The 144,179-nt window shown below is 41.5% G+C and overlaps 2 protein-coding genes across 9 annotated transcripts in view; one reads left to right on the forward strand and one right to left on the reverse strand.

The window, feature by feature from the left end:
• The window catches only part of GJD3 (gap junction protein delta 3), a 7,829-nt gene extending 4,961 nt beyond the window's left edge, over positions 1 to 2,868 (forward strand). For 2 of the 4 annotated variants that reach the window (XM_072111432.1, XM_072111431.1), the window contains exons 2-3: positions 1 to 210; positions 1,486 to 2,868. The exon at positions 1 to 210 is cut by the window's left edge and continues 35 nt beyond it. In XM_072111432.1, coding sequence (XP_071967533.1) covers positions 1,512 to 2,426 — 915 coding nt within the window. In that variant the 5' untranslated portion in view covers positions 1 to 210; positions 1,486 to 1,511 and the 3' untranslated portion in view covers positions 2,427 to 2,868. The remainder of the gene's footprint in view (positions 211 to 1,485) is intronic. The other 2 variants (XM_072111435.1, XM_072111434.1) reach the window with 1 other exon arrangement.
• Positions 2,869 to 25,796: 22,928 nt separating this feature from the next.
• RARA (retinoic acid receptor alpha) lies at positions 25,797 to 104,936 on the reverse strand. Of its 5 annotated transcripts, none has more exons than XM_072111436.1 (9): positions 104,776 to 104,936; positions 82,680 to 83,113; positions 36,100 to 36,248; positions 33,241 to 33,382; positions 32,150 to 32,310; positions 31,298 to 31,474; positions 30,041 to 30,245; positions 28,104 to 28,262; positions 25,797 to 27,328 (listed from the first exon to the last, which is right to left on the reverse strand). In XM_072111436.1, the coding sequence occupies exons 2-9, from the start codon at positions 82,855 to 82,857 to the stop codon at positions 27,132 to 27,134; spliced, it is 1,368 nt and encodes a 455-aa protein (XP_071967537.1). In that variant the 5' UTR covers positions 82,858 to 83,113; positions 104,776 to 104,936; the 3' UTR covers positions 25,797 to 27,131. The 5 variants fall into 5 exon arrangements, with proteins under 5 accessions (XP_071967537.1, XP_071967539.1, XP_071967538.1 ...); XM_072111438.1 differs by lacking the exon at positions 104,776 to 104,936 and adding an exon at positions 89,377 to 89,969; XM_072111437.1 differs by lacking the exon at positions 104,776 to 104,936 and adding an exon at positions 89,246 to 89,384.
• Positions 104,937 to 144,179: the final 39,243 nt, after the last annotated feature.

Consider the following 144,179-nt stretch of genomic DNA (forward strand, 5'->3'; position numbering starts at 1 on the left):
ACAAAGCTGTCCCTGATGCCTCAGCAAGACAGTTGAGAGGTATGCGCTAAATGTAGACTTTCTTATCTGGTATCAGTCTGGGAGAGTGGGAGAGTGCAAGCGCACGACTACAGTATTAACCCCTTCAAGACCACAGGGATCAGCTTAGCATCACCTGCGGCATCCACAAGCAGGAATGTGGATAACCATTGTCAGGACAGTCAATAACATGTAAGTTCATGAACTATCGCTGTTGCTTAGAGAGAGATAACCTAACCATGGAAATATAGGTGGAAATATAGGGTACTAAAATATGTAAATATTTATTAACCTTAATAATTTTTTTCAGATTTAAAAAAATTGGGTGGGTACATTTATTTCAGATATGCATTATGCTATAGACAATTTTCTTGTAAAATTCAGGGTCTAATTTTTCTATTCTGTTTTATATCTCTATATGTATAGTCTTTATACTAGATCTCCATGCAAGCCACAAAAGGTATATATGTATACACATAGGTACTGGTCGGGGATTCAATTCCATTTAGTGGCCCCAACACAAATGAAAAAGTAACTTGGAGTATGTACAAAAATATCTTTATGGAGTTCTCCTTTACATTACAAAATCTTGAATAAAGAAAAGGAAACACATCAAGAAAAACTACTTTCATCCTTTACTTGACAATGCAATGGTTTATATACAAAAGATATACAGTATTCATATATCATAATTATATTGTATTATTCTACATCATATTAAATATACAATGCCCTTTTGTAATATGTAGAATAAAAATATGGCAACAACTCAACCGAAATTTTTTGTTATTTGGTGCATACTTTTTCTTTTTTGTACATACTCCCTTCATGTTGACTAACACACAGCAATTATTTTAATCTTTGTTTCATCATTTACTCACTTTATGTGTGTTGGAAAATGTATTTTAGTCCATTCATACAGGTGTAATAATACAGTCAGAAAACTATATGCTGACATAACATAACACTGTGTTTTCATTCCCAATAAAACTAAAATTAAATAAAACTACCAATAACCATATTGATACTGTGGATAAAACCAATGCATTCTATGTAATCTGTAAATAGGGGCTATATAATGCTTGATAAGAAGATGTTAATTTAACCAGGTCCATTTATTGATGATAAAAAATACCTATTATTATTATTATTTTTAAAAAATGTATTAAATAATCCTGAATCAATTCAGGTTGGAATTTCTCATAATTCTACCAAAAATCTTGTCTTTGTTCTTGTATGTCACATTAACTTATATTGGGTAAAAACGAAGAATAAAAACATTTAAAAAATATAGAATATTATTATTACAGTAAATAAGAAGTGAAATTAAAATTACAATACTAAGTTTGGACTATTTTGAATTCTGAATCATTCTGAAAAATGCTTTGATGTGGAGATTCCATATAGATACATAGATGTATATAGTTGAGAGATGTTGTATTTATTATGCTCCTTTGTCCTCTGCAGAGCCAGCTTCCAGAATAAGAGGCGATATGGGGGAGTGGGGCTTCCTGAGCTCATTGTTAGATGCGGTGCAGGAGCACTCTCCCATGGTGGGACGATTCTGGCTGGTAGTGATGCTGATCTTCCGCATACTCATTCTGGCCACGGTGGGCAGCGATATGTTTGAAGATGAACAGGAAGAATTTGTTTGTAACACTTTACAGCCTGGTTGTCGGCAGGTGTGCTATGACCAAGCTTTCCCAATCTCGCACTACCGCTTCTGGGTCTTCCACATTGTGCTGCTGTCAGCTCCGGCGGTGCTGTTTGTCATATATTCTATGCACCAGAATGCCAAGATAGGAAGAGATACAGAAGAAGACGAAGCAGCTCAGCGAGGACAACAGGCCATCACAAGAACCAAATTAAAGTCTGAGCAGCGGGGACGCCACATAAGGACTTTCTACATCATCAATGTGGTGATGAGGATACTGGCAGAGGTGGGTTTCCTGGTGGGACAGTGGTTTCTCTATGGGTTTAAAGTATCACCAGAGTATGCCTGTGTCCGCTCACCCTGCCCAAACACAGTGGACTGTTTTGTATCCAGACCGACAGAGAAGACAATTTTTCTACAATTTTACTTTGTGGTGGGGATCATCTCGGCACTTCTCAGTGTGTCTGAACTGCTTCATATTCTAGTGAAAGGAAAATGTCGCTCCCGGGATGGTCTAGGACCAAGTCCACCTCCAGCCTATGAGAGGGATAACTGGTCCAACAGAGAACACGAGAGGACAAATCATTTTCTTTTGCAGCGACAGACTAATGATGAGCGGAGGGCTAGCGGAGCTGGTGGCCACCGCCTTTCCATTGCCTACCCTCCTGGCAGTGCTTACAAGCTGAAAGTGACACCTAGCACAGCCATCAGCAGTAAGTCATCCAGACTGATCAAAGGTGACTTAACAGTATAGAAAAGGCATTAAAGTGACATTCTGAAGGATGGTGTCATAGTGGGGTCGTGACCATCTTACTGTCTGGATACATTGTATATACAGGAATGACTCCAAAAATAACTCTTACTGTAAATCTGATTCAATAGCTTTATATATTTGGAAGAGACCCCATCCCACTGAGACGCCTTTGTAGTTTTACAATCTCAGTTTGTGGCTTTGTGGTTTTTTGAATAGATGGATCCAAATGTTAAGCCTGGTCCTCTAACCCATCTAAGAAGTGAATGGAGTACAATGCAGTAGAGCACTAAGGCTGTGAAGTGGATAATAGATGTACAGAGATGACAATGCACTACAGTGACCCGAGAAAGGGAAAGTACCGTATTTTACAAGGGAGTGATGTACAAAACCTTGAGAACACAGGGCCACATAGATGTGGTTAAGAACATGGTGTTATTTTTCATTTTGTGTCTAAGTCATTTTCGTTTTTTCCCATAATAAACTGCAGACAGTGCAAGGTATAACCCCTAGAGAACTGTGTACCCAAACCTTTAAGGACTGTTAAAAGGGAGCTTTTAATCAAAGTTTGCAGGTCCTTCAATTTCTCTGGATGGGGCTCTCAGCAATGAAATGTTCCACAGAATTTGTAAGGGCAAAGCAGTGAAGAGAGCAGAAAGACTCACCCAGAGCCCTTGCAAGAGCTGCAGAGCTGGATTATAACTCCGCTTTTCACTGTCCTATCAATACTAACCACATACAACCACGTACATACAAAGGTACACTTACACAGATCTCCAGGGCTGCTGCCTAACACTCTGTGTGGTCAAAACTGCTGACAGATTCCCTTTAAATGTGGCCGATTTGCAATAGAAGACACATTCATTCGGTAGTGATGCTATGCTAGGAAAAATAATAGTTTTAATAACATTCAACTACTTGTATTGTGATTGGTTCCCCATAAGTTAACATCTATATGAATCCAACCTTGATCCAGATGAAGGATATTCTTGAGTTATACTGTTCAAAATGCATTTTTATTTTAAAAGCATTTCTCAGTTTAAGGCTTAACAAACTATTTGGCTTTTATCCAAATTTTTACTTCTTTTAAATCATTTTCCAATTGTTATGAGTTTCGCTCATAAGGAAAAAACATCCTAAAGTCAAATGAAAATCTTTAGAAGATATGTAGGAGTAGAGATTAACTGTGAAATGGTGTAAATTGTTGAAAAACAAAGTTTACTTAAGGGCAGGGCTGGCGTCAGCACTGGGCATACCTGGGCAAGTGCCGGGGCCCTGAGCGGCTGGAGGGGGGGCCACATAAGGCTGTACATAAGGAATCCATAGGGGTGAGAGGGGCTGCATATAATGAATCCATAGGGGGTAAAGGGGGCTTTATATAAAATTCATGAGAAATATCATGAGGAATCTCTTCTGTATGACAGGGAATATTTTAGGAAGCAGGAGACTGTTTTAGTTTCTGAATTTTTAATGCCGCCACGTGAGTTCACTGCAAAGGGGCCCAGTGAGGCTTCCGGAAAACCTGTACCCGAACCTGTTAGGGCCACTATCACACAGAAATATATAGGTCAGTATAGTATTTTGTTAGCAAAAAAACAGGAGAGAGAAAAAGAAAAAGTACAGGGAATAGTATAAAGCATTGACCTCCAGAAAATAGCTGCATTGGTATCTGAAAGACTATGTCTGGTATTACAGTTTCACTTAAAGGGAGTTTACCGGCAGTTTTACCATACAAAGCTCCAGTCCGTGTTAGTTAGCAGTCTTGGAGATCTGTGGGATCATTTTATGGGTTTTTTTGTGTATGTTATTAGCAGCAGGTCTGTTTTATGTACATTACTATTTCAGGTTTGTAGCTGCACTTAATGCACTGTGGAGCACCCCTGTGTGAAAAACTCACAGCACAACCCCTGTGGAGCTGGAAAGCACTTTGAATGCAGGGATCAAAGAACACAACAGTGTTATGACACTCCCCCAGTAGTCCAAGTCCAGCTACAATCCTGGAATATGATTGCATTATTCACAGATCTACAGCACACACAAAGGTGTAATTACAGGGATCTCAAGAATGGCTAACTAACATTGTCTGCAGTATTGTAGGGTCAAAACTATTGGTAGACCCCGTTAAATATTGGTTAGCTGCAATAAAAGACACAGACTATGGATAAGAGCAGTGCTTTTTTGTTAAAAAAAAATGCCCCCTTTAAAGAGCTCTTGTACTCGCAGAAGGTTATCTGTTCATTAATAAGCTCAACTAGATTGGTCAACATGTCCTCAACACCAGAGATGGCCAAAGAGGCCAATAAAATATGCAGGCTGTGTTCACACGTTGCATTTACAATTTGGAAACGCAATTCAAATGCAACAGGCAAGGACTTGGCCTAATTGTATATGTGTTTCTAATTAACCTCTTAACGCTCAGCGTCCGATATATCGGACGCTGAGCGCAGTGACTTAGCGCTCAGCGTCCGATATATCGGACGCTGAGCTGATGCCGGTTCAGCTCAAGATCTGAGCCGAACCGGCATCGGGAAAGACGGGGTGCCGGCTGTAACTAATAGCCGGCACCCCAGTGTAACACCCGCGATCGGAGTTGTCTCCCATCGCGGGTGCTTAACCCGTTAAATGCCGCGGTCAGCGCGACCGCGGCATCTAACATGTATCTGGGGGATCTTTCCCCCACGATCGGCCCCCCCGAACCGTTTTCGGGGTGCGCCGATCGTTGCTATAGTAACTCTGGGGTCCGATCTGGACCCCAGAGTTACCTGCAAGAATTGCCAGTAAGATGGCGTCTGTGACGTCATCTTACTGGCACAGTGCCAGCCTATGCAAGTGTATAGGCTGACACTGATAATACTCTGCAATACATGAGTATTGCAGAATATTATCATGAAGAAGCAATCAGATGATTGCTTCTTCATGTCCCATGGTATAAAAGTGAAAAAGTAAAAAAAAAAGTTATTCAATAAAAAAATAAAGTCATAAATCACTAAAAATGCCCCAAACCCCCAAAACATATAAAGAGACATATAACTCAAAAAAAAGTCTAAATCATAACACAAACCCCACATATATAGTATCACCGCGTCCGTAACAACCCGTAGAATAAAAGTAAATCATTATTGAACCCGCACGATAAACGCCGTAAAAAAAAACTGTTATAAACCCTCCAAAAATTATGATTTTTACCTTTTCAATCCCACAAAAAATGCTATAAAATGTGATCAAAAAACCATATGTACTGCGACATGATACTGGTGCAATGTACAACATGTCCCGCAAAAAACAAGCCATCAACCAGCTCCGTAGCCAAAAAAGTAACAACGTTATGCCACTTGGAAGACGGCAATACATAAATGATAGATTTTTCCCCACATTAGGGTTTTGTTTGACAAATTTAGTAAAACGTAAGAAAATATATTCATGTTTGGTATCCCCGTAATCGTATCGACCCATAGAATAAAGATAACATGATTATTAGTCTATACGGTGAACACCAAAAAAAAAAGAAGTAAAAAATCCAGTACAGAATTGATGCTTTTCTACTCCTGTCCTCAAAAAACGTTCCTAAATTTTCAACAATAGGTGATACAAACCCCAAAATGGTAACATTGGAAAAAGCATCTCATCCCGCAAAAAAAATGGCATCACATGGCCCCAATAACGAAAAAGCGAAAATTTTATAGCCTTCAAAAGGGGCCAATGAGGAAACTAAAATCCTGGCAGCTGCAGCGCCCTCCTTCCCTTCTGCACCTCGCTGTGCCCCCATAACACAAGTCACAGCCACATGTGGGGGGTCTTTGAGAAATTGCAGAACAAATTGTATGGTGGGTTTTCTCTTTTTATCTTTTGGAAATGTGTAAATTTTAGGGCTAAATGAACGTATAAGGGAACAATATGACCATTCTAAATTTCACCTCCATTTTGATTCAATTACTATGAAGATCTCAAGGGGTTAACAATCTTCGTAAAAGCTGTTTCTGATAGCTTGAGGGGTGCAGATTTGAAAATGGGTTGGTTATATAGGGGGTTTTGATGCTAAATATGTAAAATTTCATTCCAAACTGTATTTATCCCCAAAATAGTCAATTCTGAAAATCCGGAAAAGCGATATTCTATTTGCAAGCCGCGTGACATCAAAATAAATTATCCAGACATTTCAGAAATTATGAAAATGTAAAGTAGACAAATGGGAAATGTTATTCAGCAACTTATTTAGGTGGTAAATCGATCTGCCTGAAAACGCAATGATTTTGAATTTCGAAAATGGCAAATTTTTCCAAAAATTTATCATATTTTCTTTTTTTTTGTAAATAAATGCAAAACTTATCAGCCAAAATTTACCACTAAAATGAAGTACAACATGTGGGGAAAAAACAATCTCAGAATCGCTTTGATAAGTAACAGTGTTCAAAAGTTATAACCGTATAAAGAGACGCAAGTCAGAATCCAAAAAATCGGGCTTAGCCTTAAGCTACAAAATGGCTGTGTCCTTAAGGGGTTAAACACATGTGATCGGTAGTGAGCACCATGTGTTTTGCATTATTTACATAAAAACATGTGGTGCTCATTCCGTACACATGCGTTTTAGTGGAAACGCTTACATGATGGGCCAATATCTTCTGCGTTGCTTTTAAAATTGCCTTTTAGAACGAAACAGAAACGCAACATGTGAACTCCAGACTAAAACATTGGCCCAAATTTATTGAAGTTTGCGCCCGTTTTTTGTGTGTCTGACAAGACAGAAAAAATGTGCACTTAAAGGGGCGTGTTTGCGCTCAGTTAGAATTTGCGCCACAATTCTGCAGCATGAATAAAGTGTTCCAAAAAAAAGATGGTCCACATTTCCAGAGCACTGCAGGGGGCGCCAGATTCATGAAGTCTGTGCGCCAGTGTTGATGAATCTGGCGCCCCCTGCACACTCCACAGGCAAACTGCACATAGTACAGACCGCGCTAGTTTTGATAAATGTGGCCCATTGTGTATTATTTCTTGAAGCCGTCCTGTGTACAGCAGCATGAACACCTCACAAGACGGATGGCACTAAACTGCCTTTACTGGCATTGCCCCCCTTGATTTATCCAGATTATAAAAAGGAGCAGATCTAATAAAGTGTCAGGATTTATGGTAGGCAGGAGAGAGGGCAGGCTGGGATTTGTATATCATAAGTCTCTATACTTCAGTGGAATGTGTACAGAGAATTCCGCTGCTGAGCCTGAGTATCACCAGCACAAGACAAAGATACCAACCGCGTCTCCCTTAAATGGCAAATAAATGTAAAAAGTCAGACGGCTTCTTAAATACACATAAAAGTAAAAGCCTTGTACATAAGCAAAAACTGCAGTGACGTCTGTGTCCTACCCAGTCTGTAAGGGGAAGCAGACAAATAAGGTATCCTCCACATCAACATTATATTTCTAAGAAATAATTACTAGCTGGGGGAGGGGTGGACGAGGGCATGTACCTGGGTACTGGATATGTGGCAAGGGCCAACATGTATATTCTGTAGATGTCGACTAAGCAAAGTTTGCACTGTTGCCCAGGGTAAAGGCACGCTAAGTTACAGCTCTTGTTGTATAGGAAATCTACCATCAAAATGAAGAATGATAAACCCTTACTGTCTTATATTTTTTATCCATGGCTTATGATAATTAGGCAGAAAGGCTCTGTGGGGTGTTACCAGAGCCCCTCCATGCTCTGGCTTCAGAGGCTGTTACACTAAGAAGTAGAATGTCTCCACGCTCCCTGCTCTCTCAGCACTTTCCCCCTCCCCCCTGCCAGATGTAATCTCACAGCAGTAAAGAAAGTTTCAGCAGACAGTAGCAGGAGGAAGTGCTCAGGAAGTGTAACAGCCTGTGAAGCCAGAGCGCAGAGAGACTCTGTTTACATCCCCCACAGTGCTTATGGCTTATTAACACTTACTCATAGTTCCAGGCACTATTCTAATGAGTCTGAGGGGTTGCGTTATCCCTTCTGTGATCTGGCTTTACAGGCTGTTACACTGTCTCACCCCAGACCCTGCTTCCTCAGCACTTGTGCAGTGAGCACATCCTTCTGTAATCTCAGTGGTGAGGGAGCAGGAGGGAGGGTGTGACTAGGTAACAGTCTGCACAGCCAGATTACAGAGGGGCTAGGGTAGCCCCTCAGGCACAATAATATAATTTTAAAGTTGATTTTAGAGGGAAGGAGGCCATGGATAACAAATATGGGAATTTTACCAGGATCTATGAGTAAGCTTTGTTTGATGCTAGATGTTCTCTAAATCCTACAAAGCATCTTCTCTAGTGACTCCCTTGGCATTTCTCTAAAGAATATTATGGGGAAATTTAACAAAAGTGTTATGTCCCAAAAATGCGTAAACAAATATTGGTGAAAGCCAAGTATAGGAAACCTTTACCGTTTTAGAGCCACTCTCACCAATTTCCAAAAAATAAGTGGCACTTTGTGGCTCTGGCCTCCCATGCCGTGCTATAATTTATGCCAGGCTGAGATATGCCATGTTTATAAGGCGCTTGCCACTATAAATTTGGAATATCTTAATCCAGAAGTCTTCTGCATAGTAAACTCCCTCCTACATTTCTGTATGAGTGAATGGCGTAATGTAGTGAAAGGAAAACTCAGACATGTCTTCTTTCTTCCAAAATCATGAGAACATGGGCCCCCAGTGGTCTGAGACTGATCACCTATCCCGGTTAGAAATAAAAAGTGAAACACATTTGGCATCATCAAATTAAGATAAAAGTATGAAAAAATGACATCTTTCTGGGTTCCATAGGAATAATAACCCACTTCTCTGGTGCATAAAGAAGCTCTTGAGCCGAAACATTGTGTTTTTATTCCTATGGATAAAAGTGTACATTTTTTACCTCCTGTTTGATGCTTCAACTTTGTTCAATGATTGCAATTTTACACTTGGGATTCAGGATGCAAAATTATTGTGCTGTGGTTTTTGTGCTATTCTATGGATAGGTCATCAATATATAACTCAGAAAATATAAGTATGACCATAAATGACCCATCCTGTGATCTCTCATACTGGGAAACAAACATCATCAGTAGTAAAATGTGTCCCCAGGCATTGTCGGGGGCTAAAGGTTGGGAACCATTTTTAGGAAAACCCTCCTCGAAGTTTTGCACTATAATTGCTAGATTTGAAAGCAGCATTTCTATAATTGCACGCATTGTATATATGTATATATCCTTAGCAGCACAACAGTAAACTGGATAGTTTTAGCAAGAGCTTGTAGACACAGTGAGCGTAGACCAAGCAATTCTGCTTCTTAAGATGTTGTCATATGAGATTGTCGATTATTTTGTCTTACTTTGTGAGTATTGGCGTTTTGTTAAAGTAAAAACTATTTTCTTTTGTAATGTGTTTCAGTTTGGAATCATTTACGGTGTATGACTTGTAGATACACAAGTGACCTCATTCAGTGGTCACGACTCTCTACACATTGAGGACATGGTTAAGGATTCTAATCAAACGCATACTTAATACTCTCATCTATAATAATAATAATTCCTTTATTTATATAGCGCACACAGATAACACAGCGCTGCACAGAGCTTGCCCAATCAGTCCCTGTCCCCATGGGGCTCACAATCTAATCAACTTACCAGTATGTTTTGGAGTGTGGGAAGAAACCGGGGGACCCGGAAGAAACCCACACAAACACGGAGAGAACAAACTCTTTGCAGATGTTGACGTTGGAACATGAACTATTATCTTGGGGATCTAAGTTTCTGGGGAATGGGGTGATAGTTCTCACCATTGCACTACCAAGCATTGCCTAAAAGTTACTAAAAATAATTGTGGGGAAATTTATAGTTATGCCACCTTGTAAGCCGGCATATGGGACATTTCAATAAAAAACCAGTCACAGACACATTTATACAATTCTTACCTCCTGAAGTCCTTGAAATTAGAATTTTCACCTTTCATAACACATGTACTTTAGTCCAGACTGTTTGTGCTCGTGAATGACAGAGAAATACCTTATGGTCAAAAAGAGGTGCAACTGACAGCTGTCATTTGTAAGGGAGCCCTCAAGGACCACATTTTATCTGAATATACATTATAAGATTGGAACATGGATTGGGTGTTTGTTCTGTTTATTACATAAAATAATCCAGGGCCACATTGTTCAGGATTGCTATGGGTTAGTCATCCGCCTCATGATACATCCAATCCTGCTTTATCTGCCCTGAACAGAGACTATTCAGTTCAGGACTCTTAACCTGAAGTCCCAAATAGAACATTGAAAGATTTTCTATAAAATAATATATAAAATAAAGGATTAAAAATGGGGAAAAATTTTATTTTTAGATGTTATCTTATTTATTTCTGAATTTTAAAAAAACAGACACATAACTATCACTGCAACCATAAAATTCATGATTAAACACTATGCAATTTTTTTGCTGTATGATGAATCTAAATAAAAAGTTATTCTTTTTTTTTCCTTTCTTCATACTGATATGTGTATTAAAACAAAAATAAAAAATAAGTTGGGTCTTTCAAAATAAGGCAGCATAAAAATTAAGGTTTTTTTGTAAAAGTAAACTAAATACAACTTTTCCCCCAAAAGACAAGCCCTCTGAAGCATGTTGGCACAAAAATAAATGTTATGTCTGCTGGATGGCAGGGATGGACAAATGAAAAATTGCAAATCCTTAAGGAGAACCTGGCACCAGTGACCCAACTCCTCCGCCCCCCCCCCCTCCCTCTTCCCCCACACACACACGTTACCTTTTAGATGTCTTAATACATGTTCCACTGATGCAAATCTGCGGCCGCATATACATCCCCATAGACGGCAATAGCGGCACGCGATGGTAAGGTGCCCGTTCCGCACCGCACACCAGGAAAAGATAGAACATGCTCTATCTTTTACCTAGTGTGCGGCTGTGCACCGCTGTTTCCTATGGAGGGAGGAGGGGTCACCTTGTCCTCCTCTCCAGCACACAGCGGCAGGCATACCACGTGTGAATGCACCCTTAGTGAGGAGGCCGGGTACCTTGACTGTATACTGCAACTCCGTGCCTCCATGACTGGAACAGGGGACATCAATAAGAGTCTTTATAGAATTATGGTGGCTCTAATCACATGGATAGAGGCATCAGTGGAACATATATAAAGACATCTAAAAGGTACTTTGTGGGGGAGGTCGTCCAGTCCTTAAAAGGAACTTGTCATAATAATAATTCTTTATTTATATAGGGGACACAGATTACGTAGCGCTGCACAAAGCTTGTCAAATTGGTCCCTGTCCCCAATGGGGCTCGCAATCTAACAGTATGTTTTTCAGTGTGGGAGGAAACTGAAGGAAACCCACAGAAACACGGACAGAACATACAAACTCTTTGCAGATGTTGACCTGGGTGGGACTTGAACCCAGGACCCCAGCGCTGCAAGGCAGAAGTGCTACTCACTCAGCCACCGTGCCACCCATCAGCAGCCATTATGCCCCACAAACCCCATACAGTGCCTTATAACTGAGCCATCAAATTACTATATAAAGTCATCAGTGGATGCCATTTAAAGTGAACTACAAAGTACTGGATGGGGTTTGGGGGGTATGGCTGGTGACAGGTTCCCTTTAGGGGTAAACAAAGCCCTTTACACTGCAGTTTTTCAGATGCATGGAGTCCACACTCAAACCCTTTATGCTGCAATAACCATTGAATTTTGAGCAGTTTTGTCAGTGGCCATTTCTGATTTGCACCACTGATATAAGGGAGGAGGGACATCTTTAGCAACCACCTAATGAGTTCTAAGAAAAGATGCTTCATAGAATGGCCGGAGTGGTGACAGCTCCTCTTATCCCACTATTCCTATGTGTGCACCTTATTCCCAGTCTGCTATTTCCTTGCTTCCTGTTGCAGAAAATTTCCCCAGGAAGCACAGACAGAAAACAGGCATAAGGAGCATTTTATTATCTCAACTGCATTTCCAGAAATAGCTCCAGCTGGAACCACAGGGAATTTTTTTTTCCACATCAGTTCTAGTTTTATCAGGCGGTTGTAATTGTTTACATGTCATGAATACAGCACGGAGACACGTCTAGATGCATGTTACATGTCAGACCCTGTTCTCATCTCCATGCTGGTTACCATTTCTAACAGAAACCACATAATACATACCCGCATGTTGGTCTGATCCCACAGACAGCACGCTGTAACACTTAATCCAGTGCCAATTCCACAGTTCTTCCGGCAAACAGGGAGTCCCTTTATAATATTGCCGTATGATGCAAGGACTCCCCAGTCCATGGAATAGGACCAACATATGAGTCCATTTCCACAGGCTTCATGCATTTATCTGCTGCAAACCTTATAATGGGGTCCAGAACTAAAAGGTGTCATTATAATACTTGTGTCTTTCTAAGTGGCACCTGCGTGCCCTATACTTACACTTACATTTCTACATATAATGGGGTCCAGAACTACCAGGTGTCATTATAATACTTGTGTCTTTCTATGTGACACCTGCACCCCCTATACTGTGTCACTTTCCCATATGAGAGGACTAGTATTATAGACCATACATTATAGTTGGGGGCCTGGCACAGACTTTGCACTGGGGCCCATCAGCTCCAGTGCTGGTCTTTTAGTGTTTGACATTGTGATGCCATTTTCCCCACTCATTATTGGTCCTATACCTGTTTCGATGTATGACCCATGTGTGATAAAAACCCATTTATGAAACAATAGCAGAAATTACCATCTGCTGTTATATGTATTCACTTTTCTAGATGCAGATGTTTTAGATGGACTATACTTGAACATGTGTAAATGGTTGCAAAACATAAAGAACATAATAGACACGTCTCATAAGAGCACAGACTTCTGTCTGAGGACCACCAATGCTGTGTCTTTTCCCAAAATTCACTACTAGAGCCCCCACTCTATAGGAATGGAGGTCCTGTGTACCAAGGTGTCTGGAAAAACACACTGGGGCACATTTATTTACTGGAGTTCACTGAAAGTGCATTGAGTGCATATAATACAGCGCACGGCGATTCACTAAGATCGTGTGCCTGAAATCATGAATGTGCTGTTTCCCCGCTCAGGTCCGACAGAGTTCACCATCTTTTTTGTGGTGCATTTTAAACATAGGTCTTGCGACACAATTTGAAAGTTAAATACGACGCTCAGTCCAAATCAGTCGGATCGTCCGATGACACCCCCCCCCCTAATTTGTGTCGCATAGAAGCCAAAGCAGCTGCACCACAAAACGGTTGTGTGTGCCACAATCCCAGCAGACACACTTCTTAAATACCTGTGCAAGCCATTTTAGCCGCAAAAAAAGTGCACAGTCCAATAAAAGTGTGCAGTGCCACCCTTTGCAAATGAGCCCCATTGTGCATATGTATTGCGGGTTCACTCAAGCATCTTTTCAGATACACTGGGGGGAGCATTCATTAAGCCTGGCATTCTCAACGCCAGTCATTAAGATCCACCCACTAACATTACGGTATCCAGTATCCAGTAACAGGCTCTCGCCCCTTTTTAAACACAGGTGCAAACTGCGCCAGTTCAGACCTGTAGACCAGATCTGAATAGCAGAGTTTTTTTTATATAGTCCCCCCCAGTTTTCCCATCATAAACCCTATAGTAAACCTGGCGGGCAGGGCGTTCACACCTTGCCCGCTCTTCACCAGACACTACAAAGTGGCATGCCTTCTCCATCAGAAAACTTGCAGATAAGCTATAAAGAATCTCACCAACTCTTTCTGTTTTCCAGTGATCTGTTATTTTAGAGAAAATCCTGTTTTTATGCTTATGCAAATAAGAATTTTAACACACCAGGGGGAGGGGCCAACTGCCCCAGGGAACTGACCGACTCCGCTATAAAGGTGAGGTTGTGGAAGACAGTTTCACATCAAATGTCATACTCATGGCAAGAGCAAGCACAGCGACAAGACATACAGTAACACTGAAAACATGCAGCAATCTCTAAGTGGGCTTGGATTACACAAGGAGCTTTTTTTTAAGAAGCACAAAGAAACTGGCAACACTGGGCATGGAAGATGCAGTGATCAGTCAAGGAAACTTAGAGCAGCAGATGAAATACACATCTTTCAATATCAGAAGATCCACAAATGCGATCAGCCCTGATCTACAAGGAACCAGTGCTACACCACTATAGTGTTTGCAGAAATCTGGGCGGAAGTGGTCTTCATGGTTGAATTGAAGAAGAAACAATTTTATATACAGGCGGTCCCCTACTTAAGAACACCCGACTTACAGACGACCCCTAGTTACAGACAGACCTCTCTGACCACTGTGACCTCTGGTGAAGCTCTCTGGATGCTTTACTATAGTCCCAGACTGCAATGATCAGCTGTAAGGTGTCTGTAATGAAGCTTTATTGATAATCCTTGGTAACCATGACAGCACAAAATTTTGAAACTCCAATTGTCACAAAAATTTGTCTGGATCTACAATTATAAAATATACAGTTTCAACTTACATACAATTTCAACTTAAGAATAAACCTATGGAACCCATCTTGTACGTAACCCAGGGACTGATATTCTGTAGTGCTTTACAAATCATAATAATTCTTGAAAGACTTGATAAATAATGATGTATTGTAATTTCTGTTTTGTACATTCACTTTTCCCATTTAATGGATACAAATAAACTCTATAAACACTTCTAACCATTTTACATCTAATGTTATTAAAGTCTCTCCTTCTAGCTGTCAGAAAAGGTAAGTAATAACATGGTGTAAATGATATATCCACCCAACACAAACTTCATGCGACCCAAATATAGAGATCCTCCGAATGGCTGCATGGATTAATCCTGGCACGTGAAGGAATGAAGACAATTCTTAACAACCTCAATGCTGATTTTATCATCAAGGCTTATGGTTTATTTAACTAAGAAAATGCAAGCTATTTTTAGCTTATGAAAGCAGTATAGCAAGTAACCGGCTATAGTATGACCCACTTATTCTCTACTACTATTACTAGATATGTAAACCATTTGTAGTTAGAGGCAGGGAGCTGACATTCTACCTTTTTACTTTTCAGGCATCTGAGAATGCGGACATTGTTGAAAGGTAACTCTTAGGAATGTTATAAGACTGCAAAGCGCTAACCTAAAATCCTAAAGGGCCAATAACACTATGTGAGTTAGTGGTTTAATCACACAGGCAGAACATGTCACATAACATAAAGCAGAGCTCTACTGACACCCAGTGGTAGAATATGTGTATTGCATACTTCATAGGAATGCCAAGAAGGCTAATATCTAATTGGAATAGGTGACTTCTGTATACATTGGAGAGCAAAATTAGAGAACACACAATTTCCTAAATGTCAAGTTCATTGTGTAGCAACCTATCACGGTTATAATATGAATATTTTAAGCTCATTTCATATTCATATAAATGAATTTATATTGCAAAGCACAGAATAAAAATGTTGTATTGTTGTTAATCTGGCAATTTAAGCTAATTTCCTTAATTATCTGACAAACCCTATTTAGCTGGCAGCCTATATTTCCAGTTTCCACTGACTTTCAGGATCAGACCACATGTTCAGTTTTTCAGATGCAGTTTTTGATGTTCAAAACAGGAATGGAGTAAAAGTAGGAGTAGTATTATCATAGTTTATACGGCTGAAAAAAGACACTTGTCTATCAAGTTCAATCAAGGAAGGGAAGGGATTGGATGAGGAAGGGATTTAGGGGAAACAATTCTATATAACATAGCCATCAATGTTATTTAGGTGTAAAAAGGCCCTTCTTGAAGCTCTCTACTGTCCCTGCTGTGACCAGCGCCTGAGGCAGGCTATTCCACAGATTGACAGTTCTCATAGTAAAAAAGCCCTGTCACCTCTGGTGATTAAACCTTGATTTCTCCAAACGGAGACAGTGCCCCCTCATCCTTTGATTTGATTTAATCTGAAACAACTTTAATTAATTATGTCCTCTCGTAGTCATCTCTTTTCCAGACTATATAAATCTATATAAAGTTGTTTTAATCTTTCCTCATAACTAAGACCCTCCATACCCCTTATCATTTTTGTGGCTCTACGTTGAACCTCCCCAGCTCCAGGGCATCCTTTTTATGGACCGTGCCCAGAACTGGACAGCATATTCCAGGTGAGGCCGAACCCATGCCTTGTATAGTGGTAATATTACATCCCTATCACGAGAGTCCATACCACTTCTGATACATGACAAGATCTTACTGGCTTTAGAGGCAGCTGATTGACATTGCATGCTGTTATTCAATTTTTGATCTACTAGTCACCCATGTCCTTCTCAACAAGGGACTCTCCCAGATTTACTCCCCCAAGGGCATATTTTGCCTTTGGATAATTAGCCCCCAGGTGCATAACCTTACATTTATCCACATTGAACCTCATTTGCCAAGTGGATGACCAAACACTCAGTTATCCAAGTCCCCCTGCAGCCTATGGACATCCTCCATAGACTGTATTACACTACATAGCGTGTACTACTACTCCCAGCCTCCATAGACTGTATTACACTACATAGCGTGTACTACTACTCCCAGCCTCCATAGACTGTATTACACTACACAGCTTGGTGACATCTGTAAAAATAGACACAATTCCTAGTTCTATATCATTAATAAATATATTAAATAGTAGTGGGCCAAGCACAGAACCCTGGGGTACACCACTTATAACTGGTGACCATTCCGAGTAGGAATTATTGACCACAACTCTCTGGATACGATCCTTCAGCCAGTTCTCAATCCAATTGCAAATGATTTCTGCCAAACCAATAGCCCTAATTTTACCCATCAGGCGTCTATGTGGGACAGTGTCAAATGCCTTTGCAAAGTCCAAGAACACAATATCCACAACCGCTCCTCCCTGCGGGTATCTGCTCACCTCTTTATAGAAGCAGATCAGGTTAGTTTGACAAATTCTATTCTTAGTAAACCCATGCTGGCTGTCACTTATTATGCTATTTGATGTCACATACTCCAGTACACCCCTAACAGAGAAATCTGAAAATCGACAAAAAGGAGGTGCACAAAAAGAACTTGCAACCCTTCCAGCTTGAATTTCGTTGAAAATTTTCTCCTCAACAACATCAGAATAAACATAAACAGACAACAAAAACCACACAACAACCTGAACCAGGGCCGGCGCCAGCACTGAGTATACCTGGGCAGGTGGCAGGTGCTGCGGGGCCCACCTAAGGCTGCACATAAGGAATCCGTGGGGGAGAGGGGGGCTGTATCTAATGAATCCATAGTGTTAGGGGGCTTTATATAAAATAACCATGAAGCGGCTGTTTGGTGTGATAAACTAAGGAACAGGAGACTGTTTTAGTTTCTGAATTGTTAATGCCACCACGTGAGATCACTGCAAAGGAGCCCACTGATGCTCTGTCGGCAGGGGGCCCACTAAAACCCGGAGCCAACCCTGACCTAAATCTTTGTAATTTTACTGTACTCAACGCTTTTTCCCAATTTTTTGCAGGGGGAGGTGAGGGCAAATTGGTCCTTTGTGACATAGGGTGACTCCCTCTGCAAACGGAACATTCGTGCTTGTACTTGCAACTTGCAGGCCATTTGCATTGAACCTTTCCTTAATGGAAAAGCATCTGTCACCTGCTGCTGCTTTTGCGCCTGAGGGGTTCACTGTGGGGTAATAAGGTTGAGCACGGATACACTGCCAATTTCTGGTGAAAATGTAGTAATACCATCCTGGACCACCAAAACTTTTATACGCTTCCAAGACAATGTCCTGATGTTGAAAAAGACCAGAATAATTATCAGGAAAACACTAGCATAGATGGAAAGTTCTTGCGCCAATTGTGTAGTGATCTTTGGATAGGTTCTCCGCCAATCATCCTTAGATTTATCCTCCTTCTGGTCTTTGCCAGCTGGCAACAAGGAAAGCAAGTCAACAAACTCAGTGGGGCACATTTACTTACCCGGTCCTGTCACGATCCCCGATCCGGACTGTCCAACGAGGATGAAGTCCGGCGCGATTCACCAAGATTGTGCGCCCGATATCCTGCACGTGTCGCTTCCCCGCTCAGGTCTTCTTCCCGGTGTATGTGAGTGCATGTCTTGCGACACAATTTGACATGTTAAATCCTGCACGTTGTCCGAATCCGTTGGATCATCCGATGGCCCGCACCCCAATTTGTGTAGCGTGAAAGCCGGCGCCGATGCGCCGAAATCCAGTCGCATGCGACACACTCCCCGGCGCGATCCCCGAAAACATAGGACGACCCGACGGGAATGCAACCACCAGACCTTAGTAAATAAGCCCCAGTATTCCATATTTACCCCTTGACAGAAACAGAAAGATGGAAACCTATTGGAGAAATGACACAGGGTAGAGCTTCTCTTTAACAAATAACACATTCTCTAATTCACTGTTATTAACAAAAATGCATGCATTTCACAGATATAAGTCTAACCTGGACTAACACGATCCTGTAACTTCTCACTGGATTTCTGTGTGAGATCGTGCAAATGAGATTTCTGTCTCCTTCTGCTGTCTGCCTGTAGCCACGCCCTTTGCACGGAGCTCGGAGACATTCACTAATTACTTCCTGCCAGGACAGAGCTGAGAGTAGAGACAGAGGCTGCCAACTACAAGCTACAAGGAGATAACTGATCCAGGGGGAAGGGGGAGGCAGGCACATATCTGTGAGATGTAGCAGAGCTAAAAGTGTAACAGTTTTAAAGTCTTTAGCCTGTGCCTGTCAGCCTGTGAGTAATCTCATGCATGGCTGATCTCTCTCATCTCTCTCTCTCTATGTGTCAGTGTGTTAGTACAATGGCAGAAGCCAGATTAAAGTGTATATACACCTGTTCCCTCATAATGTAACCACATTGTCACCCCACAAAACTAGATGGGTCAGAATGTGTCTGCATAGAGAAACCCTGCTTACACCTTGGAATTTTGCCCTGAGTAGCCTGGGGAGGGATAGGAGCTAAAACAGCAATTTTTCTTTAAAATTGTAAAGAAAGGAGTTAAAATTATCTTTACTGTGTTAACATCACTAGGGGATTGAAATATGAGAATTTTCTGTTGTTGGGAAACCCCTTTAAAAGGAAATCCATACGGTGGTGCTACATCAGTGTCCACCTGGCGATGGGGTGGAGCCACAAAACAGGGAGCTGGAGACACAGTGGGGCACATTTACTTACCCGGTCCATTCGCGTTCCAGCGGCAGCTTTTCCGACGAGCGTTCAGGTCTTCCGGCGATTCATGAAGGTCCTGCGCCTGATGTCCACCAGGGGTCGCTGCTGTGCCGATTTCCGTCGAGGTGCATCGGAGTTCACTAATCTCTTCCTGGTGCATGTAAGTATGGCGCGTGCAACCAATTATTTTTTTTTAAATACCGCGGTTTTTACAAATCTGTTGGGTTTTCCGATGGCCAGGCCCCCCGATTTCCATCGCATGCAACCCGTCGCAATTGCGCCGAAATCCGATGGTATGCGCCAAAATCCTGGCGGAATTCGGCACAAAACAGCAAAAATTCCAAAACCCGACGGCAGTTAATAAATGTGCCCCAGTATTCGGAGCGGCCAGGGAGCAATGCTGAGCAGCTGGAGGAGCTGAGCAGGGAGCAGGGGCAGAATGCCGTACCAGAGGAGCGAGCAGGAGAACTGGCACAAGAATAAGCCAATCATCGTTTCCTCTGTCGGCCGGACCAATGCCAAGCCCCAGGAGCCGGATATGAAGGGCGAAGCCCAGCGGAGTAACGCGGAGGTCAAGACATGGGCAGCCACCCAGGCAGAATCAAAAGAGCCAAAATGCTGCTGCAGGACATCCAGCAGGGAATTTATCAGCGACAAAGGTCCAGATCAGGTCTGGGGTTTCACAAGGAAATAGCTCAGTGAGCACTGAAAATTCACTTTACTTAAAGGAAACCCTGGACATGTGACTTTCCCAAGGTAACCATTGACTTCTTGTCACTGACGGCAGAAGGAACACAATCCCCAGTGACAGGTGACATTTGGCTCCAAGCTTAGACCAATCAACCCTCTATCACCCTGGCAGAAAACCTGACCTGGGGAGCGACAGGTTTTAGGTGGGAATAATTTAAATTCTTTTATATATGTTATAAACAGATAGTGATAGCGGCACCTCCAATGGCCTTCCATTGAGCATCATGCATCACTCCCTCCCCGTTGCACCCTGGTGTTGATGTTTGGATTTCATTCCCAATAAAGAAGAACCTTGATTTCACACAGAATTTGGGTGAGTGCCGTCCTTCCTCTTTCTATTTGTATTCTTTTATATATGTTATTAATTGTTATTTAATATTTTGCTCCTTTTAGCAGAAAAATACCATGGACACAAACTACAATGAAGAATTAAAATGCTGCCGGCCCTTGAAATCCTGTGATTTTGTCCCGGTATCGGAGGCGCAGGGCTGAAGATGGCTGCTCTCTGCGATGGTCACATCTCCACATGACGTGTTCTGAAGCTGCCTGGACAGGTCATGTGATCATCACTAAGTGTGGCTGTAGCTGGTTGCTTGCAGAATTTGGCTGTGACATTTTTTCTACTAATTTTCTGACTTTATCGTCGAACCTGAATAACATAAACATTTTTTTCTCTGGGTCAATACGTATACAGTGATAACTTTATAGTTTTTTTTTTTAATAATAATGAAATCCTTTTGGCGAAAAAAAAACCTTTCTACAATGCCACCTTCCAAGAGACATCACTTTTAAAAAAATGTTGTTCATGTGGTTATATAAGGTCTTATTTTTTGTGAAAAGGCCTGTAGATTTTATTTGTACACACCAGGGGTTCATAAAAATAGTTCTTTTTCATTGTGATTAATCAAATTTTTTGTGTGATGATTAAAAAATGTCAATTTGGTGTGCGTCAGACGCGTGCTTGTATTGTCAATGACGCAGCAGATACATCGCTCAGTTGGTTGTGCACTGGTTGTACGTTTCGGTGGCAATTTCCAATTATATATCTGCGTTTTTAATGCTACGTTCGGCTGCATTCATTTGATGGAAGTATCTTTTCTGAACACAGGAGCGATGCCTTGTGCAGTTTTCCGCCGCCTGGAATGTCGGACGTGTGTTTGCACTAATTGGTGCAGAGGTGAAAACAGTTTAGCATGCTAATTATTTCATACGCAAGCGCAATAGAAACGCACATTTAAAACGCATGCGTTTAAAAACACACACAAAGCTCATTGTGTGAACGCGCCCTGTATGACCGCCGTCTATACGAAAGTCTATACCGCGGATATTAAGGGGTTAACCCCTTCCATTAGTGCCACAATTTTAGGTCTCTTTCACATTGGCATTGATGTTCAGCTTCCGTTGCGTTTTGTCTATGGTGTGTCTACGTTTTTCTTCCATTATCTCCACAAAAAAAATTGAAGGTTTAACGTTGCTTTGAAAAAAAAAATTGCTCCTGTTCAGCCTCATCAGTGAAAAAAAACCCCAGATGTTTCATTCATCCCAACAGGGTGTGGTCACACGTCGCGTTTACTGCATGCGTTTAAAAACGCATTGCTACAGCTGAAGGGAGATTTGCCTAATTAAACAGCTCTTAACGCTTGCGTTTACAAAACACATGTTAACACACGCGTTAACCTCACGGTTAATTTTCCATTATGGGCAAGAGAAAAGCTGATATGTGATTGGTTGCTTTGGCTTACAAGTCCTTGCTCTTTAGACAATATTAAGACACAAGCCCTGCAGAAGCTTTGTAATGTTCCACCTTTATCTCCGACAAACAAGCCATTTTTCCTGTGCCTGCGCCTGTTGACATCTCAATCAGCGGGAAATTGCAGCTCATCATTCTAGATCATAACCCAGGTATCGCAGTAACGCTTTATGTGGAAAGCTGAAAGCACATTTAGTTGGGAATGATTTCCAGCGTTCCATTATCCACATGACTCATCATACGAGGCTCCTATGTGACACGGCGCTCATGTTAGCTTAGTAGAGGCAATAACCAGCTGCCAGGTGAGCCACTTACTCTAACAGGATCACAGGGACTCACGGCCAAGTACTAAATCATCCGTACCCCAACATTTAAAGGGACAGTACACTTCAATGTAAAAAAGGTTCGTTGTTTTCCTCCCCAGAGACTATAGAGAGGTGGTTATAGCGTACATCTCAGAGACACCCATCATCTGGCTGTCATACAGTCATACCTGGATAATGTCCTGTAATACCAAGCTGGACAGCAGGTTATAAAGGAGGATTATCACACCTCACTTAACCTGACAGTGTGACGTAAAGAGATAATGCTGCTAATACCGGCACATGGCAATTCTATACGTCATTCAGATAGTAAAGGACATATTTTATGTTCCTCTCTTGTTCAGGGGTAGATCAAAAATATTAAAGGACAGAGGCACAAGAATTGCATAGAAACTGAAAGACAGCCCCGAATGGACAGAACTTTTAGGGCGCGTAGACACGTTGCATTTTGACCTGTGTTTTCATTGCGTTTGAAACGCATATACAACAGCTGAGGAGAGGTGATTTGCCTAATTACATCACTGTTAACGTTTCCGTTTACAAAACGCATTGAAAACGCATTGCAAACGTAAACGGTAATGTAATTGGACAAATTACCTCACATCAGCTGTTGTATATGCGTTTCAAACGCAATGAAAACGCAACCAAAACGCAACGTGTGAACGCGCCCTTAGGGTGTGTTCACATGTTGCGTTTTCATAGTGTGTGAAACGCAATACAGCTGAGGAGAGGCGATTTGCTTTATTACATTATTAACATTTGATTTTACAAAACACATAGTGCAACCCAATGTTAATGCATGCATTAACCCCTACACGCACCAGTACAATATAGTATATACCTGCAGGAAAATACTTCTTGCACGGGGACGTACTATAGCGTCCCACTTCTGACACTGGCTCACAAACAGAGGCAGCACCAGAAGCAGTGGCTGTCAGCTGTATACTACAGCCGACTTCGCGAGTGTTGACCCCTTACATGCCGAAGTCAAGCATGACCGCGGCGTGTATGGGTCTTTCCCTTATGGGTCAGATCCCCGTTTCGCTTACCAATCCACTTCTGGGCAGCCACGAGTTTTACCAAGTGCCCCGGGGCTACCCGATCTTCCTAGCAGTCAGACCCCTTCCAGATCTGTCTGTAAACTGTCTGCCCATGCTCTGCATGCTCAGACACTTTACACTGCTCTACAATGAATTAGTATTGTAGAGCAGTGTACTGGACTTGAATCAGCAATCAAGTATGTATAAGTAAAAAAAGGCCCGCTAGCCGGGCTACCAGCACCACCACTGCCCTGACAGCCAAGTTACCAGCACCAGTGCCCCGACAGCCGAGCTACCAACACCAGTGCCCCGACAGACGAGCTACCAACAGCAGTGCCCCGACAGCCGGGGTACCCCCACCAGTGCCCCGACAGCCGAGCTACCAACACCAGTGCCCCGACAGCCGGGGTACCCCCACCACTGCCCTGACAGCCGAGCTACCAACACCAGTGCCCCCGACAGCCGGGGTACCACCACCACTGTCCTGACAGCCAGGCTAACATGGAAGTAGGAGAAAGTTTAGAATATTAATGATAAATTAGAATAGTAATGTGAACCACTGTCAGGGCTACAGTGGGGGCCCCTACCAGATTTTCCACCCTGGGGCATCTACCTACCTTAATATGAAATCTGAGAATTAGGGGTTTACAGCCATATGGAAAACTATCTTTTCCATATTATTATACACTCACCGGCCACTTTATTAGGTACACCATGCTAGTAACGGGTTGGACCCCCTTTTGCCTTCAGAACTGCCTCAATTCTTCGTGGCATAGATTCAACAAGGTGCTGGAAGCATTCCTCAGAGATTTTGGTCCATATTGACATGATGGCATCACACAGTTGCCGCAGATTTGTCAGCTGCACATCCATGATGCGAATCTCCCGTTCCACCACATCCCAAAGATGCTCTATTGGATTGAGATCTGGTGACTGTGGAGGCCATTTGAGTACAGTGAACTCATTGTCATGTTCAAGAAACCAGTCTGAGATGATTCCAGCTTTATGACATGGCGCATTATCCTGCTGAAAGTAGCCATCAGATGTTGGGTACATTGTGGTCATAAAGGGATGGACATGGTCAGCAACAATACTCAGGTAGGCTGTGGCGTTGCAACGATGCTCAATTGGTACCAAGGGGCCCAAAGAGTGCCAAGAAAATATTCCCCACACCATGACACCATCACCAGCCTGAACCGTTGATACAAGGCAGGATGGATCCATGCTTTCATGTTGTTGATGCCAAATTCTGACCCTACCATCCGAATGTCGCAGCAGAAATCGAGACTCATCAGACCAGGCAACGTTTTTCCAATCTTCTGCTGTCCAATTTCGATGAGCTTGTGCAAATTGTAGCCTCAGTTTCCTGTTCTTAGCTGAAAGGAGTGGCACCCGGTGTGGTCTTCTGCTGCTGTAGCCCATCTGCCTCAAAGTTCAACGTACTGTGAGTTCAGAGATGCTCTTCTGCCTACCTTGGTTGTAACGGGTGGCGATTTGAGTCACTGTTGCCTTTCTATCAGCTCGAACCAGTCTGCCCATTCTCTTCTGACCTCTGACATCAACAAGGCATTTCCGCCCACAGAACTTCCGCTCACTGGATGTTTTTTCTTTTTCGGACCATTCTCTGTAAACCCTAGAGATGGTTGTGCGTGAAAATCCCAGTAGATCAGCAGTTTCTGAAATACTCAGACCAGCCCTTCTGGCACCAACAACCATGCCACGTTCAAAGGCCTCAAATCACCTTTCTTCCCCATACTGATGCTCGGTTTGAACTGCAGGAGATTGTCTTGACCATGTCTACATGCCTAAATGCACTGAGCTGCCGCCATATGATTGGCTGATTAGAAATTAAGTGTTAACGAGCAGTTAGACAGATGTACCTAATAAAGTGGCTGGTGAGTGTATATCTGAACTTGAATCTTTAATCTTGACGTGGATAAGGAATTAATTGCTATGCATCTATTAAATGAATTTGTCCAGTAATACAACTATACTGGGGATTTGATGTAGATGAGGATTGTGACTTTTGGATCATAAGAATAGGGGTCTCCCTATTTGAATGAAGTAAAGGTTATCCTGGTCTTCTCTGCTGTTGTTTTCAACTCTTTTGGGCCAATCTCACAAGTCAAGTCCCACAAAAATGACTGGAGTAGCAGCACATTCAGATAGAGACCTCTTTCATTATCAGAATACAGGAGCCAATGGTTACCAACTTTTAATGTGATCAATGCATCCAATTCTCATAGAACTAACCAATATTGTGCCATGAGAACTTATTGCATAGATTACTGCAATCTGTGCCCCCCACAGTCACCCCTCTATAATACAGAAAACATACTCATTGCAACCCAAAGAATCAAACAAACAAGTTTGTTTTAATATAAAGATAAACGTTTGTGCAGAAGTTAGACAGAAACTTGAGGAGAAAACCTTCAAAGTAAAACAAAAAAAAAACTTTTTTTTCACATAAAAAAACTTTCACATCTCATTTTATTTAACTTTTTTTTTTACCTTTTTCTTTTTTTTTTAATTTCTTTTTTTATTTTGAAGTAAAACACCTCACCCCCCCTCTTTTTGAAATTTCTGCTGGTGTGTAGAGGTGTAAAAACGGCAAGTTCTGTGGAGGGATGGAGGTAAAAGGCGGGTGGGTAAAGGGGGTCACAACGTTTAGTGGTTAAAAGAAAATATGTGAAACCAGTGATACTGTGCAGCTGGTATATGATAACTATGAGTATGGCTTCAATCCCTAAGGTACCAGAGTCTTGGGGATAGCCAATTAGTTGCAGTCCAATTCTTCCATGTGGTCAGCAGTAGCGGACTGACCATTAGAGTCCCAGTGGTAAGCACTCTGCCATTAGCGCCCGTATCATGGAAGCGCGTTGGTGCTTTCCACTAGGATGCCCATTGTCCAAGAAAACAGCCATGTCCATTCTTACACTTTAAAATATCTTAAAAGGTTCCGATTGAATCAAAGGGAAAAAAATGTAGCAAAAATATATATATACAATTTTTTCTTTTTTTTTTTGCACCAATTTATATAAGATCCTAAAAGGCGTCAATTTATTTTTCCAGTTTCAATACCTCAAGCTGCACGGATATTATCCAATGTAAAGATCCAGAAACTGCTGTAGAAACAGCTAAATCCATTCAAAAAGATTTTGAGTGCTTTGGGAGGGGGGGTGCAAAAATGGCAGTGAATGGAGTTAATGAACCAGCATAATTCTCCTGCATGAAGTGGCTTTCATATGGTCACCTCTTTAGCGGTCTGAGAACGTCCCGTAAGCCGCTCCTCCCATCCCTATCACAGGGACATAGTGCGAGATTCTGCTCAATCTTAGTCCTGCTTTGAGTCTGTTCTCCATCCAGTGGGTGTGAGAGGAGTACTGTCCAGAGGCACAAGGCTGAATCGTAAGGAAATGAGGGGACCGAGGGCTACACGTCCATGCCTGGATCATCCTCTCTCCTGCAGAGACTAGGTCCAGGGCTAAATACAGCACAGTGATGATTCCCGGTTGAGGTTTAAAGAGAATAGTAGAAAGGTAAAGCATGGTACATTGAAAGAGATCCAAGGGAGGACAGAAGAATGAAGGAGGAAAAGTGTAGGACAAGTAAGAAGTGAAGAGTACCAGAGAAGTCTGTGCATGAGCTGGTGAGTCTCTGTGCCATGTTGCCATGCTGACTGGCTGAGGGTTAGGGTGAGTGTGTCGATGGGCTGCTGTGAGTTGAGCTAGGAGAAAGACTGGGACTGCAGCTCCCTGGTGGGGCGGGAGTCGGAGGCGATGCTGCTCCAGTGTTGTCTAGGCCTTCAGAGTTCTCTAGCATCTCCTGGATGAGAGGTGGCATGGATCCCGGGATTTCCATCTTCAGAGTGATCACGCGTTCAGCACCTGCACCGATAATGGGAAATGTTAGATCGCTGGTACTCAATAACCTCAATTATAGAGACCAAACATTATATATGATATATTGGATCTATAACAAGTCACCTAATCAATATTAAAATGGATTGTCCACACTAAGCAGTCCCTTTTTTGTTATCAGGGTCCTTTAGGGCTCTTTCACACGAACGTATGGAGCTTGTGTATACTTGCCGTATGATGACATGATCCCACGGGCTGCACACAGATCAGAGGATGGAAGTCCCTGCATTATATAGAAATATAATGCACGGACGTTCCCTCTGCCAGCAGAAAAGCCGTGTCAGAACTGTAATAGGAGAAATCCCAGAACTGGCAGAGGAGACATCCTTGCATTATATTTCTATATAAGGCCCCTGCATATACTCCCGTCCTCTGCTTGGGAGCAGCTCGTGGGGTCGTGTCACTATATGCCACGTTTACACAGGCTACCCACGTTTGTGTGAAACAGCCCTTACATTGATCTTAACAACTTCTTCTGGTAATTAGTTGTATCCTGTAGTTCTCCACACCACCACAGGGGATGTGTAACAATATGCGGTGTCCATCAACATCAATAGGATGGTGGGCAGCAACTCCTGTACAAGGACCTATGAAGTAAAATGAGGGACCGCTTTTCCCAGAGACAAAGGATGCATCAATATAGTGCTGTCAGAAGATGACTGCGCACATAGACGTATCCATCATTGTGTGAGACGTAGATCTTTCTTAGGCATCGTACATTTCTGTCTGCCTGACCACTTACCCTTGGCACTGATGCTTCGCAAGTCTGTGATCTTCATCAACATTTTTGGGAACATGTGGGGTTTTTTGGGTCTTCTCCTCCTGACGTAGATTTTAAGCGCCTCCAGTAGAGGTTCCTGTAACTTGTCCACCTTATCCGGCTGCTCCAGGTCCTGTCGATCTGAATAGAAATAATATATTATTGCAATATATTTTATGTGCATTTCCCTACATCCACAGATAGCTGTATATACTTGATTGCAGTAAGATGCAATAACTGCAGCTGACCACTAGATGGTGCCTAGTACCCAGTTACTAGCAGTGGATTGCTTACATGCGCTAACCTTGTTATACCATATGATAAATCTACAAACAGATAAATAGGTGATCTATAAAACTTGGCATTTACATCTTTACAGCTTATTAAGCGAAGAAAGAAAAGCTCCTTACATTTGCAGGAAAGAAAGCCATTTAACTTTTAAGACTCCTTGTAACTCACACTCACAGTAAAGTGCCTATAGCTAGAACGTGAAGTTAAAGGGGCATGGAAAATGACACTTTATAAATCCATACCAATGGTATAACATGTCACAGTGTTCATCCTCATCGTTTTTCACTGATATTTCTTGTGTACTAGTTCATATAATGACATATTTTGCACCACCACAGTATAATGTATGGGTTGGACTCGATGGAGTGATGTCTTTTTCTAACCTTTTTACACTATGATACTATGATTATTTTTTTTATAGTAAAGCAGCGGCCCCTTTAACCTAATCTTGGTAAATGACCATTATGTTCAGTGGACAGGAACACAACCATGATGTACTGCTCCCTAGCATTGTATGTGAGCTATGGACAGGAATGGTTAGGTATATGAAGGTTATGTATACCTAATGAGACATCCCTGCTCAGGCTTAGATGCGTCAGACATATTTCCATCACCCGGCCGTACATATTCAATGTCTATTTCTGACCCACTTCACATCAGACAGAGCAGATGACCATCAAAAGACCCCCAGAATGTAAGACGGTAAATAGCCCGAGGTGAATAATAGCGTCTCTCTTCTCTCCAAATGCAAGATCTAATGCACTAATAAGCTATATACAGGCATGGGGGCATATTTGTAACCATCAGATATCTAAAGCATATTAAAGAGGTTCTCCTAAGGTTGAAAAACATGGATGCTTTCTTCCAAAAACAGTGCCACACCTGACCATGGTATGTGTAGGTTTTGCAGATTTATAGAAATGAATGGAGCTCAGTTGCAATACCACACACTACCCGTGGTGAAGTGTGGCGCTGTATTTGGAAGAAAACAGCAAGGTTTTTAACCTCGAAAGGACCAGTTTAAGGCCAGTTTGTAAGGCTGATATGAGAAATTTAAACTTGGGAACCGTGGAAGGCGTTCCAACAAAACGCTGAAATAAGTAAAACTAAATTCACACGAATGTATGCCAGCTGTACCGAAGCCGGACGGGCATACGTTCGCCGCGATGGAGAGGAGGAGTGGTGACCCATCTCCATAGTGATGCATGGCAGCGTAACACAGGGAAAGATAGAACATGTCCTATTTTTCCCCCATGTACGGAGCAATACAGTGCTGCACCATATCGCTCCATGCGCCCATTGCCGGCCTATGGGGGACGTATGTACGCCCGCAAGCTTGCGGCCGTATATGCGTCCACCCACGGTCATGTGAATGTAGCCTAACTCTTTGCAGGTTGTTGCGTTGGTTTATCCTCAGCTTGATACATCCGACTTCAGACCGTCCCCTGCTACCGACAGAAAATCCCTTCCCTTCTCCCCTCAACCTTTTCCCCTTGACCTGGACTACACTAACAAAGCGAATAATGAAGCAGCATTCAAGACATGAAGAACATCTTTGTCCGTTTTAATATTTAGGCCTTTGTAGAAATAAAGGCAGAGAACCTCTTTAAACGTTATACATCTCTTACCTCCAGAGATGAGACAAATGGCGCTCAGGAGACCAGTCTCTGCGTCATCCATTTCTAGCGGTAGCAGCTGGTTTGCAAAGGCAAAGACGAGATCGGTGAGAGGCCCGAAGCCAGCATTGTGCATCTGTGTCCGGTTAAGGGTCAGGCCATCTGAGAAAGTCATGGTGTCCTGGTCAGGCGTGTAGCGTATACAAATTCGGAGGATCTGCGATAAACCAAGTCAGAATGTGGGAGAATTAGAAAACAATAGGTACGAGAGCAACTGAAGAGATGCGTAAAGACACAAGCGACAGCGTCTACACAACTGCTGACACCGGAGGAGGAAATACTTGTGCACAAGACTGTAAATAGTTTATATAAGTTTATCCCTCCATGTGTCCGATAATAGACCCGAGCCACAAGAAACAATGGCACTTACGTAATAAGCGAGTGCCAGCAGAAAGTGTGCGAGAGCTCACAGGAAACAGACCGCGCATTCATTTACATTTGTTTCGCTTGACTAGGCTAAAAGCTTATTGAAGATGGTTACTAGGGATGACAGCATAGAGCACACAGGTCCTGATTGATTTCACTTTACAGCCTTACAATTCTATAAGTGGGCTGGATGCAGACGTGATCTATGGATTGTAAGTGTCCGCACTTCCTTCCATAGTGCTCATTCTTCTTCAGTTTCCTGCCCAATACAAGCAGTGCCGGAGCTGCAGCCTGCCCTTACTGTGCATAGACTAACGGCATAAAGGAAAATCAAACATAATGAGCCAGGGACGCTTAGTTATAGATCCAGGCACTGTGATTGTAGTAATCTTCATACATTTGTTATCCATATCCTTCTTCCTTCTAAAATCAACTTTAAACATTATGCTTACGAGTCTGAAGGGCTCCTGGAAGCGTTACCCTCCGTGCTGCAGATTCACAAGCTGTTACACTGTCTCCCCCACAGCACTTCTTCCCTCCCTCTGCCTCATGTAATCTCACTGCAACAGGGGAAGTTTTAGCACAGAAAGGAAGAGGGGATAGTGTTCATACACAGTGTAATCTTCAGCAGTGGTAATACTCCCACAGGCCATCATTAGCATAATTTTTGAATTTATAGCAGTCATTTTGGGTAAGTGTCCCTGGTTTATCATGTTGGATTTTCATGGTAGATTTCCTTTAAATCAGCTCCATCCTAATTAATCCAATTGCCTCCAACCTCCCTCTGACCGGAGCAGTAAATGTTTCTAACGTTAATAAAGTGGCACAGAAACCATAACTTACCAGGATGTCCAGGCAGGCGGCTTTGAGGAGGGTTATTTGATCGGCTATGGTAAGAGTGGTAAATCCCGGTAACTGTTTGGCAAATTCCACCGTCTTGATTATGCATTTGGTGGACAGCTCACTGAATTTATCCCAAAGATCAATGTCCAAGGAGACTCGCTGTTCTGAGCTGAAATTCTAAAAGACAGAAGGTGAGGAATGGACTATGAGAAGGGAAAAAGTACTGTAAGTGAAGACAACCCTTTTATTGTGTCACCCAAAACCCCCTGTTAAGAGTGGTATAGGAAATATAGCTCAATGTAGCAATAATATTTAGATCTTAATAGGGTAAAATGGATGTAAAGCGAACCTGTCACCAGGAATGTGATTTGTAGCTGGTGACAGGTTCCAATAGCCTACTGTATGCTGATTTTAAAAATGCCTTTGTCAGCATTCTCAATCATTTCAGTACTTTATAGCTGCCCCTCCCTGGGTGCTTCTAGAAGGTAATGTGAAATAAACTTATATAAACTACTGAAATTATTCAGAATGCTAACAAAGGCATTTTTAAAATCAGCTACTAGAACCCGTCACCCGGTGACAGCGATCAGATGAAAAACAATGGTATGGCTATTATCCCACATTACGCCACTAGGCTTTGTAGAAGTCGTGGTAGATGATTTTGAAAGTAGCACAGTTTTCCTAATCCTACCATGGAAAAATGTATTTGCATATTTCTTTCCCAGAATCCCCAGTGTAGCGTCCATGTATTGGTGTCTATTGGGTTTCTAGCTCATTTGCCACATGAAAATGCATCAATATTAGAAATTATCTTAACGCAACATCACTGCTCAGACTATGGGTGCCACTTACTGTAGTGTATTTGCCCAGCTGGCACAGTGATGGGAAAGTTTCCTGGTGAGCTTTTCGCACTTTCTCAATCAGGTTTTCGGTCTCTGGGCTCAGCACGTAGCTCTCGGTTACTTCAGGTTTTGGGGGTTCCTTCTTTTTTTTGTTGCGGTCGTTGCGTACAGCTGGTGGGGGAGAGGCATAAGAAATTATTAGTACCAAAGATCACAATGCTCTTAAAGTTTAAAGCCTCCATTGATGGAATCTGAAGTGACATGTGACTACTGCAGCCAATCAGTGGCCTCAGTGGTCATGTGATTTTCTTCATGGACACTACTCCTGCTATTTGGCCACTATCCTGTTCAATGTGAGCTTACGTCGGATTCCAGCGCAGCGACTGAACAGGGACTGCCATGTTCATCTGTGTACATAGAGGCTATCATATCTTCTTCCATCATCAAGCACGCAGTTCTGACTCATATACGGTCATGCTGAATAGTGGATAACTATAGCAGAACATTAGAGATAAGGGCTTCTATGAAACTATAGGACCCTGCTGCAGAGCTGTTATCTGCTATGCGATGTGGTCTCTGCTGCGGTAAGTTACATGATAAAGAATGAGGCCATAATGCTAGGCAACCACCACGTTTTTAATGTAATGATTACAAATCATACAATTCAATAGATTATTGAAGCGTATGAAGCTACAGAGGAACAACAGCTTTGTCTTGATGGGTCTATGAGCATAAGATAATATCTTCATCCTTATGTCCATTCAACTTACATTGAGCGCACACAGATTACGAAGCGCTGCACAGAGCTGGCCAAATCAGTCCCTGATGGGACTAACAATCTAATCAACCTACCGGTATGTTTTGGAGTGTGGTAGGAAACCCACACAAACATGGAGAGAACATACAAACTCTTTGCAGATGTTGACTCTGGGACTTTAACCCCAGCGCTGCAAGGCTTTAATGATAACCACTAAGCCACCGTGCCGCCCAGTGTTCTATTATATCACTCACTACAAAGCACTTGATCCAGGAGCGGTCAGGAAATTCATGTACGATTCCCATATAACCCCGTGTAATAATCCTCATGTACACATCACTTACATTCTTTGGACATGCCGACCTCGAAGCATTTCTGTAGCCGGCAGTACTGGCAGCGGTTCCGCGTTACTTTGTTTATGATGCAGTTCTTGTCTCGGTGACATGTGTAGACCATGTTTTTCTGTATGCTGCGTCGGAAAAAACCCTGAAATTATACAATAAAAAAAAAAAATGTTACTTTATCATCTACGTTTGACAGAAATATTAATATTGAGGAAACCTTTCCATTCTCGGAAATTACATTTCCCCTACCGGCTGTTGGTTTTCTTAGAAAGACAACAAATATGCACACACACGAATGTGAAAAAGTAGAGCGCCAGGTAAATATCCAAAGGGCAAATACAGGTGCAGAAGACCTGAGTTTGTCAAATACCACGGCTTTTACGACATGATAATGTTTTGTTAAATTCTTGTGTTTCCTAGAATATAACAATTGTGTAGCATCCGTTCTTATAGCAGCACATTAGTTATTCCTCCTGACCTATCACCTTCCCCCTGTCAATAAGGTTTGCACTGATTGGACAACGCCTTAGCTTGGTTGGGTTATTCCTACATTTCCAGACAAAACAATAGTGCAGGATATTTATGAGTTTAAAAAAAACAGATAGTAAATTACCATAGTTTCAATTGACAATGAAGACAATAAGGCATAAATATGATTATGAATGCTGTAGAAAACCGCAGAACCAAAGAATTATTCCTCAGCTGTCTACTGTTATACAAATATATTGTGTTACTTATATTGTTATCATTCTGTGTCACAGTCTGTATTATACCCCAGAGCTGCATTCACTATTCTACAGGCTTCAGAGTTGACCTTAAAGAAAATCTACCATTAAAAATGTAACCAGGGACACTTACTTATAGATCTAGACACTGTGACTGTGGTAATCTTCTTATATTTGTTATCCATGGCTTGCTTTCTTCTAATATCAACTTTTAGAATTGTGATAATGAGCCTGTAGGGCTATGGGGGGGTTACCCGAGCCCCTCCATGCTGCAGTTTCACGGGCTGTTACAATGAGCAGAATGTGTCACCCTCCCCAACCCCCTGCTCTTTCCCTCCTCCTTCTGCCTTTGCAATGTATCAGTAGCAGGAAGTGCAAGGGAAGGGTATTCTTAAAGCTACAGCATTAAGGGGCCCTGGAAACACCCCCAGAGCCCTTCTGACTCATTTGGCATAATATAAAAAGTTGATTTTAGAAGAAAGGTGGCTGTGGATAACAAATATGAGAAAAATGCCACAGTCACAGTGCCTGGAGTAAATGTCCCTGGTGTATGGATGGTGATGGTAGATTTCCTTTAAACACCAATCCTGGTTGGCTGTGGGTTTATGAGCTTTCTCTAGTAATTTGTATATTAGGCAGTGGCCTCTTTATACCCAGCAAAAAACATGTGAAAACTCTCCACTATAGCTCCTCCATACTTTATAATAGTAGTTGTGCTGTTGGGGATGAGAATGTTGTCAAACTTGTTGCCTGTTTTTATTAAAGCAGCAGAATTGTGAATGCTGCTCTTGATTACTTGTAAGGCTTATAAGTAAAGGATAGCTAGAGAGATAATATATATAGATGATAGATAAATAGGTGAATCGTCACCTATATCTGATAATTCTGCAGCTACTCATCCTAAAGAATGTGAACAATCCATCCGTACTAAACCCCATTACAGATAACATGGAGAGTAATGATGTATGTGAGCGCTGCTGTGGAGTTATCCTGTGATTCTACATCCCATGCTGAGTGCACATCACAGCGGTGAGATCAGGCGCCTCTTTACATGAGGAAGAACTTCTTATCCAAGCTGAGTGAGACCACAGCGGGATAGCAAAAAGGCTTCTAAGGTAAGAATCGATAGGTCTCTATAATGCTGTGCCAGGCCCTCCGTATGTACGACTTGGCATTTAGGAAAGTGATGACTCGGGATTTACATTACTCAACTATAGGGATCCAAATTAATAGCATTAGGATGTGTTCATGTGACTCCTTGATTTAAATGGAAATCTATGCTATATTTTATATGGAGCAGATCTTATCAGTATCCATTTGCAGCCCACTTCTACATGTGATAGGTTGTATACAGTTTTTGTTACTGTATCTATACAGTAAGTTTGGTTCTGTTACCATATCTGTACAAACAGCTTGGTTCTGTAAACATATCCATATAGTAAGCTTGGTTCTGTTACCATATCAGTACAGCAAGCTTAGTTCTGTTTCTATATATATACAGCAAGCTTGGATCGGTTTCTATATCTATACAGCTAGCTTAGTTCTGTTACCATATCGGTACAGCAAGCATGGATCAGTTTCTATATTTATAAAGCAAGCTTAGTTCTGTTTTTATATCTATACAGCAAGCTTAGTTCTGTGTCTATATTTATACAGCAAGCTTGGATTGGTTTCTATATCTATACAGCAAGCTTGCTTCTGTGTCTATATCTGTACAGAAAGCTTAGTTCTGTTTTGATATCTATACAGCAAGCTTTCTTCTGTGTCTATATCTGTACAGAAAGCTTAGTTCTGTTTCGATATCTATACAGCAAGCTTGCTTCTGCATAGATACTAACAAGCATTTGTCCGACAGCTTTCCTAAAGTGTATATTTTGGTAAAGCACATTTTTACCTGGAAGACCACAGCAAAAAGTTATGTGGCAACCTCAGATTTATAGAGCGTGCTTGGCGCCATTTTTTATTACATGGACTACAAAGTGTCTCTGTGCCCCATACCAATTATATAAAAAAATTAACCCAAAAGTAGCTGCTGATAACAGGGAACAATAGCAAATAGAGTTACATATGGAATTAATGTAAATCATTTATTTTATCCACATCATACGTCTACAATTATATAGCGGGTACTTACCTTGCAGCCCTCACAGGCACTGACCCCATAGTGATAACCCGAACTCTTGTCTTGACACACAAAACAGGGTTTGTAGATTCTCGGGAGGGGTGGCGGGGAAGGGGGACTGGGGACAATTTCCTCCGAACTGGTGCTCTGGGTTTCAATAGCTAAAGAGAAATAAACAAAATAATGATTATTGTGTATACTATATCAACTACAGATATATGCAATGAATGCTTCCTGAATCATTGAGGCTGACACTCCAATTCAACTTCCAAGTAGTTCTTGTACAATGAGTACCGTAGGATAACCATGAATGTGCAAGACAGCCCAGGGCTATGAGCGAGGATATATCTAAAAGAACATTTGGACAATCAAAATATGTGGGTTTTATAAAATGAGAGTTATAAAAATGTTGCTGCATGCTACTTTTCTACAAAAAAAAACTGTTATTTCTTCCCTTTTTCTGCTTTTGTCCTTACTTTTTAAAAGTAGGCAGGATAAAAGAAATAAAATTCTGTTTGCCTACCACTACCACTAGAGGGAGCTTATGGACACAGACAAAGTGGTCCAGTCGTACTGATATTGTTGGGTTAAGCCAACTTTGTAGTAATGTGAACAGGAGCTTAAGACTCAGTAGACTCCTGTGATCTAATAACTATGACTACGATTTAACACCAGCACTGATCGGAGAATTTTGTCAAATAATTAAGGTTTACTGGATCCCTTGGAGAGTCCAATTAGAGAAACTTTGGGGTAGCAGGGAAATGCGAGGCACAGCTCTAGTAGTCGGATCTGAATATAAACTATTTCTACGCAAAGAACGAGAATTTTTTTATTTTTTTTAATTCTGTATTTTACACCAACGGAAACCGAAATGAGTCAGAGGCAAGTCTGTGGCTCCCCTACAGCAGGCAGTGATTCACTGTAATCTCCAACTAACAGGATAGCGCGGATAGCAATAACATGGGTGATAATGTCACTCTAAACTTCTATATATAATAATCTATACTGATGTCTAATCATGTGCCTCTCATGATACTGGGAAAGCTGAGTGATAACCAAGAAGTTGTAATGTGGGCACCTACGGATAGTACATCGCTGCAAAGACGTTTGTCTTTACCCCTGAAAAATATTTCTAAGTATTTAGGGTTAGATGTGTACCAAGTTATTCTATTCATTGTTTAAGAATTTGCCTGTTAGGACTTTGGAAAAGCTGGGTGACAACTCTACCTAAAACTTTCTAAGAAAAAGACTTGGGCCCAGGAGCATTAGAAGGGCTGGGGGATAATATGACGTTTCTTCAACTTACAGACCTGCCCTATAAACCATTGTAGATGGGAGAGGGGGGCCCGGTACAGATTTTACACAGGGAACACTGTTTAAAGTTATTCCTCTGCTGGTTACATGGGACAATGATACAATCTTGTTAACCAAAAATTATATCTGGTCTTTTCTGAGCACAAGGGCAAATAAGGTCAGATGCTTGTCAGTTGGGCAAAGCCCCAACTTCAATGGGGTCCGAATGGAAAGCAGATGGGAGGGGGGGGGGGATGACAAAGTGGGCATTGTTATGTTACTTTGCAGAGGAATGAGCAAAAAGAGAAGAGGCGAGGCTGACTACTTATACCCCTTATCGAATACACTGTTATGACAACCTCTCCAAACAGTGGCTCGAAGAGGCGGCCCAAAAATAACAGAGGGACAGGTCTGCACACGGTCATAGTGAGAAAGGTGCATCTTCCCCCAAAATAAAAATGGATCGCCACTATAGCTCTAACCATTGCTCACCCATAACAAGTAATGCATATAGAAATATATGCATTTACCATCCATACCAATATTGCTGATACTGTTAACAGTCACAATGTGCCTTATTATTATTATATTTGTGGTTTCACACAGGAAAGTAATTAATGAAAGAGTTAAATGTCACGCTTGGTCCCACTGTATAACGTGTGGTTAGTACTGAGCCATTGGTCACATTGTACGAGCGCGGTAATAAATCAATAATGAAACAGTCTGCTTGGTCCTATAACTAGGAAATATCATAGCATGTGAACACAGCCCAATTCTTGTACTGTAGAGGGAAGCCATAATTATAGTGGTGCGGCCAGACAGCGACCTTTAACCCTGGGAGTAGAGTGTCGGGACTCCCTGCTAGTATCACTGCTACAGCCATAGGTTCATACAACGGGAAAATACATCAGCATCTGAACAATCACAATTATATCGGTCCCAGGAGAGGTCCGCATGCTTTTTGCTTAAAAAAGGGCCAAAAACGGATTATAAACAGATTCAAAACGCCGTTTTTTCAAAACACATGCGTTTTTGTCAGTTTTTCCGAAATTGCGCAATAAAAACGGTCAAAAACGCATGCGTTTTCAAAAACGGATACGTTTTTTAACTATGTGAAAACGCACTAAAAACGGCCTAAAAACGCCACGTGTCTTCACCCTAATGCTTCAGAGAACATTGTATTTGCTGTGTTGAGCCTCACAGGCAAAAGTAATCAATCGCTGCATCATCCCCCTTGCTTCTGTGGATGAGTCATACAGCTCAGGTTGATTAGTCCTGTCTGGACTCTTCAGGATGCTCTGTGAAACAGTGCAGCCAGTATGCATCCATCTTTCCCAAGGTCCAGAATTTTATAATTGTTTTTGAGCAAAACCACTTTGATCGGGGATTAAACAAGATATGTTTCTGCATCAGTGTAGCTACAGCATTCTCAAGGTATGTGTAGTTTATAATGCATAAAACCAAATTACAGATTTCCACATGTAATGGTTATTGTGTGCATTTATCTGTATAAGATTCATAAGTATACGCCTACATGTTCTGCAAACAGCACCACACCAGTCCACAGGTTAGGTCTGGTATTGCAGCTCAATCCACTGTAGTCAAAAGAGCTGAGTATTTCAAGTCTTTGAATCTACAGTCACTGTGTGTGTTGGGGGAGGGTGTACTGTACCCTTTCCCTTCAGAAATAAACAGCGCCAGAGAAGTGTCAAATGACCGCTTTGTGGCGACAGCCCTCTATGGCCAGCTTTGAAGAATGTATCCATGGGGAGTTATAGAGGAAAGCGTATACAATGAAGACTGATCACAGTGCAGCTTCCCCTCGCTGGATACATTCACACAATTAAAGGGACGCCACTTTTGACAACAGGGATAACAAATGTGCAGATCTTTCTCTCCAGACCTCGCTCAATTAAAGAGATGGAAACAAAGGGACAATGTTTCTGATGTAGTCTATAACTTGGGGGTAACACTGATGAGTCAGAAGATGAGCTTTAATTACTGTTCGCGCTAATTGTCAAGTAGAGCTAATAGCATCTGACAAGTCTAATAATATTTTACTGTGATTATACGCAGGGCCGCCGATAGGGCAGTACAACTGGTACTGCCCTATGGGGCCCGGACTCTAAGACACTAGGGGGGGGCCCGCAGGGCCGCATCTGCCATGAGCAGAGCCGGATCATCATTGGCGCTATTGGAGCGCTAGCGCCGGGCCCCCGGATCCGGATTTATTGGTTGGGGGCCCCCGTCCTGGCGCTCCAATAGCGCCGATATTCATGCTCCTGCTGGGGCCCCGGCAGGCCCCGACACTCTCCACGGTAGACGGGCAGGGACCTCCGTCCGTCCGGACCGGAAGCTCCTGCCCGTCACTGTATAGTGCTCGATGCGGCCGGAAACGGCCGCTCGAGCACTATTACTGGAGCGATGTGCGCCGGGGTTGTCTTCCGGCCACATCGCTCCATGAATTAGGATGCGCGGCCGCGCGATGACGTCATCACGCGGCCGCGCACCCTTTCCTGCCTGGCCGCGGGCTGAAGAAAGAAGATGTGGGAGCCTGAGGTGAGTACGAGTTTTTTTTTTTTTTAAATCAAATAGCAGTAAAAACATGGTGGGGGCTTATTAAAATATGGGGGCAGAACATTATATAATTCATGGTGGGGGAGGAGGCAGCATATTAAATAATTCAGTGTGGAGGGGCAGCACATCATTTAATTCCTTGTGGGGGGGCAGCACATCATTTATTCCATTGTGGGGGGGCAGCACATCATTTTATTCCATTGGGGGGGGGCAGCATATCATTTATTCTATTGTGGGGGGGGGGGCAGCATATCATTTATTCCATTGTGGGGGGGCAGCATATCATTTATTCCATTGTGGGGGGGCAGCATATCATTTAATTCATTGTGGGGGGGGCAGCATATCATTTATTCTATTGTGGGGGGGGCAGCATATCATTTATTCCATTGTGGGGGGGCAGCATATCATTTAATCCATTGTGGGGGGCAGCATATTATTTAATCCATTGTGGGGGGGGGCAGCATATTATTTAATCCATTGTGGGGGGGGGCGGCATATCATTTAATTCATTGTGGGGGGCAGCATATTTATACCATTGTGGGGGGGCAGCATATCATTTATTCCATTGTGGGGGGGCAGCATATCATTTATTCCATTGTGGGGGGGCAGCATATCATTTAATTCATTGTGGGGGGGGCAGCATATCATTTATTCTATTGTGGGGGGGGCAGCATATCATTTATTCCATTGTGGGGGGGCAGCATATCATTTAATCCATTGTGGGGGGCAGCATATTATTTAATCCATTGTGGGGGGGGGGCAGCATATTATTTAATCCATTGTGGGGGGGGGCGGCATATCATTTAATTCATTGTGGGGGGCAGCATATTTATACCATTGTGGGGGGGCAGCATATCATTTATTCCATTGTGGGGGGGCAGCATATCATTTAATCCATTGTGGGGGGGGACGGCATTTCAATTAATTCATTGTGGGGGGCGGCATATCATTTAATTTATTGTGGGGGGCGGCATATCATTTCATTCCTTGTGGGGGAGGGGGCGGCATATCATTTTATTCATTGTGGGGGGGCAGCATATCATTTCATTCCTTGTGGGGGGCAGCATATCAAATAAATCATTGTGGGGGGGGGCAGCATATCAATAATGAGGGGATGTGTTCTATGTGGGGTAGCGTGCGGTCACTTGTGTTGTGAGGGTTATTTAGGAGCGCAGTGTTGTTATCCAGGAGACTTTATACTGTAAGTGACTGTGGTATTTTTAGGGACGCCGGGTGGAGATGCTGCACGGAGCTGAAGATATCCAGCTGTGAATTCACCTGTGATACGTCATGGATTGGAGAACCCGGAATAAAGTCCTCCTGATGGAAGAGATTGTCATCTATAAGGTACTAGATGCCACTAATGACTCCCAGATCCTGTAGTCAGTCACACAGTGTCAGGGAGCTGTCTGTAGGGATGTTAATTGTTAGTAAAGTTTTCAGCATTTTCTGAACAGGTAGCGGAATTTGATAAAAGATTTTGCAAATCTGAAAGTAAGAAGACTGATTGCTCCGTGAATCTGAATTTGCGGTTACTTTGCCAAGATCTAGCTGATGTGGCTTCAGGCCAGAGTATAGTTTGTAGAACATGGTCCTTGCTGACCGCGTCACAAGGACTGCACCCTAAGCCAGTTATAATGCAAGGAATTCCACAGTGCTTGGAGTGGCAGTGCACTGTAAAGACAAACGATGTCATTACAGTTCACTGCAGCTCCAAGTGCTCAGAGCTCCCTGCATCATATATGGGTTATGATGTGAGAAGTGCAGTCCTTGTGATGCAGTCAGCACAAGGACCATGTTGCACCAACTGTACACTTTTTTGGAGCTGCTGGGACCAACTGTTTGTTGCAATAGAGGCTCAAAGTGATTTGAGTTGGTTTAATTTTTTGTTTACACCTATGGTGAAGTTTACATATATTTATAAACATTGTTGCATTTACTTTATCCATTGAATGCTGATGCTTATTTATTGGCATTCTTGTGACTACACACTTATAGATGCATGCATCTAATAAAGTTATTTTTATAGTGTGGTACATGAGTATTTTGTCTTTATATATATCCCTTGTTTAAAGGGAATCGAGCACCAGGTGCACAGCATAGTACCTGAAGGTATCATGCTATGCACCTGATGACCCTGACTTCAGCACTGTAAGTTCCATCAAAATGGCCTCTATGGTTATCCTTTAATGCTTTTATAAAGAATTATGTTAATTACCAGCTTAGGAGCAGTGGGAGTGCTCCAGTGCACCTAAGGGCTCCTTATGTCACCCAGCGGCCAGTCCTGCGGTGATCCGAAATCCCGATACCTGTGCCTGCTCAGCAGCCTCTGTGAATCAGTGTGCAGGTGCAGGGACTTTAGGTTTCCTTGGGGCATGCAATGAACGCTCCTTCTTTTCCTTCCCATTGGTTCTGAGGAAATATGAAGTCCTGACCCTTATGCAGTGATTCACAGAGGTTGCTGAGCAGGCACAGGTACCAGGACTTCAGATTACCTCAGGACTGGTGGCAGGGTGACGTAAAGAGCCCTTAGGTGCACTGGAGCACCCCCACTGGTAATTAACACAATTCTTTATTAAAACATTAAAAGATAGTGGCGGCCCTAGCAATTGCACTTTATAATGTTATATTTGTTATATGTTGTCTGTTAAACACTTTTATATGTTTACTGTTCACCATGCTTTAGTTTTTGATGCCATATTTGCACTATAATAAATATACTTGACCAAAAGTATGAGTCCTATTGGCAATCTACCAGAAGAGTGTGCCTTGTCGTAGCAACAGGCCTCAAACCCTGTTTGTGAAAGGTCACTGCGGGGGGCAGGAGGCTTGTTCGGTTTTGGGGTGTGTTGGGGCCCAGACACTTTTGCTGTATGGGGCCCCGAATTTCCTGATGGCTGCCCTGATTATACGCAATCCATAGGAGCAGGTGCAGGGGAAACAGATATCCCCTAGGGCGTCGTGGCCTCTACACACATCAGCCACACAAGGGGCATAAACCCCCCTAGTGGGCATCATTTTCTGGTAGCATGGTATTAATATTATATTATAATTAATCTGCTATCATGTGCAGAGATCAACTCAAAGCTGATTCATAGATACGCGTCTATACAACAACTTACAAACTCAGCTCTGCTGCATAAAACAAACTCGGCTCTACTGTACGTTACAGCTGTGCCAGGCAGAGTTATTATCCAAGGCGGGTACTAGGAACCCCTCACACAATACACCAGGATATTTATACATAACACAATGCAGAAATGTGCCTGTTATCTCCCTCCCCCAGCGGATCATATTATCGTCCTCACATAACCCCGGCCCAATTGTCAGTTGATCCTGAGTCACTACCTAATCTCTCAAAGTCCTGCTAAAAAAAAAAAGAAAAGAAGCCGTGACAGCCGCCACCCTCCAGAGCGCCACATAGACCGGGTGTATGTAGTATATATAAATTATATACATCACATCATATAGAGGCCACTGACACCCTTCACCACTTTATGACTCCAAAACTAGTGATAAATGAGCAAAAAGAACTTGTTATTCAGCATTGGACCTGACTTTATATACACGCAAAACCCTCAGGTTATATTTTTGCGCTTTAGATCATTGGAGGAGAATAAGCACAAGCGTCTGAGATAAAACTGTTCTAGTTGACCATGAAAACCAATCAGAGCTTAACTTTAATTTTATAAACAGCTGTGGGACAATAAAAAGCTGAGCTCTGATTGGTTACCACGGACAAGTAGAACAGTTCTGCTCTTGGACACTTCTGATAAATCTCCTTTACTTGCAATACCACGTATGGCCAGTGGCAATTAGTGGCACTGTTTCTAGAAAAAAAAAACACAACACTTTATAAGTACTATGTGTGGTTTATAGAGCTGTAGTGCAGCACCCACAATAGTCTAGGGGTCACATTGTACCAAGCATGCAGCATACAGTTGTGTCTGTTTTGCATCTGCAAAAACACATTTGTTTTTATACTGTGTTGTGTCAGGATTGTATCTGTATCATTTTATTTTTACTTCTGCATGGCATTGGTTTTTTCACATCCACAAAAAAAAAGGGATAATTGGCTCAAATTAAATGGCAAAAAAAACCTAGGATCCTCAGCATCATCTGCGATGAAAAAAAAAACAGACCACACTATGGATGTCCTTGGTCCACATGCATAAAAAATGCTGCATTTTTTCTCACTGATATATGTTCAGCGAAAAAAATTGTGAATAAATCCCTAGAAAATAATGGATCAGGATGCCATTACTGATCACACATAGAAAATGGACCTGCAAAACGCTTGTCCAAATAAGCTCTCTATGGAGTTTGCTCCGTTAGGCAATGCATTATGAAAAGGGGCACTCAACAAAATCAAGCATTATAAACTCATATAATTCTTATCCACGGCCTCCTTCCTTATAAAATCAACTTTTAAAATGAGTCAGAAGGGCTGCTAAGGGTGCTACAAGAGCCTCTTTGTGGTGCAGTGTAAGAGCCTGTGAAGCTTCAGAATGGAGGGGCTCTAGTAAAACTACTCTCCATCATAAGCATAATTTTAGGGTTTGATTTTAGATGGAAGGGGGGCATGGATAGTAAAATATAAGACGATTACCACATCTTTTAAATCATAACCAGAATGCAATCTATGTTATTACTGTACATAGACAATAGAGTGTCATTATAAAACAGGACTATCGCTGTGCCCACTCCGCAAAACAGACATTTGGCACTTGCTAATAAACCAACATTTCTGACACTTTAGGGTATGTTAACTCGAGGCAAAATTGTTCTAATCATCTACAATTCTTAAAACAAATTTGCCGAGTGTGACTTGACCCCTAGTAGGATTATTGGTATGTTTTCAGGTCACAGAAGCCGTATAATACTGACACATGCCATAGGCATTACGCAGCATCACAAGCTCATTAAGACAACTAATATGGCATTAAAAGACTCAACGCCATGCTGACTACATAGTGTGACAGTGAGGACTGTACAGGTTTCTCTAATATTTTATTCATGAAACAGGCGGAGCAGGCTGAACAGCGCCTGTGTGGAGTAAATGACTGATAGTGACAGTATTGACCCCGCTGTAAACATGACCCCCATCATGTGTTGTCCGTGACTGACAGGTATAAACACTAATCAATGTAATATCCGAGCACAATGGGAACACGATTCCTCGGGTACAAGTAATAGGATGTTTACACAACTTGGCAAACAGTAATTCCTGCAGGACGGGCCCGTCCTCTATTATTGTCGGCTCCAGCAGTTTCAACTTACGTTCAATGAACTTCAAGGAAGTGTCAGATAAGTAGAGGAGACAGCACTTTCCCGCTATCTAATCAATAGTCCAAAACACATGGCAACCAAATCAGCCGGACAAGTGGAGTAGTCATACACAGCTACCAATCAGATCGCTGCTTTTACTATGGATATCTGGAGTGTTGCTATGGGCAACGGCTCTATATTATCTATATATCATAACCAGCGGCTATATGTAAGGACCATCCCACTGTATAAGAGTGACTGAAGTCATTATATGGCTTAAATATAGAAATAACTTCCTTTTAATAACTAATTTAGAGTGATTTTATGAGAGCTTGAAAACTTTTCATCAGTTTATGATGAAAATCACTCACTAATTCACAGTCAGGGTTTTGTTAGGCTTGCTGCAAATGAATAGGCCAATTCTACAACCTAAAATATGTGAATTTTCTTCAGTTTTTCAATGCTGATTTTCTTCAGTCCGTCCTCCGCATTTCGCTGAACTCAAGTTTCGCAGAAACAAGTATGATAAACCAGGGACACTTACTCATAGACCCAGGCACCGTGCCTGTGGTAATCTTCTTAAATTTGTTATCCATGGCCTCCTTCTTTCGAAGATTAACTTTAAAATTATGCTAATGGAAGGGTCAGGGGGGAGTCGCTCTGTGCTGCAGCTTCACAGGCTGTTACACTGTTCAGGAGCGCATCTCCTTCCCCACCGCTTTTTGAAATCGCACACAGTGCTCCGGCACTGAGTAACAGCCTGTAAAACTACAGCACTGAGGGGCTCTGATAACACCCCCCCCCCCCCCCAGAGCCCTTCTGGCTAAAAAGTTGATTTTAGTAGAAGGAAGGAGAACAAATTCAAGACGGATAGCACAGTCACAGTGCCTGGTTCCATTAGTACATATTCCTGGTTTATGATTTTGATGACAGTTTCCCTATTTTATGAATGTAGAGAAAAACCTCATGTGCCTGTACATTATAATGTCCAATGTATAGACAAGTAATGACCTAGGCACCATTGACCTCATGGATTAAAATCATCAAAAAGTAATGTTTCCGGGATTAAAAAGAATGTACAAGATAAAAAAATGTGGTTGCTTTCCTATGTGTTATGTCAGTTTAGTTCTATTGAAGTGGATGAAAATAGTAGAAAACACAAGCTGTGGACAGCGATGGTGGAGTTCTAAAAACAACATGTTTTTCTAAACCTATGTGCGTTATATAGCCCTCCTTCTTACCGGTTATATCCTCACCTTACGGTTATAACACTGTATACGAGGCTGGGCCATATGGTTCCCACAATAAATATAAACCAATAAACACAGATATAACTCGGTTCCCAAAGCTCACATATCCAAAAACGTGGCAGATTTTGTGGGTATAAGGGCAATGTATGACAGCAGTGGTAGCTTAGATGTCGGCCATATTGGTTACCTTCCAACCAGACACAACAATGGAAGACAACGTGTCAAGGGCTTAGGCATAACCCATACAACTAGTAGACAGGATATAAATAGACAAACAATAATTACACACGGCATTGCCAAGCTGGAAGCAGTTTTGTCTGAATTGAAGAAAACACAGGCGCTGGGCACAGATGGTAGCATCCCCCACCAACGCGGCCAATGAACCCCAGACATACATATCGATGGTCCAGGAATTTTTTTCTACGGGTGTAATACGCGTCTTCCTGCTGCCCACAGGACTCAATGAATAGCGCAGTATAAATAGTGGATTCTGGATGTAACCCAAATTTTATTACCCACGTTGAAAGCACAAAACGTTTTGTCACTCACACAAGATAAACAAGAAATAGTTTGAGCATGAATAATACCTGGTTTCTGGCGCAGGCTCTCATGCAGGTTGGGATCGGTCTGCTCAGGTTCACTCTATTACATTGCTAGGAAGGATCTCACTGCTGGGGCTCTGACCGAAAAACACAGCAGGGAATCCTTTTCAGGCTTTTGCAGCAGTACAGTAAAGTGTAATAGAGCAACCCTTCAAATCAATGAAAAATAACCGGATATAGATCTTGTATGAACCAATAGAAAATCCTATCCCACTCCTATTGCCCACACAGACCCTTATTATAATGGTGTAAGCGGCTATGTTTTTTCACATGGGACATTAAGTCATTTGAATTGCAGTTTCCCATTGTCACAGTAACTTTTTTTTTATTATTCTTTCAATTGGGGCTTATTTTTGTGGGACGATTTTTAGATATTAATGGCGATGTTGTGTGAAACTTATAGATCATATTTTATTAATTCATTCTGGGGAGAAATGGGAATGGGGAGCAGCAATACTGTAAGTGGCTTTTTACATGATAAATTTTACAGTATATATTGTGCGCCATATATCACAGGATTTCTTCTAGTTTACGATTCGAGAAAATGTTTCAAGCTCTGCATGATAAAAACACTTATTACAAAAAGGGAAATTTGTTTCTAGACCCATGACATTTTTATTTTGCTACAAACGGGGCTCAGTGAGGAGGGCTTCTCTTTTCTGAGATGGGTTATTCTTTTCATTGGTTCCAGTATTTTTTCTACAAATGACTAATTGCTCCGTTTTTATTTCTATTTTTGAAGATGGAGAACCAAAAAGAAAAAAAAAAAAATTGCACACTTTGAAGTGTTTTTTCTTTTAGTATTTTTAATAAGGCACTTTTTTATTTGGTCTGGTTGATATGGATTCAGTGACATCTATGTGTACATTAACAAACACAAAGAAGCCCCTGGGCCTAATTTAAGGCCCCTTAGTGACCGATGTAGAAGACCGTATAGGAGGTGGTAAAGGGGTTAAGCTCTAACTTCAAATGCCCTTTAATGTCTGGAGTCCTGGCTGTCTCAGAGTTAATATCAGCTGCACTTTGACTCTTCATACTACTGATCTCTGAGTAAATAACATTAGTAGAAGGTATCTGGCAGCACAGGAAGCTGCGCCATCCCATCCAGAAAGAAGAGCCAGCACACAACAGCATTTTCCCTGTAGCACAAAGCTGTCTTTGGCTATAAATTAGAGCAATGAGAGCATGACCTCAGGAAGCAGGATGTCACTGGAAGATGACAGCACAAATCCAGACATTCGGACAAATCCATTATTTAAATGCCTCTGGGCCAGAGGTTATCTTTTTACAAGCCAGATTTTTTTAAACAGACTTTTTATGAAGGAAAATACAGATTCCGAAAACAACTTGTGTATTGTGGATTATTTTTTGCTGGGGGGAATTATGTTCTTATCTTAGTGTTTTCCATGGGAATATGGTCATAACTAAAGAAAATTGTTTTGTCTATGGAACAAACACAACGGATAAGTCACAGCTCAGAACGATGAAACCATCCAATGAAAATCATCCATATCTGATGGGTTTATCTTAGACCTTAATATATATTAGTACTGATTCATTCTGCTTCATCATAGCAACAATTGAAATAATAAATGAAAGAAAGTGCTCTGATAATATGATATATTTACCAAGGATCAGTACTGTTGGATTTAGCCCTGACCATAGCCATGCATATGACCATGACCATAGCCATGCAAAATATAGGACGTGTACTATATTCTGTCATATTACGATAGAGGCTTTCTATAGGGGGGAGGGGAGCGCGCTGTTGTAATATGACAAAATATAGTACACGTCCTTTATTTATATTTTCTGCAGTCAGACCATATACACGCTCATCCAGAGGAGATTTCTGTTTGGTGCATAAGCACTTGGCCAACATCGATCTATTCTGTATGGCCAAACATATATCCTATTGGAGTCAACAGAAAATATCCAATTAGGAAAAACATAAAATTCTTCTTTATTAATCCAAATTCTTGTTAAAATACAGCACAACGCTCTGAGATTGCCCCACAACACAGACATGTTTGGATTACACAGTCTTACTCATGGTCTGACCAAAGTCGAAACGTGTCAGTTCTGTGGGGCAATCTCGGAGCGTTGTGCTGTATTTTGACAACAATGCGCTGAACTTTGGGACAGATGTCTGTGCATCGGGATCTACTATGAGTAACAAGTGAGCTGAGTGTTGGGCTGAGTTTGTGTGTGGTTACATTCGATGAAATATCCAATTGTTACATACGGTGGACAGGAATCTACTACTGTGGAGAACCAAGAGTCAGTCCATATGGAATTGTGGCAATTACCTCTGACAAATATAAAAAAAATTGCACTAAATCTGATCACTTATTGTCTATAGTCTATGGGAGGTAAACAAAGCTCTGGGTCTCTGGCTGTGATGGTAATGTCCAGGGTTATAGAACTTGTGCCTCCTGTTCTGGTGATATCTAGCAGCTCCTCCCTTTAATACTCATCTAGATAAGCACAGAAGGTCAGAGGCCACACAATGCAGAGATTCCTGTGTTATCTGTGCCTGGGAGGGGAAGATCCTGCATTACAAAGGAAGGAAGAAGGTGGTAATGGCGGGGGAGGAGGGGTAGTGGGAACAAATGGACATGTGGCTGGGTGACATCCCAAGTACAAATTCTCTGTTCAGTGTATAGAAGCTCTGACTCTGCAGAGTCTGTACTGGGCTAATCGCTGCTAATCCTATCAAAAAGGTCACATGCTGCAACTACATCACCAGACCGGCAACTAAGCAACTCAAATATATGCAGCGGATATTCTGTATGTAGTGCGAGGCAACCCTGGAGAGACATACATATATATATATATATATTCTGTATGTAGTTCAAGGCAACCCTGGAGAGACACACATACATATATATATTCTGTATGTAGTGCAAGGCAACTGAGGAGGGACATTCATATATCCAGTATATAGTGCAAGGCAACCCTAGAGAGACATACATATGTATATTCTGTATATAGTACAAGACAAACCATGAGAGACTGATGCTGCAAAATGATGTTTCCATTCACAATAAATACATTATATATAGTTAAAATACTGTGAAATCAAAATTTGTATAAACCAGCTTCTCAGACTACTCTATGAACACTGTGCTTTGAAAGTAAGTTTAAGTCACCCCCTGCCTGATACATCTAGAAGGAGGGTGCGAGTAGCGCCTTAGACTACCCAAGCACTGTATACATGGAGTAGAATATAGCAATTATAAAAAATAAATTGGCCTCAGTGGCCACATTTGCATGAACGGCGCAATAAGACTGAATGGCAAGTCATGACTTCTGGTATGGGGATATGTACGGTATATGAAGGTCCTCCATACAATGGAAGGGGCCATCTCTAAGCCTGAGATTTTGTTCTATTCACTGAGTTACTTATACTTGGATTGGAGACATATAAGGCTAACCATAGTTCTGGTGAATTACCTTGACCTATTGTGGGCAGTTAGTCCCCAAGCAAAGCTAATCACACATCTATCTACAGTCACACTAGCAGCCCTATTATACTCCTATAAGCATGTTCCATTGAAGGGAATATTACAGTATTTTCCTTACTTTATATGAAAATATGGGGCCAGAAGGGTGCACTATTGACTGGGAGGAACTCTGCCCTGTCTATGAAGCTTTATGATAGTGACTACCCCCAGACAAAATCTTTAGCTAAGCACACCCCAATTTCTATCAGCATTTTCTAGAGTATTCATTTCTACAAAGATTATAGCAGACCTTAAAATAACAGGATATTAACCAATTGTGTATTGCACCATATTTCACATATAGCTTAAAATAGACCTAAATTAACCTACCCCTTACGTACAGCTAACATATTCATATTTTATTATAATGCCATTGAGGTCAAATAGATTAAAAAACTGAAGCAAACCTATATATTAGTCATCTGCAAAAATAAAAAAAAACATTCTACAGAAGACACATCGGGCCTGAACATTTTTCCCTGGGTCTCTTCAGTTATTTTTAGGCAGATATTAATATCATCTGGCGCAGTTGTTTATCGTGGTTGTTTAGAGAGGAGATATGGCTCTGCTGCCTTGGAGACAATTGTGTCTACAAGTGAAGGCTGGTGTAACTCTGGGCAACAAGAGTAAAACATCTCGCTGTACAAATGGAAATTCACAGCTAAAAACACACAAGAAACAAATTACGATTACTAACACCAACAGGATATCAAGGGGTAACTAAGAAACTAGCAAAAGAGCAACACTTTAAAGGAAACCTACCACTTGAAGTGGCAGGTATAAGAGGGAACTACCGAGCACCAGCTCAGGGTGAGCTGGTGCCGGAGCTTATTTTTGTTAGTGTTTTAAACCGCAGTATCGCGGTTTAAAACACTTTTTAAACTGTATGGCCGAAGCTGCTTCGGCGCAGGGAGGTACGCGCTCGGCGCTTACCATGCGTGCGACCGTGCCCGCGGCTACATAGGAAGTGAAGGAGAGCTGCGGGCACGGTCGCGCGCATGGTGGGCCGAGCGCGTACCTCCCTGCGCCGAAGCAGCTTCGGCCATACAGTTTATGGTGCTGGTGCTCGGTAGTTCCCTCTTATACCTGCCACTTCAAGTGGTAGGTTTCCTTTAAAGGAAATCTACCATCAAAATTAAGCATAATAAACCAGGGGCACCTACCCATAGATCCGGGCGCATTACTATGGTAATCTTCTTATATTTATATTTATATTTATATTATTATTTTAACAAGCCAAGCATACTGTAGCTTCGCAGGCTGTTAAACGGTCTCACTTAGGGCCGTTCCACACTTGCGAGTGTGATGCGGTGAACTCGCATCACACTCGCAACACATGCTGCCCGGATCACACGGCCCGAACGTGGCAAACCCGGGAGTGAACTGACATGCTGAGAGTTCAGTCCCGGTTTGTAGTGTTCAGGCCGTGTGATCCAGGCAGCATGCGTTGCGAGTGTGGAACGGGCCTTACCCCCGGCTATCCCAGCACTTCTCTCTTCCTTTTATCTGCTGTATCCTTATACAGTAGGAAGGGGAAGAAATCCTGCACATTGTTACAGCCTGTGAAGCTGCAGCACGGAGGGGATCTGGTAAGACCACCAAAGCCCTTCTGGCTCCTAAGGATAATTTAAAAAATTGATTTTAGAAGGAAGGAGGCCATGGATAAGAAAGATAAGAAGATTAGCCTGGATATGGATCTATTAGTACGTTTTTCACCAGAAAACTGGAAAAAGGTGCATTGTGATTATTACACCCTTTACGGCATATTGCAGGAGCGGGGCTGGAAATATCTAGAACATGCAAATCCAAACTATCTCAGCTAACAGCACTTTCAAAAACTAATATACCATCTCTCAAATGTGGGAGAAACCAAAGATTTTGGGGGTATATACCAGTCAGTGGGGTTGGGGGGTTTCCTCTTCACCTGCCACAAGAACAAAAACTGCATTGGCCCTCCGGAGGGTATTATTAGCAATAAATGAATTTGTTGTATCTGCCAAAAATACTCTCAACTTTAAACTAGATTTTCACAGGCGTTAGTACAGCTTCCCCATGGGTTCCCACACATCAGAGCTGCCAGTCATGTAAGAAGGTAGAGTAGTGATGCGTATGGGAACATGTATAACACTATTGGGGTGCCGTGATATTCCAAGCACAAGGATTTGTATCTTTCACACAGTAGAATTGGCAACTTTACTCAAACAGCATAAACTTAGATAGTTATCACAATTGGTTAATTTTTTACTCTAAACACAATATTATACAACCGATGAAAGCAGAAATAATGGCCGTTGACGTGTAAATTACACAACCACACTATTTTCATGAATCACTCCAGGAATATTCAGCAAAATCTCTGAATGCACATGTGCTAAATGCCCCCGAGTAATGAAAAGTGAAATAGGTTAATTCATGTAATATGTGGTGGATTCCCCTCCTACAGGTTTATGTAGAAGCGCTTTTTATGTCAGTTCTTAGAATACTAAGAACATTCCGGTCATGCTTCCCAGCACGTGCACGCAACACCGTATGTCACACACAACATATGCTCTCTTCAGAAAATCTGTAGGCCTGGAGGGCAGTTGGACACATATCCCATATAATTTCAGTGTTCTCTGTTATCAGCCAGACTGAAAAGAGAGGATGACTGAAGTGTTCTCCACTCCCATTCTCACTACTACCAATGTCACCAATACTTCTCTCACTATTCTATCCAAGAACCTCAACACACATGGTGATACACACTAAGGCCGGCGGCACACGTGGTGTTTTGAACCTGTTTTTGGGCCGTTTTTAAGCATTTCGTTGAAAAATGCATGCAGTTTTTTAAAACGCATCAGTTTTGACCTGTTTTATTTAATATAATTGGTAAAACCGGTCAAAAACTGATGATTTTCAATGGACTGCTTAAAAACGGTCCAAAAACGGGTTCAAAACACCGCCGGCCTAAGGGTACATTCACACGCTGCTCACCCCCTGCCTCTCTCCATAGAAATATATAGGCCGCATGGCGCCGTATTCCGGAGAAAGATAGGACATGTCTTATCTTTCTCCCGACTACGGAATGATACGGTGCCGCACGTGTGAATCTCTTAACAACTTCTATCTACAAAAAAAAACAAACAATTATGAATCACCTGTTCTGCTTTGTTCTGTTATTACTCAAACAAACCAGAATAGATGGACAACTGGGTGTTACCATTTCCATGTCAAACAAGTGTTCCTATAGAGTCTGTCTCCCTCGGCAATGTTTGGATGGCGTCAGACTTTGTAGGGGCAAACCCCCTGTACTCATTGTGAATGGGGACAAGTTGTTCATCTATCCATACATTTTTATAAGGATTAACAGCAAATCACAAAAGTTATTTTATCTGATAAATCAAATAAATAATAGGGAATACAGTTATTTACTAAAATATTCATTTCAGGAGAAAAGACAGACCCCATAAAAAAGGTTCACATATAAAGCGTGTTAAACCAAGTGCATGTCCTGAAGGCACACAGAAGAAGCTTCACCTGCATTGTCAGGATTCTACCTCTGTGTACAGGCAGTCCCCGACTTAATGGGGTTCTCCAGCCACATACAAGTTAACCCCTATACACCAGAACGGGGGCCCGATGAAAAGAGCGTGCGTACCCCGGATGCTCTATTCATCTCTATCCAGCTGACGGACATTGGCGAGTACGGTGCTCTGCAATCTCCGTCAGCGCTACAGAGATGTATAGAACAGCCAGCACATGTGCTACCGACTGCTCTCTTTACCGTGGGCTACAATGGGGGTATCCCCATTCTTGTGATCTGTGGGTGTCCCATCACTGAGACCCCCATTGATCAGCAAGTTAGCCCCTATGCTGTGGACAGGGGATCGTTTCTATATGGCTGGAGAACCGCTTCAAGGATACCAGACTTACAGATGACTCCTAGTTACAGACGGACTTCTGGATGCTGGTAGCTTACCAATTTTATCCCCAAGGCTGCAATAATGAAGTGTAAGAGTTAACAAAGATGTCAGCAAAGAATCTTTATTGTTAATTCTTCTTCCTATGAAAAGCCACAATTTTGAAAATAAATGTTGTCTGAAGTCACCCTTACAAAATATACATGTTCTAAAAAACAAATTCAACTTAAGTACAAACCTAAAGAACCTATCTTGTACGTAACCCGGGGACTGGCTGTACTGGATATTTTAGGAGGTGGACCCTACAGAAATAAATATTGCTCTGAAACCTTTTCTCTTTACTATCAAATCCCATGCACGACTTTCCGTTTTCTGGTACCGCTTACCTATATGAAGATGGGTAGCCCCATCCGATTGAGACAGTGAATGGAGCACATCCCAAGGTGGAGCATTTCTGTAGTTGCTATCTCTAAATATGGACTCTTGTTCTTGTAAGTTGAAGGCTTACTACAAGCTTTTCAAGATAATATATACTATGCAAATGGTACATACAGTATTATTCTTCCATGGTAGGCTCCCAGAAATTATATTTTTACCAGTTTTTTCCTCTTTCGGCTTTATACAAGATCCAATATGTTATCTCTTCCTGCACCCTCACTCCTTTTATTTAGCATGTCCTTTCTTCTATTCTAAGCAAGGCCATTTTAACAGGAACATATAAAACAAGCACATGTGTATGTGATCTACATATACACACATTGTATATTGATGGCAGTATGTTGGTACTCTATACATCCTGCAGAGTAGAACCATGTATAACTGCTCGAGTAGTGGAATGGCTGGGATTTTCTTTGTATTTCCTTGACCATAAACACACATGAAAACAAACACTTTCCAGGAATGCAAAGCCCATTGTTAACAAACACATGCCCCCTACTAAACACCCACCCACAGACAAGTGTACAGAAAGTACCGGGGGAGGTGTCATTGAGTCCAGTGATTCCCTTCTGATCTCTTGGCTCCTCTGTGTACAGACAGTGGGGGGCCAATAAATACTGCTGTTTATATGGTGCTGAAGAGACCTTCCCCTCCTGCTTAAGGCCAGTAGATAAAGAGATGAGATAAAAAAACAAAGGTAAACCACTTGTTTAATCTCTGCCACCTTGTAAGGTAGGTGCTACCCCCATCACAACTGCCCAGAACTGGCTACAATCCACTGCTCCAATCTGACTGATAAACAATTTCCTCTCCAGCCACAAAACTCCAAAATCTACAAGTAGACAACCCTAACAACACTATAATCTGCTAAAGTTACACCAAAACTTTTTTAAAACTTTTGCATGAAACTTTCTATACAATGTTGGGGATGTGTAAAGTTGACCTAGTTTTTCCTTCAGAATGAAAAAAAGGGGCCAAACCTTGTTGTTATCTAATCCTAATCCTCCATATTAGTCAATGAACTGCAATACAGTGCCACTACCGCATCAATTTAATTACAGAACCCTAAAAAGTGTTCCATAATATAACACTGTCAAATAGCAAAAACATTCCAGCGACCCAAAATTTTTGTGGCCACGTTTTGGTTGATCACATGTCACTCAATACGTTCCTATGGGATTAAACTTTGGCACAGAAGTTATCGTGTACCTCTAGCCTAAACAATGTACCTCTCTTTTTGCAGGGTCATATTTACTAGGGATAATGTATCTCCAGCAACATCATAGAAATAGTAGAATATTATTGAATAAACCAAAACATAGATATCATAATAGACAAACATTCATTCCTTTTCATTTTTGGTTGAATACTTAAATAATAATAATAAAATAAATGAATCTATTTTGGCAGTAAAACCACAGACCCATTATAAGCCTCTAGGAGGGGAAGGGTTAAACCCGCAACCAGAATTTAAGCTCATCTTCCAAACAGGATTACAGAAGAAGAAAATCTTCACTTCTCTCCTGTGCTGGAGTGAGGAACCCTTATTAAAGTGAATTTTACCCAGACCCAGAGAGAGAGAGAAGGGTTACACTAATACAAGAGGAAGAATTGTGCTATCATCTAAAAGCCTGGGCTACGAGCCGGTTTAGTGAGGCTGAGAATGTCTTTTATTTCTTTCTAGCATAATGGCTCTATTGTGGAGAAGGACCAGGAAAAGTGCTATCGTACTGTAGACAAGAGACATACTACAATAGTGTTTAGTGGGGCTGAAAAGGACAAAATAATCAAAAATAAACTAGAATTCTAAGGAAACAAAAAAGCATAGCAAGGACTTTCTTACCGTGTGATAATGAATACACATATGTAATATGTAAGAGTGCAGATATGTTCATGACCTCTAGGCCAACGAAAATATGCAAACAACCAATAACTTGTATGTAAAGTGCACATAATCCTATAACACTACTATGCAACGAATTCTGCTCTTTTCTATATCATTCCAACTAAATCCAGTTATAGTAGAATTTTCTTAACGTCTATGAAAGGAGAAAAGCACAGTAACAAACATATACATTATGTTATAATGTATAATTATATTACACACACACATATAGGTATATAAGCATTCACACACGTACTGTGCAGGAGCCTTTATCCCATGTTTAAGGATCTAGGTCAAGCTTTTTAAAAGGAACAGCATCTATATTTTTTCTACCTACGTACAATGGTTGGAATGGCTCCAGTGCTGGTTCCGGATTGGTGTCCCAAAAGGATGAATTGCCCCAATTCCTTTATCTGGCATGATACAGGCCCTGTTCTGTGCATAGAAATCCATCATGTGATAGTGCGTCGGGCTGGTACCCAACCCTGGTACATCCACATTTTCATACATTGTAAATAAAGCCGTAGGAAGACCATAAATGTATAAAAAATTGAAGAAGGGTCAAATCTCTCTTGTTCATATAAAAAAAATATATAAGCAGTAAATATTTATAGGACGAAGGAGCAATCTCAGTGGAAAAGGGGTTTCTCAAGAATAGGGTTGAGCTTCTGCAGACAGATCCAGAGGTAATATCTGATGGGAGATTCCTTTAACTCTCTGCATGGATTCCATCAAATGGTCGGAGAGGGGGGGAGGGACGGACGTAGTGCAAAGTTTAAAATCCAAACCCCTGTAGATGGAGGTATACTGGCCTGTATACTATCTTCTATAGGTGCCGAATGTATGATAAAATTCCAGTCAACAGATTTCAGTTCACCGATAGAAGCTCTTATATCAGTTTTATCTGTGTCTTGATGGCACGGAATCCTCGGAAATCCTTCAAAGCTGGGAATCTACTCCATTAGCAGGAACGGGAGGGGTAGGTCAATTAGGGAGAGTGGTTGTGGATTAAAAGGGTTGCCTGGCATGGTCAGCTCGTGTCTAAATAGAAAGTCTTAAATAAGGAAAATCTCTTTAGAGCAAATGGGTGTCCTTCTAATTCTCTGGTAGGATGCAGTCCTCAAAGGAGAGATTACCAATGGATTTAGGGATGACCAATAACATGGGAGATTCGGTGCTTCAGATGCCGGGCTCCTAGATGGAAATGCTCAGGAATTTCCTAGTGATGCTGTCTGTGTAAGACACACAAGCCGTAGGAGACGGGAAATCCTCTATAGGTATAATCCTGGATGTAAATACAAGGTTCCAGATTCCAGGATTCAGTTGTAGGTCGGATTTCCTTATACGGATCCCAGCAGGATCATTAACACCTAGTTGTATTCTCCCAGTAGTAGTAGAGAATGGAGGACGTACCTTGTGGTCCTGTAGTATGCGGAGATCCCGGATAATGAGGGAATGTGGATGGGAGGTAGGTGCAGATCCTGTAGTACAGGGGATTCCTGGCTTGTAGTGTCACATATGCACACTGCTCTGTGCTGCAGACTTCACCGGCTCTTCCCCCCTCCCTTCTCCATTCTGATGGACTGAAGGCAGCTGAGCCCTGGAAGTCAACACCCCCAACCCCCCCTCCTAACTCTTAACCTATTCCTTGCCTGTAGTGACACACCAGTCAGTCCCAACAAAGGCCTGTCCTTCCCAAATCCCAAACTCATGTGTATTGTTTAGCAGCAGGCAATGATCTAAATGCCTTTCCATCACTACCCCCTTCATTTGCCTAATATCATGCATGTGACCTCTCCCTGAACCTCTGTCCTCACCTCCAAATGACCCAACCAGCTCCTTCTCCCGGCTTGTGACATCACAGACTTTCCCACCCCCCTACTGCATATTTTGTAATGGACTGACCCCTCCTTCTGTGACCCCTCTGCACTCCTCACCACCAGGATATTAGTCTGGGATACATCACATTACTGCTCTTGTCACATATACAGACATGGATAGATGGCCAATCACAGAGATTAGCACAGATTGTCAGCTCTGCAGACAAGTCATGCTTTGTTTCTTTTTTTTTATCAATAAGGAAATTGTGCTTCTTATGAAGTACTGTGATAAAATACATCCACTGGAATATTATTATATATAGGGACATGTTCTTAGGTGTCACATATTGTAGATGTAACCTTCAAGAATCACCAAATAATGAAGTATTATGATCACACCCATAACATTCCGGAAATCAAAGCATTCACATTAGATGTGTAAAGCCAAATCTGCTACTTTCAACAGGACTGGCCTCTTCTATCCTGAAAATGTCACAGCTGTAAGATATTTTGGTGTTTTTTTTTGGGTGAGGGTGCATGTGTATTGGGGGAGTTGCTGGGATCAGCCAGACAACCATCCAATGTGTACTGACAGATCATGCATATAATTTCAGTTGTTTTTTTTTTTTCAATTTTTCTGGCAAACAACCACCTGGAGGATCTTTATAATGTATGCTTTGGCTCTGCATAGGGTTGACCTATCATTTCATGGGACCATGAAATCTCCCAAAGCTTCTCTGCAGAACACGGTTCATCAACAACAGACTTTTGAGACTCAGCAACCCATCTTGTAGATCATCAGGTCACCAGATTTTACCCTATTAAACTACCAGCATCCCTAAGTTGGGAATGAAATGTATTTTCTAGAATTCTGATGTGAAATCTCACCCATTTACCTATAAAAAAAATCATGTGAAAATAAGCAGAGAAGAGTCATTTTTTGTCTCAGATGAGGCAGGCTCAGAGGCTGAAGGGGAAGCATCTTTAGTTCAATAGTACTTAGTAACATATCAGTGTCATATTGTAGATAAGACTCTCATCTTTCAGGTGGCAACAGGCTTCTGGTTCTGTGATCAACATAACCTGAGATACAGGCAGTCAGTTACATAAGTTGGAAATGCTAGCCTCAGAGAAAGATCCTGCTCCTGCTTATTTTTTAACTGCCTGCATCTCCCAATTTATAGATCACAGAACCATAAGTCCAAAAAATTAGATTATTATCTTTAATGTCACATCAAAAGCATGGTTTCTAAAACTGAAGAAATTTGTGCAAAACATGACTCTTCTCTGCTCATTTTCACATGGCTTTGGAGGAGATGTTTTATAAATAAACGGGTATGATTATATATAATAGAGGGGATTACAGAAAGGACATTTAATACCTTGCCTGACAATGCTAGTAGTTTCATTGGGTAAGATCTAGTCCCTTTAACCCCTTAACGACTTGGCCCTTTTTCGTTTTTTTGCGATTTCTTTTTTCACTCCCCACCTTTAAAAATCCATAATCAAATGGTATTTGATATTCCATGCCATGTACTGGGAAGCGATAAAAAATTCCAAATGCATTACAACTGGAGGAAAAATGTTTTCTTGTGGGCTTGGATTTTTATTTTGCCATCCTCTGGCACTAGTAACATTTCACCATTTTTAGAACTGTACGACCTTTTGGTCAATTTTTATAGAATTTTTTATGTTTTTCATAATGTCAAAAATGTGGCATTTTCGAATTTGGGAGCTATTTTCTTCTACTGGGTTAAACACCGGGAAAAAAATGTTATTATATTTTGGTAGATCGGACATTTTGGGAGGCAGAGATGTCTAACATGCTTATGATTTTTAGTTCTAGGGAAAGGGGGGTGATCTGAATTGTTTTTTAAAATTTAAAATTTAAATTTAACTTTTTTTTTTTTTTTTTTACTATTTTTCGGACACCCCTAGGGTACCTTAACCATAGGTTGTCTGATTGATCCTACCATATACTGCAATACTCTAGTATATATACTACTGTACTGTAGTAGTATATGGGGATTTTAAACGTGATCTATTACAATGTGCAAATCCGACATAGCTATAGATAGCCTAAAACAAGACAGCCTCGGGTCTTGTATGACCCGAGGCTATGATAGTAACAGATCGCCACCCCCCGATGACTTCACAGGGAGCAGCGATCAAATCCAATATGGTGGCGTGTATAACAACCGCGATCAGTGAAAGGGCCAACTGCTGGTGTTACCAGTGGGTGTTTGCTGTAATATGCAGCAAATGCCCACCTTGTATGGAGAGGGCTCAGTCCGTATAAATGTAGATCTTTTGGTAGGTGGATCTACAGGACGTGAGGATAGCCCTTTTAAGGGCTAATCCTAACATCCCCACAATCTTTTGATAACTTTTAATATGTAAATTCTCTAAAGCAGCTACTGGGGCGCGGAGTATCCCAGTAGCTCCCTTGTTCATCCTGCGTGTCCGAGAAACCTGCCGTGCAATGGCTCCGGAGCAGTGACCGTGCAGACACGGGCCTGCTGTTCTGCGCATGCGCAGACGGCAGGTTTCTCAGATGAGGGCACACAGCTACGAGGAGCTGCGCGCCAAAGATTTCTGGTAGGAAGAACAAAGAGGCTACTGGGCGTGGAGTAGCCGCGATGTGTAGCCTCAGCTCCGGCTCCTCCACGCCCCAGTTGCCTCTTTAGAATATTTACATATTAGCCAAATAAAAGTTATGAAAAGATTGTGGGGACGTGAGGATTAGCCCATAAAAAGGCTATCCTCATGTCCTATAGCTGTACCTACCACCCGTTCTTCCTTTATAGGTATAGGAGTTGTGGCGGTAGGTTCCCTTTAAGGATGCATTTTCTAAACATAATTACATTACATTGATTTTATAAACGTAATTAAAGTGTAGCGGGGAGGAGCTTGTACTCATCATGTACTTATCAGACAAGCCTACATTTAAGTCAAAACTTTCTGTGCCGATTTAGGGAGTATGAAAATATATGTTTAAAGGAAATCTACCACCAGGATGAAGGATTGTAAAACAAGCACAGTAACATGCTGGTGTGTGCCCTATTTGACAGGATCTGCTCTTTTTTGAGCTTCTTAAGCCCTTGTTTTATTAAAAAAAAAGGTTTTAACAATTATGCAAATGAGCCGGAGGGGCTCCAGGTTCCATTGACATTAATCTACTGATTGTTGCTGACTGTTGTTGATGCAAGTGTTTTGTGAGTATTCCAGAATATTCAGGAATATTCCAGAGATCTGACTGTAGCATCAACATCTTTATGTGGTCAAATATGTTTTTGTTTATGATACAATTGGTTATTGTTAAGATAATCCAAACAATATCAGATCATGGATCAAGTAACTTCTCAGCAGTCATGTTTCTGGCCAGCTGTAGGAGAAGGATTCATTGTTTGTTAGTTTATCTATTTACTTTGTTTTCAAGGTTTGTTCTTCTCGGAGAAACGCTCTGAAGATGTAGTAATAAACAAAAGCCATGTGTATATAGATGGATGATAACATACACAAACATGTCTAGAACATTCAAAAGAAGAGATGACCATATAGGTAGGTGGTGGTCTGCATTCTGCACGTAATAAGGGCACCCTATATTTTTGAAGGCCGAAGGTCTTTGTGGCCATATGTTCTTGTGCCACAAAAAAACCCTCAAAAACATTAGGGTAACAAATCTACCCTAAAGGAATTGGTGATGTTATCGAAGGCAAAGCATGGATATCATTGCCTATATATTTGTATAGTTTTTAGCTGAACTCAGAGACATATGTACCCTCTCACAGGAATCGTAACGTCATGAAGGTGGTGAGATGCTTCCTAACAATGAAAAGGCATACAATACACAATATATTGAGTTTCAGGCTACAAATTCTTTCTCATTATAATCCTTAGTACAGAGGAAATACTCAACTACAAGGCAAGTGGAAGCTTATGATGGAGCTGACAAACCATTTCGTCTCAGTGGTAGTGAAAGCCGACTTGTAATTCACTAGACTCTTGTGAGAAAACAAGCAAACGGTCCCCTAAGGTGGGAATGTCTATGCTCCCGGGAACAATGTATAGCACCTACAAATGATATATAGCAGCTTCCATGCAAAGTCTATTCACAGAAAAAAAGACTGTGTTTGTTATGGAAAATTACAACTATGGGATGAGATAGTTTTCAGACAACTCAAGGGGAAGGTTAGGGGGTAAGGGCAATGGGTGGAGAGAGGGCTTTATATGCACATGAAAGTCTTTTTATAACCCCTATAGAATTAGCTGGCTTTAGATCCCAGGATGGGGGCAGCAAGGAAGCTGGGTAATAAAATAAGGAGGGGATGGGGGGGGGGGGGGGATCCCTCCTGGGATGAAGCAGTCCAGGATTTATTACCCAAGCTCAAATGGGACTTCTGGCAACTCCTCCCAACACAGCTGGTCAAGGGAATGGACTGCAACAATGGGTTAAAATTTAGCTGCGAGTTATTGATGTTGTGTTAAGAAGAACTGAAATATACAATAATATAATTTGCTATATATGAGAATGATAGAAATGATGTAAAACAGTAAACTATGGGTCATGGCCTACAGCTATCTATACATTTCGGCCGGTCTGTACTGTGTATACTGTGTGTATAGGAGGCATGGGGTGAACACTTCTTTCACAATGGCCGAGGCTATTCTAGTTTTTGTTACTAGTGAGGACTCCAATCGCCGGCTTATTACAGCGAGATCTTTTTTAACCGTCTGTGATGTGAATCTCGTCCACTTGGCGGTTTTCCATAGCACACATACTTACTGACACAATAAAGCACAGCGGTGAGGTGTGTTAGGGGAGGGTAACGAAACTCAGATTTCTTTGCTGTAAATACTGTGAAATGACATCATCTTCCCAGTAAACTTCCCCCCTGAGGCACATCAGAGATAGCATCTGAATCACATAGCTCGGATAGTCTGTGACTAAACCATAGGCATGAGCTGAGGGCTGGCCGAATGGGGGATGACTGGACTTTTGGCTGGCAATGCCCAGCATATGGCATGAATGTGTGATTGGAAAGAAGAAGGAGTGGGGCTGATCAGAGGGACCAATAATAGATTGATCCTTTTGGCTCTTCCTCTATATAGACATTATTTCTAGTCCGGCCCCTGGCATATTAATGACGCAAATGTCCCAAAACAAAAAACACCATTGTTATGTCACAACAACAAGTAATAAGCAGCAGAAGACCTCTCTGACCCATGGGTGCAAGTACATGGCCAACATGGCCTCTCATTGGGGCACACTTAAAGGGGTTGTCCATAAATTGAAAAACAGCTCCTCTCCTGACCATGGGTAGTATGTGGTATCATAAATAAGTTCAATTTCTCTCTAATAGATGACTTGCACAAACCTAGTCATGTGTAGCACTGTTTTTGAAGAAAGGAGTAATGTTTTTAATTTTTTGGACAACTCTAAGGCTACATTCACACTGCATATGGGGGACTTATATATGGCCGACGTATATGTGGCCGATATACATCTCCCATAGACGGCAATGGGCGCAAGCACCCTATGGGAGCGGTGCGGCGCCATACCGCTCCGTACCCCATGAAAAGATAGGACATGTCGCCATACTGTATATTCCTATGGAGAGGGGCGGGAGTGAGCAGCGATCACCACCTCCTCTCCCCGTGCGCTCGCCGTCCTACAGTACGGCGGGCAACGGCAGTGTGAATCCAGCCTAAGTCTGTAATACCTCCTATATTTGTTATCCATGACATCCTTACTTCTAAAATCAACTTTTGAGCCAGAATGAAGGGAAGGGGGGGGGGGGGCAAATCATAGCCCCTCCGTTATGCAGCTTCACAGGCTGTTATAGTGTTCACAGGCACATTATCACTCCCACTGTGTGACATTACAGAAAGCAGAGGGGGGGCAGTGTAAGGGAGCATGCAAGAGGGGAGACAGTGTAACAGCTGGTGAAGCTACAGCAGGGGCCGACTTACATCCCAGTCAGAATCTGTTTTTCATAGGTCCTCTTGGACTGTAGCTTAAGAGCGATCCATAAAAAACATTTCAGCACATGCTCTAGTTTTTAACAAATCAGTCGCACAGTCCATTAAAATAACTGATCAATTAAAATTAACTGTGTTTAGGGAATGTTCAAAAAAGGGACGATTTCCACTACCATGTGCATTAGCCTTAGTTTGAGAACATGAATAAGTGTAATATTATCAGCTTAGTGTTGTAACCCCTGCCAAAGGCATATATGTATAGTGCATGTTCAAAAAAGGGACGATTTCCACTACCATAAGTGTGTATGTGTACATATATAATATTACACTTATTCATGTGCTCAAACTAAGGCTAGATGCACATGGTAGCAGAAATCGTCCCTTTTTTGAACATGCACTATATACAACACTAAACTGATATAGTTGTGGTAAGCGCTGGTAATAAAATGTTGGGGATCACATCTCTCTGCACCCTTTATTATGTATTTCTTTCTATTATGTTTATATATTCAGATTACAATCAGATGTAGATGAAGAAAAAAAAAAATTAGCCAGCGTCACCTCCCTCTCCCAACTACCCCCCAACCATCACCGGCACTATTCTGTAGAGCTCAGCACATAGCGCAGGCCATGATAAATGACAATACAAGGTTATGTGCTGAGCTGGGGAGTTTTTTTCTCTCCCCTCTCTAACTTCTTTATTTAGCAGAACAAAAGCACTGTAGAAAACATGATAAATATATCTTTATAGGAAGGTCTGTTATAATGGGGTTACAAACCCTTTCATCAACAATTCTGCGGACAAAGGGACGACAAATGACACTAAAAGGGGTGGGGGTAGCTGAAGTCTGCGAGGCATATTATACTTATTTATACACTCTCACACTGATTTAATAACTGTATATATAAATTTGTGTATACATATATTTATATGTGTATAAAATGTGTGTGTATAATATAATGTGTGTGTATATATATATAATAATATGTGTGTGTTTTAAATAAATCTATATTATATACACACACACACATATATATATATACATATATATATATATATATATATATATATATATATATTTCTGTTTTCCATCTGCTACCAGTAAGCATATAAGTGTGATATTTACCAGTTGCAAAAAAATATAGTGAATTAGTAAAAGGGTGTAAAGCCAGTGCCCCGTTTGCGCCTCCTTCTCACGATGCTCCCAGCTATGCACTTCAAAAGAGAGTCATTTATTCTGCTGGGGATGTAAGGAGGGGACCAGCTCAGAATAAATGGTGACAGTGTGACACTGGATCCAGAGACCCTCCAGCCGCCAGAGGGGCCCATTACTGCCCCACTAAATGATAGATCATAATTAATCTTTAACTGCAGGAGGGGAGGGACTTTGGGGGTGGGGGGGTTTGAAAGAGAAGGGAGAGAAGACAAAGGAAACGCTGGAAGGGAGCTGGGAGTGTTGGGAGAAATTCCACGGGAAGGTGTCTTGGAGAAAGGGTGGCTGGAAAGGCAAGACGGAACAATCTTGTGCGGATGAATGAAGTGTAAGCTTTGCAGGCCAGTCATAAAAAAAGAGAAATATGTTTGAAGAAAACCCCAGGAAATGTATGTCTCATTTACTATATAGATGTGACTGAAGCCAAGATAAGACTCCAGAGGAGCACAGCCGGCTGGTGTTATGTAGGCTCCCCCCCAACATGTGATGATCCACAACAGCTGGATGCTTTCTATTAGCGAGAGCTGCCCAATCTCACCATCAGGAGGCCCAGGCAGCTTACTCAGGAATATAGGGGTAATCCCCCCATAGTGCCTGCGCCTGTCACTGTAATACTACAGAGGCAAGGAGACGACACAATCCAGGGGATGAAGGAAGCTATAGGCGCATCAAATTTTCATATCAATCAATTATCAGCCCAGTTCATAGATTGCATGAGACAAAAAGATAGAAAATATTCATTGGGACTACATAAATTCAGAGATATATGCCAGGCATTTAGGAGAAGGGTTGGATCTAAAGCCGCCATCTAAGTGGTTCCATGGATGTAGCTCTATATGAAGACAACATACAACATGGTTGGATTCACGAAAGGCGTATTCTGGGCAGATCCTCAGAATGATCTTGTCTTCATGATTAGTAATTAGAAAAAGAGTGGATAAAAAAAGAAAGGCTTCTAAAATGGGAAATATCTGGCCGCTTCTAGATAGGTTCAACATTGATTGGCGGAAAAGTTTTTGAACTAAAAGGCAGGTAATCTGAACGGATGAAAAATAGTTTGAAAATAAAAAAAAATCACCAATTGCTGTCGGAGAGAGCACTAGTAAATTGGAGGAAAATACTCATGTCACTCCTACATGTAAATGATTCTGAAGGATCAAGAAAAAAGGAAAATGTTGAACCTTCTTGTATGTGAAAAAATCTTTACTTTGTTAATATTCATAGTATAATTCTCAGCATTCCAATACCTGAGTATTCCTGATGTAAAAAAAACATGGATGTTTGTCTCCAAAAATTGAGCCGCACCTGTATAAAGGTTGTGTGAGGTACAATAACTCTGCGCTGCAATACCAGAAGCAACCAATGCACAAGAGTGGCACTATTCCACCATCACCATGAACATGGATGGGATAACCCCCATCAGGCTGAGGTTTCATGTGGTGGGATCTACATGTATGTCTGTGTAGTAAAGTGGGAACCTATTTAACCACAATGAAGTCATGAACATGATGCCTTTGGATCAATGGACCATCAGTTTCTCTCGGTAAAGCAGAACATCACACCAGAGAAATGTCAAGTATTCATGAAGCTAAAACGTAGAAGAAAATCAGAGATTCCCACCACAGCGCAGCGAACGCCGCCGCACATTTCCTTATTCCTCCCCCAGCCCCTTGAGTCTTTCACTTTGAGAAATCAAAGATTAGCGTCGCACCTATAACCAGTCTTATTTTTCTGCTTCCATTACTTCAAAGATGCAGAAATCTGTGGAAAACACGTCAATTTCTTCTGTGCGGCTCCCTGCTCTGGAGAGAATCTGCACCCAATTTGTATTATTTAACATCTTACAGAGCCAGGAGCACAAACAGTGCGTGAAATTTTGTAAAACAGTATTGAGAGCTGCTCTTAAAGGGGAAGGACACATTACTGAGTGTTCATGTATATCCAGGGCTGTGTATCTCTTACCATGGATTACTGTACAATGGTGGAAAATCTGACATATTATACTATGTAGTTTCTATCCCATTGCATTTTTCACAATCATAGGCCTCATGCACATAACCGTTTTTTTTAGACGCAAAACGGCCACTAAAACATTTTATTTGGAGTCTTAAACACAACCCATTGACTTTAATGGGAAATATGCCTATCTATACGATATACGCCATATTTCTCACTGCATCGGGAACTGGCCTCCAGACTGCAACACAAAAACTAGAACATATATAATTTTTTGATGTTTTGCAGTAGGGTCTCCATAGAAGTCTACGAGAATGCAAAGTGCATGCGTGCGGTGCGTTGCCCAGGACTGCCGTCCCGCGTACTTTTTTTTAAGGATACGGCTCGCTTATGGTTGCATACGGGTTACATGAACGGCAGCAAAAAAAAAGGGATTGCAAAACGAATACAGTTGTGTAAGTGAGGCCTAACATTTATCCTTCTTATAGGACTGAGTATTTCAATGTAATAAATAATGTAATAAAGAGTGGAGTACGTTCATTTGCGTGCGAATAGACGGTGTGGCCTTGATGCAGTTGCGATTCAGCCGGCCACTTCAATTAAGCAACTCCGACGATAATTCATAACAAAATTATTTTGTGGCAGTACATGAACTGTCACAAAATAATAATGACATTATGAATTATCGTCACCGGCCGAAACAAAACTGGATCACGCCCGTTTCATGGCTGCACCGGCTCTTTGCACCATGAAAAGGTAATAATGCAGATGACCTAACAGGACAGTATAAGCCAGTGATGGCGGACCTTTTGGAGACAGAGTGCCCAAACTACAATCAAAACCCATTTATTTACTGTGAAGTGCCAACATGGCATTTTAAGCAGTAACTTATTGCTACCTGTTGTTCCACATCTTTCAATCGTATTGGCTCCCTGAGGCCATCAATACAGTTGAAAGAAGGAGGGCACATTCAGACTATCATTGTTGCTTCTCTCTAGGGTCTCTGTGCAGAGGAAGAATGGTGGGTCCAGAATGAGGACTTCGAAAGGTATTGCAGTTCTGTCAACACCTTCTCACTTTCCCCGAAGTTCCAAACAGCCAATGAGGCGTCACTTTAAAATAGCGCTAAGAGCAACATCTCTTAAGTTGCCTGGGACTGCAGGAAGATTTGGTGGATTTGGTCCTATTTGGGAAACTCTGTCATGGGGTGATGACCTGAGTGCCCACAGAAATGGCTCCGAGTGCCACTTCTGGCACCAGTGCCATAGGTTCGTCATCACTGTTATAAGCTGTAGGTTCTCCATGTTTTCATGGGTCCCCTACAAATGTCCTCAAAAAACTATTGTTCATGTTTGTGCAATTCATAGTACATGATTTTTATAAGAACTGTGTAATGATTCATTTTCCCTGTGGTGACGCTGCACATTGCAGTTCAAGTGAGCCAAATGCAGTGTAATCTGGGTGCAGCATGTTATAGAGCAGGGGAAGCTGAGCAAATTGATATACATGTATTCAGCATAACTTGTGTTTTTTTACATTTATATACCTTTTCTATCTATATGACAGCCTCCTGTATACAAAGCTACAGAGATAGTTGTAACTCAACGTAAGGACTTCTCTTTAAAAATAGAGAGAGCATCGATATTAATGTAGGAAATACAAGTTACGCTGAATTTTTCCCCAATAAAAGGAAATTTACCACTGACCCCAGGTAGTTTTTAGGTATTTACGCCTCTGCTGGCCCTTGTTCCCTTGGGAGGAAGGAGGAGGAAAAAAGCGCCACAGAGGCGTGAATAATTCTAAGCCTACAGAGCGCTGCTGATGCTCCCAGGAACGCCCAAGCTTAATTTGCAGATTTGTATTAATCAATTTTCTCTGGATTTGCGGATTTATTGCATTACTGAAGTGGGGCCAATGGTAGATTTCAGCTCAGCTGGTCCTGCTTTATAACATGCTGCTTTCAGATACCACGTTATAACTACAGACATGTAGATGAATCCTGACTAGGACCAGAGCGCATTGCTGATACTGTTGTCAGGACAGACAGATATACTAATATACTAATTTGTTAACTTATCCTTAAAAGAAACTACAAAAATACTAAAGTGTCGTCACTAGAGAAAAAGTTGACCTAAATCAACCGAAAGATACTTCAGGACGACAAGTAAAGGTAACTTGTTGTGGATAACATTATCTGCTCATTCAATACGAGTTGTGCACCGATTTAAATAAAATCTATGTAATTCTACACTTTTCCTGTGGTGGCGCTGTAGGGAATGGAAGATTTATCTGCCTAAAGAAGAGGATGAAACAAGAACTACTTTCCGGCCTCAGCAACCAATGTTACCTGTTGTTTCCTTGGTATGGAGATTCCCATACCTAGTTCATAACTGTAATTTTGCTACTTTTATGAATCGTAATCGCAGTAGTTACAGTGATGCCTCAAAAACCAGCATTCAGAGCAATTCTCTCAGTAACCAGTGGTCAAGCTGATGACCCCAGTAATCACAGGAATGCTGGCAGTAGTCACAGTGATGTCCCCAGTAGCCAGTAATCACAGTGATGACCTCAATAGTCACAGTGCCTGCCTCCAAGAATGCCACCAGTAGTCACAATGATGCCTCCAGTAGCCAGCAGTCACAGTGATACCCTCATTGGCATATGGAAATGTATTTTTATTAAAAAAGGAGACAGACCAAATGATAGAGGCATTTTAATTAGATTTTTATTTAGTTCCATCCACACCTTATCTTACTTAAAGTGCCAACATAATCCTCAGCAACATTAGATGAACCACAAAAATTGTCCAGTTGTCCTAAATCCATATCTACATACTCCCCAGGTATACAAGGATAGGAACAGATTTCACATTTAAAAATTGGGAAAACAGGTGAAGAAGCCGTCATAGTGGTTACTTAGGTGGTCAAAATTTTAAGAGAGCAAATTTATTTGAATGTATAAACTACATGAAAACACACCATGGGCAAGGGGCCCCTTATCCCCCTCCAAATATATTTTAATAAGTTTAGTAACACCAACAAGAACTGAACAGATCTCTGCTTATGTCTCCATATAACTCACTACTTCGAACAGAAATAAAAGCAGTTCCTTTTTTCAGATGAGACGCAATACCGGAACAAGACGCAACAACTTCAGGATTAATCATAAAATTGTGGTTTATAATGTAATAAACATGTCTAAAAACATGGCTAAAAAATGCATGGGCAATGTCTGTGTCACATACATTTTTTGCTTACTTTCTACACATATACCGTAACCTACAAAAACCATTATATATAATATAAATTTATGGGTGTGAACATGAAATGTGTAAACATTTCTTAAAAGGAACCTGTCAGCATAAATTGACCTAATAAACCACTAGCAGTATGTTGCCAAACAGCTAAACACTTTTCAGATTATGTTTCTTTTATGACCCAGTATGGTTGCATCATCCAGAAAATCAACTGTGAAGTAGGATGTAAATTGGTTGTATAAAAGTCAAGGAGGCGGAGATTTTAACACTGAAGTCAAGCTCTCTCTTCCGCAGAAAGCCCCTTCAGTATAATTGATGGTCCTGCATCCAGAGGCATCATTAAACAGATCTCCTGGAGTATGATGCATGATGTCAATCACAGAGGAGGAGGCGTTCAGAGCTCGACTTCAGTGTTAGACTCACCACCTCCTTGCCTTTATACAACCAATTTACATCCCACTTCAAAGTTAATTTTCTAGATTATGACAGTAGACCATGAAAGAGACAAAAACTAGAAGGTGTCCCACTGTTTGACAATATGCTGGTAGTGGTTTATTAGGCCAATTTCTGATTTCCACATCTGAAATTCATCCTATTTAAACGCTGAAATTTTATCTGTATAGCTGTTATGGTTACAAATCACCTGTTTTATGGATATAGAATAAATTATAATTTTTAGTCAATGATAAATGATAAGGTTTAGGCTGCCTGCAGAGGCCACTAGGGGGAGCTAACTGTAGACAGATTAATTCATCTGACATTTTTACTATTTGGCAGGGAAATTGGACCCTGCACCAAACACTAATGTTAACTGCATCTTTGGCTGAAAGTAGAAGGCTGTGTTCACTGTATAGCAGCAGCGAACTATAACTCAGGTAGGCTAGCGTTACCCCAGCACAAGCGTTATACAGTGGAAAAAGCTTTCTGCTTCAGACCCATCCATTGTACAGGTCCTGAAACCTGGAGGCAGCTTATCAGTGCAGGGTTTAGGTGGCAGAACCCCAATGATCACATACAACAGTAACGGTAACCAGATTATTATTTGGGCAACAAAACAGTTGTCGGGCCAATGTGTCCATCAGTACTGTGCATATTTTATGCATCAAATCATAGGACACTAAATGGAGGAACTAATATACGTAATAAACAATGCACAATACACCAATATTGTTTTTAATGTGTCTTGACATCTAGTACAAGCCCACAGGGCCGGTGACAGCACTGAGCATACCTGGGCAAGTGTTGGGGCACATAGCTGCTGGGGGGCCCAGATCAGGCTGTACATAAGGACTCCATAGGGGGAGGGGGGCTTATATAAAATAACCATGAGGGGACTGTTTGGGATGATAAACTAGGAAATATTTTAGGAAACAGGAGACTATTTTAGTTTAGCCACAGAAGTTCACTACTGCAAAGAGGCCCACTGAGTCTCTGTCGCCCAGGTGTCTACTGAAACCTAGAGCCGATCCTGCAAGGCCCTATGCTTTTCTATAGGCTCCATGGTTTCCACTGCCCCATATGTGAGAGGTCCTATTCCTGCCCGTGTTTACAGCTTGAGCAGTCTTTTCCCCTTTCATCAGAGCGGACCTCGCGCACTGATGAGACATGGGCCACAAGCACATTACCTTGGGTCCTTTGTTTGGTGCCCAATATTGCACACAATTGTGTCCAGGTCAAGTTCATACATTTCAGAAATGTCAGGATGAACAATGTCATAGTCTCACCTACATCAGGTGTTACACCACGAGTGCCGTTTCTGGGGCTGACATTCATGAGGGCTGCTGGGAATTCATATACTATCTGATTGTCTTTCCTTTCTTTTTTACTGTGGCGCTATTGGGACAAACACTTCTTCCCACTATCCTCCATCTACTGCTGAAACCCAATTCTGTCCCTAAGACTCGTATTTCAGGCTGCGGTCATTCTGCCTCCTGTAGATCTCATCAGTACTAGGAACGAAAATCTAAAACGGATCTAAAATCTCTCATTTCAGCGCTCACAAAGTCTTCCTTTTCATGGCTTTCTGTGGCGCTGACATTTTCTCACACACACTGACCCCGCTGATCACTTCCCATTGTAACCAGTGTAACAATCCTCCTGCTGTAATTACAATTCACAAAAAACTCTACAAATCATCAGAATTTTTGTTATAAACAATTTCCCGTCTAGGTCCTAAGTAGCAGTTACAGCGCAAAGGGAAAGCTTTAATGATGCTTAATAAGACTTTAATAATTATGGAAATGGCTAAATGCTCTTTTATGGGACATCCATATTACTTAGCTGCCATTTGCTATTAGTAATTTAAGGAAATGTAAAAAGTGAGTGCTACGTTCTCATGACTTGTGTGTATTCCTCCTGAAGATCCACTTTAGATGAGGAGGAAAACATGGCAGCCTAATAAGACCTTGTCTCAAGTAAGAACGGAGCCGCAGCAGTAATACTTCCATTACTAATGACTCACAACCTGTAGTTATACACAAGGAATATTCCAGCCTGTTATGAAAAGTAGTCCTAAGAGCTTACAATCTAAACAAAAAACCCCATAGGCCTAGATTCATGTGTAAATATTTCGGAAATGTTGTTTACAGCTGCATGTGACCATTTGGCATCATGAAGTATGATCCAAATAAAGATGTCCTGTAGTATAAGAAACCCACAAAAAGGGGATTAGCCAACACTTCAAGAGGGCCTATATACCAGAATTATCAGGGTATGTGTGCCACATTTATCAGGGCCTATGTACCAGATTTATCGGGGTCTGTACGCCAGATTTAGGGCCTTTATACCAGAATGTTTAGGGTCTGTCAGAGCTTGTACGGCAGGCCCACTCTTCCTGCCCCGCATCTGCATACTCACTACAACAAGCGACTTGTTCAAGATGGGCCTGGCATAGAATTATACACTGCACAGCCCATCTGGAGCCTATTGATGTATCAGGCGGTGCTGGAACTTTATCATAACCGGCGCACAAGCACCAGTGTATAATAAATGTTCCTCTAAAGCACGTTCCAAATTATTATGCAAATATTATTTATCTTTTATTTCCATAATGGTCGATGCAAATGACAGTCGGTATAATAAAAGTTATCACCTGTTAGAGTATAAATCAAATTTTATTGAACAAAACCTCCCAATGATAATAGTACATTCTTTCAAATTAAAAAAAAAAAAAATTAGAAATGCACCCAGTTCCAAATTATTATACACAGCAAAGTTTCAAAATATTTTATAGGTTGTTAAGAACTGAAAATGGTCATATGTTGAATTTGCAGCATTACTGTAAGAGAGTTTCTGCTAAAATGCCATTACAAACCAGCAAATTGATATTTGAAGCTGCTGGTGCCTCTGGAGTCCAACAAACCTCAAGGTGTAAGATCCTTCAAGACTTGCTGTGGTGCATAAACCTACTATTCGGCCACTCCTAACCAGTGCTCACAAGCAGAAACGGTTTCAAAGGGCCCTAACATACATGAAGACTAATTTTCAAACAGTCTTGTATGCTAATGAGTGTTGTGCAACCCTGGATGCTGCAGATGGCCACCTTATCCCAACATGGCCGTGACGTCAGCAAGGAGGCAGCGGAGAGTGCTTGTAGGGCCATTTAGGGTCCCTGAAGGTGTGAATATGCCCTTGACAAAGTATATACAGTTTCTTACTGTCCACTTTCTTCTATGGTACAAAAAAAATTATCTTGCAAAATCATTTTCCTGCATGACAATGCACCATCTCATGGTGCCGAGATACCTCTGTGTCATTGGCTGCTATGGGCTAAAAGAAGAGAACCTTATGGTGTGGCAACCATCTTCTCCTGTCCTCAACCTATAGAGAACCTTTTGAACCATCATCAAGCAAAAGATCTATGAGGGTGGGAAGCTGTTCACATCAAAATAACACCTCTGGGAGGCTATTCTGCCACCATGCAAAGAAATTCAAGCAAAAACTCACAAGTTCAATGGATGCGAGAATTGTGAAGGTGATATCAAAGAAGGGTACCTATGTTATCCTGTAACTTGGCATTTTAGGATGTTTTGGATTGAAATAATAATAATCTTTATTTATATAGTGCCATCAAATTCCGTAGCGCTTTACAAATCAAATAGCTTTTGATTTCGGTGAATGTGACCTCCTAATGCTGCAGATTCAACATATGACCATTTTCAGTTCTTTACAACCTATAAAATGTTTTGAAACTCTGCTGTGCAGAATAATTTGGAACTGTGCATATTGAGTTTTTAAAATTTTGAATAATTTACTGTTATCATTGGGAGGTTTGATCAATAAGATCAAATGACTTATTATACTGACTGTCATTTGCATCGACCATTTAGAAAAATCAGAAAAAATATATAATTTGCATAATAATTTGGAACATGTTGTTGATGTTGATCGAATTATAGTGGTGATGTGCACCCTACCTATGTGATGGTTATTTTTTTTAGGTTTTGTTACTGGAAGGGCAGGAAGTGATATAAAGTATCAAGTATGGGCCCAAAGTGGTATAAAAACAATGAAGAAGTTATACTGACCCTGGCCCTTGCCTGGCCTCTATTTGTATACAGAGGGTCAGAGGTGAGGCCTTACGGTACCACACTGGAACAGAGACAAGGACCAAGGTAAATTTTATTTTTTACAATGCCTGGGGGAAATAGTAAAAAAATTGTTTGATCACAGATTCTGCAGTCCTCAAAAGATATAAAAAGTCTTTCGATTTCACTTTTTTGAAGAGTTTCCATGATTAAGATATTGATGACTTTTCTTTAGTTTTCAAGAAACTCCAGGAGAAGTGCATCTGTCTACTATTTTTGGTCGGTGTCCACACCGAAGAATACACTCCCTAGAGGCAGCGCTACAACGTATATTCTTCCATGCCTATATATGAGTTGTGCCATCAGCACAACTCAACAAGGTGAGCATAATAGCCCACATTTTTTATATCTGAAGAATTGGTAATCTGCACATTGAGCGCCCCTTGGCTCTCTCTCGTCCTTCTTCTCTCCTTTATGTCACTGATTAGATGATGTGAGAGACTACGCTCAACCCAGAACAGAGTCAGAAGTGAACAGCTCCCTACACTGTATAGTGTCTGCATTGGGCTATTGCAGCTCCATTTACTTGAGCTTCTGTAGATAGAAAGAACAGTCAATCGGATACTAGTGTTTTATCCTATGGACTGGTCATAAACATATTTCCTATAATTCCCCCTGTGCTGGTACTGAGGGAGAAGTAAACCTTTGCCATAACATTTCCCTGCAGAACAGGACAGATAAATGGGGGTCGAAGAGACCAGCATGTTGCAGTAGAGCTCACCATCATCATATATGTAAAGTTACTGTTACATACAGTAGATTCTGTTCATTGCCTAGCAGTGTTGTCAGACTAAGAACGGGTTACATGCTTACCCCTCCAGGGACTTGTTATGGCAACAGAACAAAAAAAGCCACAAGGAAACATGTTTTTTCAATTATCACTTGACCAACTTCACACCTTAACATAAAAGTCTCTAGAGTTTGCTCCTCTGAAGGTCAACTAGGTTCTTCTAATATTTGTAGGCTAGAGGGACCTGTTTTTAAAGGGGTATTCCCATCTGGACATTCACATTTATTTTAAACATTTCTTCAATTGAATGTTATTTAAAAAAAATGTTCCTGTGTGAAGATAATTTCTCATAAATGCAGCCATGTTGTCCCTTAGAAACAAGATAGAATCCTTGGATATGACCACCTCACACTCGGGCAGCAGTGGCCAGACATGCCCTAATGAGTCCTGCCTGAACAACAGGATTCAGCGTTCATTACCACAGGACAGCTGCGGGGCTTGCATGATCTCCCAGACATTTCATATACAAAAACATTTTGTTTCTTTGTGCAATCATTCCAGCAAAGGTGGCCGTATCCAAGGACACAGTCTTGTTTCCAAGGGACCATATGACTACATTTATGCTAAATTATCTTCACACCGGTAACATTTTTTTAATATGGCAGATTAATGAAACTGAACATCAATGCTTAGATGAGAATACGCCTTTAACATCTGTGCATCACAAACCTCATGTTTTTTTGTTGACATTTTGCATAGGCAGATTTTTTAACAGTACCCTCCGCTAATGTCTACCAGCAGATGTCCAGCAGGCCACAAACAAGGTTCTGCACACACAGACTTAAACCAGAAGGCAACACTATTCAGAGCCAATAACTTGTCAGTATACACACTAAATGTGCCAGGATTGTTTTAACTTTTTACCAGGCATCCCTGGTAAATTCTGCTGGTCTATGACCAAAAATTTTTTAAAAATGTAATTTACTTAAAGAGGACCCGAATATACCTTCTAGGTAGGAGATGCTTACTTAAGTAAGCAGTTCCCTAGCCCTACCCCAGTCAGTGGTGTAACTACAGCCATAGCGGCTGCTATGGGGCCCGCAAGAACCAGGGGCCCGAGGCAGACAGGTGAATTGCAGTTCTCATGAATCCCGCCCCGACTGTGCCACTGCCTCACAACTTTATTACAGGGGCTCAGATGAAGTGGAAGATCCCCAAGATCAGACATGCTGCCCTCTCGATTTTCCCCTTCCTCACCCAGGATCAGACGTGCTGCCCCCTCCATTCCCCCCTTTCTCACTCAGGATCGGAACTACTACCCCCTTCGATTCCCCCTTTTCTCACCCAGGATCGGACAAGCTGCCCCCCCCCCATTTTCCCCTTTTCTCACCCAGGGTCCGACATGCTGCCCCCTCGATTTCCCCATTTCTCACCCAGGGTCCAACGTGCTGCTCATTGCATTCGCGGCCTTGCGGGTCTTCACTGATGGACATACCTTGCAGGCCTGGCCACCGCACCAGCCCTTGACAGAAGCAGATTATGGTCGCCTCTAGACCACACATGTAGTCCACATGGAATAGTGAAAGCGCAAGTTCAGCAGTGGATAACACAGCAGCTGCCCGGGCTATTGATAAGGCCACCAAGGTCCAAATGAAGGTGCAAATGAAGTCAGCCCCGACCCGAACTCCCATCTTCTGGTAAATATGCTGCTGCCTTTTCCCCTCCCTATATACATATATGTGTATATATGTTTGTGTTTATGGTGTGTGTGTGTGCATATGCTGTATGAGAGTGTTATGTATATGCCGTATGATAAATTCCCCCTTGTATGTCTATGATGTATTATATGTGTTTATAATGCCAATGTACTATTCAGAATGTGTGTATATGATGTGTATTTACTTTACATGTGTATAAATGTATGGATGTGTACATACTGTGTGTATATACGTTGAGTTTGCATATAATGTATGTATGAATGTATATGTATCTATGTGTACATAAATGTATAGAACTTTATGTGTGTGTGCATATATATGTAAGTATATACATTAAATTTGTGTATATTTGTTAAGGGGATAGGGGGCCTCATGCATGAATCTGCTATGGGGCCCCGCCTCTCCTAGTTACGCCTCTTTATCGCTAGCTAGCTTTATCGGAACATACCGGACATAACAATGCACTGCCATGGCCCTCAGAACACCAGACCAAGCTTACAGCGGCCTGGCATATTCATGAGGGGGCTATGGAGATGAGCAGCTCCTAGAGGGTTTATTCGGGGTGACAGGTCCTCTAACTTTGAATGCCCTGATTTTTATGAAAATTTGGTAAGTATGCACTATGGTCTTTTTCTAGGTGGAAGCAAAAAATCCTATAAAATTCTTCATGATGAGGATGAGTGTGTTGTACAGATTATAGGCCATTTCTGCTGGTGAAATCAAATAGCCTCTGCCTCTATTGGAGTGAGCAAAGTTAAGCACTGCATACTCCTCTGTACGGTACTGTTACTGGGTGTTAGGAGTTCCTTTAAATGTCCCATAATACCAAATTCAGAGTCCAGCTTTGGGTGAAGTCTGTCAACCAAAAGTTGGACCATGTGAATCATATGTCTACAAGGGTTTAATAAAATTTGGCACACCTTTTTGTTACTTTATTTTGCTGAACGGGACTACATAAATTTGAAAATATGTGAGAATTTTTCTTTGGTTTGGTTATTTAGAACAATAATTTAGGTCTTCTGTTTCTGTTTATTTTATCTTCCAAGGATGTTTCGGCTCCTATAACACAACTTAAAATTTGGGGACGTTAATGGGAACATCCAACTTCAATATGATGTGTACAGGAAGCTTTATTATGTGAGAAACAAATAACCCACTGTGGGTTTCTTAGGAAAAAGATCTGCTACATGTCCTGTTGTCAGTGTATTAAGAAAAGATAAGACGTATCTGTTCTGATGCCTGATCAGAGAGAACACTCACTGCATCCTAAAATATTCATGCACTGTCATCTGATCCTAGATCAAGGACACCTTTATATACCTGAACCAAGGCAATATGGATCAGGGCAATGGTAAGAGAGTGCAAGTGACGACACAAGGTCTTCTATCGGGGAGTTAGTAGAGGAGATCAGTAGTAATAGTGTAATAGCTCCAAAATGAGGGGGCTTGCTTATTCCCCCGACACCCAGAGCGGCCCCTCTCCCCACAAGCAGCTGATTATTCTGCCGCTGATACACAAGCTGTCAGTAGCAAATGTAATCATGGACAGGATGGAGAATTTATCATCCACCATTGACCTGCCGCCTCAGGATGGGAAAATAACATCCACTCTGTAACCCATTGTGTGCTGAGACAAGTGCATTTTGGAGTCCAAAAAGTAGATTTATTACACTGATAATTACAGTACAAATATACTTTCATATGAGGAAATGTAACGAAAAGTGTGTAGAACAACCATATGACACATTGTGGCCTATGATATTCTACACAGCAAAGCTCCATCAAACTTGGAGCAAGCTTGAGGTCCCCAGATATGGTCCTTGTCTGAAGGGCTCATTTGATCACCCACAGTCTACATGTTGTCATATTTTTAAAGTATTTATGTTAAATCTATACTATCAATGATATATTTGTTACCTTTATGAATATGGTGCCGATAGATCTTTCGGTATCATACAAGCTATGGGCACTTTCATTGGACGCAAATTAGATTACTGATGTCTTGTTGGAAACTACATTTCTGGAAGAATCCTGTACATATACCAAAAAGATGTTGCATTGGATACATCTCAACCCAAGGTATTAGAACTTACTATTAAATTATCAATTTTATAGAAAGCTACATTAAGAAGAGAACTCAGAGGCCCTGAAGGACATCTTAGGATAACTGGAACCAATTACTGGAACCATATACATAAATAAGGTCAAAGGAGAATTATAACCAATCATGTCATATGGAGAAAATCAGAAATGCAATAGGTTCTATATACAAAGCTGAACAATCATCTTGATATTTCTATCTGTGATGCTGCATTTTCCCTCACAAATGCTCCGTGAGGGCCTTAAGAACACAAAGATCTCAGAAGGCCAAAAAATAAAACGATCAATCTTACAACAAAAGTTTCTCAGCACATATAATCCCATAACATTGCAAATCTCTAAGCATGCACCAAGGAGAGGAGGGAGCAGCGAAGACTTAAAATTTAAGGTACATTTATGAGGCCACATTGTTAAAATATACGGCAACACATTTGGAGTAATGGTCTTTCCGAGACTTGAATTTTAATCAAAGCCAGAAGATTTGTACTTGATATGACGGCCTGTGGAGGAGGAAAAACTCCTTCCAGCTATCTATTCCTCACACCCCCAACACAAGCAAATGTCCTGGGATTAGGCCCCCTGAGCAGAACAGGTAAATCAATCAAACAGGGAGTCATTCAGATCCATCTCTTATAACAACAGAGCCATCTGTGTCCAACGGAGATCTGCTCTCATCACACAATGTCTACATTACCCCAGCAAGGGAAACACAAGCTAAAATAATGTCATAGTATCCACATTAGCAAATAACATTCTAAATAATCAGCATTATTCAAAATATAAATTATCACTTAAAATAATTTTAATTAATAACTGATAAGTCTCTAAGGTTTTTCATATTAAGGCTACATTCACATCTCAGTCTCTGCTTTCTGTATGTTTTTTCGCACACAAAAAATAAGGATCCAAACTCTGGTGTATTCATTCATATCTATGGAGTTAAATCCACCAGAGACTACAGTGTACTGTCCTGTGCGCCTGAATCTGTTATATTTTTTGGTTCTACAAGAAGTTGCCTGCTGTATTTTTATCCTGTACTTTGTAAAAACGTATGCAGAGTGCATATGTTTGTTTTTTTTAAATGGCAAAGTATGCACAATGTATGCATCCATGTTAATTTTTTTGCCCAAATTTCTTTAATAGTACAAAAACTTTATCAAGATAACGCAAAAATAGAGAAAATAAGCGAATTTTTTTGTACAAAAACATATGCAAAAGGATAGAGCTAAATAATCATCCTTCTTTAGCATTTGTGACGGATATACCTACTGTATGCCAAAAACGAGATGTGAATGTAACATAACATTGAGCAGTAATTTTAATTATACCAAAACAATACATGTAGGTAGATAAGAGTCAAAATAAAATAACTACCAATTCTACTCCAAAAAGGGTCAAAAATACTGAAAAGAGCATTTATCACTATGACCATATTAGGCCTAGGTATTTATTCTCTTGTATTGGATCCCAAAATCTATTGTCTTTTTTAGCATTAGTGCGCTAGGCAATGTTTAGGGTTTTTATATATATTACAAACAAAAAAGCCTAAATTGTGCACCGTGTTCCCACATGCTAATAAGTCGTGCGCACATTCATGAGACCCTGCTGCCTTTAACTGTACTGTTACCTGTAAATTATTTAGTAATCTAGCAGAGGAAATCTAATGAAACCAATATAGTGTAACATTCAGATGCAGGGGCTTCTTTTTTTCTGCTTCAGCGGTTTATGAGGTTGTATATCTTAATGCATAAGCACCTAGTGAAGACTGGATCATGCACACATGAAAATGCAACACTGGTGTAAGACGGAAATTTTAACACTTATAAGCGAATACAAGATGAAAATATTGTATTTAGCAGCATATGTAAATAGAAATACCAATGTATTTTTTAACGGACATCACTACAGGAGTAATTATCAGAAATACAATCACTTTACGTTGAGTCTATGGTCAACTTAGAACTTTATTATAGTCTTCGGCTAACCCACTACGGTCCACTGGGCCAAATGTGAGCACAATCCACCATAGACTACCGTGTATTCCTTTTGATAAAAAAAAGAGCTGGCAAATCAGACAAAAAAGTGCCAACCCATTGACATTGATTTATCATAGACCTAACCAATCAATACGCGAGCAGCTACAACATTACCATTAAGGCGCCTAGCTCAAATAGGGATGACCGATTGTATAATGTAACACTCTTCTAACAGAGTTCACATGATGTCTAAGAAAAAGCTCCTATGTAGTAACCAGAGTTGGGACATAAGTATATAAATACAATCCATCCACCTGGCTCTGTGATTCAGGGCAGAAATTTCTGTATTGTAGATAAAAGGGAAAGTTGCAACATAACACACATGTTCACAAATAAAAAAAATGCAAGGTCGAAATGAAAAAAAAAAGGCACAAAAATAATACAGTTTAAGAGAAGGATAAAATGAAAAAAGCTAACGTAACAATAAATGATAGTACGGATAACATATAACATAATATGAAAGGAAGTAATACTCACTCGCTGGAGAGGGTGTGCTATATCCACTGAGAGGGAGCTGGTGCTGTACTCCAGGCAAAGCTCCTGGAGGGGACACACCACCAAGCATGTGAGGAAAGAAAAAGGCATAGTGGGGAACGGGGTATCCATTCATGTGACCTGGCCCAGATGCCGGGCAGGGAGAATCGTTACTAGTCATTGCCAGGGTCCAGCCTACCAGACTGGCTCAAGCTCTTCGAATTTCCATCGATGGTTGTCCTAAAGAGGGGATATACCCCCCAAAAACAAGTGGAAAGGTGCAGCAGATCCAAGGCTCAAAGTTGAGATCCAAGAAGAGATTAACACACTTATGGAATTACTGGTAATGACGATGAAGAGTTCTGCAGGTATCCAATGTCCCATGGACCAAGGTTCAGGCCACCACACTTCTTGATGGTAGGGCAAGTACTTCAACACTGCAAGATAAATAATAAAATTGTTGCATTCTTAAGGGAATATGTTGAAGAAAAATAACATTGTACTATGTATTTTTGGACATTGGAAAAAAAGGCCCTTCACCCTTCAATCCACAAGCTTCCCATCTCAATGTGTCTACCCCACTTCATGACTTTCTAAGAAATCTCCTTTCCCTTACCCACCATCAATTCCTTCTAATGTCTGCTACTACATGTCTATCTAAAACCTATAGACCAAGCTTCAATATCTTGAAATTTTCCAGAACTGCTCATGTAATGTGTACTTGTCCCACTTTATTAAATATTCCTCTTTTTCTGCCACTAACCGTGTTGTGTCTACTTATTCTACATCATTGATGTATAATACTATCTCTAAACCCCACCTATTGCTTCCTTCAACGTCCCCCATTTCTTATTGCTTTCCCTGTATGTATACACTTGGGGACAGATGCCCGCAGTGTGGGACGCAGTGGATCCATCACGCTGATTACACGCCGACCAGGAAGGGGGATTTGGGAGGATTTTTTTTTTTTTATTCTGGGATTCGAGGGTCGTAAATCTCAACACGGCGTGAGAAAAGACCCGTCCTTACAGTTCAATTACACCAAGCTAATGAGCCACCCAAGAAAAATGGGGCTATCGAAGATCTGTACAGAAGTCAGAACAAGAGAAAGCCAGGGAGGGGGGAGTGATGCACTGCAAAGCCAAGACAAATCAAGAGATTGTCAGAAGAGACATTCAGGAAGAAAGACCAAGACAGACAGTCGGATAAAGATGGTGAGAACGAAAAGAGAAGGACAGAGAACAATGAGAAAAGGACAACAAAGAATAGTATGAAGACAGTAGAGCAGACAGGTAGATACAAATACACAGAGCACAAAAAAAACCAAAAACCTGCACTAAAATATCAACACAGCAGAGAGGACAGACCTGCATAGTGACACATAGCGAGAGAAGAGACAGAGGATACACTGCTAGAGGCATGTATATTGTCATAAAGCTAGAAAAGAGACTGAAGATATACAGTAAGAGACATGCACAGCACCACCAGATGGAGAAGAGACTACACAATAAGAGACATACATAGTGTGATACAGCTAAAGTACGGAGCAGAGAGAGGATACACAATAAGAGACATACATAGTGTGATATACCTAGAATACAGAGCAGAGAGAGGATACACAATAAGAGACATACATAGTGTGGCATAGCTAGAGTACAGAGAAGAGAGAGGATACACAATAAGAGACATACATAGTGTGGCAAAGCTAGAATACAGAGCAGAGAGAGGATACACAATAAGAGACATACATAGTGTGGTATACCTAGAATACAGAGAAGAGAGAGGATACACAATAAGAGACATACATAGTGTGGCATAGCTAGAGTACGGAGCAGAGAGCGGATACACAATAAGAGACTTACATATTATCATCTAGAGAACAGAGAAGAGTGTGAGGATACACAGAGAGACATAGAGCTAGAGGATATAGCAGAGAAGAGGCTACAAACGGAAGACAAGCATAAATTTATACCGACAATCCAGAGGACAGAGAGACATGCATACTGGAGATGGCGCGTTGAGATAAGCACATAAGCAAAAGCCAAAGTAAATAATAACACAAAGAGGGCAGACAGGCAGAGAGTGCGACACAAAAATACACACACGAAAAACTGGCAAGCAAACAGACACACAGAAAGACTAGCAAATAAGTACACAGAGGACTTTCCAAAAGGCACACACAGCATCCGCTGCTAGGGTGGTGGCAATGAAAGGGGCAATAAGTCAACAATGATAGGCCATTACAATTACCTACGAAGTTATGAAGACAAACTGACTGGCTCCCAGCGAAGGGAAATCCACTTTGTGATTTTAGTCATTATATGGTGGAACAAAAATTGAGATATGTTTGTGTTGTGGCCAATGCATTTGACAAATATGGTCACCAGGATTGTTCCATGGAAAAATCCTTGCACGTTATAAAAAACATTTTTTATATAAACAATTTGAAAAAAAAACCCTGTCATTTGGAGACTCAGTCGAATCAAGTCAGTGAAAAATATCCCAAATTGGGGCAAAATAGTAAAGCGACATGGAAATCTGATGTTGTACAGCATCAAGTCAACTGCCCATCTATATGATAATGTAGCCCCAAGGGTCTATTTTGGTGACACGTTCTCTAGGAATATAATCTGCTGTAGTGTATTGGGCCGACTGTAGTATAACATGCTGATGGTCCACCTTTAATCCATACAGAACATTGAGCAGTAATAGCCAGAGACATTCAGCCATGATCAATGGGCAAAGGTCTGTTCATAGAGAACGTGCACAGTAAGTGACTGCTGAGTCAGGAAATAGGCACGTCCTCTATACACATATATCATGGCATCCTAAGGATTCCTGAGATTTCAAGTGAAAGTCCCGCTGATTATTTTAATTATTGCATATGCACAATCCATCAGCTGAGTGATTAAAAAACCTCTCTCTCATTTACCCAGGCAGATTACCATTACAAATGCTTATTATTCTGTTGTTATGGTTCGCATTGGACCAATAATGGCTCGGCATGAATGGGCCATTAGAGACTAAAAGATATGAGCGGGCAAAAAGACTCATATTATGATCGATAAGCACAATCGCCGGTGGAAATACCATACCAAGTAGACAAAAGCAAGACAGATATTTAGTACATTTTAGTCTTGTGAAACATATTGTGAAAATGTCCTATAAACTGGCATGAGGTCAGCCAACACTCCAGACGAGGAAGTAGTTAAAATCCCATCTAGATAACCTTGTTAGTCATATGTTGAATATGAAGCCTACTACTTCCTCCAAACCAAGAGCTTCACTGAAGCAGTCTGTAAACACTGGAGGAAAGACAACCAAACTGGTGGATTTTGGCAGAAGTACTGTTCTAGTTCGGGGGAAAAAAGGTCTATTTAGTTCCCACGGACAATATACTGCTCCCATGTGTGCCAAACTGAAAGCACATACATACTCAACCACTCCTGTAAGTGTAAGGGCAATTTTATTCTAAGCTTAAAACCAGTGTGGTCTGAGGTCCCTCAACTATAGGACTACCATGACAGTCCTCTGTGGTGGGAAACATCTGAGCATGTTGAAGGTTATCTGACAGCGGTTCAGTCCTCTGCCCCTCGCAATGAACTTGACCACCCGTCTATTGGGGAACTGCATCAACACATTTACTACAAAAAATATACTGAGAATGCACATATGCATGTGGACATGGCCTAACAATCTTGTGGTTGACTGGTGTTATCCATGACTAGGTAATTGCAATTGTATTTGATGGGCTCAAGTCCTGTTGTCCGAGGCTGCTGAAGTTTTGAAAGGCGTTGCATAAGCAGAGATTAGTAGGGAAGTATTATAATGAACAACCATTCAGACGATTGCTTGTTCATGCCCCATAGTAGACTTGTAAATAAATAAATAAATAAAAAAGGTTGAAAATAAAAATTAAAAAAAAAAAAAAAAATCAACAAATTAATAAAAATGCCCCAAAGCCCATATTACATATAAAAGGGAAAAAAGGAAAAATAGCCATACAAACCCTATATATCTTGTATCACGCGTCCACAACAACCCATGCAATAAAACTATATCATTATTGAACCCACAAGATGAGCGCTGGAAATAAATTGAAAAACAAAAAAACACCGAAAATTATCTTCACCCACTAAAAATGCTATAAAAAGTGATCAAAAATGTATGTACTCCAGAATAGTACTAGTTTAAACGCATCATGTAAATGCCGCCTAAATCAGTGGCTGGGACATGGTACTAAGTTTTGATCATACGTTCAACTCCTTTTATTTTCTAACTACACGGAGAACGACATATATTTATGTGGCAAAGTAGGAAAAAACCTAATGACATTAACAGAGCGAGAAACACAATGGTCACAATTTAGCCACAAAAGAATAAGAGACTGATCCAAGAATGGAGGATGGCACGGGTACAGAATATGTGGAGAAATAAATATATAACTGCAGAAGGAAGAGAAGCATGTAAGTGTATGAGACGAGAAACTGGAGCAGACGTAAAGTGACCAGGCCGCCACTTTCATACACAATGCCAGGCTGTGCTTGTCCTAAAATGGCCTTGCAAGACACATTTTAATAGGTTCTGCATGAAAGCCGAGTCTGGAAACACAACCCCAATCCTCAACTGCTGGCGCTGAGCCAGGGTTTCCCAGAACACTGCTGTTTAAAGGGATATTAAACTATTTTTTTCAGTCTTTTAAAGACTCACAAAACGTAAGAAGACGATTGCTAAAAATTATTATTTCATTTTACAAATATGGATGAAAAAAGTTCGGGAAACTCACAATAACTTTAAAATTGCTGAATCTTGGGGGAAGATTGTGGTTTTCCCCTCACTGTGTTGAGACGCTGAATTAGCTGCATTACAGGGAAAATACATGTGTGTAATGTAATGTGAAACATGAATTACCGGCGCTGTGTTTACTATGTAGGGGTTTTCCCCAGTGACAGGAGCTACCACTTGGTTTGTATAATGCAATACCTGAGGATAATAAACCCACAGAAAAATACCTAAGTCACAAATATAATTATGTGTATATAAGTAATCATGACTTATACACATATACATACTGTATATAATCAGTGGGATGTCCGAACATCCATAGGATCGCTGTAGGTCCAACCTTCTGGTACCCCTCCAGTCAATTTAGGCTGGTCAGGAGAGAAGTGCCACTTCTGTCCTTGCAGTCCTGAATTTCAGTCAATTTCCCACAAAATAAAGACTAAGACCCCTTTTTCTCAGTCATGTATTTCAAGGCTGTATTTGGCCATATATACATTTTTAACCTTATGTACACTTATGTCACCGTATCCATAAAACATGGTAGGCTAGCAAATGATGTTACTAGTTTGCTCAACCCCAAAATCCTTGGATACTACACAAATATACGGCAGCATACGGTGCACAACCATATGCAGCACATATTCTTAATGTTCCCATAGGCTTCTTTAGGGTGTACAGAACAAAAATACAGGAGACAGTAGGACATGCTCATATTGTTTTATGTCTCTGTCACGGTATGGTACAATAGGCAATTCAGGCATATAAATGGATGAGCGTATTGCATATTGTTGTGAATGAGGCTGTGTTCTACCTGTATAAAATATGTATGGTATGGATAGCATGCGGCCGTTTTAATACGTTCATGTGTAAGGGACCAAAGTCTGTGTTCATATTCAGTGTTTCAATTGAATTTTAAAACTACAAGGTCAAGTCCCACTCCACTAGATAATTAATATTTCTGATTTCCAATGGCCACAGTCATCTGAAATGAAAAGTGTAGTCATGGTCCTTCTTTAAGTTTGAGGATAGATGATAATTTTTAACTCCTGTTGTCCAACTAAAAATCGCTGTCCCCCAGCCTTGGGCAATACCTTGATGTCAAGTACAGGTCTGTAGTATGACACAAACAACATGCCAGGGCTTTTACACAATTCTATTTTGTCTTCAGTCACACATTACTCGTCAGTGGTCCCTTTTATATCTATGGCAGTGAGATATACAGGGGATTTTTTAAGTTGGGCCACGGTCAAAATGCCACCTTGGCTGTACATAGTACAATATATTCCAAATATATTGCCCATTGGGAACATGTCTTCTGACTGATGGGAAGTGTTGTCTGGATTGGCAGGCAAAGGTTGTATAGATGTAAGATGTACTGTTACATGGGTGTCTAGTCTGCTGGACTCTCTGTTGGCATTATGATGCACTAGTTGCCAAGCACCCAATTTTGTTTCTTTCACTTGTGCAAATTATCACGAAACTGTTTCACTTCCTATTTGGATATCGCTTACATATTGCTGATTGCACATGTTCCTTTTCTTTATAAGATTTATGCAAGAAGCTATGAATCCTTACAACACATCTGACAAAAATGTAGCAAACAAACGCAGCCTGATGTCATGCCTGACATTTACTGTACTGTAGAGATTTCCCAAATGCATATATCAGAGGGGGAGTAAAGAGTTAAGTCAGTCTGCCTTGTGATACACTCACGCCTCCATAAAATTTTAGGAGATTCCCCACAGACATTGCAAACTTAAAAAATACATAGACTAACTACTCACACAAAAGGGCAGGGAGCCTTTCTTCTGCTGCAGTTTGATAGCAGACTCTCCCCCACCCACGGCTGTAACCCTTTCGTTGCCTTGTCAGTGGGATGAGTGGGAGAATGGGGCCAGGCTTGGCCCAGTCTTACCTAAATTAAATCTGGGTTTAGAAGATGCAGGGCCAGCAGCCAGACATACATACTAAGGATGGAGGAGGAGGCCTGGAGGGTGGAGAGAGGAGTGAAAAATGGGACCTAGAGAATAATATATTATGAGGAAGACAGATGCTTCAGCCTCTGGAATCTACACTGTGCTAATAAGCTTGCCATGATGCACAGCAAAGACGCTACTAGCATCTACGGATATATTAGGATCAATGCAGACGCCTATAGAATTTATATCTGGTATGTAGTATAAAGCAGTGGCACCAAGCTCTAGACCCAATTCAACAAATGTATCAATCACACTGCAACAGTTCTATAGTCAAATATTGAGGAAAGACGGTGAGTACATTGTGTTCCATACTCCGCCCCCTCTTACAAATGTGGGGCTGATATGTTACTTCCATAACCTATAGCTAAGGCCATAAGTGGGAATACATGTGTGTATGATTAAAGCTCCTCTCGCCCTCCACCCGTCTGCTCTCTCCCCGCTCTCCTTTCTTGTTTTCAGATGTTTGGCCTGGAGATTCTCTCCAGGAAGTTGGTGTTCCTTCCCCTCTAGAGAGAGCCAAAGAGAAGGGGGGTGGGAGAGAAAAAGGGAAGATGGACAGAAAGGGGAAAGTGGGAGAGAGTGAGGGGGAAAGTGGAGTAAGAGAATTATAAGGTAAGCCATCAATGGAAAGCAAGAGAAGAGAACGGAAAAGAGGCAGATAGGGCAATAGGAAGATGACATTATTACAAATTATAATGACATAAATGAGGATCCTTGGTAATATTGGAGCCATTGTTGAATAAGCAGAGCTCTAAAAAGAAATATGGATGAAGACATATATGCTGATTATTTCAGTGTCCAACATCTACATAGTTACAAGACATGTAATGTGTCCTGTTTTAGTTTCTTAGGTTCTTTAGTTATTTTTTTTTTTTGGAAAGGTAATTTTATTTTCAAGATATGTCTTTACTTATGGCTTGAATACAAAGCTGCTGCAAACATGAGATCCATGCAAAGGTCTATAATTTTTTTCATACTGTAAGCAAGTATTAATTCCTACAGTATTCAAGGAAATCATTAGACTATATAAGGGCATGAATACCCAGAGAAATCTAGTTTTACTGCACAGACCATGTCTACAGGTGCCCATACACACTAGATATACATCATACTGATCCCAAAGGGCACCGCAAGTGTTTTGGGTTTCTCCCAAAGGTAGGGGTCAGCGGAAAGAAGGGCTGCATGTTCCATGTTCAGTCAAAAACGATTTATGCTATGTATGGCCATTAGAACATCAAGTGTGAAACTGGTCATACATGAGATATACTGGATCTCCTTAGTCCATTATGACCATATTTGGTTTTGGAGGTTTGGTAGCCATGTATGTTATTTAATAGGCCAGCTATAAGAAGTTTGCTGGAACTGTAAGGGTTAATTCACACATTCAGTTTTTTTAGATGGAGTTTTCAAAGCCAAAAGCAGGTGTGGATCATAATGGCTGAGAATCTATCATTGAGAGGTTCTGCTTATCTTTATTTTTCCTCTCCACTCCTGGTTTCGACATCGAAAACTTCATCTGAAAAACTGAATGTGTGAACACATCCTAACAGTGATGAACTATCCTAAGCACCGCCAGGCAGATTTGCTGAAAAGACCACAGTATCTAAGGGTCAGCAACCTCTTCAGTATTTACTAGGTGTTGAACATTGTTCAGCAGACTATAGTGATACACCAACATCCTACAGATATATCACATTCAAGAGAATGGAAAAAAGCTATGTGTAGTACCAGGCACAACCTCTAGAAAATCTAGCACTCTACGCCACAGTGCTCGTGTAATCGGACAGAAACATGACACATTGATAGTCTATTGTTCTATGCAAATGGCAGATATTTTTCACTGTTCCTTGATTCTATCAGAGAAAAATGCAGCATGTCCTACTCTGGCGCAAATCGTGTGTGAAACTCACCCATTTTAGCCCTAGGATGCCATCAGTTTTTTACTCAAATGTTTAAAGGAAGAAGCTTAGAGGTGTCAAAATCTGGCACAATTAGGACTACAAAAACAGATGGTTGAATGAAAAATGGATACAAATCGTATGAATCTTACTGACCAAAATCATACGATCCGCCACGTTGTGGGCAACTGGCCTTAAGCAATAAAAATTCCACTTAAATACAACATACAGAGAAAGAATTAGCACTTCCATAATGCAATGAACTGCAGAGGTTCTGTAAGAGAAAGGTACAGAAGTAGGACAAGAAGGCTTCTGGGAAGAATACAGCTGCTGAAGCATATCCGGCAAAGTAAGCACATGTTAATCAGAGTAAGACCTTGTGTATATGTCATCATGTAAAGAGGTCAGTGGAGCCCCTGCAGCTCTGTTCTACAGAGCATCAGACACTCCATGTGCTGCTTCTATGATGGTTGACTATTGTATTCTCCACTGGAAGCTATACTTATATACCTCCATAATAGAGCATCCAAAATAACATAGAAAAAGCACATAAATAAGGGCAAGTAATAGTATTCAGAAGTGCTATAGCCGGGGTCCGCAACCTGCTATACACTGTGCCAGTCAAGGCATATACTGCACTAAAGGATAGAAATAATAATGATCCAATAAGTCTTCAATATAAGTTACTTTAACACTACAGTCTGCATTTACTCTAACCACTTACAAAGCGTTCTCACTTCCCTTCTCTCTCTCTGGTCTCTGTTTCCGCTGTGCCCCCACCTCCTCCCACCAACCCAACCCAGACTTCTGTAATACACCCCCCCATCCCTGGTTGACCTCATACTTCCTGGCGTGACTACCAGCTGTGCCCGGCAGAATGCCACTTCCTGTCACTAGTACTCACGGGTAGACGATTCAGACTCTCACTTCCTGAAAATTACACCCCTATGTTTTCAATTAATGAAATACAGATTTTCTAGATCACATTAATAACACAAAACTTCAGAATGTTAAAGCCACAGTCCATGTTTTTTTGCAGGCCCAGGGCTGAATTTCCTGGAAACATACAGGGTGAAATGAACCTGAATGACTCTAGATTCCAGGAATTCCGCCCTAAGACAGCCAGGTGAAGAAAGAATAAAAAGAGAAAACAGGCATGTCAGCTACAAACAACCAAGGCTGTATCCCATAACTTCAACTTTCTTTAACTGCTCACTGCAAAAAAGAACATATACTACTAGAACAACATGCCTATAAAATAAGGTTTGATTGCCTTCACATATTTAATAACTGTCATGAGATCCCTGTACATTATATAGTAACCCAGTGCTGTGTGATCCTGTCCTGATAATATACAGTCAGGAGATCCCTGTACATTATATAGTAACCCAGCACTGTGTGATCCTGTCCTGATAATATACAGTCAGGAGATCCCTGTACATTATATAGTAACCCAGCGCTGTGTGATCCTGTCCTCATAATATACAGTCAGGAGATCACTGTACATTATATAGTAACCCAGCGCTGTGTGATCCTGTCCAGATAATATACAGTCAGGAGATCACTGTACATTATATAGTAACCCAGTGCTGTGTGATCCTGTCCAGATAATATACAGTCAGGAGATCCCTGTACATTATATAGTAACCCAGTGCTGTGTGATCCTGTCCTCATAATATACAGTCAGGAGATCGATGTACATTATATAGTAACCCAGCACTGTGTGATCCTGTCCTGATATTATACAGTCAGGAGATCACTGTACATTATATAGTAACCCAGTGCTGTGTGATCCTGTCCAGATAATATACAGTCAGGAGATCACTGTACATTATATAGTAACCCAGCGCTGTGTGATCCTGTCCTGATAATATACAGTCAGGAGATCGCTGTACATTATATAGTAACCCAGCGCTGTGTGATCCTGTCCTGATAATATACAGTCAGGAGATCCCTGTACATTATATAGTAACCCAGCACTGTGTGATCCTGTCCTGATAATATACAGTCAGGAGATCCCTGTACATTATATAGTAACCCAGCACTGTGTGATCCTGTCCTGATAATATACAGTCAGGAGATCCCTGTACATTATATAGTAACCCAGCGCTGTGTGATCCTGTCCTGATAATATAAAGTCAGGAGATCCTGTCCTAAAAGTTTGCACTTCAAGCAATGATTCAGGAACTTGTACATGGCCTTGGCCACACACGCGCACTCACCAGGACACAGAATAATTTCCATGTTCTCCACATGTGTGAGGTTTTACTACAAGGACTGTGACTCTATATTTAGGTATAAACAAGAACTACACTCCAAAAACAGATCCGTGTGCTTCCAATTAACACTTCTAGTGGGAAGATGTAACTCATTCTATGCCACTGTGCCAGAAATGTCTTCAGTTCAAAGCTGTACTTGGGACAACCCTCCTAGTCAAAGTTTTTGGGCTTTAGTGGCATTGTCATGTTTTTCTCCACGTTTTACCAATAGGAGACAAACTAGGAGTGTGACTGCTTAAAACATGGTGCAATGTAAATGTTGATTAAAAAAATACATAAAAAGTCATTACCAAATAATATAAAGGAATTATAATATCAGTGATTATATTTTATTGTTGTGTGCTTGTTTATTTGGCGTATTTAGGCAATTTTAGATCACTGGTTGGTTTATTTATTACCAAAGTATTTTGGGTTGACATGTTTCCCAGTATTGCTGAGTAAGTTTATGGACATAATTCTGGGGTGACATAACTCTAGTATGTGTACAAGACAAATAGATAAATAACCCTAGAAGAAAGGGCAGCATTGACATTACAATGATTCTAAATGGAAATATAGAAATGGTACATAACTAGTTATTTTCTTTTAAGGGAACTTGTATTGAGGAAGGTCATTTTTACCTGATGACAGGCTCTCCCATGCTGATTTTAAAAATGCATTTGTCAGCATTCTGACTACAGTCAATTCTTTTAAAAAGTTTGTTCACAATACCTGACTCCCTGCTAGCTGCATCAAGCAGTGGTGGTGGGGGAAGCAGCTGAAAGGACCCGACTCCCGGTCTCCTTGCAGTATCCTTTCCCCCTCCATGTTCATACCCCTCCCTCAGGTGTGCTGGAAGTATAATGTGTGGGATTCATACATAACCCATCCTTGTGGTATGATAAAAACCTGCAAATCTCTGCTTGCTGACATTGAACAGGAAGCTACACAGTTTACCTACTGTGGATAAAAACAGTCCCTGGTCATGTGATGTCACACAGATTACCGGGAAAAGAGTAATCAGAGCTGTGACTGATTGACAGCAAGCAGAGTGCAAGAAAAGTGTGAGGGATACCTTCCTAGTATAATTGTATAACTTTCTATTACACAAACAATTGCAATTATTTGCTGGAAGTGGACATCCCCTTTAAGGAGTTACTTCCACCATGTTTACTCATCCTATATACCCAAAACATCCTGACTAAAAATCAGCGCATGCAAGCTGGGTCTGTATAGGGTTAGAAACGCAGAGTACTTGCAGACAGGGACCAAACGGTGTTAAAGCCAATGAGCATGCAAAATATTTCAGTCTGGACTAAACGCTGGAAGAAAGGTTCTTCTAAATGGCAAGAGATGGTTACAAGGTGTGGGGAACAAATGGCAAGTATACTGAACTTCCGGCAGAATGTAGAACCACCAGTGTTGGAGTCAAGTGACGAAGGGGATTGGGACCTTGATGAGATTCAGGACACTTGAATCTGAGGTAACAAGCTAAGGTTTACCTCAGAACTCTGTGGATATTTATAAAAAGAAGAACTTCTGAACATTGGCCCGTTGAGTGACTATAAAAATGTAGGTTTGAATTGGTTCTAGTTTTGCATACATTAAAGCCTCTTTAAGTGAATGAATATTGGTATCCAGCACATCTCCTCTATACTTCTGACCATTGCACGTTACCGTTAGATAGCAACGGTATATTCACTGCTGGGGGTGCTTCCACTTACCAAATCCCTTTTATGCCTTATCTCAGATAACTTAGGCCATGCTCATGCTCTGGAAGCATTGTAGCTTTGTTGCCTCAAGTGATGGATATATGCTGCATTACTGAAGAGATTCAGCTCCCTCAGTCACGGAACAATATCCAAAGCTGCCAGACAATGCATGCGCAGAGCACACAGTGGGGAAGTAGCATACTTCTTAGAATTTAAGTAGCAGCACTACCAGACACTACACTGAAAAGCTTTTGACTCCCTCAGATAACTGTAAACCAGTGCTGTTCCTTAGAAAGGACCCTAAGGCTGGCTCTACATAGGGCATAGTTGTGTTTTGAAAACTACTGTGAACCTACCACTGCACTTAAAGGAAACCTACCATTTCAAATGGTCGGTGTAAGCTGTAAACACCGAGCACCAGCTCAGGGTGAGTTGGTGCCGGTGCTTAGTTTCGTTAGTGTTAAAACCGCGGTATCGCGGTTTTAACACTTTTTAAACTTTATAGCAGAAACTGCTTCGGCGCTGCGTGCGCGCGCCTACATAGGAAATGCCGCAGGCGTTGCGCGCGCATGGTCGCGCGCAGCGCTGAAGCAGCTTCTGCTATAAAGTTTAAAAAGTGTTAAAACCGCGATACCGCGGTTTATAACACTAACGAAACTAAACACCGGCACCAGCTCACCCTGAGCTGGTGCTCGGTGTTTACAGCTTACACCTACCATTTGAAATGGTAGGTTTCTTTTAACATTGCAGGGGTTCATGAAAACATCCATGTTCAGTCTGGGAGACTCTGTCCAAGTATCGGTTTTATTTCCCAGACTTGGGATGCGCTCTTTGACCTGAACCTGCTGCATCATAATTTTCTATGACGTGCGAGTTACAGCCTGACCGCATGAATAACATACTTAGATTGATGTTCTGCGTAAGTGACATTAGTCCCACAGTAAGACTGGAACTTGCATTATCATAGACAACTGTAATAGAATGTTCTAGAATATGAATAAAAGATTGTATGATATCCGGCCTGGGAGCCTTTGATAGTGGTGTTGGTAATTGAAGCTGATTTGGTGATGCCCATGTGCCCCAACTGCTTAGGCAAGAAATAAAGATTTTCTGTAAGCAGTTTCCAAAAACCTCAACCTATATTTTTAATTTCCTTACCACTTTCAAGAACTTTTTTTAGCTAATAATGAACAAGAACTTTTTCTTCCTTTTTCAAATGAGAGGTGGATATAGCCTAAACAGGTTATGGATAATCCATGATTTATGTACATTTAAAAAGATCTTTTATATCAAGAAGTAAGAGATATCATGTTTCAAAACCCACTTATAAAAGTACGAACGCGTTGTTATTATAATACACACAGTAACTTGTCATAAACAGCTTGGGCTGAGTTCACACCAGCCTGAGTGGTACCCACCACTACTTTTCTGTTATTTAAAATGTCAAAAGTAATGCAAGCTGCAGCATAATTTTTGCTGTTATAAATAACGGATGCATAAAAGAAGGTAAACTTGTATACATGTAAGTCAATGGGAACAGATGGTAAACAGAAGGGCTTCAGTTTACCATCCGTCATAGGTGTTGTTATTATATTTTAGCCTCATTATAAGTCTTAGCCTTATCAGAGAATTGCTGACAATTACTAGTACAGTGTTTCAATGGTAGTCAGGGGTGTAGCTTTACAGATGGCAGTCAGATACAGAACCCATATACATATACACTCACCGGCCACTTTATTAGGTACACCTGTCCAACTGCTCGTTAACACTTAATTTCTAATCAGCCAATCACATGGCGGCAACTCAGTGCATTTAGGCATGTAGACATGGTCAAGACAATCTCCTGCAGTTCAAACCTAGCATCAGTATGGGGAAGAAAGGTGATTTGAGTGCCTTTGAACGTGGCATGGTTGTTGGTGATAGAAGGGCTGGTCTGAGTATTTCAGAAACTGCTGATCTACTGAGATTTTCACGCACAACCATCTCTAGGGTTTACAGAGAATGGTCCGAAAAAGAAAAAACATCCAGTGAGCGGCAGTTCTGTGGGCGGAAATGCCTTGTTGATGCCAGAGGTCACAGGAGAATGGGCAGACTGGTTCGAGCTGATAGAAAGGCAACAGTGACTCAAATCGCCACCCGTTACAACCGAGGTAGACAGAAGAGCATCTCTGAACGCACAGTGCGTCGAACTTTGAGGCAGATGGGCTACAGCAGCATAAGACCACACCGGGTGCCACTCCTTTCAGCTAAGAACAGGAAACTGAGGCTACAATTTGCACAAGCTCATCGAAATTGGACAGTAGAAGATTGGAAAAACGTTGCCTGGTCTGATGAGTCTCGATTTCTGCTGCGACATTCGGATGGTAGGGTCAGAATTTGGCGTCAACAACATGAAAGCATGGATCCATCCTGCCTTGTATCAATGGTTCAGGCTGGTGGTGGTGGTTTCATGGTGTGGGGAATATTTTCTTGGCACTTTTTGGGCCCCTTGGTACCAATTGATCATCGTTGCAATGCCACAGCCTACCTGAGTATTGTTGCTGACCATGTCCATCCCTTTATGAGCACAATGTACCCTGTAACATCTGATGGCTACTTTCAGCAGGATAATGCGCCATGTCATAAAGCTGGAATCATCTCAGACTGGTTTCTTGAACATGACAATGAGTTCACTGTACTCAAATGGCCTCCACAGTCACCAGATCTCAATCCAATAGAGCATCTTTGGGATGTGGTGGAACGGGAGATTCGCATCATGGATGTGCAGCCGACAAATCTGCGGCAACTGTGTGATGCCATCATGTCAATATGTACCAAAATTTCTGAGGAATGCTTCCAGCACCTTGTTGAATCTATGCCACGAAGAATTGAGGCAGTTCTGAAGGCAAAAGGGGGTCCAACCCGTTACTAGCATGGTGTACCTAATAAAGTGGCCGGTGAGTGTATATCCTTATACAGAAATGCCTCACATTCAAGCAGACTGACAGTATTGCTCCACAAGGAAAGCTGTACCTGTGTTGTCAGCACCCTGAGATGCACCATGTGATATACAAGCAAGCTGTACATAGTGAAATATTAATAACCAGGCACACTTGCCTGCGTGCCTCCATACTTAGTGTCATTTCTTCTCCTTTATTGTCTGACACATTGTAAACCACAATGACCTAAAGAAATTGCACAACATATACCTTCTCTTAGTCACACCACATTACACTGTGCCAAGAGCTCAGCAACAGCAAAAGCACAATCAGAGCAAAAAAGACCACAAAAAAGCACCCAATTAACTCAACAGTGTACACAATCCAATAGCTTCATTGCAATGGTTACCCATGCTGTGTTATGGACATAGACCTGTCAAGATGCAAGTGTTCTTCTATAAACTAAGTGCTGGAGCAATAACAACAGGGTCCTACTCCAGAAAGATAATGCAACTCAAGATCCCTTCGAGCCTCAGGCTTCTTATAGTGCCTGTCCACTTCAAGATGAATGGGTTCTTGTGCTCTGCTATTACAGCAGCTATCAGTAGGACATATTGCTCACATATAGGTCTATTTTTGTTGAATTGACATATATCAAGTATACTGTGTCAAAAAAGTTGTGATTTAAGGTCCATATTATGTGTCATACACAAGTGGTACTCAAGTACTCCCACATGCGCTTCCAAGGGACTCGCTGTGCTTTGCCCTCTGGGCAGGACATACTTTTGCCAAGGTCTGTAAACAGGCCAAACACCAGGCATAATATAATGTGATCTCAATCCTTTACAGCATCATGGATTATCCCAAATATTAATTCCTGAATTCCTCACCCTGTTTTTTAATAATGGCTTTCTATTCAGGCCTGAAGACCCTCAACCCCAAGTGTAAAGGGACACAGCCACTAAGGACAAGCAGTGTGGAAAGATTCCTAGTTACAGGGTACTGCATGATATTTGCAAATAAAGATGATGCTATTTTCACTCAATATAAAAAAATGGGTAATCTTTAAAGACTAAAACAGGTAAATACGGTAAGTAAAAGTATACAAACCAAAAAAACACTGAGAAGTAGGTTCAAAATGTCTGTGTTTAGTAGATCTCTCTGCTCTTGCATTTTACAGTGTAAATGTGAGTCAGTCCCAACTCCACCCTTCTCTCTGGACTTTGTGATGAGGGCAAAGATCCTTGCGTTACAGTATATAATTAGTGCCTGCATAATCAATGGAAAAAAGGGTATAAAAAACAAGCTCTCAACCAGCCCATGACTCCATCAAAGGTCTACACATTGGCCTATGCCAGATATAAAGCACACACGTTCTGTACTCTCTGCTGGAAAAAGTCTGGCTTATTGCTATGCACCAACTTATGATTTAGGATTCACCAACAAGATTTACACACATTGCAAGAGGAAAAGACAATGGGCCACATTTCTGAAGCAATATGCGCCAGTATTCTGGCATAAAATGCAAATAAATACATGTGCAAACTGGTTTCACATGTATTTATGAAGTGTCTGTGCTAGTATTGGTGGGCAGCCGCCATATTTATTTTGTAAGTCTGACTTTGTACTCAGTTCAAGCAGTTTGGGAGCCAGCAGGGTGCGGCAGATTCACAACACCATCCGCTGGTCTCCATTAATCCCATGCACTCAGTGCGATATTAAGGCAAACTGCCTCGCTATCAATACATGTAGCCCAATGACACCTATCGTCTGCATGACAGCTGAACAATGATGGCCGATTGTGCTTCTCTACATAGGTTCACACAAAACAAAGCGCTTTTATTTCAGCACAAAATCACTGCTATTTTACTACAGTATTTGCCCGATGCACAACTGGTTTTCTACTATTTATATGTTCAAAATTAAAAAAAACAAAAAAAAAAACAAAACAAAATGGTACTAAAAATAAATCTGCAACTGCAAAAACAACTAATCAAAAGGAATCTCAATGGATCCCTAAAGAAAACAAAATCACCTGGAATCATATACCAAATATCAACAACGCTCAGACACTTCCATGCTTCCAACTATCTGGTACTAAACTAGTACCCTAGATCAGGTTTTGTTTTTCTTTGTAGATGCCACTGTAGTTTTCTGCAGCCAAAGCTCACAGAAAGGGAAGCATAAGTCTTTTTGCATCTACCATCACTTCTGATTTGGGCTCAAAAACTGGTTTAAAGTACTGCCATGACACCGCATCATTTTACCAAAAAACACAGCCCACTTTGTTCCACACCCCACAGCGCCCACTTATTGTAAAAGTGTCATGGACAGTGCCAACAGGCAGACAAATGCAAACATTTCCATTGCGTGTGTCAGAAATTAAAACTTTTTCACACCCTGTATGCCAAAAAAAAATGGCGCAAACGTTTTAATACGGCTGTGTGCTACCCATACTGTTTCATTACGGGTAGCACACGGCCACATTCACATTTGAATGGCTGTGTTGCCCACTGTACCATAGCATCGTCAGAGAAAGGATAAAGCATGCTCTAGCTTCCGCCGTATGTACAGCCTGGCTGCAAAACGCCCTATGGAGAGGGGAGAAGTGAGGAGCGCTCAACCCTCCCCTTCTCCAACCAACAGTATACTATGCCTAGATCCTGGCCCGGGCATAGCATACATTTGTGTGAAAGAAGCCTTAGACAAACCTTTGCAGAGCATAGAACCTCACTAATGTTGGCCACACTACATCTCTAAACAAAGGCAGGTTTACTTTAGTGTGACATCTCTAGACTTTGTTTGCAACAGAATCTAATGGCAGTCATAAATAGACTAACCTCAAGAAAAAAGAAACTCTTCTACATTACAAATTACTAGATGGTATTTTAAAGAGACTTTTTGAAAGCATTCTTTTTTTTCCCTTATAAGGTTGGAAAAGCTGCAAGGTGTCTCTTGTTGTATTGTTAATTCGGAATTAGGAAAAACACCCTCTATAAAAGAGTTGTCAAATATTATAGGAATATTTCAGGTGTTTAAAAACCAGAAGATAAATTATGAATTTCAGATCAGGGTGGGTCCGATCACCCAGCGTCCCTGTTGACTGGATATCTAAAGCAGTGGATGCACTCCAGAGAGTGATGCTTCAATTTCACAGTTCAGTAAGGTCACGTACATTTGTCATCTGGCCTATTTAAGTGATTGGGGCTGAGCTGTATTAAAAGTACTGCTGTATTTATGGTGGTGGGCTTGACCGGAAGTGAAGAGACTGCAACAAACTTCTGTCAAATCAGCTGATTTGAGCCTTTCCATTTCAGTTCAGTCAAGTTTGAGAAACTTTACAACAAACATCTTGGGCACATCTTTAGGAGAGTCCGCCACATAAACACCTCTTTGTTCAGTCCTTTAATATTGACGACAGATATGTTTCCAGATACGGTGTGTCAATCTTTGTTTCCTTTTGTTTTGCCCCATGTGACATCGGTAAACCCATGACATCATGATGACATCAAGCATTTCCTTAGCAACAAACAACAAGCAGAGGCCACTGCTTCCGCATTTGTAAGACAATGCGTTCAGTCTGAGAGCTCTGTCTAGTAGTTTTAGTGACGGGGAACTGATGAATTCATGCTGGATGTCAATAAACACATCAGCAACATTAATTAATGAATTTTACATATTAAAACATCTGTCAGAAACAGAGTGCTCTTTTTCTTTTTTTGCCATAAGAACGATTTGCTGTAATGTTGACTGCACAGGATTGATGCAGCAGGTAGCCTAAGGGCAGATGCACAAAGCAGTGAAAATCCCAACAAGGCTGCACTGAATGCATTTTCTTTTTAATGCCTGACACACTGTGTGACCATTCTGTTAAAAAGTAGAACAGTTTTTTTCACAGATTTCTCAGATCTCTTATAGACTAAAGTTTTTGTGGACCCTTAAAAAATGGATGCCGGACTGACACAAATTGGATATGAAAAACCAACATTTCATTCAGTTTTTCACGGCCAATTTGCATCGATTTGAGATTCGGGGACGTTCATCTGCAGGTAGCCTAAGGAGAGCAATCTAAGGTACTGCATCAAAAAACTATGTAGGCTGACTGAGGATCCAAAGAACTTATGCAAGACTGGATTGTACGATTGGGCCGTAATTCAATAAATTGCTGAGTGGTGAATTTGGTATGAAGTGCCTTTTTTAACTAAAGGACCATTAATAATGGACAATAATTGCCACAACAAACGGTCAAAGAAATGTTGATTTCAAATCACTATTCTGCGTAAAAAAAGCAAATATCTATGTCGATCAAACACTGAACAAGCAGTTGTTTATTTGGCGATGCTCTCATCTCATTTGTGAACAATAAAATCATTGTTTCTAGCACATCCCCTAGCATAATCAGTGATACGTTGCCGAAATTCGTCCCAACAAACCATGATGTCCGCATCATGTAAATGTAGGCTAAAAAGAACATCGGTAGACATAGTATATCGTCTGCCACGTTATCTGTACGTGTAAACAGGCCTTTACGTTCTTCATGAACCATGACAGGATTAGTCCTCTGTAGGTTGTGTTTTCAGTCTTGTGTCCTCCCTTCATTGTGCGTTGCCAATGATTAGTATGATATTTTCCCAATGTCTTCATGCATGATGACTACAGCCTTTTCCGATATGTTCCAAGTCCAATTCAAGTAAATGCAGCTTTTGTCATCCTTCCTAACATGTTTTATCTGTATAATATGCTTTCTATTGTGCTCCTGTATGTCATTGTTTCTTTATACTCATGTCTATTCTATTAATTCTGATTATTAAACTGTTCTCCCACATATCCTCATGGCCATTTCCATAAACTGCCACATAGTCCAAAAGGAAATAAACCACTATTATGGTGTATACTTTTCTGTAGTTCATGCTTGTAGGCACTTGTATGAGATATTATTGGCAGTACATTGCAATCCTTTGCCCTGTAGATCAGTATTTTAGAGGTTGTGTTTTCCTATGTAGATGCTATATGTCATTTTCAGCATACGTGTAGTCTAGATTTATGCACACATTATCATATGTATTCCATTTCTGCATGTATAAGTTTTCTATACACACAAAGATACACACAAAGATATGTGAATTGTGAGAGATATGTGAAAGATATGTGAATTCACAGAGTAGACACACTTGTAGTTACAATGCAGTACAGTCTAGCATGGGGTATGTCTGCTCATGTAGTCCAGTTTAGCACATATAAGCAATTTAAACCCCTGCATTGTTATCTCATGTAGTCCATGTATATAGTCCGTAGTGTGTTATCTCCAGTCCAATCAGTTTTTTTCACAGAGTCTGAGTATTTTTACACAAATATTGCATTATCTTATGTTGTCCAGGCCAGTCGTATGTAGATGTATTTCATAAACATGCATTTCTATGCCCCATAAAGTCCAGCCTTGTATGTAAGGTTGCACTTCTTACACACATTATGGTCCTCTCTTGTATGTATTATTATTTTGGGAAGGCATTAAATGTGATCTTTTGTAATCCAGTTTAGAATGTATCAGTATTTATTTTATCTGCATCTGTTTTGTTCTTTCATATAATTCAGATTCCTATGTTCTGCATTCTCCCATAAGCTCAGGGGTACCATTATCCAGTCTGCACAATCCCATGGGGTCCATCTTCACACCTGTCTGTATTACTGTATATCTGGCATGTGCTTCCGCATGCCAGTATCATCTATAGTATGTATGGGGTACGGTATATAAGTATTGTACTAGTTTTTTAACATGTTCTGTGTATTAGGATCGTAAACACTTTTATAGCCTCACAGTCCTATGTATTGGAGCTGTTCCTAGCAGATTCTCTTATACAGGATCCGCTGTATGAGTATATATATAGTCTTATATAAGAGTGTGTTCTATTTTTACTATAATTCAGTATTTCATTATGAACATCATAATGACTGTGATGTATTATCCAAAATGATATGATAGATGAACAAATGAAAGATAGTAGATGCCCCTTATTTGTAAACACTATAGTAACAAGGATGTATTAATTATGTATATACCAGCAAGAATAAAGATATAGATAATGTCACCACATATAATATATATATAAATACTTAATTTGGATGTGATCCATTACAAACAAAAGCTGCAAATTGCATGCGCTCAATGTATTCTGGACGTTTGGTGTATATATTATATATATATATATCTAATATATATATATATATATATATTATACCCAAAATAAACACACAGTACTATACGCGTCGTGTACCGTAATACAGATATGGTAAACAGTGAACCTAACTATACAGTAGAGACACTATTATATATCTGACATGAATAATCGTATCAGCATGCAATCTATCCATAAAATAAATCCACGTGTGCTATGCATTCCACTACCGCAAACAATGGCACTGCCCCTATACCCGCTGTATAGTGGGGACCCCTTAGATTTCTATATACTCCCATCACACAGTTCTGTATCAGGACACCCCCTCCCCCTGCCGCATGTACCCATTCCCCCAGCTGCCAGTGCCCATTATTACCTGCTCCGGTTCTTTATTCTGTGGGTATGCCGCAGACCACCAATGTGTGCCAGCCTTTTGCAGGGTCCTAGAAAAGAGCCAGACAAAGTGGAGACAGGCTGTGTCTGCTGCTTGTGTAGTGTCAGCCTCTTCTCTCTGCAGCCATAGCGGGTATATAGTGAAACTTTATCCTACAGCTCAGCCTCTCTGCCGGTACCTCCCACAGCTCCCCACCCCATAACCAGCTAGACCTGCCACCCTCTATCTTAACCTTTCCACTGCCAGTCAGGGCACATATAACGCTAGCCCTGTGGAAGCGCAGGGGTTACAATACAAACTTCACAACCTACTCATACCAACAATACTATAACACAGACTATGCATTATAGACTACCATTCTACTTCTTGAAGGAATTACACAGTCTCTCACGGTACAAGGGTTAAACGCACAGCTTTAACCCATCCATATCTCCAGATCTGGAGTGTTTGTTATGGAACAGTCAATACTCAAGTAACCCTTTCAATGGCGACTAATTATCTACATGAATTGAACTGGCGGGCGAGAGCGGCACACACTGTGATTAATGGCCTTTGTCTTGTTTTGTAATCATTAGTCTGTTTTGCCAAGTCATGGCAACCCTGTGACTCTATTAATTTCTGCCCCCCTTACCTACCCACCATCCTATTATGTAAAGCGAAGAAGATGTCATCATTTTGGGCACTAAGCGATCGTGTGTGTGAATATATATGTGTGTGTGTATATATATATATACACACAAATTAAGTTAAATGTATTAGTTTTCACAATCAGGTGAATTCGAGGGGAAACAATCTACAGAAAACGTTATAGTAGCGCAAAATAATGTTTTTTTTCTATTGACTAAAATACAGAATAGGCAGCACACTATATGATATAAAGACAAGGACACTGACAGCCTTCCTTGAAAGTCACCAACCTGCCTAGTCCTTAGGAGTACAGTGACAGAGAAGTCGCCTGTCAATAATCAGTAGTTCACTGACTATTCAATAAGACGCATCATAAAGCTCTGGCAGGTAAATGGCGGTGGGGCCTGAAAAGGTAAAATAGAAAGGTTAATGGAACTACCGGTAGGTTAAAACTGCTGGACACAACATGCAAATAGAAAGACAAGTGTGGGAGGATACGCAGCAAGTATAGGGTAAAGTGGAATGTGTCTGCTGATGGGGGATTGTGTTTCTGCCTCTATGGCATCATTTTACAGCTATCCATAGACGTCAGATAACCGCACGTAGATCCGGTTTAGTTAATGGGAGAATTGCTCTATGCAATTGTAGGGTGGCCGTTCTTTCAAGTTGGCAACATTCAACCATTGGTACAGTGTGGTTGAAATGGTGGGTCAGCAGTGCCCAGTGGCGTAACTAGGAGAGACAGTGCCCCCAAGCAGGCTACTGAACAGGGCCCCCCTTACCACTTAAAAAATATACATATTAGTATACTCACACATATAAATACACTCATGTGCATATACACATACATAAAGTGCCATATGCAACATACTCACATACAGTGTATACAGACACTATATACACATCACAGTATATGTTATATACATATTATGCTGGACATGTGCAGTACAATATAGATATAATAGTGCACATCCTCCATTCTTTATTATGACAGGTCAGATGACGGAACCCCCTGACACTGAAGGCCCCATAGCAACTGCTATGGCTGCTACCACTGTAGTTACGCCCCCTGGCAGTGCCCCACCTATAGCTGTAGGTGACCACTAGAAATAGACTCTGAATGTACACTACAGCATTACAGATCTGTAAATCATAAAGCACACAATGTACCGATACTGTACCTGTGGCTTTATATTGCTGCATACTCATGGGTAGTCTTCTGCCTTCTTGGACTAGACTATCTTGTGCAGAACACAAACCCACTAAGTGAATGGGGCCACGTAAAAAAGTGTGAAGCTTGTCCTATACTGATCCGCACTAGAGTAGCGCATAACACATGTAGCTGCACACTTTTTTGTTTTGCAGAAGCAGTCCTGACATTGCCATGTAAATAAGCATTAGGAATAAGCATATGGTATCACTAGTCCCGTAGACACCCTGTGAACAGCTTTACATGTTTTATGCACATGGATTTGTTGAGCCTGAGGGCGCGTTCACACGTTGCGTTTTGACCTGCGTTTTCATTGCGTTTGAAATGCATATACAACAGCTGAGGAGGGGTGATTTGCCTAATTACATCACTGTTAACATTTCCGTTTACAAAATGCATCGTAAAATCACCTAATGCATTAGGCAAATCAACTCTCATCAGCTGTTGTATATGCGTTTCAAACGCAATGAAAACGCGACCAAAACGCAACGTGTGAACGCGCCCTGAGGGTGTTGTCACACGTATGGGGTCGAGCCATGACCCGATCGCATATATACGTTTCGATGGAAATACATACGATCGGTAACCAGCACCTGGTGTTTTGCATTTAAACAATACATGACACCGGGTGCTGGTTACTGATCACATGTGATCAGGTCGTAGCCTGATCACCCCCATGTGTTTTTATTCCGTTTCTAAACTGAGTCAAACCCCTAAGCATGACAACACCCTCATGGTGCGTTCACATGTGGCGTTCTGATGCATGCGTTTGAAAACGCAATACAACAGCTGAAGAGAGATTTGCCTAATTAAATTGCTGTTAACATTATCATTTACAAAATGCAATCATTAACCCACACAACTTCACAACCTGCACTGTTTATTATGTTTTATGTTGCTTAGTCTTTTTTGTTAAGGCATGTATTGCTTGAAATTTATTTACTTTTGGGTAATCAAATATAAAAACTTTCATATGTAATCATTGTAATGCATGCACTGTGTTATCTGTTACATGTTGTTATATATTAAAACAATAAAAAGAAAGATACAAAAAAAAATAACAATACACACATTAACAAAATGTTACCATACACGTTAACATCTCATTAACGGTTGCAGTTTGTAAATGCAAATGTTAACATCAATTTAATCAGGCAAATCTCGCTTCAGCTGTTGCACTGCGTTTTCAAACGCCTGCGTTAAACGCAGTCTCAAAGGACATCTACCACCAGGGTGTGTGCTCCTTTTGGCAGGATCTCCTCTTCTTTTAGATATTTATTTCCTTGTTTTTTAAAAAAAAAAGCTTTAAAAATTATGTTAATGAGCTTGAGGGGCTCTGGTTCCATAGCTGTAAATTGATCCTGGAGCCCCTTAGGCTCATTTGCATTATTACAGCCCTTTTCTGTAAAAAAAAAAAGGCTTGAGGGGCTCTGGTTCCATAGCTGTAAATTGATCCTGGAGCCCCTTATACCCATTTGCATTATTACAGCCTTTTTCTGTAAAAAAAAGGCATAAGAAGCTAAAAGAAGAGTGAATCCTTCCAGAGGAGACATATACCTGCATGTAAGTATTCTTGGTTTACAATCCTCAATCCTAGTGGTAGATTCCTTTTAATTGCAATGACTTGAAGTCGCATCTTCATTGCAGTATACAAGAAATAATAAAATAATGACTTTAGCATATATATGACCTATAGCTTTAAGGAGAGCTGCTTTTAAGATCTAGCATATAGATCATTCCTATCGTCACCTGTTACACAGACCGGGCAGGTATGTGGGCTGGACCGCAGGCTTAAACAGCCAATTGGCCAGATTGGCACGCAGACAAGTCCTGCCTACCCAGACATTGTTCAGAACTCAATAAGCTCCTAGGAAGTTAAGGATACTAACAATACATATACACAAAAAGTAAAACAGAACTATGGAGTCGGCAGAAGATTTGCCTTTCACATTTGGAGATGAGGTCTTCTTCTAAATTTAACACAGCTTGCATCCGTCACCTCAACTTCTATGGAAATCTCAAGTTCTGTACAGTTTAAAAGAAACAAAAATGACATAAGTGATCATATTCTGGAGTCCCTTCAGTTTCACAATTAGGTGGAAATCAAGTAAATTTTCAGAAAAAAAAATCTAAAGGGAAAGAGTAAAAAAACTTAAATTATTGGTCAATTCTTAATGCTACATTCACACGGATGTATAAAAACGGCCGTATACGTACCGTTTTTTACGGGTTACATACGGCCACATTCATTTCAATGGACAATACGTCCAACCATTTATATTGCCGTTTTTGACACTGGAGTGTACGTACCGTATACTGGCCGTATAAAAATATAGAGCATGTCCTATTTTCTCCCGTATTTCAGTTCTGTATGCCCTAAAAGTCTATGGGCATGTATAAAATACGGGTTAAATACGTGCTGCATACAGATGAAAAACGCCATGTATATACGGGCTCATACGGCCCGTAAATACAGGACTGGAGAAATCACACGGTTGTGTGAATGTAGCCTTAGGCTATATTCACACTGCCGTTGCCCGCTCGTACCGTACCGTAGCGGGCAACGGCAGTGTACGGGGAGAGGAGGAGGAGGTGAGCGCAGCTCACCCCCGCCCCTCTCCATAGGAATTAATGGCGCACGGCGCCGTACTACGGATAAAGATAGGACAGGTCCTATCTTTTTCCGGGTACGGAGCGGTACGGTGCCGCACGTGTGCGGCACCGTACCGCTCCCGTAGGGCGCCGTGCGCCCATTGACGTCTATGGAGGACGTATATCTGCCGTATATACGTCGGCCGTATATACGTCCTCCATATGTCAGTGTGAATGTAGCCTTAGTTATAGATATTTCTGTAAAAACTGGGTGACAACTAATATGCCATTTCTTCCACAGCAACCATCAACCACATTAACATGATTCCTGAATTCACCTGGTTATCCCAAGCCTTCATATAGCTGTGAAAGCAAATTGTATTAAATTGTTACATAATAGTGAAATGAATATCATATGACATAAAAGGCACATTAACATTTGCTACTTATACATGTAATTCAAAAGCCCATAAAAGCTGAGTGACATCTCAAACCTGTATTTAGGTTTTAGTAGCACATAATGGTTATCATTTATTACCTAGTTATTGGACCTGGTATATATTTTAGACTGGAATAGCGTCACCTCTCACTGTAGGGACGTCACTACGACATAAACGTGCATATCCTGTATGTTAGTTCTATAAAAGTAGGAGCCCATGTTCACAAAACACATGGGGCCCCTACAATACTGTATTACGGAGACATATCCTACAGCGTGTGCTTTCTCTAGGCATTGCTTCAAAGGGAGCATTTCCATTGTGCAAAATACTAAATTACAGATTCTGTTTAAATTTGGAACATGAGAGTCCAGTGGGTTATGTACTAATCCTTACACAACTCCTAATATTAATGGTGTACTCATGGACTTAAATGGTCACAAATATTTCATAAAACTTTGCAGAGAATGATTAGTAAAAGTGAATGCAAGAAAGGTTGCATTGTGTTTTATTAGAGAAGAAAAAAAATCCTCATTCTTTTTAGGCTATTTTTCCTCTTGTTCCAAAACTAAAGTATCAGATTCCATCCGTTCATACTAGTCTAGAGAAAGGGGAGGAGGAGCTGCATGAGCTAATAGAAAGATTTCTATCTCAATGCAGATTCCTCATTCACATCAATTCAATAATAATGTATGGTACGGCTGATTATGAGAGAGAGCAAGAAATTAAAATATTTTGCGTTCTCCGTATTATGTATGTCAAAATGGCAACTAGTCTCCACCCACAAGTTAAGGAGGTAACTGAAAGCTATTGCCGAAAATGAAAGTCCTCAGCTTATTCCAAAAAGTCATCAAAAAAGTTGACGTATATTTTAAAGCAACATTCCAGGTAATACTTTTTACATGTATCTATTATTGGCAATACAGAGTCTTCGATTTTTTTTTTATATCCTTTCATAAACCAGTAAGAATCCCATCTCTACACAGAGAATAGACAGGCGGTCGCCTACTTAAGAACACCCGACTTACAGACGACCCCTAGTTACAAACGGACCTCTGGATGTTGGTAATTTACTGTACTTTAGTCCCAGGCTACAATAAACAGCTATAACAGTTGTATCAATGGTGTATTATTGTTAATCCTGGTTCTTATGACAACCCAAAATTTTTAAAATCTAATAGTCATAGAGACCTAAAAATTTTTGCCTGGAGCTACAATTATAAAGTATGCAGTTCTGGCATACATACAAACTCAACTTAAGAACAAATGTGGGATAAATCATCACAATCATAGCAAGACTGATTAGAAATAACAGATGAAGAAATTGCTACATAACCATAATAATAATTATTACACTTTGTGTCACATTTTATGTATATCATAACATTACTGACTGTAGATTAATTCTGTTCAACAGCCTAGGAATTACCTGATATTATAACTAAATACCAGGGGTCACATGACTCGCTATCTTTAATTCATTCACTAAGCCTTTAGGGTGCCACAAAGGATTAACCAACTTCAAGCATTCATGTGTATTTGGGACAAGGTGAGAGGATGTTCAAATGAGCTAATAGTTAACTGTCAGCACTACCAGTATCTAATTAATCGGCATAAATAATTCCAGATCTTTTTTTTTAAAATTATTACCCAGTAGGAGACCTAAGTGCTGAAGGCAAATTCTCCCCATCTCAGAAGGCTCCTTCCGCTCTGAAAGATGCACCAATGGACAACCTTAGCGTACAGGTTCTAAAGTGCTGAGTCCCAATTAAAGGGGTATTCCCAGCTTCGGAAGTTGTCCCCAATCCAAAGGATAGGGGATAACCTCTTACTTGGTGAGGGTCCGCAAGCTGGGACCCCCAATGATTATATGAATGGGGACCCACAGCAATTTGGAAAACTGTGATCAGCGATCTTGGGACACTCTCATAGAATTGAATGGAGCGGCATGCTTTCTCTAACACTCTACTCATTAGTGAGAGAGGAATAGCCATTTATATAATTGGTGAGGGTCCACCTTCCATCAGACCTTCAACAAACAGAAAGTTATGCCTTATCTAAATTTGGGACATCCCCTTTAAAGATGTTCAGAGGTGGGGACAGCTTGACTCAGAATTGAGCCTTCACCTCTCTGGCTTTATAGTTATACCTCAAAGTAGTTTTTTTAATGATGTAATCATGGTGGGTCAAAAATGAAGATTATCTGGAAGGTTTCATTTTGCTTGAAAATGTACTCGTAAATTAGTTTCTGCTGACAGGTTCCCTGTTAGATGAAAGTTTATTTTTCTCTCAGCAGAGCAGTGTCCCATGGGTGTGGCCAGTGAGGAGTGCCCCCCCCCCCTTAGGAAAATGCTCTGTCATGTGTGTATTTCAAATAGAGGGGATATGGGCATTTTTTAAAATTTTAAATAGACACATGATGGAGAGGTTTCCCATAGGTGGGGTGGGAACCGCTTCTCACCGGCCACTCCCATGGGACACTGCTCTGAGAGAAAGGTAGGCTTTCATCTAACTTTTTTTTATCGTAATAAGACCGTTTTATTATAAATACACTTTGGCAACCTGCACACTATTCTCTATGGGGGAACCAGAAAAAAGACCCCTGGTGATCAGTTGATTCAGTACAGAGACCACAGACAGAAGTCCAGCTCAGTTCTATGTGAAACTGCAGCTTTGTTCCTGTTACAAGCATAGGAGCCAAGCTTGCATTTCCCAGTAAAAGGAAAAATTAGTTGATTGTCAGAGGGCAGAGTATCGGACCCCCGCCCATCTAATATATAAAAGGTGGAAAACCCCAAACAATAATTTTTCTTACCATCTATAATAATATACACCTCCAACTAATCAGATATTTGCGCTGCCATTACATGCAGCACAAGCATCTCTCACAATTCACCTGTGAAGAGGTTGCTGCTGGAATTCAAAGAAAATCTTTGTTATGGCACAAGTGCTAAAGGACAAGTGCTAAATCCTATATTGGAAACAATATGTTGAATAGCAGTTGTGATTGAACAATTGTAGTGGCCACAATACGGGAACACACTTCACTTTGACTAGGAGGGCTCTTAGGAGAGAAGGCTGAGCGGAGATAGCCATAGTCCGTTGAAAAAGCAGAGACCTAGAAAATTGAAGGAACTGATACAGAAAGTATGTTGTATAGCTTTTCATTACACAAACAATATTATTTGCCGAAAGTGGAAAACCCCTTTAAGCGTATGGTCAGCTTTACATCAAAGCAGGGAACATGGTGTCAAACTATGAAACATGCTTTAGGGATTTTTCTTCACTAGATCAGTCTCGTCTTCCGTCGGTTTCGGTAGCACAAGCTTGATACCTTGTGAATAATTTTCAAAGATTCTTCCTTAAGCAAGGTCATCCAAAGTATAAAATATTGCATAAAGACAGACAAGCTTCCTTAAGGGAGAGAAATTACTCATTCAAAATTTATTAAGCTATTCTGGTGTAGGAGCTGACAAACGACTGCCGCATACCTCCGTTTTTCACACAAGACCTCTTATTATGTAAAAATCTTCACCCAAAAATTGGAAAAATATCTTCAAATACCCAATGAATATCTTTGGATTGATGGGCCAATCGAAATGATGAAAGCTTGAATTTCTTGATGAATAAGACAGTAGATTGCTGGATGGGGAAGATGTCTACTATCATTGTTATTTTTCAGGTCTTTCGGGGAAAAACTGGATCCGATTAGAAGACATACAACAAGGGTTTGGCAGTTCTCATGGAAATAAGGTTATCTTCCACAACAACTAGTATGTTTTTTCCCCAGTAACTAAACTGCTGGGATCCTCATTGATCATAATAAGGTAAATTCCAACCACATTTTTAGCCCTCTGTGGCGAGGATACAGAGGGAAAGGATGCATCCCTCTGTATGGAATATGTTGTCCTGTTTTTGGATGTTGGAGTTGTGGTGTCTGTGACCATTTTGGAGGAGTCTGAGTTGTGATAAAATGAAATGACTCTGACTCCACAAAGATATAATAAATTCCGAAAATTCTGAAATTTTCTTTAAATGTCTGTTCTATTCCTAAGGATTTTGACCAGGTGTAGACAACATTTATTAGTTCAAGGGCCACAATGTCATACCAACCAACTTTAGGGGCCACACCAGAAACCAAGCTGCACTAACAAGCACTGTACTGAACCAAATGCCACTGCAGAGATTATAAATACCACAGCATGGCAACACATTATACCCCAGCAAACAAATACTGCTTTTAGAGCAGATAATAGTACTGGAGAGCCCAGAGCAGACAATAATACTGGAGAGCCCAGAGCAAACAAACAAAATCCCCTTTTCAGGTACCTCTTCTCCTCCTCTCCCTTTGCCACACTGCAGCTTCTCTCCACCAGTTACTGAACTGGTTGTATGCACCGGTAGGACCCAGAGCAGGGCTTTGTTAGTAGCAGGACAGAACAGATGACAAGTACGTACCATTACTCTGTTCTCTTCTGCGTCTGCTCTGGGTCCTGACCCCGACTCATACAACCAGCGGCAGGAGAGGAGCTGGGACCCGTGAGAACTCCCTCACTTACATCAATTATGGAAGCACTCATTGGACTCTGACTGTCAGCAGGGTGTAGGCTGCAACTCGAGGCTAGATAGGCCACGTGTGGCCAGATGCCCACAGGTTGTACACCCCTCTTCCAGGTTTTTAGCTGTGCACTGCTCTTTGGTGGAGCTGGAGTCGGATTTTGGAAATTGAGGAGTCAGAAGTTCGGCTTCCTCTGATTTGCTGATGTCAATGTTAAGGGTGTTCCCCTCAGGGATGTAGCTGTACTTATATGGCTGAGGATGGAGAGACACAGCTTGCTACGTATTCCCAACCTGTGTTTCCCACAGTATGTGATGCGTCAAAATGATACCTCAACCTGGCAGTTTATGTCTATGGATACGCTCTACATATATACGCTGGGAACTTTCCTGGAGTATACACTGAGTGCATCAGAGAAAGTGAATGTAACCAAACAACAATACCATCTATTATTGGGTACCCGCTCTTTCCATCAGCTACACTGGTATTCCCAAAAAGTTCAATATAGAGTTTAATACATTAATAATTTACACCTGAGGACAAAACCTACAATCATCCTTATATGTTAAATGGCCACCTATGAAGGTTATATGTCGGGAATAGAAAAATTAGATTTGACACATGTACTTATTGTATATGCTATACCAATGCAGGGATATTCATCATTATAACATCAGCTATTCATTTGACTGGGCAGCATTAATTTTCCCTAGCAGCAGCCGCTCTATGGTCAGACAAAACTTCCCCTGGAAGTAAGAGATGATTGTACTGAAAGGACCAGACATGAGCTATCTTTATTCCAGATGTCTCATAGGACCACTTCTTTAAAAACTTAAGACAAAATACTTACAAGAGTTAAGAAAATCGGCAACTTGTTAAGTAAACTTACTCAGAAAGTGTGTATGCATGTTCCCTTTTTCCGGCCATGAACCCTGTGCCCTTTCCGCTATGGATGAGTAATATTATCTTTCAAGTCTATAAAGTCAAGTCTTATCGTGTACTCTTCCTAATGAACAACCTTTGCTCCAGAAAGACACTTTGGTCCTCCTATATAAACACTGCTCTAAGAAAATGTCTTGAATATAGCGATAGATCCGATTCTAGATTTTATTTAATAAACTTAAACAGCTATAAAACATACACCATAAACAGCTCTAAAAGAGGTCACCAAGAACAAAATGATAAATAACATTCCTCACTTTATTGCTGCCACACTGTCCACAGTCGCAACCACTGGAGGGTTATAAGTGTATCAGCTCTTGTTAGCCAAGTGGGTGGAACTTTTTTTTTTCTATGTGTTTTATTAAAATTTTACCACCCTCAAAGTGGGCAGATTTAAAAGACAAACACTGAACTGAATACAGGTAAAACAGCAATAAAATTGTATACATGTAATTAACCATTGTTTACTTGGTGACAGGTTTTCTTTATGTATCCCACACCAAAGTCAATATTGGGTGGTCCTAGACAAAAGAAAACAGTCTGGTTTAACCCTTACACAGATACATGTAAATTATGGCACTGAGCTATAGATAAAGTTTAACTACCCCAGAATCATTGGATTGGCATTCCAAAAAATGCTGAACCCAAAATTGCAAATAAAGGTCAATTTCGTGCAACCATTATCACTTTTTTATAACAATAGATTCAGGTTCTAGGAATATATTGAAATTTGTTCATGCCAAAATTGGATAGAGATTTTGTATGTGGGTGACCAAAGCTGGAGCATTTGAACCACTATTGTTTTCAATGGTAAGGTTTAGGTTAGTGCCACTACTCAACTTTTCCTCATGCCCATTAGTACCATTCAGCAGCTCACCTGACCCACTGGTGCAGTAATAGCAGCCAGAACCATTGTCAGGGTCTTATAAAATTAGTTGTACAAGCCCAAAGATCTGTTTACTGTCTCATCATCAAAAACCTACTGTATATGTTTTGGAAAACGTCATCAATACAACATTTGTTGCTAACAGGGCAGCTTACGTACAGCAGCTGAACCTTATGTTAATGCCTACAGTAGCTTAGCTCTGTAAGGTGGATGTCTATATTATATCAGGTAAAATGGAGCGGATCAGTTCTATGTATTGTAGACCCCTCTGTATGCATACCAGCTGTACACAATGAAGTTGAAGTGATTACACTTCAGTAATATCCAGTGAGAAGTAAAAGCAGAAGACTGAAACCCGTGCAGCTGCAGATTTCTCTATAGCCTTACACATTTGACTGTATACTGACCTACTGCCACATCTGACATGAAAATATTAATCATTCCCTAAGGTGTGGCTGGGCCGTCTGTGAGTTCTAGGTAAGGATTCAAAGAGTAAGGTAAAAGGACTTACAATGCTTATATTGCATGGAGCATGCAGCTCACCCTGAGCTGGTGCTCCGTACTTACAGCTTACCCCTGCCATTCTAACTGGTAGGTTTCCTTTAATCATTGCACCTTTTTTGTCTGAAAAAGTGTGAAAATGACCATTTCTGGAGAACTTTATGGTGACAGACAAGATCAAGGGGATGCAGAAAATGTAAATATGAATGGTTAAAACCAATATATTGTGCTCTATGCGAGGATATATAGTGTACAATGTATATGTAAAATAAAGCCACATGTCCACACAAAGCTTAAAAGTACTTAAGCTTTAAGCAGTCTATTGTGTTATTCATGAAAACAATGGCCCACATTTATTAAATGGTGCCCACTGCCAGGGGGCGCCAGATTAATGAAGACCCTGCCCGAGTTTTAATGAATCTGGCGCACTCTGCGCACTCCACAGGCAAACTGTACATAGTACAGACATGCTTACCCTCTTCACTGCTATGTAATGTGATACCTAAGCAGATTTCTGTTCCTCTTGCTAGCAAGACAGAATTAAGGTGTGGGGAGTAAAAAGCCATTTTGGAAAGAAGAAAGGAGAGAAGAGAACATATTATAAATAACTATGATGTATGAGGAGCCTTCACAAACATTTCACAAAGTACTTACTACCAGAGGTGTAACTAGGAGAGGCAGGGCCCCATAGAAGACTTCTGAATGGGGCCTCCCTTATTGCTCAAATATACACATATTACACTCATATATACTCACATATTTATAAACATATATACTTCGACATACAGTTCATACATAAACATACACATTTATACACTCTTTGACACACATATACAGCATATACACATCACCTATAAACACACAGTGCCATATAAAGACATACAGCATATATACACATATACAGCATATATTCATCACATATATGGTATATAAATGTTTTGCTGTACAATGTGCAGCATAATATGTATATAATGGTGCACATCCTCCATTCTTTAGTGTCAGGTCGGATAATGGGGCCCCTTGACACTGTGGCGGCTTCTATGGCTGCTACCACTGTAGTTATGCCCCTGCTTACTAAAAACTATACATACCAACATATTTGGCATCCTACTCTTCCCTTTGAGTCGTTGTAGGTACCTACTATACTGTATAAGCAAAATCTTTTTTAAAAAAAACTGGCATACATAGCTTTTCTCATTGGGTGGGAGGGAATTTTCTGCAAAAGGAATTGACATTCAGTTGATCAATGGTAGAAAACTGACGTAGTGCTGGAAAACTTTGTTTATTTGATACAGGTTTTATCCCAGCATTTTTTATTTTATTAATCACAGATTTTTTACTTGGAAGAACAAAAACTGCTCTGCTTATAAAGAACAGATAGATTTCCAGAGATAAAGCTTTAGTAACCCTCTAGGCCGTGATAGATCTGCAGCACATAAATCTCCCCACCCTCTTCATTGCACACAATATATGTCTAGAGGGTGTGAGCTGTTGGCACTTCTTCTCCCAAGTGACCACGGAATGGACCAGTGACCCATAAAGAGACGTCAATACTTTTAACACTTTAGCTGCCAATTCAGTGTTCTAAAAAATCCTCTATGCTAGCTTTCCCATTAACTTCATATACTGGGTGTCACTCAAGAGGAAATATTTAGCTGAATAAGAGGCATTCCAGTACAAATAACGTGTTTGGTGTTGTAAAATGGTTTCCTATTATGGGGTTATTGAAAAAAAAGAAAGAATTCAAAATCTATCAAAGAAGACCTAGTTTCCAAGTAAATATCTCATTATAGACAACCCCTTTAACATGAGAGCCACTGCCTCAAACTGATAATCGTGCCACTAAACTTACACTTAGCGGCCACTACAGGAGATGTATAGCATTACATGCAGTTATTTCAAAGAGTGGCTCAAGGAAGCATGAGCCAGTTTATTTGGGGTAGTTAAAAACATTTTTAGTAACACTTTTCCATATTTTGGCTCATAAGAACAGTGTAAATGAATCCAGAACTTGTAAAAGTTACTATTTCCAAAGACATCCACCATCCTAAATGTAATAAGCAATAAGATATTGCTGTGCTAGCCATCTAGTGGTAGTAAGCCAACATACTTCAAGGTGCTGGCTGTAGTATCAGGCACTTCATAAAATATATACAGTGCTGGTACGCGGGAAGAGTAATTGAAGTGTTTTATGTTTACTATATAGCTGGATTACGTAAGCATTAGCATAGCCCATTTAATTGGCATGATCCTCGAATTATCTTTTTTTCTCATCCTTCCCACAAAAATATTTTTCACACACCTTACTGTGCCTATTGTCATCAGTACACAATGTAAACTGGAGTTAAAAAAGTTTTTGACAGCAGGTTTTGTGCCCAAACAGTCACTCATTGTAAACATAAGTCATGGACAAGCCCACGACTAGTTTTGCTGCTGTTGGGGGGTGATGTATTAATCTGTCTACTCCAGAATACTACTGTAAATGGCACCTGAAATGCTGTGCGCTACATGTATTTAAGGTTTTAGACAATTTTAAAGAAGTTATCCTTATTGTCTGAAAAAGGGGCGTGTCATTGATTTAAAAGGGTGCGTGTCCGTTGAAGGAAAAAGCCAGTGCGTCAGAAAATTCAATACTCCATAGTCTTATACTGCTTCAGATTAATCATCCAGCATCAGACACAAGGATTTATCTGGTGCAGCAGAGAAGTATCTAGTCCTACTCTGCACTGGTATAAAAACACACACATAAATATATCTCCCCCATTGTTTTGTTTATTAGCAGTGTAGACCTATATGAACTTCCCAAACTATACATAAATTAGGTTCCAATTTTTTTTAACGTTTCTTCAGTGTATGTTCTGCAGTGGTAAGTCTGGAGTTGCCTGTGGAACAGAAAAGCATAAAGAATTTGGTAGAATAAGATGTAAAGTAAAATGTTATAATACATTTTTAACATTTAATTTGGGATATTAAGCCCCCCTTATCTATATGTCCTAAAGCTTTGCAGAAACAGTCACAATTGCTGAGATGTGGCTCAATCTGGCCTAACATATGTGGCTCAATAATGAAAAACTATATTTTGACCTGTAATCATATCATATGATGGTTTTGCTCTTCTGTGCCTAGTTTTTTTGAGACTTTGCTATTCAAAGTCACAGGAAATGAAGCCTACATTGATAACCTTACACCACACATGTATGCAAATCAAAATGTCAAGTGTGGCTTACCTTAAGTTGTATTGAATTAAGGTTTTTTTTTTTTTTAAATACAGACAGTCCCCGGGTTACGTACAAGATAGGTTCTATAGGTTTGTTCTTAAGTTTAATTTGTATGTAAATCGGAACTGTATATTTTATCATTGTAATCCCAGCCAAAATTTTTTTGATCTATGTGACAATTGGATTTTAAAAATGTTGGATTGTCATAAGAACCAGGATTAACAATAAAGATTCCTTGTAGACCCTTTTGGTAACTATTACAGCTGATCATTGTAGCCTTTTACTAAAATCCAGATCTTTTTTTTTTTTATTTTTTATTACGGTTTTTTATAATAAAGTATTTGATTCGGGATGGATTAGGAGAGGGATAGGGAAAAATATATGTCCCACGGTCTTATTGTGATGTGTTTTCTGTGTGTTATATTGTATTACTGATATATCATGTATAAACACCTTTGTATATTGTGAAAAAAATAGAAATTAAAAAAAAAAAAACAGTTTAACAAATCATCCGTGCAGTAAGAAATGTGATCATTAATTTCAAAAGAAAACAATACTCGCCTCTGAATTTCCCATTGCTCCAGTACCATTGTTTCAACTGACCCCCCTGATCCTTGTTCTGTTACATAGAACTGTGTGACCGCTGCAGACACTCAATGATCATATTGGTCCTGTGCTGTAGCATCCATGCCTTGGCCAGCAATATTAAAGTTACTCTTAAAAACACAGACTAAAAGTAAAGTAAGCAAATACAATATACTGCATGTGTAATAATTTCATTTATTTCACATATCCAGCGTGTATGCAAGGAAAGCTCCCGACATATCCTTTTGGTCACACAGCAGGAAACAAAGGACTATACTATTTCATCCTAATCGTTCCTATAAAAGAGTAAATGTCTAGTAGAGGCAATGATAGCCCATGGGAGATGGATGCCACTGTATGGCATCCATCCCCAGCCTACGCTAAGTGTAGACCTTGGTTTTGGCAAGCAGAAGCATCATAGGGAAGTCGCCCTGAACAGATTGCTGCCCGTTGCTGATTTTTGCTAAATGAAAAAAAAAGGTTTTTAGATGTGAAAACACTGCATATTTAAGAAGGATTTAAGAGGAGCTAAAACTCATATCAGGATGTCTAAGAATGTTTATAGCCTGGAAAGTAATCTGACGTGAAACAGCAGTGGGGAAGTCTGGAGCGCCTCAGGGAACATTTGTTTATTCTGTCCACTTTGAACTTCACTTATTGTACCCAACTTGTCCCCTCCAGAGATTCTCTAATGATTGGTTGGTAAAGTTTTTGGTAAAGACAGGATGAATACGGGGATGTCCTTTCTTCATTTGTCATATGGAGTGCTGAAAATATATTTATTTTAAATGTGAGCTAAAACTATGGAAACAATGGGAAACCTGGGGAGAAAGTTGCCAGTTGGGGTTTCAGATAATGATTAAAGGGAAAGAGGAAGAGATGCTTGAAAACAAATATTTGGTGTTGAAATGGACAAAAACATGAATTAGACATTCAGCCCTGATAAGGCTACGACCTTGTGCAAAGACAAACAGGGTAATATTTACGGTCCACTTTGGCCAGGTGAAGATAGGAGGGATGAGGGCTGTTTAAAATGTTACATAAGCAGAGGAGTACATTTAGTTAGGACTTTGTGCAACTAAAAAAACAGCAAGGAACATAAGGAATAGAAGATCATTTCTTCTTGTGGCTTTATAATAAGAAAGTGGCATACGTACAGCCACAAGTCTGCTACAGCACCAGAGAAGGTATGTATAAGCCATATATAGCCAAATATAGCTCTTTTATAAATTAAAATTTTATTTTAAAAATGTTCTTTATGTAAAATAAGGTTAGATTTGTGTGTTTTGTTTGTTTTACAGTTTTTTATATGTTTTTCATTGCTGAAGCACCTTAAAGGAAACCTACTATGAGAAGTAGATGTGATGGTAGATTCCTCCTGCCTGCCTCTGTCCTAATCTGTAATTTAATAATCCTGGAACCTAACCTAACTTTTATAAAAAGTTACATATTACTAAAATAAAGTTTTTAACAAGTTAGGTTGCAGGATTATAAAATTACAGATTAGGACAACGACAGGCAGGAGGAATCTACCATCACATCTACTTCTCATAGTAGACACCTCATTGTAGGTGTCCTTTCCTTACCCTTTGGGGATAAAGTTTAATCTAATCCTCCTTTTGACAGAGTGGTAGGTTCTACAGTGGGATACGTTGCAGCACTTTTTTTGTAAGTATATATCGAGAATCCTCCTAATGTATACTTAGAAAGGAGGTAAAAAACTAAATGTGAATGTGGCTTTATTCATGCAATGTCATCAACCACAAACATTTGGTGACTATACTAACTATTCATAACAACTATATAATAGACCAGTGATGGCTAACCTATGGCACTGGTGCCAGAGGTGGCCCTCAGAGCCCTTTCTGTGGGCACCCAGGCCATAACCACAGATGAGTCCAGGTATCTTCCTGCAGTCCCAGACAGCCCAGGACTTGCTATGCACAGAGGTATTTTAAAGTGACAGCTCTACCTGGGACTATTTTCTGCTTTATTGGTGTCCTCAGGTGCTGGTATCAATGAAAACTGAGACAGAGAAGGGAGTATAAATCACAAATTAAATTTCTGTGTTGGCACTTCGCGATAAATAAGCGGGTCTTTGTTGTAGTTTGGGCACTCGGTCTCTAAAAGGTTTGCCATCACTGTCATAGACTGTAAGCTCTTGTGTCACCCCTCATCCTCATAGTCTGTAAGCTCTTGTGTAACCCCCTCATCCTCATACACTGTAAGCTCTTGCGTCACCCCCACATCCTCATAGACTGTAAGCTCTGGTGTCGCCCCCTCATCCTCATAGACTGTAAGCTCTTGTGAGCAGGCCCTCACTCCTATTGTTCCATATGACTGTTTATACTCTGTAAGTATTATATTTGGATATGTCCAGTATGATTTTTTAAGCGCTACAGAATTTGATGGCGCTTTATAAATAAAGATTATTATTATTTTAAAAAAAATATATTTACATAATGAGCCTTGTGACATTCTCTATAAATATTCTGCTGATTTTGTAATGAAAACTATGACTAATGAAAACAGAGGACACTTTTAAAAATGTATAAATGCAATCTTTGGGCAGCCGTGTTGCCTATGTATATAGACTGAATGTTATAGCAGTGACATTTATAATAATGATTCCAGTCCATGTCCTTCAGTGACAGCTCCAGAGTACAATGCCTCTCTCCACCTTCTGTCTGCTTGTGTTTCAGTGAAGGGCAGAGCCTCCCATAGAACAGTTTCCTCCGCTTCCTGCACAACCCTTGGATATAGAGGCCTCTTCTTGTATAAATATCACATCTATTTGCATCTTTTCTTTCTTTTTGTTGGTAAAGGGATGTGTTTGTTTTGGGTCAGAGCCAGAGAGACACACAAAAAAAAAGCCTCAGAACTAGAAAAATCCAGCTACATATTTAAACGGAAATGACCCAGAATGCCTTGCTTGGCAGACCGATGATATCAAGGGAGGGAGAAGCAGAAGAATAAAGATCCCTGACAGTAGAACAGAACTTAACGCTATCATACACCACACACATTTATATGTTGTACTGTACATGGACGGATTACAATTAGAAGTTCCAATATATTCATGTAGAAGAAGAATTGACATCAAATGTATTCAATGCTGATATTGTGAATCCATGGAGGTAGGAATATTGCATTTACTTAATCAGCTGGTAAAAGGGTAAACATTCCAAAATAAAGCAAAATAACACATACGGTACCTCGTCTCTCGTCAGTTTTGAAAATTCATCGACATCTAACTTTTGGCAAAATAGGAAAAGAAGATTGAAATTCTGAAATTTTGCCATTTTAAAAAGATAAATCTGGAGTATAAAACAATATTAATTTGGTAACGGTAATGAAAATGTATGAACGTATTTAGGCGGCTTCTTCAGGTGGTATTCCTGAAATATACCGGCAAATTATAGTGAGAATATAAAATGGATGAGGACGGATGTATATGTTCACAGGTGAATAGAAATCTAAGAATAACAATAACACAAAGCAGGTCAGATTTGTAGCAGGTCAAAACACAGAACAGGAATAACAAGAATTTTACAGCTCAGGCACTAAAAAGGTGTACTGAGACACAATCTAAAAGTATGGGCAAGTTTTGGACTGGCTGTTTAGTCTATACATGTAAGGATCCCCTAATTCATCAGGGCTCCCCAAGTCCCAGGGTCAACATCTGCAAAGAGTTTGTATGTTCTCTCCGTGTTTGCGTGGGTTTCCTCCGGGTCCTCCAAATTTTCTCCCACACTCCAAAACATCCTGGTAGGTGGATTAGATTGTGAGCCCCATTGGGGACAGGTATTGATTTTACAAGCTCTGTGCAGCTCTGTGTAATCTGTGTGCGCTATTTAAATAAAGAATTGTTATTATTAATAATAATTGTTCCTGCTACTTGTTGGGCAATTCTGTATTGACCACTGCTGTCTTCCCTCTCCAGTAAATTAGTGGTAGAGCCAAGACTGCTGCTGCTAAAGTATAAGTATCCACATGGTACTGAAGCAAATTTCTGCAATGGCACCACCTGGGATCCTCATCCTAATATTATTGCTATATACTTGCAATAGCAATATAGTTGATATAATTGCCAGGTAAAGGAAACTTGCTGTTAGATTGTGCCACGGTTCTAGGTAAATCTATAAAAACCTATGAAAGCAACAACTAAGTGTGGCACAGTGACTTGTGGATGACACATTACCATCTATGTTAAAGAAAAAAAACTATATCCTGCAATTTTCTCTCTGCCCACTAAACCATACTAATACATTGCGACTTGCTAATTCTTTAGGGGTTTTCTATGCAGCAGTTATGTAATTTACATAACAGATTGGATTATAATAGAAGACACCGCCTCTTAAGGCAGATTTACTAAAAATAGTGGGGCACATTTACTTACCCTGTCACATTCGCATTTACTTACCCTGTCCAACGAGTTCCCCGAAAATGAATTGTCCGAGGATAATGCACTGTGCTGCGATTCACTAAGATATCCTGCATGTGTCACTTTCCTGCTCAGGTCCGCCGGAGTTCACCTTCTTCTTCCTGGTGCATGTAAGTGCATTGTCTTGCAACACAATTTGAAAGTTAAATCTCGCACTCAGTCTGAATCAGTCTGCACCCCGCCCAATTTCTGTCGCATGAAAGCCAGCACAGCTGCGCCTAAAACCGATTGCGCGCGACACAATCCCAGAGCAAACCCCTGTTAAATACCTGTCACAATCATGCAATCCCCGAAAACATCAGAAAGTCAGATGAAAGTGCGATCTCAGACCCTTAGTAAATAAGCCCCAGTTTGTGCAGTTTGCCTGTGTAGGGTGCAAAGTGCACCAGATTCATGATTTGTGGTGCCCGTTCTGAAAGAATCTGGCCCTCCCGCACTGCTCTGAATGCAACAACTTTTTTTTTTTTGGTGCACCTTTACCATAGGGCAGTGATGGCGAACCTTTGAGCGGCTGAGTGCCCAAAAAGACACCCAAAACCCCCCTTATTTATCGCGAGGTGCCAACCAAAAATTAAAGCAGTAACTTACTGCTCCCTGTTCTTCAACAATCATACTGGCCTCCTAAGGACAGCAACACAGTAGAAAGATGGAAAATTTACATCATCTTAGCTTCTTTCCAGTGTCCCTCTGTAGACCTGTAGGGGCCAGCAGGAGGTCCTCCAAAGATAATTCGGCCCTGTCTATTCATTCTCCCTCTTCCTACTTTCCCAAATAGTGAAGTAAGTATCAAAATATGACTGAAAGCAGCTTCTTTTAAGTTGCTTGGAACTGCAGGAAGATTCTTTGAGTCCTTTCTGGTGTGCTGTGGCGATGGTCCGGGTGCCCACAGAAATGGCTCTGAGTGCCGCCTCTGCCATCAGTGCCATAGGTTCGCCACCACTGCCATAGGGCATGCAACACATTTCTGTAGGACTCTGCAAGATAAATGTGGCACACGGTCCGACCCACCGGAACACCCATTTCAATGACAAAATTTGTGTAGCGTTAAGAATAGTGCAGCCGCAACACAAAAGGGTTGTGTGCGACACGTGTGGCGCGGACACTTCTTCAATTCATGTTCAATCAGTGTGCACAGAAAAGACTGTGCAAGGTCTTACAGAAAACCTGTGCAAGCACCTCTTTAAAATTAGGTGTTTGCCTCCACTACTGGTAATATATGATGCTACAGCTTATATATACCTTCTTTCTGTACAGAGCATAACTAGAAAACTCGCCATAGACCTCAATGAGTCAGGTCCAGACCATTCCTGCTTATGTCCATGAGGCTCATGTTTAACACTAAATGCTCATGATATAATCATGGACAGAAAATAGAAGAAAAAAAAACAGGAAATAGGAACAAATTAGAAAAAAAGTGATACATTTACCTATGTGGTTTTAATGAGTCAAAAAGAAAATTGGTGATGTGTTTCCTTAAAAGATATTTCCTTTAAGATGACAGTCCATGACACATCTGTTGTACTGTGCCTATATTGTTCCTAATGGAAATATATTACTAAATTGAGAAATGGCTATTACAATTTCTCCTGCTGATGGGTTGTTTCCCTTTGCAGCAACATCATTTAATTGTGTAGTGATTTTATCCCCTTGCTAAAAGGATTGGTATGAGTAGTCAGTGCGTTCCACTAATTTCCAGTGGAATAAAAGAAAATTGGTACTACACAGCTACAAAAAGCTCCAACATAGAAAAGTAAAGCGAGTGCCACTATACAATAATACACACCTAAAAGGGTTTGCCCATGAAAGAAAGTTCTCAAATTTGAATCCCTTAGTGATGTTTACACAATAAAGATCATTTTTAACCCCTTACTTTACAATTTTACTGTTTTAATGCTGTTTTAGCTCCTATCACTCAGTGATGATGAGTACAAAATTCCAGAGTTTGAGCGGGGACTCTCTAAGCAGACACTTCATGATTCCTCTGTGCTATGAGATGCTGTGTGCTGACAATGTGCTTAGATTATCAGGGTGCAGGGTTTAGCTAAACTTTAATTTACCGTATATATTCGAGTATAAGCCGACCCGAGTATAAGCCGAGACCCCTAATTTTACCACCAAAAACTGGGAAAAACTACTGACTCGAGTATAAGCCGAGGGTGGGAATACAGCAAGCCCCTAATAGTATACAGCAAGCCCCTAGTAGCATACAGCAAGCCCCTAGTAGTATAGAGCAGCCCCTAGTAGTATACAGCAAGCCCCTAGTAGAATACAGCAGCCCCTAGTAGTATACAGCAGCCCCTAGTAGTACACAGCAAGACCCTAGTATTATACAGCAAGCCCCTAGTAGTATACAGCAGCCCCTAGTAGTATACAGCAGCCCCTAGTAGTACACAGCAAGACCCTAGTATTATACAGCAAGCCCCTAGTAGTATACAGCAGCCCCTAGTAGTACACAGCAAGACCCTAGTAGTATACAGCAAGCCCCTAGTACTATACAGCAAGCCCCTAGTAGTATACAGCAAGCCCCTAGTACTATACAGCAAGCCCCTAGTAGTATACAGCAGCCCCTAGTAGTATACAGCAGCCCCTAGTAGTACACAGCAAGACCCTAGTAGTATACAGCAGCCCCTAGTAGTATACAGCAAGCCACTAGTACTATACAGCAAGCCCCTAGTAGTATACAGCAGCCCCTAGTAGTACACAGCAAGACCCTAGTATTATACAGCAAGCCCCTAGTAGTATACAGCAGCCCCTAGTAGTATACAGCAGCCCCTAGTAGTATACAGCAGCCCCTAGTAGTATACAGCAGCCTGCCCCCAAGGCCCTTAAAAAAATAAACTTAAATACTCACCCTCCGATGTCAGCGCGACTCCCCGATGTCAGCGCGTCCCGTCTTCTTTCTTCTCCGTGGCTACTCTTCTCTCTTCTTTCTTCCGGCATGGACGCGGCCATGTTTTCCTCTAGCATGCGCATACTATGACGCGGCCGCTGCAGACGTCATAGTATGAGCGGCCACGAAGAAAACATGGCCGCGTCCATGACTGAAGAAAGAAGAAGAGCCGCGGAGAAGAAAGAAGACGGAACACACTGACATCGGGGACATCGGTAAGCCGCGCTGACATCGGAGGGTGAGTATTTAAGTTTATTTTTTTTAAGTGGGTAATTTTCTTTTTGTAATAGACTCGTGTATAAGCCGAGGGGACGTTTTTCAGCACATTTTTTGTGCTGAAAAACTTGGCTTATACACGAGTATATACGGTATCTTCTGAACATTCTACTATTATCTGACATATAGAAAAAGAGACATGAGACGGATCAGAATCTGCCCTACCATTGTCATAAGTTAATGGTTGTATCCAGGGACAAAACATTTTAACCACCAGGACTGATAGAGACAGATTGGAATTATATCTGTGAAATGCTGTATTTTTAGAATTAGAGAATGCGTTATTTTGTTATTGAAAGGAAGCCTACCATTTGATTTCATGCATTATGAACCAAACATACCTTGAGAATGCTGCAGCTACACTGATGCAGCAGTTTATCTTGTTTAATCCCTGAGTTCTGTGGTTTTGCTGAAACATTATGACATTTCGGAACTTGGGAAAGCTGGACTGCATGCTTCTTGCAGTACATAAACACATTACACAAGCTGTCTGCACTGTTCCTGACAGGACTAATCAACCTGAGCTGGATCACTCAAACACAACAGCTGGGGGATGGTGTGGCGATTGATTACTTCTCCCTGTCAGTGATTACATTATTCTCCTGAGCAGTGTAAGAAGAGAAGCACTGAGCAAAACAAAAAAGAGACAGAGACTCATTACCCTGAATTTTAAATATTTTTTTCAGCAAAACCACTCAACTGAGGGATTAAACAAGATATGATTCTGCATCAGTGTAGCTACAGCATTCTCAAGGTATGTTTGGTTCATACCTTGATGCAGACTCCGCATACCTTGATTCATACACTGATGCAGAAACATATCTTGTTTAATCCCTAAACTGAGTGGTTTTGCTGAAAAATCAATTATAAAATAATGATAATGAGGCTCTGTCATTCCTGCGGCTGCACCTGGAGCTCTCCACTTACCCTGATAATGCACTGCTCCAGCCTTGTCCTGCCCAGCATAAGCCAGGAACACCGTATTCAATGTTTTGTCCCTAACAGGCAGAAGTAATGAATTGCTGCACCATCCCCTAGCTGCTGTGTATGAATCATCCAGCTCAGGTTGATTAGTCCTGTCTGGACAGGAAGCTCTTTAATGTATGGCAACCAGTCTGCACCCAGCTTTCCCAAGGTCCTGAATTTTATAAATATTTTTTGAGCAAAACCACTCAGTTCAGGGATGCTTCTGCATCAGTGTAGCTACAGCATTCTCAAGGTATGTTTGTTCATAATGCATATAAACAAATGGTAGCTTTCCTTTAAGAATTTTGTCTTTGTAATAATACCCCTTTAAGGATTTCTATCAGGTCACTAACTAGTTTTCCACATGTTCTTTTCACCCACCTGGGTGGAGTGATGGTGGAATCTACCATTATGAGGAAATTATCACCAATGAATGGTAGGGCCTGGTACACAAGACAAACAATCCAAAAATACATTTTAGTAAGAGTGCAGGTTCCAAAATATATTGGTATCCAAAATAAATGAGATGGCCATGTACTGAGGATACGTCTGTGGTTTCAGTGACACATTTATGACTAAGTGTGAGAAGAATTTCATCGCTTTTACTTAGTTGTATGTTTGAGAAAAGATATGGTTGATTTATTAGTTAGCCGCAAGATGTGAAACTATCACCATCCTCCACCCAACATTAAAATGGCGACACCCAGATCCTAAGGTCATTTTATTTTACATACTAAGTATTTTTGTTGATTAAGAGTCAAGTCTTTATCTGACATGCCACTAAAAACCACACTAATATCCTGAAAACATAACACATGATGTATCTGATTGTATGTTAAAAGAAAGAAGCCTTTTATAGACATTTTATCCTCATAATTGCATTTAAAGGGAACCTGTCACCACATTTTCACAAATACCGCTAGTGACAGATTCCCGTAGAGTCCTATTAACTAACTTTTCTTTTAGCTAAAAATTGTTTCCCCCCACGCCCCCATAAATCAATTTTATCTTATATTATCCGGCATCAGAGGGAGCTTGTCCTGCTCAGCCACTCCTCCCATCTACACCTTCCTATATCCCATACCTCTTCTCATATCATGTGACCATTTAAGGTCCTATGTCCCATTTACATTTGCAACGTCTACCCCATGTATGTATCTGATCACATGGCATGATCACAGCAGCCTTCATGGACTTTTACTCCTCCCCCATCCTTTATAAAGGCTGCTGTGATTTCATGTGAACAGATACATACATGAGGTAGACTGTGTAACAGGACATAACCCTGGTCACGTGTCATGAAGTGGCCAATGATGTAACGGAGATTTCTTACAATGTTCTACATAGCAGCATGTTCTGTAGCAGTGAGGCCATTTAATCAGGAACAAGTAGGTAGAGTAATGCAGTAACCACTGAGCATGCAGAGGCTCATTGGGTTCACTTAGTGTCACATCAGGTGAGTTGCATATAAGTTAGAAACTGTTTTTCTAAACTTTACATGGCTTCCTGCAGCTTTGGAAAGGAACCATTAAAAGGATATTCCATGAATCAGCATAATTCATATACAAATGGGTACTCAAAATATAAGCTAATGTGTAATTAGTTGTTATTTAAAATGTTGCTCCGCTCAGCAGAAAATGCTGGTGACATAGACTGTAAGGAAGAATTAAAATGCTACTGGCCCTTTAATCAGTCCGTTAATTTCCTCCGCGCGGTCCGTTGCAGAGCGGACATAGGACAGAAGCTGGCCGCTGGTCACATGTCCACATCACATGTCCTGCACCTGCCTGGGCAGGTCATGTGATCCCCACTATGTTTGGCTGTAGTCAGTTGGTTGCAGTGCATCTAGTATGGCCGGTGTTGTGGTGATTTCATAGTAGATTTCATAGTTTATACGGTTGAAAAAAGACACTTGTCCATCAAGTTCAACCAAGGAAGGGAAGGGATTGGATGAGGAAGGGATTTAGGGGAAACAATCCTATATAGCATAACAATCAATGTTATTTAGGTGTAAAAAGATGTGCCATGATGGCAGTTACAAATCATTACTATGGTAACAGAGGAGCACAGTCTGTTACATCATCACTGGGAGCAGAGCATGAGAGGCAGGACGAGTTACTGAGAACTAAAGGATCATGGAACTTGTAGTTTCCAGTGGCGGCCATCTTAGTGATAACGCCGCATACTTTAGTATACTTTTGTAAATCCTAAAATCAAACTATTTTAGCTCCGTTTTGTGACTAATGACATTGAGTATTGTTGTACTCATTTATTTATATCATCATGGGTTTTTGTGTCAAACGTTCATATTCCCGGAATACCCCTTTAAGGGATAATGACAATGCTTTTTAACCATAGCTTTTAATGATGTATTTATTTTGGGTGGGTTTTTATGTATGGCAGGTTCTCTTTAACTGATTTACGCTCTGCATTGTATATATACGGCGCAGAGGTGCGGAGGCTGTATGAAGAAGGTTCTCTTCATACAGTGGTGGGGTTTGCTGCATATTGCAGCAAACACCATCGCTAATACTACCACTAGAGTATTAACTACTGATGCTGCCAGCTGCATTTACAAGACAGCAGCGTGTGGGCGCCGCCACCTTTGTTACAATCAGGGATCGGTTGTCATGACAGCCTCGGGTCTTCGTCAGTAGTATTGCAGTATACGGTAGGAATGATCAGATGATCTAGGATTAAAGAACCCTAAAGGGTCTAAAAAATTATTGAAAAAAATGTTTGAAAAATTAAAAAAAAAACAACTAAAAATCACCCGCCTTTCCCTAGAACTGATAAAACATAATAAACAGTGAACATCACCAAATAACGGTAGCACCCAAATGTCCGAAATGCTGCTTTTACTCCATTTTACAGCACATTAAAAATGTACAAAAAAGTGATCAAATGGTTGCACAGTCCTCAAAATGGTAGCAATTAAAACATCAGCTCATTTAATATGACACCCCACAGCTCCGTACACCAAATTATGAAAAAGTTATTACGTCGGAAGATTGCAAAACAACATTTTTTTCCGTACACATACGTTTAATTTTTGAAAATGTATTAAAACACAATAAAAGACAGGCCCCGCACCTTCCCTGTACAATGCACATGAAATAAAAGAATCTTGCACAGTTTGGTGAGTGCCGCATGTTCTTCTGGATATAGGAGTATTATATGGACTGTATGCTTTCAGCGGAGCACCGCCATTGAGGCTGGTTTAAGAACGGCTCGGTGTTCTGGACCTCATCTCTGTTTGGTTTGACCACCAGTGTCTCAGAAAAAGTGGATGGTGCCGAGCGTCTTTTACTGACTCTTATTTAAAACCTGTATAAATTTGCTATCACCATGGTCGTACCTAACCAAAGAATAATGTAGATGTACCATTTGGAGAGCACAGTGAAAGTCGTAACAACTGAGTTTTTTGCCAATTTCACAACATTTGGAATTTTTTCCTGCATGGAATAATAAATAAATAATGCCATTGAGAAGAAATTTGAGAAGAAAATGATCCCTCAAACAGCTCAGTACACAGAAAAAGTTGTGAGAGTTTTGAAAGAGGCTTAAGAGTTAGGCCAAATTCACACGAATGTATGCCCCCCATAGATCTGCACGCTGGAGAGGAAAAGGGGTTACCCCTCCCCTCTCCATAGAGATGCAAATTCCCCGTGTATGGAGTGGTACAGGGCTACACGTGTGAGGCACCGTATCAATCTGTGCGCCTATTGCCGTCTATGGGGGACGTATGTATGGCTTCAAGCCGTTTGTGTTAAGTAGGCCTTAGATTTGTCTCTTATCCAAGTTTAAGAAATAATTTAGGGCCAGGCTTGGACAGGCTATTTAAAAATAATAAACGTGTACTCACCTCCTCCGCCGCTGCTGATGTCCCACGCCCCGGTCCATCTGGCCGGAAGCTTCCATCCGACACCAACTCCCATCGCCCTACAATGCTCAGAGATAGGGACGGATAGGAGTGGCCGACCACTGTAAACAAACAGGGACATGGATCAGACTGACAGCAGCGCGGGACACCAGCAACGACAGAGGAGATAAGTACACATTTATTTTTTTTAAAATAAAAATCCCTTTAAATAAAAGTTGAGTGACAACTACTAGTCACAGATATTACAATCAAGAGTTATCATTCAGCTTCAAACAGACTCCCAGGTTTTTAAATCCATGATGACATTACTAGAACTTAAGGTGGTTGTCCACTGTCAGCACATTTATATAGCTGGTGTTATGAAAAGTTATAGAATTTTACAATATTCTTTCTGTATCAATTCCTCAGTTTTTTAGATCTCTGTGTGCTGTCATGCCATAGGAAGCTTCAGGGTTTACTTCCTGTGGATAAAAAACGGTCCCAGGGCATTTGATGTCACACGGGTGCATGGCTCGTCCACTCACAAAGAGTACCGTATATACTCGAGTATAAGCTGAGCTTTTCAGCACAATTTTTGTGCTGAAATTCCTTACTCGGCTTATACTCGGTGTGGGGTATTGCTCAGGTATAAGCTAGGTAGCGGTCGCAGACAGAGGGAAAGAGACAGTTCTCAGTTCAGTTCAGTGTTTATTCACACCACAAAACAAATGGAACAAAAAATCCAGCATTGTCTTCATGCTTGGTTAAAACATAAACATACAGACCAGGCTTGGCCTTCTCACCCAGAAGCAGGGTCTTCACAAATAGTCCAAATTATGGGTGTAAGTTCACACCTTGCAGAAAATGCTGTATAGCACTTAGTCCGTTTAAAGTCCAAATAAAGCCAACCTGTCTTCCTAGACAGGACACGTGTTTGCTCTTGGAACAAGCCTCTCCCCCCTTGTGCACACTTCCAGCTCAGCTTTGTTAGCTGGAACACCCTGAAAACCCGGTTTGGACCGGAGCTTGAAGTTTGGTCCGGTGCTTGATTTCAGCTTGCTGCATTACTCTGAGCAACACAAGCTGAGAGGATAATACCTCCCATCCAACAACAAACCCCTGACTGTGTCACATACCCCCTCCCTTTGTTCAACCTTGAGGGGATGAACACTCGCCAGACAGTGCACCCGGGACAGGGCATCTGCATTCCCCTGTAGCCGGCCTGCTCTGTGTTCCACTGTGAATTTGAAGTTCTGTAGAGACAAGAACCATCTGGTGACCCGAGCATTCCTCTCCTTGGCCTGGCTCATCCACTTGAGAGGTGAATGGTCAGTCACCAGTCGGAACTTCCTCCCCAACAGATAATAGCGGAGAGACTCGAGTGCCCACTTGATGGCTAGGCACTCTCTCTCCACTATACTGTACCTGGTTTCGGCTGGGGTGAGCTTGCGACTCAGGAACCCAACAGGATGCTCTTCCCCATTAACTTCCTGAGATAGTACAGCACCGAGGCCCACTTCAGAGGCATCGGTCTGTACTACAAATTCCCTGTTGAAGTCGGGTGTCACCAGGACTGGTGACCCGCACAAGGCCGACTTCAAAGCGGAAAAAGCCTTCTCCGCTTGGTCATTCCAGCGAACCATCACTGTCTTACGTCCCTTCAGGAGCCCTGTCAATGGAGCCGCTACAGTAGCAAAATGGGGAATAAATCTCATATAATACCCCACCATCCCCAGGAATGACTTTATTTGCCTGGTGGTGACAGGTCGTGGCCAACTCCGTATTGCCTCTACCTTATTCATCTGGGGTTTGATGACTCCACGCCCAATGATATAGCCCAAGTACCGTGCCTCCTCTAGCCCTATGGCACATTTCTTTGGGTTAGCAGTTAGCCCGGCCCTACGGAGGGAGTCTACTACAGCCTGCACTTTTGCCAGATGACTCTCCCAGTCAGCACTGAAAATGACAATATCATCGAGGTACGCTGACGCGTAACGCCGATGTGGACGAAGCACAATGTCCATTAAACGCTGGAACGTGGCCGGGGCGCCATGCAGGCCAAAGGGTAACACTTTATACTGAAATAGTCCCTCAGGTGTGATAAAGGCAGTTTTCTCCTTGGCAGCCTCCGTCAAGGGCACTTGCCAGTACCCTTTAGTGAGGTCCAAGGTAGAAAAATACCTGGCCTGTCCTAAGCGCTCAATTAGCTCGTCCACCCGGGGCATGGGATAAGCATCAAATTTGGATACTTCGTTCAGTTTACGAAAATCGTTACAGAAACGTAGCGTCCCATCTGGTTTGGGTATCAAAACTATTGGGCTTGCCCACTCACTTCTTGACTCTTCAATTACGTCCAGCCGCAGCATCAACTGTACTTCCTCCGTGATGGCTTGTTGCCGAGCTTCGGGCACCCGGTACGGCTTTAGCCGGACTTTTGCCTGGGGCTCCGTGACAATGTCATGTTGGATTACGGAAGTACGTCCAGGGAGGTCAGAGAACACGTCCGTGTTCCGACTAATGAACTCCTTGGCCTCTTGAGCCTGTTTAGGGGAAAGGCTGTCAGCAATGTGCACTGTGGCAACCGCTTCCCCGGGAACAGTTGGAGGTACTGGTTTCCCTTCCCCTAAACATACCGGCTGCGGGGTGCTCCCAACGCAGGTCTCCCTATCTCTCCAAGGCTTTAGCAAATTGACATGGTAGACCTGCTCTGGCTTCCGTCGCCCTGGCTGATGTACCTTGTAATTTACATTGCTTACCTTTTCCAGAATTTCGTAAGGGCCTTGCCACCTTGCGAGGAACTTACTGTCTACCGTTGGTACTAAAACCAAGACTCTGTCTCCTGGGTTAAAGCTCCGCACCTTAGCTACTCTATTGTAGACCTGACTCTGGGCTCGCTGAGCCGCCTCCATATGTTCCCTGACAAGGGGCAACACTGTCTCCATCCGCTCCTGCATCTTAGTGACATATTCAATGACACTCTTATGCGGAGTGGGTTGTTGCTCCCATGCCTCTTTGGCCACGTCCAGCAAACCTCGGGGATGTCTGCCATATAGTAATTCAAAGGGCGAGAACCCAGTAGAGGCCTGGGGCACCTCTCGCACTGCGAACATAAGATAGGGCAGAAGCAGATCCCAGTCCCTTCCATCCTTGGACACTGCTCTTTTCAGCATATTTTTCAAAGTTTGATTAAATCTCTCCACCAGGCCGTCTGTTTGGGGGTGGTAAACTGAAGTCCTTAACTGTTTAATCCCCAGCAACTTGCAGAGTTCCTTCATGACCTTCGACATGAAGGGAGTCCCCTGGTCTGTCAGAATCTCCTTAGGTATCCCAACCCTTGAAAACATCTCCATTAACTCCTTAGCTATAAGTTTGGCAGAGGTATGACGCAGTGGTACTGCTTCTGGATACCGGGTTGCGTAGTCAAGGACAACTAAAATATGTTGGTGACCCCTAGCAGATTTAGGTACTGGACCCACAAGGTCCATGGCAATTCTCTCAAAAGGTACCTCGATAATTGGGAGGGGTACTAGGGGACTGCGGAAGTGCTGCTGGGGGCTAGTTATTTGACAGGTCGGACAGGACTTACAAAACTCTTCCACCTCTTTGAACACACTGGGCCAGTAAAATCGCTGTAGTATACGGTCCTGGGTTTTCTGCGGCCCAAGGTGTCCACCTAAAACATGTTGGTGAGCAAGATCCAGTACCATCCTACGATATGCCTGAGGCACTATTAATTGTTCAACATTCTCACCCCGTAGTTGGGTGACCCGATACAGTAAATTATGGTGAACCACAAAACGAGGAAAAACTGCCTCAGCTCCTGGTTGTTGTGGCTCACCTTCAACCATTAACACATTCCCCCAGGCTCGGGACAGAGTCTGGTCCCGGAGTTGCGCCGTACCAAAATTGTCACCAGAGACGTTTAATTCTGACAATTCAGGGCCTGGCGGCAAGTCCTCTACTTCCCCAACCATTACATTCATTGGTAGTGTCTCCCCATCATCCACCGAAGTGGCGGTCACCCCTACCGCTGGCCCTTCCGCCTCGGGTTCCCAAGGTTCTGGTTCTAGGTCTGGAACATGACCTTCAGCTATTGCTCTCCCTGACCCCTGGGGACTGACATGCAGTAACGATGGCCATAGTGCAGAGAATAATGGAAAGTCTCTTCCTATAATTAGGTCATAGGGCAGATTTGATGCTACTGCCACCTCGTGGACTTTCCTCCCAGCAGGTGTTTTTATGACCACCAGTGCGGTTGGATAATCTTTTAAGTCTCCATGAATACACAAAACTCGAACCTTGCGACTAGTGAACTGAGAGGGTAGCGCCAGGGTATCCCATACTATGGTCACTAGGCTCCCTGAGTCAAGTAATGCATTAGCCCTGCACCCATCAACGGACACTGGGCACATGGGAGGTGCCATACCTGCATCCAGGACGTCAGCGGTACATACAGGCCGTGCATAGAAGGAAGTACGGCGAGCGTACCCACAGTCCATAGGTTCGGAGGCCAAGGGGCAATTTGCAGCCATATGTCCCAGGACATGACAGCGCCAACAGCGGAGTGTGGGGATCTCCCGAATCTTTGTGGAACGTTGTTTGGACATCGTTGGGGAGCTACTCCCAGCAGAAGGTCGGGGCTTTTCCTCAGTCACTGCAAGTGGGGGTGAGGGACGGGGTGGCTTACGCGTAGGGGTACAGTCCCGCACAAAGTCCTGGGTGGCTATATAACGTTCGACCAGACCAACCAGCTGGTCTAAATTACCTGGGTCACCTTGACCTACCCAGCGCTGAATGGCAACCGGCAGAGTGCGCACAAAACGGTCTACCACCACCCTCTCCACTATTTGGGCTGGGGTTAAAGTCTCAGGCTGAAGCCATCTTTTTACCAGGTGCAGTAGGTCATAAGCTTGAGACCTGGCAGCTCGGGATTCCACAAACCCCCACTGATATACACGTTGGGCCCGCACATAAACATTGACTCCCATGCGTGCCAGGATCTCACCTTTCAACTTCTTGTAGTCCAGGGCATCCTCCTGAGTGAGGTCAAAATATGCCTTTAACGCATCGCCAGTCAGGAACGGGGCCACCACTTCAGCCCACTGGTCATGCTGCAGCCCCTCACGCTCTGCCGTTCTCTCGAACACCGCCAGGAAGGCCTCTACGTCATCCTCCGCTGTCAGCTTTCTCAGCGCAGTTCGGACTCTCTCTCTGGCCGCAGGCTGTAGCTGGGTCACCACTGTTGGAGTCTCACGCAGCGCCTTTATTTGTTGTAGCAGTAAGTCGTTAGTCTGTTGCTGGGCCTGCATAGCCTCAGAGTGTGCCATCTGCTGTTGAACATTAGCTTGCACAAGTTGTTTAATCAGCTCCTCCATCTTGTCCGGTGATGCTAGCTGAAACTTTGCAGGTTTAATCCACGACATGCAATGGTGCCCAGAAAAAAAAACTCCGGTTTTGCACCACCCTCACTGCGTTTTGCCCGCTCCAAGCCACCAATTGTGGGGTATTGCTCAGGTATAAGCTAGGTAGCGGTCGCAGACAGAGGGAAAGAGACAGTTCTCAGTTCAGTTCAGTGTTTATTCACACCACAAAACAAATGGAACAAAAAATCCAGCATTGTCTTCATGCTTGGTTAAAACATAAACATACAGACCAGGCTTGGCCTTCTCACCCAGAAGCAGGGTCTTCACAAATAGTCCAAATTATGGGTGTAAGTTCACACCTTGCAGAAAATGCTGTATAGCACTTAGTCCGTTTAAAGTCCAAATAAAGCCAACCTGTCTTCCTAGACAGGACACGTGTTTGCTCTTGGAACAAGCCTCTCCCCCCTTGTGCACACTTCCAGCTCAGCTTTGTTAGCTGGAACACCCTGAAAACCCGGTTTGGACCGGAGCTTGAAGTTTGGTCCGGTGCTTGATTTCAGCTTGCTGCATTACTCTGAGCAACACAAGCTGAGAGGATAATACCTCCCATCCAACAACAAACCCCTGACTGTGTCACATCGGGTATATATAAAAAAAACTCTGTACTCACCATTTCGACGGTTCGGGCAGCTCCTCTTCTATCTTCATGTGCGCGGCAGGTCCACGACAGCTCCGTGGTCAGCGCCTCTTCTTTCTTCAAGCCGACACCAAGTCCGCGCGGACTTGGTGCCGGCTTGAAGAAAGAAGAGGCGGTGACCGCAGAGCTGACAAGGACCGGCCGCACACATGAGGATAGAAGAGGAGCTGCCCGGGCCATCGGAATGGTGAGTACTCAGTTAATTTTTTACCTGCAGGCTATGTACTACAGGGGGCTGGCAGGCTATGTGCTACAGGGGGCTGGCTGGCTATATGCTGGGTATGCGAACAATGCATTTCCCACCCTCGGCTTATACTCGAGTCATTAGGTTTTTCAAGTTTTTTGTGTTAAAATTTGGGATCTCGGTTTATGCTCGGGTCGGCTTTTACTCAAGTATATACGATACTTACAGAGAGTGATCAGAGCTATGCACCTGTGTGACATCACATGGCCAGGCACCATCTTTATCCACAGTCGGCATGTGCCTGATGATCACGTGTGCCGCCACAGGCTAAATCAATCCCCAGCAGTAGAGTGAACCTGATGCCCACAGTATTTTCAGAGAGCTGTGTCTCTATTACTCTGCAGTCTCAGTCATTTCTGAGCTTTAAGTGCAATAATCTGGCCACTTCACAAAAAAAAGGATGATGGAATAATACATTTTCGGTAAAACAGAAGGCCAGATACATCTGATTTGTTCCATACACAAGTGTTTTTCAAGTGACATCTCTACTCTAAAAATATAAAAAAATGTAGGCAGAATTGCAGCCATCTTCAGAGCACTTACATGTTGGTAAGATTCATAGAAAATCTTTATCAGAGGAAAAGCTTCATTTTTCCAGACTTAACACCGCAGTCATTGTGTGACTTTATTTTCTTGCACTTCTGCATTCTGAATATGTAATAGCCATTGTCTCTGGGCTACAGAACTAGCTGCTGATACTCACTTCTTCCACCTCCTTATTCCATAAAGCTGCTATGTAATCTGAAATTGCAGTGATCTTCTGTCTGTCTGAGGGTGCCCTCACATGTACCACTTTGACTTAGAATCAAAGCGCACGCGGGCGTGCCACGGGCTGATGGCATATGTGTTTCTATGCGCTGGTTACCGATCACATCGATTTCCATAAAAAAGCTAATGCGATCGAGCCAAGGCACGTCCTGCGCTTTGTGTCCAGTTCTAAAGTGGTGTGTGTGACAGCACCATTACTGGCAAGATAGAATACAATAAACATTTTACCCATTGCACCTGTTTCCAACATTAGTAACCAGTTTATTTTCATAAATGTCTTCTACAGGGTATAACTTTTTTATTTGATGATCACTATAACTATATAGGGTCTTGTAGTTTTTTAATATTGCAATTTTGGGTTTCATATGACTTACTGGTGATCTTTATTAACCCTTTCAGTACTTTCATTTGCACAATGAAATCCTATTTGGGGAAAAATGCCTCTGACATGACTTATAAGCAGCCCAGGGGTCTAGAGGAGTTAAACAAATGGGAACATAAATAACACAGACCAGGAACAGCTCCTGAAGCACACAATGGGGGAGCTGTATTAATGTGTGGGTCTTTAGACCAGTGCTTAGTAGAACTAGACACTTGTTAGTCACTAGACATGTCCTATCTTTTCCCGTATTACTGCACCGTGCACCATATATCTCTATGGAGAGGTCAGGGGTGAGCAGCACCCTCTTCCTCTCCTGTGCCTTAACGTGTTCCCACCGTGCTACGGTACGGCAGGCACACGTGTGTGAATGTAGCCTAAGACTGGTAAGTTGTATTTTGCACCTCCTGTTAGTTGGTCTAGTTTGCTGCACAGGCTATTTTCGGTTAAGTGGTTATACCTGTTCTTTCCGAGGACACACCCTTTTTTCAAACAAGTTGGAAAATTACCTAAAAATGGTCTAAAATCACCAATAAATATGGTGCACAGCATTCCAGGATCAGATTATTCCAATATTAATAGAGACAGATTAATATACAACATCCCCCACTGGGCCTAGCCTTTCTCGTGGCCTGGATAAAGCCGGGGCCCTCAATACCAGAATGGCTGTCTGTTGCGGCCTTGGGCACGCTATGGTCACAGTGCTTGGTATACAAGAACGGAGGCCTAGCAAGTCTCCATCAGGTGGTGCGTGCAAGAAAATGGAAACAGAGGCTGATAGAATAGGTTTCTCCCTGGGGCAACCCCGGTGTGTAGATAGGGACCCCTGATGATGGAGGATGGTGAACAGCCTCATCCAGGGATCACTCGCAGGCACGCTGGTGCAAAATAACTTACAGTTCTTTATTAGAACTTCAAACAGCAGGTAATGGTTTAAATATCAGCAGAACTTAAGCTATAAGGAGATAGCTGGTGGGAGTGCAGGTCCGCAGCAAAGTTGTCTCAGCCTGGATAATAGCTTCAGGCTGGGGCTGGTAAAGATGGGACAGAGTCCTGATGGTGGACCTCTGTCTTCAGGCCCTAGTCTCTTGGGACTGACTATGGTGTAAGGCATTATTCCTGGTCTGGAACACTGACTCTACAGCACTGAGGTGCACACTAAGGCTACATTCACACTAACGTATGGGGGACGTATATACGGCCGACGTATATACGGCCGATATACGTCCCCCATACACTCCTATGGGCGCACGGCACCCTACGGGAGCGGTACGGTGCAGCACACGTGCGGCACCGTACCGTTCCGTACCCGGGAAAAAGATAGGACATGTCCTATCTTTTCCCGTAATACGGGGCCGTGCGCCATAGGTTGCTATGGAGAGGGGCGGGGGTGAGCTGCGCTCACCTCCTCCTCCTCTCCCCGTACACCGCCGTTGCCCGCTACGGTACGGTACGGGCGGGCAACGGCAGTGTGAATATAGCCTAAGACTTTCTGCTCCGACCCACAAGGGGTTTTTTCAACTCCCCTTATGAGGTGGCAGGCACTTGTCCAACCAGCACACTCCTTCCTTCACAGTAATTACAGAGTTATCATTGGCTAGTACAATTAACTCCTGACCTTCCAGACAGAGGCTTAAAGCTGCAAGTTACCAAGTTTATCATGCTAGAGACCTCCTAATGAGGTGATCAGTCTCACCAGGTAGCTGACATGGAGAGAGACACTTTCACAACACCTACCTATCCCATGCATTGGCAGGGGTGTTGCAAATACATCTTACCCAATCACCTGCAAACTTCTTCTGATGCACCACTGTAGAAAGTAGTTGCATCAGAAGATGTGACTTTAAACCACCTTAAAAACCTGGTATGTCGGTTGTAAGAGGGTTAAGAGCCAAAGTAAGCGGAAAGAAAATACAATACAATATGTATTGTATCACAAAGTTCATTTCAAATGATCCATGCAAAGTATGTTGTAGAGTTAGGTACTGATGTGTGTTATCTTTAGGACTGTTACAGATATTTTTGTTACAGTTAGCAATTCTGCTAAAGCTTTGATCCTGGCGCAAGATGTAGCAGGACCTAGCATATAATTATTTCTTAACAGAAAGAAATTGAAATCATTTTACTAATAGGGATGTTTTACAGTCTTTTTTTTTTTTTTTTATAAATGTACAAAGAATAAAAAGGCTGTACTATGTTATCTAGTTACAAGTGCCAAATGGAGTGCTATGAAACAACTCTCCCACTACGGAAGAAAAGAGTACACTACGAAGTGTCAGACGCCATTTGTCCAGTCCTCTAATCGTTTCACCTGGTTCCCTATTTTCCAGTATGTAGCGAGACAGTAGATGCCTCTTTCCCTAGATTTTGGGTGCAAATGAAAAAGGGTTGAAGGAATGGTTCATTAGCTCTTCATTCCAGGGGTAAATGCCCATTGCCATCTTTAGTTTTGTACTGCTCTACTTCATATATTATACACACATTTGTGAATGTCACTCAGAGCTCCCTTACAGGTAGACCGCCCATCTTTTAGGTTAAGGGTCTTTTCAAAACAGCAATTGAGAAATGCTAAAACGAGCAGCTGTGTAACTAGCGGCAAAGTGGTTAATTCTCTGTAGCCATAAATCGGATGTTTTTATTCCTTCTAAATGCTGTAATTATCACCCAGTGCCGCAAAGCTTCAATTTTAAGCAATTAGGGCCAACTGAGTCATATCAACACCAGTTTATTCCTATGTGCTGAATAATTACTTGATACCTACTTAGAGGTAATAATGCTTATTCAGTGTTTGCCCCTAGGGAATCTGGATTTCCCAGAGCATGTGCCAGAGGTGGAGCTTTGGATTTCTGGTGCATTATGGGATGTGTAGTTAAGTGAGTGTTTAAGTTTACACTGATGGAGAAAGCTTTTTTTGTTCAGTGGGATGTCACTATTCACATGCATGGAAAATAATACCATTATTCATACGGATCAACAACCCCTGCTCGTAGTATTTTCACTCAGAGGGGCTCATTTACTAAGGGTTTGAACGCCGCACTTTCGTCATGTTTCCCGAATATTTCCGTTTTGCATCGAATTCCCCCGGGATTTTGACGCACGCAATCGGATTTTGGCACATCGGCGCCGGCTTGCACGCAACAGAAATCGGGGGGGGGGGGGGGGGGGCGTAGTCGTCGTACAACCCAAAGGACTCGGACAAACCGCAGAATTTAAAAAAAGTTTTGGGTCGCAAGATCAAGCACTCACCTGCACCAGGAAGAAGCAGGTGAACTCCGCCGGACCTCAGCGCAGCAGCGACACAGGAAGGAACTCGGACGTACGATCTTAGTGAATCGCGCCGGACCTGAATCCACGTCGGAAAACGCACCGGGGGATTGCGACGGGAACGGGTAAGCAAATCTGCCACAATATCTTTATCAGTAGTGACTAGAAATATGTTATAAGGCAAATAAAATCAATAATTTGTGACTATTTATGACTGTCCGCTTAGTAATAGCAGCAGTAGCCAGGGGGGAAGAAGTAATCCGGGAGCTAGAATAAGATGTTCTAATGCAGGGGTCTCAAACTCGCGGCCCGCGGGACAATATTTTGCGGCCCCCACCTGGTCGCGCTGCATGGAGAGGGCTCACGGGCTGAGCCCTCTCCATAGCCGGTAAGTCTTTGCTGCATATTGCAGCAAAGGCTTACCGGTAACACCCGCGATCAGTGCTAGCACCGATCGCGGGTGTTTGCACAGCGATAGCTGCCGGCAAAGCTGCCGGCAGCCTCAAAAAGATAGCGGCGCATGGGCGCCGCCATCTTACCTGGGATCGCCGCTCCCCGTGACGTCATCGGGGGGCGGAGATCCGTCTCCATGGTAGCCTCAGGTCTTCCGAAGACCGAGGCTATTTCGTTTTAACCCCTTCATTACAATGTGCTGATAGCACATTGTAATGAATGAG

The sequence above is a fragment of the Engystomops pustulosus genome, chromosome 6 (genome assembly GCF_040894005.1).
Source record: "Engystomops pustulosus chromosome 6, aEngPut4.maternal, whole genome shotgun sequence".
NCBI classification, from domain to species: Eukaryota; Metazoa; Chordata; class Amphibia; order Anura; family Leptodactylidae; genus Engystomops; species Engystomops pustulosus.

What these genes read in the sequence shown, in the direction of transcription:
- RARA (XM_072111436.1), bottom strand. Translation starts at nt 82,857, where the DNA reads ATGACTAGTAACGATTCTCCCTGCCCGGCATCTGGGCCAGGTCACATG. An exon ending in CATTTGTCTCATCTCTGGAG is followed by an intron (nt 28,263 to 30,040) that starts GTAAGAGATGTA and finishes ATTTCTATTCAG; the next exon opens with ATCGACAGGACCTGGAGCAG. An exon ending in GCGAAGCATCAGTGCCAAGG is followed by an intron (nt 27,329 to 28,103) that starts GTAAGTGGTCAG and finishes TTATCGGTGCAG; the next exon opens with GTGCTGAACGCGTGATCACT.